At 40.3% G+C, this 144179-nt stretch overlaps 2 protein-coding genes and 1 long non-coding RNA gene across 4 annotated transcripts in view; 1 reads left to right on the top strand and 2 right to left on the bottom strand.

Moving 5' to 3' along the window:
• GRIP1 (glutamate receptor interacting protein 1) overlaps positions 1–20281 on the bottom strand; it is a 353208-nt gene extending 332927 nt beyond the window's left edge. Inside the window, exon 1 of the mRNA XM_067313906.1 lies at positions 20125–20281. Coding sequence (XP_067170007.1) covers positions 20125–20179 — 55 coding nt within the window. The 5' untranslated portion in view covers positions 20180–20281. The remainder of the gene's footprint in view (positions 1–20124) is intronic.
• A 42323-nt stretch (positions 20282–62604) lies between these two features.
• On the bottom strand, positions 62605–66213 carry LOC106488488 (uncharacterized). The gene is made up of 5 exons (XR_001293193.2): positions 66095–66213; positions 65447–65600; positions 65171–65281; positions 64585–64780; positions 62605–64125 (listed from the first exon to the last, which is right to left on the bottom strand). It is a non-coding gene; the product is annotated as an uncharacterized lncRNA (long non-coding RNA).
• Positions 66214–66647: 434 nt separating this feature from the next.
• Positions 66648–95899, top strand: CAND1 (cullin associated and neddylation dissociated 1). 2 transcript variants are annotated; one of them, XM_067313879.1, is made up of 15 exons: positions 66648–66810; positions 70504–70647; positions 82397–82551; positions 84476–84599; positions 85037–85293; positions 85373–85478; positions 86407–86552; positions 87674–87966; positions 88513–88654; positions 89285–90778; positions 91630–91725; positions 93464–93633; positions 93731–93895; positions 94111–94218; positions 95348–95899. In XM_067313879.1, the coding sequence occupies exons 1-15, from the start codon at positions 66743–66745 to the stop codon at positions 95570–95572; spliced, it is 3693 nt and encodes a 1230-aa protein (XP_067169980.1). In that variant the 5' UTR covers positions 66648–66742; the 3' UTR covers positions 95573–95899. The 2 variants fall into 2 exon arrangements, with proteins under 2 accessions (XP_067169980.1, XP_067169984.1); XM_067313883.1 differs by lacking the exon at positions 66648–66810 and having other exon boundaries at positions 70538–70619.
• Positions 95900–144179: the final 48280 nt, after the last annotated feature.

Here is a 144179-nt window from a genome sequence, read left to right as displayed (position 1 = left end):
AATTCTTTCCTCAAAGGAGGTTGGAGTGTAACAAATAATACCCAGTGCTGCATGTTGGATATGGAAAAAATGTAGTTGACTTCTACTCATTAAAGAGGCCGCCTATGTAATACATAAGGGGAGTCAGAAACTATCATAATGGATATACGTACACTCACAGAAAAACTACTGTAATGCAAGTATACAAGGGGGACGGATTTAGGCAATCTACTGTTCAACTTCAATTCTGCCATGTCCTAACTTCTGAGTTATTGACTGTCCAACCTCAATAATCTTTTTTTAACATCTGAGTAATGGCATCCTCAGTAAAATATCACATGATTAACCAGGTCTGTTCTTCTGAACAGCCACAGTCTGCTGTGTAGGTGACAGAAAGGTACTGCAGAGACATAAGAGGTGGCCACGCTGATTCTGCCTGACACATATCCGCACTTTGTATGGGGTGACTACAAGCAGACAAGTCTCCATATGGGACCCATTCTGAACCTGACCTTTCTCTCTGCTTTAGAGGAGACCACAACAGGCAAAGCTATTTCACCATACACAATTGTAAACACTTTACCACCATGATGAGAACCCTTTTTATAAGGATTTATTGAAAATGGACTTCACTGACAAGCCAAGCCACTGGTCATCAATCACAGATATCTATGGCAAATTCTGACCTCCTAATAGCAAAATGCACAGAAAAACTTAGGGACTCTGCGTCCACGGCCTTCACAGAGAACTGATGAAGAAATGCCCCCTTTTTTTTTTTTTTTTTTTTTTAAAGGTGGTACAGCTATCAAGAAGGCACAAATAAACTTGAGACACCATATTATTAGTTTCTATTGATTCATATCTTCATCAAGTCTAAATATTAGCCCAAAAATTGTTGGCTTCTCTTTTTATTGGGGGGGGGGGCGGGGCTTGGAATTTGAAGTCTGGAATATAAATTCCAAGAGTTTAAGTATCAGTGTTTATTTTAAACATCTTATGGCATTAAAAGAAACATTATCCTGTGACAGCTTTACACAGTCCAAAACTGCTTCTCAAATGCCCCTGCATCCCAAAAATCCAGACATTCCTTTTCCATCCATCAAACCTTCTATCCTTCTCCAATCTTCCCCAAAATATTTTATTTTTTCTTGTTATGTGCAGTTGGAAAAACAAAAACAAATCACAACTGCAAATGCACTTCAGCCTGAAATAAATTATTCATACTCAGTCACGCCAAAGGACCTAGTCTTAGGAACCATGCCTGTATCTGGGAAAAACAACTCCAGCCTTGAAACCTTACTGGTAAGTAGCTGACAGACAGGTATTTAGTGCAGAGCACTTACACAGTTGCAAGTGAAAGGCAGACTAAAGAATCGTAAATGGCAGACCCTTAGCATTACAGATGTTAAGGCACTGTGCAACATGCCTAATGAAATTCCAACTAGATTTTACACATGTGAAAGAAAGCATTTGCATACAAGGGAGGTCCTTTAGGATGAAACATAGCAGGTCTCAGGATTTTGGAGCCCTTCATTGGCTGGGCAGTCTCTCTGTGGAGTGCCGGTGCAGTCAGACACCTGAAAAATACCTACATATCCTTTTAGATCTTGCCTAAATCCACCATCTGCTCAAGCAGACTTCTGCGTGTATAAAAATTAACTCACTGGAGCTTTTTTCTAGCCAGTTGATGGATAAAGACCAGTGAAGAAAGGGGAAGCACTGAAGTACAACATGACCACCTGAGAAAAACTCATGGATTATACTGCATTTTACTGTTGTTTTAGGATCGCTGGAAGTTGAGAGGAGGGATTTCCTAACATTTGGCTAAAACAACAGAACTTTGATAAATTCGGAATTGTACAGCAATAAACATTTTAATGAGGCTTGGACAGCAGCTGGGAGCCAACTGCTGACTATGCCTGCCCACATACTCTGACGCAATCCTGCCAAATATGTGGGAGTGTGTCTGTGTCTGGAGCATTTTATAATTGTTTCATGGACCACTTCATAATGATTTATGGACCAGCAATGATTCATGAACCACAGGTTGAGTAACACTGGACTAAATGACCTTTTCATATCCCTTTTAGGTCTATTTTCTCTTGATCCTATGTAGATGCAGCTGTCTGTCCATACACTGTTGTACTGGCAGGAAAAAAGCCAGAAGTTATACCCAGATAACAACATATATATATCTTAGCTTGTTTTTGTCATTAATGCAGTACAAATCGGTATATAACATGCATCTAAAGAAGCAACTCGATAACAAGGAGGATCTGAAGAAACAAGATAAAAGACATCAGAAAATGGAAAAAAGAAAGGTAAGAGGGACAAAGAAGAAAAAAAAAGGGACAAGGGCAGGCAAGATAGGGAAAAGGTTCAGAAAGCCTTTGCTATTAACAAGAGGAAAGGAAAAAGCAGGGACAAAGCATCTCGGCTGGAAAAAAACTTTATGTCAGAAAGTAAACTAACAGCTGCAATTGTTCGAGAAGATTCGTAGCTGGAAATTCCTCCTGTTTCTGGGAGCTAACTACAACATGATCCATGCTTCTTCCCCACTAAATTGCTGAAACACAGAGATCATTGCCCAGGACTACTGGCCATGCTCCTTCATGCTACAATCCAGACCAGAGAGAAAACCAACTGCAGAGTAAAATTCAGAATAAATGCAAGCTACTATATTCATTTACTATTCATTTCCATAAATAATTACTGACAAAGTTTTTTAAACTTTTAATACTGTGGCTACCACAGTACTTCCACCCTGCTGCTCCAAAGCAGCACACAGACCAGGAACGCTGCCAGAGAACATCAGCTCTGCCCACCACAGAACACAGGCAGTCTTCATAACAGTTAACCTCAAATTAAAGGAAAGACAAAAAAAAGTGGCTTTACAAAAGCTGTGCACACTTTTGCTGCCACCATTCATATCACATGCATCTGCTGACAGCATAACAACCAGATCAGTTCATGGTCTTCCTCCAGGAGTCATTCCAAGGCATATCTAATCATCTACCCCACTCCCAGAGAAAAGACCACAGAAGCAGACAACTCCAACTATTCCAATTTCTAAAATGGTAATGGTCTTTTATACTTGGTCTTCCTCCTAGAAGTTACTGCTCCCATCATTAATGCTGTACAATTTTCTGATACAGTCAGGTGATATTTTTCTTCATTACATTCTTCTCTCTACAATGCCACTGTAGTTAGACCTCTGGGTTTAAATAGTAAGCCCATATCTTGCCAGTGAGATTCACTTTATTCATTATTAATCTTTATAATTAGAGTCAAGAACTTTTCAACAAACTATTGATTTGCCAAAACTGAAGTATTTCAAGGAAAAACTTAACCTCAGCATACAGAAAGAATTACATTAAAAGACTATGTATGCATTCTGATGACTATCATGTTGAGCTGCTGAATCTGTGGTTTCAGGATATTCTGCCACACAGAATGGCCAGGGACTGGGGCTACAGAAGTTTCCAGTTTCTTGCTTTAGATGTCAAAATGTTTTGGGTTTTCAGGGCTTCCCAATTCTCAGCCCCAGAGCTTAAAAAGCTGTAGCTGTGGCTGTGGTAGCTCTAGCTGGAATAGCTTCCAGCTCAAGAGCAAGGAATCAGGAAGCCTGGAGCCCTCAGTATTAGTCAGAAGTCCTTAGGTTTTCAAGCTCTCTGTTACATGGGCAGAAATGCTTCCCTCTTCTCCTGCCTCCTTCTCTTTTCCATCTTCTCCACAGGCAAGTTAATTTGTTGAGATAAATTTAAAAAAAACCAAAAACCTACTTTTCATTCAACAGAAAGGAATAACCAACCTTTAGCCCAAAGAATACAAAAAAGCTAGTTAACCAAAATAAATCATAATCTTCTTTGTGAAGATATGCAAGGTTGCAAGGTACACACACAAGCAGGCATACATAAGTCAGTGGGGAAAAAAAAAGCAGATACGGTCAGCAGTATCAGTGGATTACCTGAACTCAAAAAAATGTTAACTGGACAAGATGTGACTTCCTACAACTTCATGACCAGTTTTCAGTAACTTTTACGAACCAGGAAGGACCAAAAATGTGTTTCGACTAGGAAAAAGTGATCTTTAAAAAAAAAAGAAAAATACAGCAAAACATTGAAAAAGAACACCAAAGAGGGATGTTAAATGAGATGAAAATGTTTCCTGATAGTGCAAGAATGCAAAAACTATTAAAGGATAATGAAGACAGGAGCAGACTATGGGAAATGTCAAGGTATCTAGGGAGAATGAATGGAAGGCTAATATAATGGCAGAGGACCTATGGACAATCCTGTGCAAACCTCTCCTCAAAGAGCAACAGTGGCTCCAAAAGCTAGAAGACGGTTAGATTTATGAATAGCGGGATGGAGAACTGCCAGCATACAACAAAGGTATATCTGAATCAGGAACTCCGTCTTTGGTTCAAGTCTTCCAGCATCAGAAAAGACACAGACTAACTACATAGATGTAAATGATAGACAAGCAATGTGGTGGCTCAGAAGTAAGTAGAGAAGGCCTCTCCAACAAAGAGCACTGACAACAGTGACAAAGGTAAATAAAGGTGAGGCCATACCCAAGTGGGTAATTCTGTTTACCCATGCTCAAGAAAAAGAAAACATTAATCAAAATTATCAGGTAGTAACATGAATCCTTTTTCCACACAATGCACAATTAGTCTGTGAATTCCATTCCCATTCAATACTGTTTAGACATCAGATGACAGGATTAAATCAGGCATTTATACAGATGACAAGGATATCCACCTTATAATAGTAAGAAATAAAATAAAACCAGAAGCTTTAAATGTAATGCAGATTCTCAAACTTCAGGGCAAAAATAAATTTCTAACTAATATCCCCAAGAGGAAGGTTACCCTGCATTTTTACTGCTGCAGAGTTTATTGCCTTGAAACAGCAAATACCAAACATAGTCAGAGCCAAGGCAGTAGATCAGAAGGACCCCTGCCACAATGAATATGAAAATCCGAATGTTCCTGTTTGAACAGTATTCTCTCATTTCTTTTCTTAAAGCAAACAAACAAACAAGATGCATTCCATAAAGGAACCAAACAATGAAACGTTATGAAACCACTAAAAAGAAAAACCATACTGACATACGAAGACATCAAGGTTAACATAACACATGGAAATATAAAATATTACAGATACACCAGGGGCTTAGTCAGGGTTACCTACATTACCGGAAAAAAAAATTTTGCGGTTTTTAGAAATACCTCATTTTAATATAGCTAGAAATAATCAAACGTAAAAACATATATTTTGATGTCTATTAAAATACTTCACAACAAAACAAATCTCAAAACCCATTTGCAGAATGGCATGAGATGTAATTAAAGCAGTTTGAAATAATTTCATCCCAAGAATTTTTACTAATTCTTAAATTTAAACATTCCAATTTGACTTTTCATGAATAAAAATTTAAAAAACTTTTTCAAAACAAGTCATGTTCTGAATCTCAAATTATGTTTATACATTCTAGACTGTATGTAAAGAACCAGACGAAGGAACTACTAGACCTTTAAGTCATGCTTTTCTCTAATCAAGGTGACATCTTATTAGTATTTCCTTGACTTGGCAAGTATTACCTCATATCTTTGCATATCTCAGCACAATCACCGTTTACTGTTTATTTTTTGCAATTTTTAGATTTTGTCATATTTTATTAATAAACATTGTATGAAGAAACATTAATTAATCTAGAATTCTCACTGTTGCCAATTCAATAAAGCTTCCTTGGTAAAATATTCTGTTTACCTATGTGTGTTTTTCACTGATGCTGCACTTTGCCTTGAAGATCCAAATTGTTCCCGTAACTTCCTTAATTCATTGCAACCTTGAAATATCACAAAAAGGCTCAATTATACAAAAACACACTCCAAACGAAGTCAGTTTTAGAAAGAAGCAGAGCATGATGCTGATAGCTGAACGCTGAGCCTAATATAAAAATATTTACTTTTTTTTTTTTTTATAGCAGATGACACACATAGCTTAAAAAAATCTGAAGGGTGGTCATATGGAAAGTGAGTACTACCTGCTCAGGTCAGACAGAAAATGAACGGCAAATGTTTTGTGTTACACAGTATTGGGAAAGAGCCGAGATATGCAAGTACATCACCATAGAAAAGACAACCCTAGAAGCTCAATAAAGCATGAATCTTAGGTAAGCTCCAGCAGTCACACCTGAAGTTGCCCGAGACCAATCCCAGAAACCAGTTCCAGTGCTGCCCAAATTACAGTGATGATAGGAGAAAGGGTGAACATCACTGGTTAAATTAATCTGATAAAAATGAATGTGGTACTATTCTTCTGTACATCTTTATCTATCTTGTTGTTCACATCTCTAATATTAGCTGAGTAGATCTTTACAAGATTAAACGCAAGCACTTGGTTTTACATGCAAAGAAGAAATGTCTCCTCTCTATCTCTTCTGTGCACCTGGGCTCATAGATTATCAGCCCTCAAACCCTGCAACAGTGGATCATAAACTTGCTCCTTGGAAGAGCAAATAAGTAAAGTGCTTTTACTCTTGTCTGCTTTTTATGCAGCACCTCAGTGCAAGAATAAAGATGACATTTTCTTTACAAAACAAATGTCTCTCCTCTGACTGGGCATTTGTGTTCAAAAGACATTCCTTGAGGACTTTTTTTCAGGGAAATTTTCAACACATGAAGATGCACCAGTAGAGTAGGAAACTAGCATGCACAGAAGAATATGCACATGCTTTAATAACTTATAGTAGTAAGGATCACTGGTATGTAATACAGATGTCTGTTTAGAAACAAATATATGTGAGTACTACCTGTTAGAAGGAATATTATTTTTTTCATTGACTGGAAAGCTATAGAGCATTAGAAAAGACTTACAGCAGTATCATATTGCAGCGTATTATTGTTTTTATTCAGCTTTTTTGTTGTTACTCAGATCACTCCATGTATTAAAACACAGAATGAAATTTCCATTTGACATTAGCCTCCTGGTTCTGACTCAAGCAAATGGACTTAAAACCCTTTCTATGCATTTTATTCACACAAACACAGGTTCTTTCACAGAAAAAGAAGTGCCTCTATTTTTTTTTTTCTAGTCGTATTTTCTAACCAACCATTAAAGAGAAATCTCATAGACTTTCTGCACATAGAAATGACCACAGCTTGCATAAGTTTTCAATTGACTTAAGAACAAGACATCAGAGTTCAAACAGCAAAGCAGACACCTACTCTGATCTTGCAGGCACCACACCTCCATCTCAGTTTCCTCACAAGGTAATACCTACCTGGCTGTAATGAAGGAAGACAAAGGTTTATAAACCACTACTGAAGATGAAAAGCGTTACAGAACTCAAAATTCTCTCCAGTGGACAGAGCAGACAACATTAAGATTTGTCTGGCGGTGTTTTATGGTTTTCTTTGGAAATTTTTAAATTTCTTTTTCTACTTAGACTTGAGTAACACTTCCCAGGTGGCAAAGCATTTTCAAAGCACAGACAATACATCAAAAGATCACAAAAAGAGACTAGAACACAAAATCAAAGTAGCAAGGATTACCTAAAAGTATATGTATTTTAAACTACCCAGGAATTAAGGTGCAAAGCAAAAATTGTTGCTAGTCTTCCCCCGCACATCTTTCAACACAAATCCACAGTAACAGTCCCCAAGCGTTAAACCTCTCTTTCCACTTTCTCAACATTTAATCCTCTTGTTTCATGTAATGCCATACTCCAGTTCCCCAAAGAATGAAGGAAAAATTGCCCAGAATTTTACCCCTAGAAGCAGAAGTTAAGTATGCAATGGGAGGAATGGTGGTTTTTAGGACCCAAAGAAACAATGATTTGGGGGGGGGGGGGGGAAGCAATTCTCAAAGTCTTCACTCTGCAAAAGATTTTTTTCCTCCTGTTATGACACGTAACAGTATTTTTGTGATTATGAATCAGGCAAATCTGAAAATGCATTGAGATCTCAGACCTGTTTTAGTACTTGGTTTGTGTTGCCATTGGTAATAAAACTGCTGGCTCTAGGTACACGTTTTTTGCACATCACATTCGTTCATGATGCGACATTTTTCAATCAATGGAAACTAAAAGATGTTTTTCCACCAGAAAACAAAGAACATAAGCATCTCAAAGTTAAACACATTTAACTATTCTTCCAACAATGAGTATGAGGAGTAACTAAATGGATAGCACCTAAGTATTTTATATATTCTCTGGAAAAAAAGAAAGCTTTTAATTAAAAAGAGAGAGAAAATTCATGGATATTTTAAATCCCTTTTACTGGGTTTCTCTTTCCGACACAAAACAGATATTAGCATATATCACAAGAGTGATCTTTAATTAAACAAAATACATAGTTTCTCTTCATAAGTTTCCTTTGATCCAGTTAAGCATATGCCTAAATTTAAGCACATTGACTTCAAAAGTATTATTCATCCTCACGTATCCATACACTTACCCAGCGAAGGAGTCGGTGGCCTTGACTTAGAGATCTCCAAGATCAGCATCAAATAAACTTGCACCATGTGCTTTTCCATTCATACGGTTAGAGCCTAACAGCTTACTGAGTGCCATGATCTGATCCAGAAAAGCATGTATGTCTGGTTTTAAGTACTTTGCTGGATTAGGGCCTCAGTGCAGGACATTTTGCTGGCTCAAGCCTTTCATGTTCGTATCCTGCTGATAAATCACTCTCTCTGACATACTATCAACTCACATCAAGTTTTTGTTTTTCTTTTAATCCTTAATAAGTTATCAATTGATGGCAAAAAGATGATTATTTCATTACTACTACTTACTGGAATTGATATGCAAGTAAGATAATTTGTGTGTTTAAACTGGAACACCCACCTTGATTCATTATGATAGACTAAAAATTATTCTCTTTAAAGAATACTATCAGAAACCACAATTTCAGAACAATTTCAAGAACAGACCTTCACTTGTACCCCCTATGTACTGTACAAGCAAAGGACTATATCCCGTAAGAGGTATATTTTTAAAAATAATGAAAAATATTTATCTTTAACCTTGCAAAAGCTTAAACGTGTGTTTAACTTTACCACCCTGACTATTGTAATTGCATAGGAATAATCTACAACCTAACTTATGAAAAAGTAACATAGTTCTATTTATTTCAGTATAAACTTTTCTCAGAAAATAACAATATATTCATGTAACTGCGTAAATTCAGAATTTGCCAATTAAAATATTTACAAGTTTCACATAAATACACTGAACCTTCATGTTAATAACTGAAAGCAAATGGCACAAATTACAAGCAAAAGACACTTCATGTAATTATTTCAAGCAGCTAGCACTACGGAAACAGTAAGCAACACTTGAAACAAGTCAATTAAAGACTACTTTTTAATACTTTTCTCTAGAGAATCAGCCTAAACACCAAGGAGTTGTTCAGTTTCAGGAAACAGGCCCATCATACAATTACTTTTATGCTGACTTTTTTCATGCAGTTAATAAAAAAAAAAAAGCCTAGTTAAAAAAAAAGTAAAAAAAAACTATTGCCCACCCTGATAAGATCACAATCAATAAAAAGCAAGATTTAATGGAAGTAGAAAAAAAAATGTCAAAACTAGCTTGATGTATGTTATAAGCTGGAAAAGTATTAAGACAAGTTTTTCAGATGACCTAGAACTCCACAGCTGAACTACAGGGATGTTTCCTATATTTAAGCCATCTACTGGAGGAAGTCATCTTAAAATTCTAAGACATTATGTTTTTTTTAAAATACTTCAATTATGTTTCAAAAAAGAAACATATGTACAGAAGTGTGTCTTCAGTCATCACTTACCTACCCAGATCTTTGACAACAGCCAAAAACAGAATATACAGCCAGTAGCTGAACCTTCTTCTTTTCCTTTGGTTTGAAAATTTGACATTTAATGGCAGAGGGTAAATCATCTGAAAATTAAGGTTCTTTTTCATATTAAAATCTTCTGAAAAGTGAGAATCACTTCACCCTAAATATTTAAATAAAAGTGAACACAAATCTAAAATGTATCTAAGCAGAACAATGAACTAACACAACACATAGCATCCCTGATTTTCGTGGGTTTTTTGCTTTGTTTTGTAAAACAAACACATAAACACAGATACCAGTGCATGTCTGAATCTGTGGACAAGTCAAAGCAACAACTCCAGCAGATAGGAGATTTCAAAAACTTTATGGTTAGTACATTAAAATAAAACAAAGGGAAAAGACCATGGAGACCATTTTAAAGACCACAGAAAAGCCTGAGTTAGTGCCCCATTTTTGTCATCACTAGCATTGACGGGAATACTTGAGAATACTAGAGTCTACAATACTATTGAAACCAAGACAACACGAAAGCTAGTCACAATATTTTTGTTCAATAAGCAAATGTGAACACACAAAAAAACGCCAACCATGTCTTACACTCTGTGTTTGAGATATGTGGAGGTTGTTTCAGATTTTTTATTACTAATAGCATTCTTCAATTGTTAAATAAGTTATTGACTTCACAAAAGCTACAAGTATAAAATTACTGAATTATTCTTATATGTTACCCATTTCATTCTTTTATACTCATACACTTCTCTCTCCTCTCCACATAGGTACCCACACCTCAGCCCAAAGCATTTAATCAACTGCTTCACTTTTATGATGCAAATTCTACAAGTTTATCTGGCTTCTGCATATTTTGTAAACAAGTTTATCAGTACTAGTAAGAGGTGAAGTTAAAAGCGCTACAAATTATAATTACAAAATAAATTTTCATAAGAGAGAAGATTCATTTCATTGGTCCTACCAAATCATGACATATGTAGAACCTTTTATAACAAAGCTTAGTCAAAACCTACATCTTATATATTGTTTGGTTGGTTTGGGAAAGATTAATATTACAAAAAATGTCAAGCAATTTACAGGTATATTCCCACAAAATTGGAAACTTTTATCAAATGTATCAGTTGTTTTGAAAGGCTCTATGCCCAAATCTCACCACATTCAAAACATTACACTATCTATAAAAACACCATAAAATTTAAAAATAAGTAAGAATAAAACTGGCACAGAGGTGAAGGAGGCAGTGTATTTTTGGCCAGGAGGAATTTCACTCCCTGGTTCTCTGGCAGTATTTTCTATGCGACTACCACTCCAGTTTCTGCCCAGCTGTTGTGCAAATAATCCATTCCTAAAATAAAAACAAGTTGAACACTTCACTGAATGCCACTGAAATCAAGCTTTTGTCCGAGCAGCAAAGCTTTCTGCTTATTCCACAATAGCCTTATCTCAAACTTGGGCCCCAGCACTGCCCCAGCACAAGTGTGGGCACAAGTGAGGACAAATAAGACCTTCTAGTTCTGCCAGTTACCAGGGTTTTAAAGACAGATTTTGAGAATACAGAGTATAGCAGGGAGCTTGATGCAATCCACTTTCAAAACCATCTTGCCTTAGCTTGAATGCTAAAAAACTTCACAGGTCAGAGGTGATACCTCTAGTCACCAGCTCATTATTGATTCTTAGAGAGCAAGAGCTGGCAATGACAGTAAAAGACAGAGCAGCAATTAACTCATCTTTGCAATAACAATACAAAGGACACAGGATTTAGTCCACAGACATTATAATCCAAACACACAAGAAACTAGGGCAGAGGTGTGTAACTCATATTTTAATAACAAGTTCCAGTAAGGCCTCTTCTCAGCAAACACTGCTGCTCTGAACCACACACAGAGTCACTGTGTACCATGGAGGACCCAATGCACTCTTCCTGCCTGTGTAGACCATATTTATCCCTCAGACATTTCTGGCCACTGTAAAAGGTTTTAGCACATTGTTAGCTGTCACTATGCAAAATAAATAAATAAATAAAAATCATTGGTTGCTGTTTTTCACTTGTTTGCCTGAAAAAACTGTTCTCACTAATATTCTCCTGCTGTAGAAGCGCCTAAACGACAAACAAGGTTTGGACCATGGCACATCTGGACTCCATCACAGGCAACTGTAGAAGAGCTGATATCATTTGTATCCTGCTAACTGATATCCATAGAAACAAAAAGCTTGAAACATGAAAACTGATCTCAGATTTGGCTCACTTAAACACATGCTCCAGTAACTGTTGTGGTGTTCTTTATTTTGTTTGTTAAATGTAATTGTGTTGGTTTGAATTCTCATTGAAACCACGGGACAGAGAGATCATGTCTCACTGTATATTCACCTAGCAGGAATCTTAAGGCAGCTCACTAAACAAAATAAAACATTTTACATAGTGCCTCTCTTCCTAAGAAAGATAGTTACTCGGAGAACGTGTTCTGACAACACTTAACCATATACAAAGTACTGTCTGCTAATAAGGAAAGTGTTCACATTCAGTTAGACAGTAGTCAGATAGTGCCCCACAAAATCGTGGCAGTGCAAATTCTGTCTGGTCCCAGTGATAAAGCAATTTATGAATATATTTTTTCTGACACTGATTTTTAATGGTCATCATTGTGCATTGTTCTTAATGTAATTTCATAACTCCCCAAAATATATTTAATTTTGAGTGAAAAGTTAAAATTTAGTAAGACTACTGTGGAATTCTCTAGAAGTCCCAATACGTAAAGAGGACAGTAAAACTATTAAAATATTCTTTGCAGCTTTCTCTGTACAGTCACAGAATCTTTCCAGAGGTCATTTTCACAGAGAGCAAGAAATGGAAGAATGTTCCTACTCCGCACAAGACAGACTGAGATTGTGTCAGTCACACCTGCCTTGATTCCTGTGGTCATTTGCAAGGAGAGACAAGACAACAAACTTCCATGTGAAATATGTATCAGTACCAAAGTGGTCAGTCCCTGCTTAACCTGTTTTTTTTCTTTCACGTGGTCTCATAAAATAACACTGTAGCAAGCAAAGAACTTGGCATTACATTGCTTCTATCTAAGGATGCAAAATCAGTGAACAATAAAATTAGCACCGATAATGACTTTTTCAAAACATTAGATGATCAGCATCATTCAGAACAATAAAACCTGGCTACCGTGTACTGTAGGACATGCCAGAACAGTTTGTATTGTCCAGTTACTTAGTACAGCATGTGCCAATTGGAAGAGAAAGGGAAGAAAAATCAGTGGGGTGATTCAGTAATCAAGATTACTTGCATTCAAAATAAATGTTACTATTCTTCCCTGAATTTTACAGTGTAATGCTCATCTTGCCAGACTTAAAACACTGAACAAGTGATTGTCCTGTCCCCACACAGGATGCTGAGGCATCTCATTAGTCTGCTGTTGCGCACATCAGAATAGATGGTGCTGGAACATTTCAATATGAGTAACTTCAAATGCCTTAGGAATAAAATCCAAGTACCGCAGGATTTTACATACATGATCATAAGACCCTTTCAGAAAAGGGCTGACTTACTGCATCCTTACTGATAAACACTAGCATGACTAAACAGGGATCAGAGATGAGCAATTTGGAAAATGCGTACCATCAAGCCTTGCCTACTTCAGCCTCTTTAGAGCAACAAACTCTCTTGACAGTTCTTCATGGAGAATCTTGAGCAGTGGTAACTCAGTTATTCTGGACTCATACAAAAATTGTCCACAGTAGAGATAAATAGGTATGTATTGGGATTCAAAAAAAAACTGTCTACCTCCAAATTACTAAGGGATCTAACATAAACTTCCACGTTTCAGCTTATGTCCTTCTCTAAAGTATCAGGGCACAGGAAACTCTTTGATCAAAAACGCATGTTTAGGGCTTATCTCCTTCATGGCTCACAGGCACCTGCAAATCAACTGGGCCCATTAGTGACAACTATTGTTAATGCTTCAAATTCAGCATACTGCTGTTCTTTGAAGGAAGTTAGAGTGTTTGCTGGCAGATCAATAAATCATCACTCATTGCTGGCAAATTCCCAGACCAAATCTCCATTTTTGATGAACATTAGCAAAAGATGTTTGCCTCTGCAAAAATAAAAATAGTTTATTTGCAGCAGTATTTCACATCTTCTTTCTATATGAGGAAAAAACTTGGTTATGGCCCAGACACACTAGATGATCATCTCTTGGCAATCAGTGAAGACCACATTATCATGAAGATTCTGTGACAGCTGTCAAATTATTTTAATACTGCAGATCATAAAATGCTATTAAGTTGGTTGTGGCAGATCACAAGAGATGTAGATGCTGTTTGCTTATTCTTGGTTCCTTTCATGCTAAAAGGACACTAGGGAGCAATTGTTGCCACTTCCATTCATGTGCTAGAACCCTCCTGGTCCCATCTGGTTTTAAGAGAAAGAATGAAGAAATTGCCACAGTGTCTGTCTTTTGCATGCTGATGAAAACCAGCTTTATCATTTCATTTTATCCTACCTGGCCAGAGCAGCAAATTATCTTCACCAGCATTCAGTTTATCAAATGGAGAAAGACCAGCTGCCCAAGACTCAGTTCAGTCAGACTGAGATGAAAATAGGCAGAAGCCCGAACAAGGACAAAATACATATCTTTTGTAATTAGTGTTTTGCTATTAGCGCACCTTTTGTATTAGTGTTTGCCAGTTTGAATTTTAGTTACATTTTCAGCAGCTACTAGAGGACAAAAAGGCAGCTATAGTTAAGTCAGTTACTTTTGTTGTGACAGCAGCTAAGATATGGTGACATTTCCTTCCATTTTTGTCCTTACCACTGTTATTCATGACTTTTTCACTGTAAATTTAAGCAACTATGGATGGGACAGGATAGGACAGGATAGGACAGGATAGGACAGGATAGGACAGGATAGGACAGGATAACTAACCAAGTGCTTTAATCATTCACTCTCTAGGTATCAAGGAATTCAACTTCCAGGTGACCTAGACTCTAAATTAAGTCTATGCACTGTCTTCACTCTTGGGGTAGAGACCATCCTTTCAAGCACCTCATCCTCCAGAGCTGAAATCCAGCTGTTCACCCCCAATACCCCATCCTGATTCTTATGGGCTGCCATTGTAGTTTAAGCACATCCTTTCCTCACCAAATGTCTACTGCCTTCTGGTTTATACTTTAACTTTTCAGGAGGCATGTGACAGATGTGAGAAAACAGATAAAGAAGTACAGACAGCCTTTGCACAATACTTCCGATTCCAAACTTTCCTGACACTTGAGAGTTTAAAAATTATAGTCAACCAAATGCAAACACTAGGTCTCTAACTCACACTTTCTTTAGTTTCTGTGGATCCATTTATGCTCAAGAAGATTCATCTTGCCTTATTAGGCCCCAGCTTAAAGACGATAAACAGTTATCCTCATCCTCTTTTGTTGAAATTTAAACAAATACATTTTAACTTGCAACTGGAAAGAGTCTGAAGCGTATCCTCTCAGTTAAAGTGGCCTCTTGGTTGATCAGATATGAATTACTAAGCCACAATAACATGATTAAATTCAATTACGGGCCCACATCTCTCACTTATCTTTGAAACTGATTCTCTCCCAGCTTAAATTCAGCAGTCAAGTCCACACAGCAGTAACCTAAGAGACAAATGCTTGTTGCCAGAACATCTTCCATGAGAAGATGCTAATTTTGTATTTATGTATTTCTTATTCCTTGAGTTCAGGGTTTAAAATTTTAAAGTTCACCTAATTTCCCTGACTTGCAAGAATTGTGAAGATGGATGGAAGAACAGAAAATAAAAATACAATCTTTCCTTCTTTCTCAACATAAGTGGGCTACGCTGCTGAGTCAAGAGGTAGAACAACTGTGGAAAGCAAAATACCTTTTTATCTATTTTTATCAAGATGAAAACATACTTGAACACATTCTTAAAGTTAATAACTACATACATTAAGGGATACCAAGCAGCCCAGGAGTGAACACACCAGATATGCAAACATAGTTTTTTTCTGTGCTCCTGTCAAACTTGATCAACTATAAAGTTGAAACAGCGGTTCCATAAAATGCCTTCATTTAACTTGATTGGAAGGGATATTGAATAAAACTAATTCCAGAAACATTTTTCTTCTCAATGTATTTGCTCAGATGTCACCTCAAAAAGTGTTTTAGGTAGTTTATAACAAGATTTGATTTAGCAGCTTAGGCAGAAAATCTGGGGGGGGGAAACGTGCCCTGAATTTTAATGACACAGTCTTCCACTGGTGAGTCTTAACACGTCATTTCTGAAATGATGGGGTATACTGCATCAGCCATATGCTACAGTTATATTACTCAACACAGAGCGCAATTCCTGTCCTGTAAAGGAGAAGATCCCCTGTGATAATTTTGGTAGTGGAATCCAGAAGCACCAAAGCCACTGCAGAATACTGCTCAATTATGGAAGCAGCAGTAGCAACTCAACGGCTGTGCCACAATTTGCACAAAAAACAGCTATCCATTTCATTTTTAAATATGGTTTTATAGTCTGTAAAAAAAGGCACAATATGATTTTTTAATTTGACGTGAGTATTCTCTATAATTTCTGCAGTGAAAATATCTAAAAATACTCTTTTTGGAAGAGAATCAGTGACATTTCAAAGTGCAACAACCTTCTCAGTAACAAAATGAATTTGATCTCACAAATTCTAAACCATGGATGTATGCATGCACTCTCTCTGACACTGGCAAAGCTTGAAACATTTAACCCATGTTATTCTCCTTCACTCAGGGTATCGATTTTTGGCAAGGGGAACCAACAGTGCTGCTCACATCCCTGTAATATCATTTTAGTAAAAACTGCCAACTTCCATCAGCAAGGTGCTTGTTTTGTCAAGGTTCTGGATAACCTCTACTCTCATACCATTGAGTTTTCAGTAACTGACCTGTAGGGACCACAAAGACAGGCTGAGCTAAGGATTTTATGAGGTGGGCTGTTCAACACAGATGTGGGGCTCTGAAGCAAGGAAGGGGCAAACAAGGATACTGATATAATAAAATAACCCTGCTCAGAGCAAACCCACTGTGTCTGCACCAACATATCACTGTTTGTAAGACAACTCTTCACATCAAAACAATAAAGTTCTGCAGAGAATTGTTAAGTCAAACTCAAATGCCAGAAACACACTGCTGGCACTAGCACCATTATCTAGTTTTGACGAACCAGACGGACTGAGCATCAGGGCGACACAACAGCATTTGAAACACTTCCCAAAGCCATGCTGCATTTGCTTGGATGGAGACAAGCATATCAGTACCAAGGGAACCTTTTATGCAGCTATGCCTCAGGGATACACTTGACTCCACATATGTAGACTCCCACAAAGCCCTCTAACAGATCCTCTCTAACAAACCTGCCTTCCTCTCAAGCCATCACTTCTCAGCTCCCACAGTTTTCCCCTTTCCACAGCTAAGGACAGAGAGACCTAAGCAACTCTATAAATGCACACGTGCAGTAAGCCAAGCTCCCAAGGAGAGGCTGAAAGGAAGTCCGTGAGGTTTGAGGAAGAAAAGCCTAGGGTAAAATGGTCTGCAACAAACCACACACAGTTCACCAAAGGGAAATCCTTTCCTTCCCGCTTTTCCCACCTCCTCCAGCACCACACTTCTTTTCATGTTTGAACCTGCTACTGCGACATCTCCAGCTAGGCTTGCAATGCAGGCTGCACCTCGACTGTTCACTATGACAGGGAAGAGGCGTGGACGGAGGACACATTAAGGCTGAGACTGAAGAAGCAAGTCAGCAAGGGGCATGCAGATGAACCAGGATTATTTAACTACTCCCTTTTTTTTTGGGGGGGGGGGAGCAGTTTGCTTTTTTATAGCCTGCTTTGGGATTTTCCACTAACAAGAAACTTCAGCACCAAATTAACTGAGCACTTTTGTATTGTTATACAGGACAGCAAAATCACCGCTAGTCAGTCCTGCTAGTGTTCACAGGATACAATAAAAACTAGCTCCCCTCACTAAAATAAACATTGGATTTAAACAGTCAGATTACAGAGATACAGAATTAAAAAAAAATACACAAGAATACACATGAACAAAATGTTTCTTGTATGTTATTAAATATTTTATATTGTGTGCATGTATTATATCCAATACATACAGACATTTGGGATGGATAGATAAATGGCTTTTTTATATCCTATATGGGCATGTATATGTGACAAATATACCATTATTAAATACATCATATCCAATATTATTCCATATCCAATTTATAGAAACTGACTGTATAAAAAGATGGCTTCAGTGTTAGCTTAAAACAGCAGCATTTACATTCACAAAGGTCTTCTAACTCCATGTATGTAAAACATTCTGCAGAAAAACTGAATGGAAATATTTTCTAGAAACAGCAGAGGGGGATGTTAGCACAACTGGCTTTGAACCAGAATTTAACTGTATCTGTAATTGCCTTTTAACTCAATGCCATGCTAAACTCCTACATTAGCTAAAGATGCACCTTCATTTCATTATGGCACTGGCCATTTTTCTGGCTACTTTGAAAGCTTTATTTAATCTATTTCTCATACTCAAGGACAATTAAATTCAACATTTTTGACCATTTAATATTTTTCTTAAGTCTAAAGGAGAAAAGTTCCAGTAACTGGAATTCTGCTAAATTACTAGCTAAACTTGAGCAATATACAATGAAACACACTTTTGAAAGAAATGGCTTACTTTAAGTGCAGAAAAGCTTTTCATATACACAGTGGAAATACACAGAAGGAAAGTATCAGTGATAAGAGTTTTAAAATGCAAATCTATCCAGCTTCATAATGAAGATGTAAGAGAGAAAACAGAAAAACTGTTCACAAATCAGTATTTTAAGTGGCATCAAAACCCATCAGAGCAAAAACATTACCACTGTTTGCTTCTAATAAAGACAAGCCTGCATGATACAGCTCATGACACAACCTTTATGAAGAATGAGAGGAAAAAGTCTTTCCAGTTTCTGACATACCCAGACTAGACTGTTTTTGAAGTTCCCCATCTCTAAAAGCACGATACACTTTGACTACTGTCATCTACCCTATTTCTGTGATTTCTTAACTACACAGGTAGATTTTTGACATAAAAAATATGACCACAGCTTTTAGTAATGTGTACACACTGAGAGGAAAGACTAAAAATACAGCCTCTCACAGCTGAAATACCTGCTCCCATTTCAGTTATTATTTTTATGCCATATGTTTGTGAACAACTTCTCATTAAGAATAGGATTTACTTGTAAGAAGCAGTGCAGTAGTTCTGAAACAGACCTCCATCTCCCATGTAAGAGTAGGATACTTTTCCAAAGAGCAAACCAAATCTCCTCGTTTTTAACGTTTGGTGAATTTTGGTCCTAGCAATACAGCTAGATACTGTATAGAAAGGCAAGCAAAAATTGAAGTGCTACTTCGTAATTCCATACAGTAGCATAGAATTAACAACGGGTATAGCAAAGACTTAAGACGACTGGTATACCTTAAAGTTCCCAAATGTTAACACGGTACTTGGCTTTTCTTTCTTTGACCCACAGCCTGCCGACAAGGCAGCGACACGGTAGTCTATGACGGTGGAAGTCCTCTTGGTGGAAATGACAAAGTTACTGTTTTGTTTAAAATAAACAGACTGTTTACTTTTGAAAGTCACCAGAAACCATCCATGCTTCGTTTTCTTACAGTATTGATTTCTAAACCACGAGCACCACTGCCTCGGCGGACGCCTGGTGCCAGAGGGGCGCGGGAGGAGGATGTATGTGCACGGCTGCTTCTGCCGGCGGCAGCTCGCACCCGCGGCGCTCTCCTTCCCCGGGGGCCGCGCCAGACCCGCGGCTCCGGGCCGGACACCTGTGGCCCCCCGCGCCCGCGGGCGGCGGGACGGGACAGGACGGGCCGGCCCGGGCCCACCCGCGGCTGCGTGACGCCGGGGGACGCCCAGGGTCTCCCCCCTCACACAGGCGCCCCCGGCCACCGCGAGCGAGGCCTGCGGGAGGCGGCGGCCGCTGCGGCAGCGGGGAGAAAAGTTAGTTGCCGCCGGCGCGGGGGAGGCCCTGCCGCCCCGAGGCGCCCGCTTGCGGCTCCCCGCCGCCGCCCCCGCGCGCCCCCGCTCCTGCCGAGGCGGCGGAGCAAGATGGAAGGCGCCGGGGGGCCCGTGCCCCCGCGGGGCGGCCGCCTCCGTGCCGCCGGCCGAGGGGCAGGAAGGGGCGCAGCGGGCCGCGCGACGGCCCCCGCCCGCGCCTGCCCGCGGGCGCCGGTGCCTGCCCGCCCCAGCGCTCACCTCGCTCCTGCTCGGCTTGCAGGCAGATGGGGATGTTCTTCTTCCAGCCCGGCATGGCTCCCGCACGCCCCCCGCTCCTTCAGCGCTGCGGAGGCGGGGGGCTCATGGCAGGGCGCGGCGGCGGCAGCGGCGGCGGCGACCCGCGCTCGGGGGGGAGGCGGCGGCGGCTCCGGCGGCGGGCAGCGGCGGAGGGGCGGCGGCCTCGCCGCGGGAGGGAAGGTGGCGGCGGCGGAGCTCCCCGCGCTTGAGGGACGGGAGAGAAAGAGCGGGGCGGGCTCGCCCGGTTCAGCCGGGGACAGCCGCGAGGGGCGAGGGGAGGGACTGTAGGAGGGGGAGGCGCGCGGGGGTGGCCGCCCCCGGCCCTGCCCGGCCCTCCCCGCCGCCTGCAGGTGGGACTGCCCGAGCCGCCGCTGCACAATGGAGCGCGGCGGCGGCGGCGGGGCGGCCCCTGCGCGCGCGGCCGCGCCGGGCGGCCGTTGCGCCCCTGCTGGGCCGCCAGGTGCGGGGCCCGCGGGCCGCGCCCTGAGGCGCGGTGCCGCCGCAGCCGGGCACAGGCCGCGGGCAGGCGCCGCGTGTCCTGTCGCAGCCCGCGGGCAGGCCCGGCCCCGGCGGGCACGGCTCGGCGGGCAGAGCCGGGGGCGGCTCCGCAGCGGGATTTCTCTCCCCCCCCCACCTCCCCCGCCGGGGCTTGCTCTGAGCGAGCGGCTGTGGGGGAAGGGGTCGCCCCGGGCTGCTTTTGGCTTCACCATCTTGTCACTTGTTGAAGGAACGGAGAGTTTGGGGCCGCTCCCGGCTTCCAAAACCTTGCTTGAAGTGTCTGCTGCTGTGTGCTGACACACGGTCTTGCATTGCAGTTCAGTCAGTGAAGCACGTTTCATCGATGCAGAATTAAAACGGGCTTCTGCCATTCCCTTTACTCTTACAGAGTGACAAGTTTCCCAGGGCTCGCGTGTGGAAACCGGGACATGAAGAGTTAAAACACACACCACCTCCCACGGTACAGTACCGACAGCCCCCTGATCAAATAACACCGGATTTGCACCATAAAGAGCCTCAGACCCTGATGTGACAGATCGGGTTTCTGTCATTATTACAACCAGTTCCTTACGACCTTTTGACCAAAAGGCCTCGAATCTCGTTAGTAAAATTGTTTCTGACACAGCAATATTCTAATAGGAGACTAATGCTACAGCAGTTAAATATTCCTTTCCTTTTTCAGGGAAAAGAACACTTTTAAAAATTCAGAGTGTCAGGTTTGAATGTCATTTTAAAATAATGATAGTAATATATGTGAAGCGTTTTTTTAAAGGCACTTCTGGGGGTGGAATATTACATGAGCTTCACTATGCCTCACAGTTATGTTGTGATTATTTTTGTATTGTCTGTCATTTCCTCATATTTATAGAAATTATGGAACTTTACATGGTCAAACGGCTACATATGAGCCCTTCATTTAGATGAAAACTTGAAGGGTTTCCCCTATTTAATTTTTGTAGTAAACATAATGACGGTTTCCTGACACAGCATTTTTCTGTGTTGACTTTGTGCCAGCACATAAAGCAGACTCTGTTTCTTGATACTTGTGAAAACCCCTTGATTAAAATCCCATTGACAAGAGCTGTAGTTGCTGGCTTTTCTTTGATCATACTTAGGCCGTGGTTCTGTGATCAATAATACTGTAGTCGCGTATTCGCATATGGCTGGATCCCTGAGCAATGCCAGCTTGATCCCAGGCAGGGGTAGGTGTATTCTGGATTTCTGCTGCATTAGCCAGATTAAGGAGGTTTTTTGCTGATGACTCTTTTGCTGACTGTGAGAAGACAGATGATACCTGATCTAGAATAAAAATTGGTGGCACGATGTTAAGAAAACAATAATATTTTAACAAATTAGAACTGGTAGGCTGAATTTATGTGAAGTTTGAGTCACGTGGCCTCTGGCATTTTTGTTTCATTATTAGGGGCACTAAATTTGGATTTGCTGGATCCTTGAACCAGAGTCTCACATCCTTTGTTCAAGAAGAGACATGATTCTCCTTCCTTTCATACTCCCTTTACTTAGCTAGTGTTATTTTTCTTACTGATATTTCTAAAGAAAAATCTGGGTGTGCATGTGAATTTCTGAGCATTCTGCAATAAAGATCTCTAACCAGCTGCTTTGCTCGCAGGGCAAAGCTTCCAAAAGATGCCTTTAGGGAACGCAGGCAAAGCGATTGAAATAACCAAGGCAGGTTCACAGGAACTGACAGGGTCAGGAATCAAATGTGCAGCGCACTGCTGCTGCTCCGATGCAGCAGTCACCCTGCAGAAGGATCAGGAGCTAAAAGCTCTGGAAATAGTTTCAGGAGTAGACACAACAATGAAACATTTTTCAAAGCAATGAAGTGTTTTAGAAGCCATATTGCTACTTTTAAAAATTACTTTGGCACTTACTCTCCTAACCTATGCCATTTCTTAAAGCAAACTTTGGCTTTTAGGTGTTACGGAATGAAACAAAACTTCAGATGATTTTATATGATCCACTTACTAAATCTCATCTACAACACTAATGCCTAGCTTTTACTCTTAGCCTTTCCATTATGAAGGAAAGAACAAACATTGAGCCATAACATTGTAGTTCTGATCCTCCAGTCGACTTTTTGCCAGCATTGGCATTCTGCAAAATTGCAGGTCAGTGAAATATAGTAGATTGCTGTACTCTTCAGTCGACAATAAGCCATTTTCTAGCTATTTTTTTTATAGTGCCATCACTTTTGAAGTGAGACTCCATAAGACTGAATGAGGGATTCTTCAGGGTCCTGCAAGAGCTATAAAATCCCACTTTGCTGTTTTGGATTTGCTCCAAAAATGTGTTTAAAAAAGAGAGGGGAAAGAACTATTTTTTTTAATGTTACTGACTTTTCAGGAATATGTGTACTGCATATCAAACAGCTGACAATATTTGTATCATTGAGTGGACTATGTATGCTTCTCTCTGTCATATGGAAGACTTTACAAATAAGTTCTTTTAGGCAATGATGCTCTTTCTAACTCTCCATTTATTTGCTAACAGTAAAAGCTTGCTTGGGTGCCTCACTTAAGTTAATTTAATTGCATTTTGTTACTCACATGAGCTGTTCTACACTGAACAACTGCTTCTGTGCTTCCAAATGCTAGTAATGGAAAAAAGCAGTCACCTGATTTAGATATATGTTTTGTGGTGAATATATCATACCATTACTGTATAAACTTCCTGCCATTTCTCTTCTGTCTACATTTTTTCCCCCAGAGAATTCTAAATGAATTGAATCTTGATTTTCAGGAGACATCCTTTCTTCTTGCTTGATACTGCAGCATGGAGGTCATCTGGAGCATGTATAATAACATCCCAAAATTCATCAAAAGCAAAAGAAATAAGATTTTCCCAAGGAAAGGTTTTAGTCTGTGAAATGTTCTAAAGAAGAAATTCATTTCTTGATTTCCTGTTCTTATCTATTCTCTAAAATCTAGATAGGAGAAATATGCTGTTGGATGGAACTGAGGGTTCAGTTATGGAGGACTATTTGGAATTTTTTTCAGTAACTGCAAATGTGTGCCAACAATTACCTCTAAATTACAAAAGATGCCTGAGCTTTAAACTTTGCTCTTCTTCCACCCAGCTACTGACGCTGACTATCCATGTTCACATGCACATTCATGATCAAAAGAAGCTTAAGAAAGTGCTGGGAGAATCTTTCCTGCAAACAAGAATCTGAAATGACTTTTAAAATAACTCTGGTAATAATAGTGTCTTGGAACTTCTATAGGTCTGTGATCATTCCAGTCCCAGAAACTTCCATATCATTCTGAATAGATGGAAAATGCTTGAGCCTACCACATTATCCCTGGTGGCTCAGTGGTATTTGCCTGTGCCTTCTATGGGGAAGGAAGGGTAGGTGCTTATCCATTTAAATGGACCAGGCACCAGTACATGCCTAAGACTGACGTATTCATAGTGAGGGTTACATAGATGCATACAAGTCATATTAAAATGTGATGTTATTTCATTAAAAATGTGATACCAATCTTGTCAGACCTGAGCACTGGGCAAGCTGGAGATGCATTCTGTGCAGCATTATCTTCTCTGCACACTGCTCTTGAATGTTCTCTTTCTTTATTTTCCTTTTATTAAAAAGGTGGCTTATCTTGAAAGCTATTTGTCACATTTGCTGAACATCAGATCCAGAAGTTCATAGATGAGACATAAAGCGTATGCCAACAATTGATTTTTTTAGATGCCTTTTAACACTTTTATTAACAAATGTTAACAAAAACTAGCAGCACACTCTGTTGCAGACCCATAGGTGTTTGTTGCTAGAAGATCAGCCCCCCTGGGGAGTACCCTCCCAATGCTAGTGCAGAGGACATGCTTCCTCTGCTAGCTCTTTCTGTGGCCCCATGAATCTCCTGCTCTTGCCCAGTGGCCAACTACAGCAGGAGAGGTACAGGTCTGAGTCTGCCCATGCAACTAGGCCCTTCAGGAGACCGAGACTCGGGTTACCTCATCTGTCAACCCCAAACACATTTAGGAGTCAGAGGAACACAATTAGTTCAGCAAGTTGGCAGCAATTCTGTGTATGCTCAGTATCAGCAAGTTAGGTACCTAAGTGACTCTGGATAAGAACTTAGGTAGGTACAGCCCTCCAAATAACAAAAAGGTTAGGTGGGAGATTTGTGGGTTGTATCTGCAGTTTTAGGAACTTGCGTTCTACCTGTTGCCCATGTTAGGTGTCTGTGTGCCTTTGGATTTAGCCATTAGGGCATTTAATGATTAAGGAAGCTGGAAGCTTTTCTTCATTTCCATTAGAAGAGAATTTAACATCATTTGTAAGGTTCTAACTCAGAGCCTTGAACTGTAACAGCAAGCTTCTAGTTAGCAGAAGAAAATCTGTAAAGTCTTGGTCTTGCCAGCATCCTGGTGCCAAGCAGACATGTAAGGCACAACAGACAGCAGGCTTTAAGGTGCTGCTTACTTTCCTTTTCCTGTTTCTGTAACCTACCCTAAAAACAGAAAGACACTGTGTCCCAGCATGCTGAGGCTGTAATATCTGAACTGGTCTAAGTACCCATGTGTGTCCGTGTCTCTCTTGTACTGGGGAACCCAGCACTGGCTCCACATCTCAGATGTGGCCTCACCAGGACTGAGTAGAGGGGAAGAGTCACCTCCCTCAGCCTAATGGCAACACTCATCCTAATGCAGCCAGGAGGCTGTCAGCCTTCTTTGCCACAGGGCACATATTGCTAGCTGATGGCCAACTTGGTGTCCACCAGGACACCTGGGTCCTTTTCTGCAGAGCTGCCTTCCAGCCAGTCAGCCCCCAACCTATACTGGTGCATGGGGATTATTCCTCCCCAGGTGCAGGAGCTGGCATTTCTCTTTGTTGAGCTACATGAGGTTCCTCTCTGCCCATTTCTCGAGCTTGTCAAGATCCCTCTGAATGGCAGTACAACCAGCTGGTGTATCAAATGCTCCTCCCAGTTTTGTATCATCTGAAAACTTGCTGAGGTTGAACTCTGCCCCATCATCCAAGTCTTTAATGAAGTTGTTAAACAGTACTGGCCCCAGTATCCACTCCTGGGGGACACCACTAGTGAATGGCGTCCAGCTGGACTTCGTGCTGCTGATCACAACCTTCTGTACAGTCCAGCTCAGTAGAACTGAACAGCTTGATATCCAGCACCCAGCACGCTGCCGCCTGTGTGGAAGAAGGTACCAGAATTCAATTTAATTTTTGTTGTGAGCATAGAAAAGACTTTTATCCTTTAAAGCATGCATCTCAGCATGCTGTGTTTTGCAGGCAAGGGGAGAACAATAAAGCCTGCAGCAGAATGGGGATGCAGTTTTGAGAACAGCCCAAGGAGGTTAAAGCTCAGGATCAGCCTCCACAAAGGAATGGACTGTGAGGCATCCCAGGATAATTTTCTGAAGATCAATTTGAGCATGGCTTAGGGAAAAGACTGAAGAAGATCTGGACCAGTAGGAATCAAATCCAGACTCTGGTGACTGCCACTCATTGTATTGTTGCAGGAATTACAGGGAATGACTTCCAAATTGTGACCAATGAGATTGTTATTGTCAAGGATACAACATGTAGTGAAACAAGGTTTTGCTTCAGTTTTAGAGAAAGTCATGTATTTCCTTTCTCTCCCCTGGTCTCATGTCACCCAAGGTAGATTGCGTGGAGGGACAAAGAGAATGAGCAAGAGTCCAAAAATGTAACTGACAATCTTTCCATAAAAAAAGGTAAGAGTTACAGGTAGTCTGAACATGTATTTTTGCAAATACTGCTTTCTGTAGTGGCACAGTCACACTGGTAGAATGATTTGGATTTATACAAAGAGCATCATTAAAGGGCTGTCACAGGCTGCATGGCTTATAAGCCCTAGTGGCTGTATTAAGTGGTAAACTCCTCTGTGAATCTGATTTTTCTTGGGGTTCTTGCTCTGTCTGTTCTCAGCACACTCTCTGGGTGGGGACACAGAGATTTAGAGGGTGCCAGCTGTGCTTTCAGCAAGTCTGTGCTCCTAGTTCAGCAGCCTGTCAGTGTTCATTCAGGTCTCTCCCCTTTCCAGCACACAGTGCAAGAGAACATCCCATGCAAGACAGACTCAGTTTGGCCCTTGACATCGCCAAGGTGGATATGCTTTCTTCATGCCTTTCCTGTATGTTCCATTTTGATGGTTGTCTCTGTTGAATTCTGATAAATGTATTTACTTATCTTTTCTGGCAAGCGACCTGCAGACATGAATACTATTAATGACACTCAGCACACTTTAGGAAGCCCATTATCGGAAAGCCAGCTGCTATTTCAGGCACATTAGTTATAACCATTATCCACACATAAGCCACAATAATGACTTGCCAGTACTGAACCAGTCATGAACTGGCAGCAATTTGGTGTAACTAGCTCTGTAGGGCACCTGTTTCTGCTGCAGAGTGTAAGTGTCCCATTCCTGGAGGTTTAGAGGAAGCTCTTGAAATGTATCTGCTTTCAAGGATCGAAGATCTGGAGCCACTGCTCCTCATCTCAGGTCTCCATGCTGATGTGATCCGACCCCTGCTGAACACACCTTACAGCAGAAGCACTCATCAGGATGGGATCCAAAGCAATTGCAGCATGTGAATTCTCATTTGCTGCCAGTATTATCCAGTCTGATTTCTATCGCCTTCCACAATTCAAAAACCAGTGATGGTGTCCAGCATCTTGCACAATGTTTTCCATGTTGCATGAGCTCTGGGCAGCTGGAACGAACAGCAGTGATCTGGAAGGAAGGAAAACAACCAATGTGCAGACTCTGAAGTGCCTCAAGTAAGGGTATAGCTCAGTTAAAGCCATGAACACTTTAAAGGGCCAGAAGAGATGGACTCAGTTTTACACAATAATCTATGAAATATTTCCTGGAATGGATGCAAGATTTGAGACATTAAACACCCCAGCATCCCTAAAGCCAGATCTTTGTAACTGCGGCATGACTGAAGAATAGCTCTCAAAAGGTATGAGCAGGCTCTCTGCAAGGGATATGAAAGATTTGGCTGATGTGCGAGCAGAAGCAGGTGAGTCAGAATGTGAATAATGTGAATGCAAGTTACAGCATAGACATACTCCAAGTATTTTTGAAGAATGGGACCTCAGCTTCCTAGGCGGCTGAACAATTTCTAAATTTTACCCCAAATCTTAAATAAAATGATGTTACTTTCTACCTACTTTAGCAAGCAGCCACAAAGCTGAAGCTCAGTTAGGACTCAAATTCCTACAACATACATAACATTGAGCTGATCAGAGAGAAGCTTTTCTTAGGGTTTTGAGATAAAGTTATGATCTTAGAGAATGTATTTGTAACCCTTGCACCAGCGAAGGAAAAAAACCTTACAATTATACCATAAAGCAGAAAAGATTGTTTTCTTACATAAATTTGTTAAAACATTCAAAGAATATTAAGATTAGAGAGGCATAATAAGATAAGTATATTGGCATGAGCTTTCTAAAAGGAAGATATGCTATTTATTATTAATTATTACTGTTACCCAATACTAGAAGTCCTGATCCAGAAGATGATGTATGGCAAACCATAATTTTAACCATATGATTTGTTCCACCAATGGAGTGAAAAGTCCTTTGCTGGATCGGGAAATGCAGCAAGTTCTCTGTAGAGCAATACTCACAGTGCCGTTTAGAAATTCATGCTCCTATTTTGGGAAAAAAAACGGCAAATGTGGTATAGGTTAGGTAAGGATGCTGACCCCAGTAACCCCTTGGGGCAAGGCTGCTGCAGCTTCACATCACTAGGGCCGCCCAGCAGCAAGGCTGAGCGTGTAACACACGCACACTCACACGGTACAGAGAAAGTACATTCCCTCGCACAGGGAAACAGTCAGGCATTTAATGCAACAGGACAGACTGTGCTGATCAGGCGCTGGGCATGGTCAGACAGGTGTGCAGACCAGCCCCATTTGCACACAACCGGCCCCTTTTGATCCCCTTATCCCTCTCTTTTCCCATGTTTCTTCTTCCCCAAATCACCCAGATCCCTCCCTTTCCCTGCCTTTGGCTCCTCCCCTAAATATCCCATCATAAGTCTTGCACAGTCCCAAAATGCTCTTCCCCAGCATCCTGCAGTGTGCCCCAAACCCCTTGGTTGTGACCTGCCTCCCCCAAAAGGTGCCTAGGGGCCACCCCCATGGCCTCATCATGCTAGGCTCCTCCTGGCCCCATGACAGCCCTGGCAGGGGCCAGCCAGGGCCCCCCTTCCCTGCAGGGGTAATTTCGGTCCCCTGCTGCCAGTGTGCCTCCATGCTCCTGGGGGCGAGCCCCTGATGGGCTGGTGGCTCTCAGGGGTTATTCGGGTCCCCCCTCTGGCCATTGTCTCTGTGTGCTCCCTCATGCTTCCGGAGACGAACTTCTTACCCCAAAACCTAGCAGTATAGAACTAACAGATATGAAATACGTCTTCTGTGTATATTATGTATGTTTCTCCTTTGGACTATGGTGGAGTCTCTTGATAATCAATACAACGCGTTTATAAGTCCTTTTGTTCCCAAGCTAGATAGTACTCTCTCTCCTTAACCATCTTGCATAAAGTTGTATCACTTCGGAGCTAAAATTAGCAGCATGTTTCAACTTCTTTGAAAAATTTCAATGTTACCAGGTAAGACTGCTGTTTTTTCAGATTTAGAAAGTGCCAAAAAGGTCACAAGAATATTTGTTTCCTTTGTAAAATGAATTAATTGTACAGTTTTATACATATATATACATATATATATATATACACACATTGTCCTATTTTCTTATAAATACTTGCAAGCTGAATAAAGATTTATGATGATCACTTGGCAGTCAAAACTTGAGTTTGAGCATCTTTATAAAAAAGGCAAAGATCCCATTTTGCTTACATAAGCAAAAGACTTACATGTACTAGCTTCCTTAAATTTGGCTCACTGTAATTACTTAGTGATCAGACCACTCTGAAAAAGAATGTTGGATTATTACTGCAGAATTAAGTCTTTTCTTAATTTGACCAAAGTATGCAATTATCCAATTGCACTTGGGAAGTATCTATTTTTGGATCCACTGCATTTTACTTCCAGAATTGTACAAATATAATAAAGCAGATCTCTGAACTCAAATAAATCATAAAAAATAATAACAGTAACAATTAATTGTGGTACATTTGTTCAGGGTCTTAATAACCTTTCCATTAGCCCTGGCTCAGACATTAAAACATTCAACTGCTTATATCAAGAATTTGAACTTTCAGTTGTTCAAATGGGTTTGCACTCATGCAAACCTATTAAAATTAACTGGACACAGCAAATTGGACCATTGATTCTATCTGTTACCCATTTAAATATGACTATTTTTAGCTTACCTCTTGATTTTAAAATATGTATCGGGAATGATATTTCTGCTGTTTCTCCCCTTGTTGTCACTCCCCTGCTAAAAAGTTATAACACATGTTGTACTTATTGTACATTTGATTTGGCTGAACATTTAATTGCCTTTCTTCACTTTTTATATTCATTGCTAAAAAAGATGATTGCAATAACAGTTGATCATATGAATTATAAAATAATAATTTACACTCAGGTGGCGAATACAAAGTGGTTCACCAACTACTGGTATAACCATTTATGGTCATTAAAAGTGGAAAAATGTGAATCTTTCATTTAAAGGGAATAAATTTAAACTTTTCTCTGTCATCTTTTTGCCATCTTTTTGAAAGGAGGGTTGGGAAAACAAATCTGGAACTACAAGTAGCTGTTGCCATGAGAAAGACTAAATGTTTTGGGGAAAAAAATACCACTAAGCATTAAAATAGCAGTGTGTTTTTAAGAAACTGGAACTGCTGGGGAATACTTGCTTGTGTCTCAGTGGAGAGCAAGTCCTGCGAGGAGCCGAGCATTCTCAGTTCCCCGTGAGAACAGCGAGGAGGAGAAGAGCCAGCCAGCTGCAGAGCACAGCCCTGGAGTGCCAGAAACCTCATTAGGTGTTTGATTATTTCTTTGTTTTAACAGTACCTGGAAAATGAAGAAGTGCAGGATAACGATAATCAAGTAACACATGGTTCTCAGAGAAAATGGCACCTCTGTGGCAGTCAACGCAAGCACATTGCTTTGAGCTTTCTCTTGTATAATATAATAAGCAGATCGATATCAAATAATGTTTTAATAAAACTCCCTAGCTAGTAATTTTCACTGTGATACAGCTCGAGGGTAGCATGATATTTTGCTACCTGGGAAAGAGCTTTTTATTTTCGAGCCTATTCATTGCTTTCTGTCATACAAGGCTCCTGTACAAAAATGCCATAAACTCTATCAAACCCTTTATAACAACAAAGACTGGCTCAAAAAAAAAAAATCCTTTGATGCACACTTGTGAGCCGTAGAACATATAACAGACACCAAAATGGTGTAATGGTAGTGTCTCAGCAATGAAGTAAAGAAGTTGAGACTTCACAAACAAGGGCATCTGCAGTTTTATAATGCAATAAAATGTCTCATTAGATAAACTCTAATAGAACCAGCTCAGAAACTGCAACTAACCCATTGTGGCTATGTGTAGATCGACAAAAACAATTAAAAAACAATTCAAATGCAATGTTTCAGTCTACTCCAGTGACTCCCTGGCTTGTATCTCATTGGATATTTTCTGAGGGAAAATACTCTGCCCCAATGCAAATTTCCCAAAGGAATAAACTCTCAAGCCTCTGAGACAAATCCTGTGTTACAGTTCACCGCACAAGGCCTTTGAGGAAGGAGATCTTCTCGTGGAGCATTTCCACCACCCCTTAACCCACCGCGGCTTTTCCTGACTGTACATGGACAGCTGGGCTGCAAGCCAGGAGATCCCAGGAGATCCCTGCGGAGGCCAAGGCACCATGCGAATGTTTCCAACTGCTCTCCTGTGACCGCCACAGCCCCCAACTCATAGGGTCGCTGCTGTATTCCAAACTGTCAGATCAAACTGCCCTGACAAGGTCTGTAACATCTTCCCAGACAGCTCCCAAAGTGCATAGGCAGGATATACCTTTTTATTTGCACAGCAATATTTTAACTCAAATCAGCTTGAGTGCTATTGCAGATGATACTATCTGGGTGCTTGCTGCAGTGCAGAGGCAGATAACTCAGAGCTGCCCTTGTACAATTTGCATGTAAGCACTGCCTCTGCCATACTTCAAAAAGGAAATTCATAGGGTCAGCAGGAAGCAACCATCATGCAGAGGATCCTGGTCTGCTTAGGCATCGTCGTTCCTGTTCCTTCGTGCCCAGAAGAACGCTAACACAGAGATGCTTCTTTGGAGCTTGGGGAGAGAAGATCCAGATCTCCCTCGTACTCCTGAGAGAAAGACGAGGGAGTCAGCAGAGGCTGTTGTTAACAGAGTGAAATAACCGTAATGCTGCTGTCATTGCAGGAACTGGATCACTTCCCCGAGGTTGGCTGTGTCTAGCTTCCACTCGGTTCAGCAAGAGCTGCAGGAACTGAGCCTAGCAGGGGTCTGCTGGCATGGTGACCACCTCTTGCAGGATCAACGAGTGCTAATCCCATGCAAGAGTGATTTGTAGCACAGCTTGGCTTATTTCACGCAGGATCAAAAACTACAGAAAAACATCCTCTGCACCTAGTATAATTACTGTTTTCACTGTCTCTCCCCATTGGACTTCTATCAGTGACACTTGGACATCAATTTTCAAATGTGAGCATCTCAGGCTAATGCCTACACAGCAGCCCCTATGCCTAGATATGTAAGGAGCATTTGTGATCAGTGGGTAAATAATCACTGCCTGCATTTAAATACAGAAGGGTTCCAAAGGATGTTGCTGCCCATGTTTAAATACAGGGTGCACAAGCTCGCTATAAATTTTTGGGAGCCTTGCCATTCACTGCTGAGACAATCAGCACTATCTTTTCCTTAAATGGTAAGCTATGAGGTATTTGGGAATAAGGCTGAAGTTTTGGATCTGCTTTATTGTGACTAAAACAATGAATCTTTCTTTGATGTGCTGCTGTAAAAGAATTGGTTGCAATTCCTAATTCACACAGGAACCATAACTTCATGAAAGGAAAAAAGTAAACATCACAATAAAAAACTTTAGTATGGTAAGTGTTCAGAGTACATCTTATTCCATCTTCTTCTTTGCTATGTGCATCATATTTTCTTTGTGATATTTTACACCGGTTGTGAATTCTATTTTTGAATGAAAGGCAGCTGGCAGAAAGTAGTTGCCTGTCTAGCACATGTGTTCATGACACATGTTCTCGTGTCATGAACATACCGTTGTACTTGTTTCAAGATGTGCTGGATGGTCCTTGTTTTCCCTTGCCCACCGTGGTGGCGTCTCTCTTTAATATGAGGTGGCTGATTGATAAAAAAAAACTTCTACTTGCCATGTGCAGCAGCACAGTGTTTTAGGGGTGAGTGACTCCCTTTGCAGGGAGAAGAGCTTCCCCTTCCCTAAAGGCAACGCGGGAGGGAGGCTTGGAGGGTGCAGCGGGAGGCAGAGAACAGCGCAGCCCACCTGAGGGAGCCTGCAGTCCTGCCGAGACCCCCGCACAGTGGCCAGCAGGTCCACAGTGGCTCTGGACACGCCGGGAGACAGATGGAAAACTTCTTCTAGGGACCAGAGGAGGTTTTACGGAATTTCTTGCAGCCCAGGACATCTCTGCTGGTCTTAAAGCAAGCCTGAAGGATTAAACTCGCTCTGCAAAAATGTGCTTGGCGGGAGAAACAGGGAAACTGGTTACAACCCCCTGCTCCAACATTTTGTCTTAGAAAACAGCTTTCTATTTTAAAAAGTTCACAGCTGCAGTTTCTGTTCAAATAAAATGCTGCATTTAAAGGCTGAAAGCTGTTTTGGTGCACGTGGGATGGTCAGTCTCAAGAGGAGATGGGGACGGGTTCCTCTTGCACTTCAGGCCACTTTGGGGCCCTGTTACATATGGCAAAGGAAACACAGGTCTCCGGGAACTCCGTAGAAAATGCTCCAGCTCGCGGAATGCATAACAAAATGAAGTAAATGAGAAAATAGAGGTATACGTAAAGCATCTTGCAAAACTGTTGTTGCTGGGATTTTACTTCTGGAGGTTTAATTTCCATATTGTAGTAGTTTCCTTCAGACTATTTTGTTACTATTTGCCAAAGCTGCAAATCTCTTTCAGTGTAGGAGAAAGAAAAACAAAACGTTTGTATTTAAGTTCTAATAAATGATGAATTGTAAGCCCAAAGTGATTACAATTTGTTTGTGGATAAGTATATACTGCTATTGAACAGCTGGAAACCAATAAGAATGATAATTTTCCTAAGTCAATGCATGAATATACAGGATGTTTCTCCATTGGCTGCTGATATACCAAGAGTATATAATCACATTTCAGAAAAATAAATTGTACTTGCATGCTCTGTATGAGCTGCCTACATGCTTTTCTTCATGCCAGAAAATTTAAGGGAGAGGAAACCAGAGCAAAGACAGAACATTTATTGGGAAATTATTGGGTATTTTGCAAAGTGTCAACAAACGGGTTCCTCCTGCTTTACTTGAACAAGAGGAAACATATCCACAGATCCACAGAAAATTGTGATCCATATAATCCATAGGATCCATAGAAGATCTTGAAAATGTATACTGATAATGAATGACTGGCATTTTACATATTTCAAAATATTCTCCCTCTACATATTAGGTGTATAATTTAAATATATGAAAGATGTATACATAAACACATCCCCCATAACTGTATGCCCACCTGAACTTTACATGTTCTTTAAAATATATTAATTTTTTCCTTTATGAACGATAGGCTGCAAGTCAGTGAAGGAATGCAGAGTTTAGATGTTTCAGAGCCTGCCATATTCATGTGTGAGCTTGTTCTGTAACACTTGAATATATAAAGTACTTTTATACAGAGATAACCAAAGTAATTTCATATGCCAGACAAATTCAGTGTCTTTTACCAGGAAAGAAAATTGCATGTGGTTAAATATGAATCACCTTTAAATGATTATGAAAAATAACTGTGAAAGTAAGTGAAAGGGGCCACTGCAGGATAGTGCTAGAGTATTCAGGAATATAACGTTCTCATTCTGCACCAAGATCTTCTTTGTGCTGTATAAGCTTTCCTAACATTTAAAAAAGTAACTTCTGAATTATGTTACAAGTTGGCAGTCAAATGCAGAGTTTACAGCAAGATGCAGGTTTAGAATAAATAATCCTAAGCATTCTGAAATTATGCTGTCTTTGTTATTGCTGTCAATCTGGCCTTCAAACCCTTGCTGGTTTTGGATATGTTTGACTTTGCAAGTTGTATTTTCAGCCTCCAGGGCACAAATGGGAGGGAAGCTCTGGGAAAGCCAGGCAGGAGTCTGGAAGCTGAAGAGGGCAAAGGACTCATGAGTCAGAGCAAGCACACGGAGAAGGGAGTTTTTGGTGGAAAGGACCGGGAGGATTACAGTAGCCTTCCTCAACTTCCTCTGCCTCCTCCTCCTCTCTTCTCCACTCCACCTGTTTCTGTGAGGATGCACTCGTGCTTGGTAGCCTTTCGGCATCTGTCCCTTCAGCCCTGCCTGCCCCGGGTCCGGTGCTCCGGGCTCTCTGGTGCTGCCAAAGGGCACTGCGGGAGCTGAGGAGAGGATCAGTCTCAGCGCTGATGCTAAAACCAAAGCTGTGGGACTGGTGGCACTGGCATTGCTTCCCCACATAATGCAGAAGGGCTCAAGGCGGGTTTTATTTAACACAAATGGGTGATGTGGGAAGCAAATGCATGGATGTTACACAGTACAGGAGTCAGAGATTAGTAGTGTGTTTTGCTTCTTGTATAATCTGCCTAATGTCAGGAGAAAATGAAGGCCCCAGGAAAGCTTCCCTGTAGTAGTAATCTGTAAGCAATGTGACCTGTCATAAATTCCTGTACCTCGAAGCAATATTAGCACTCGGGCTCTGAATGTTTCCTCTTACAAAGATTTCTGAATATAGGCTAAAAATAGCCTGGATTTGTCAAAGCCTGACTCTCTGTTCCTTGCTCTTGTGCAGATATTAACACCAGTGTAAACTACACACAGAATGCATATACAGTGCTGGTGAACTAGAGTGAAGTTTGCAAGTAGAAAAATGTGCAATATGTAGATAGTGATTATAAAGAAAAATGAGTTTGCAAAGAAAAATATGTGGAATCTTTATTTTCTTTTAAAATAGAAAGGTTAACTGCTGTTTAATTATCCTTAAAACATGTACTGTTGTAAGAGAGATGCACTTCCAAACATCTTGATTAGCAGTTCTTGTCTATACTGAGGCTATTGGAATACTTCAGGATTAACAACTCCATCAAGGCATCTGACTACTGACTTCACTACTGCTTTTACTGTTCAGAACAGAAAAAAGAATGGCTGAAAATGTTTAAAATCTGACAGCTAGTGCTTAATATATCAGTCTAATAAAGGCCTTTAAAAAAGCTTACATTAATATGGATACCTGTTTTACAGATGCCACATGATATTTTGAAACTGGAACCTGACTTGTTTTAAAGTTTACCATTTCTTTTTGTTTTCCAGGGACAATTTAGGATTTCAGATGTAATGATAACTTTGTAAGTAATGCCCTTAATTCTCATCTGCAGTCTGTGGATAGTTCTCTGAATAGCAAAGTACAGAATTTGCCTCTGAGGCTGCATCTCAGAAGCTTCACATTGGATACAGGCAACATGATTTGCCACTCCTAAGGCAGAAAGTGCATGCTCAGAATATACTGATCTCTCTTGGCTAAGAGCCACACTTTCAGTTTTTCAGGCATCCTTTTCACTAATGGGTTAACCCTTATAGGCAACTAATGCTCAGTGAGCTTCTGCTGGAATACATTTAAGATAAAATATTTATACCGCTCCATTGGAATGTCTTAAAAAGACAAGATTGTTCAAAATAATGATCTAAAACAGGAGCAAAAATGAGAACCAGAACTAGGCTAATAAAATCCTTCTAAAAAATGCAGAACTCCAAGGAAAAACTATGTAATTTTTTTATATCTGACACTGGTACTGAGGAAGATTTGCTATCACTTGCCAATGACAAGCTAGAACGTGTTGGCAAGTACCAAGTGACTAGTGATAGTCTGCATGAATTTAAAAGGGTAGGTCATGGTTAGCAAAATGGATTTCATAGGAGGCACAGAAAAAAGTTATGTCTGTATGCAGAGAGTTTGGCCTTCCAAAATATCTCACTTTCTCCTGATCTCATATATATTTGCATATATTTAAAAAGATTTAGTGACTTTTAGCCTGAGTAATTTTGCAGGTAAAAGTGTTTTAGAGAAAGGCTTGACATTTTCATGTGTAATCACCATTAGGAACCAGACACACTCTCAGTGTATGTGGCTGCAGCCTCCTGCAAATAGGGAAATGCTCAATGGCGAGTGATTTAAAAGTCTGAAGATAGATCTCATGTAATCAGAATGGCCACCCCATTATGATCCCCTGCCTTAAAAAAATAATCAAATCAAAATATCCGTACAGCCTCCATTACATACTCAGGTGTGAAGTCACCTGATAGGGAGTCCATGCATGCCTGGAGCTTCCCAGAACTGTTGCCTCAATAAACTTCAGGTAAGAATGGGATTTTCTATTGAAATATAAAATTGGCAAATGTCTTCAGTAGGACTAAAATGACTCTCCACTGTCTATACGCCTGCCCTGGCTGTTATCTGCCTTCTCTTGCTGCTCAGCCTCAAGGCCTGTAGGATAAATGCAGCTGGAAAAGGGAAAGGTCTTCTCCTGGGCAAAGCTGGACACTTCTCTACAATTTAGCATCTGTAGAAAAGAGAAAGCCTGCTCCCATGCACAGCTAATCATTACAGATCACTGCTGCTGTAGGTTAGGGACTCCTAGCACTGCTTCACCACAAGGCTCTTCTCCTGAAGAAGTCTGAAGCCCCATAATGAGGATATTCCCATGCTATGTTACAGCAGAAGTAAATAACAGGTGATTGCTTTCAGTTTCTGGTATTTTTATTTTCTTGCATGAATTTACAAATGTGCCTATGGAACTGAAGGAAATAAATAGTTTTGTGAGCAATTAATGCCAGTGTAAAGTTCAGTGCGGTCCTGCTGCATAAATCAGGGATCTTGACATATAATTTAGGCTTAATGTGCCTCACACTGCTAATGGTTTCCAATTTAGCATGTGTCTCCAAGACCAGAATGCTGTTCTGACCTTTTCTCCCTTGAGTTTTTGTTAGTACAAAAGGGAGATCCAGTAAAAGACACTCCCATTTTGGACAACATTATTGGGGGGAAAAAAAGAAAAAGGTGCATAGAAGAAAAAGACAAAGCAAGGAATACGTAGCAGATGGGAAGGCAGATGGAATAGACAGGTAGGTAGCTGTAAATGGCCCAGGCAAGGTCCACCCTTCCCAAACTGTTAGTAACTTCTGCAAAATGTGTATTGCTCTTCTAATTGAATAGGTACAATAATGTGATTAATATGAAATCTGTACACTTATTTACAAATAAACCTACACAATAGCCAGGGAAATACTAAGAAAAGTTCTTCTCAGGCACCTTATCATCATCATCAAAACAAAAGAGCTAAGGGTAGCCATATGCTAACCAATACGTGTTAACCTCTGTTTTCTTCAAAAACAGAAACCTGAAAGAATAAGCAAGAGGGGTGGTTTCATGACCTTTTATTCGGTGCTGGACAGCTTTTGGATGATTTTGTTTTCTAATTGGAAACATAGGAAATGAATAGTGGGAGAGGGAACAGTGGAAAGGCAGTAGAGTGTTTAATATGAGGCAAAATAATTAAGTTGATAGCAATTATAGTGTAAGCCTCAAGCTGTGCTCTAATCAGATATCACAACCTAAGCAGGATTGGGCTACATCGGTACTTATGGGGTGAAAACCCACATGCTATTGGAAACACAGCTGATGATTCAGTAGGTACAAGGCTCTCTGCTGACTCACTTAGGGAAGCAGATCACAGCATAAGTTTAGGAGGGACTTGTATATTTTTACTACAAATATATTTACCACAGATTAACATCATAAAGTCTTACTTTCAGACAGGATGCTTATATTCTTCTTGTCTATTGCACTGCTGCAATTTCAGAGGAATACACACCTCATCTTAAACTTTCTGGAGTATTTTTGAGATGTTAAATAGCTGCTGTATTTCATGTCAGAAGTGATTCCTACTTTGGTGCTGGGCAAAATGATTCTTACATAAATACCATGAGCTGCTCACTTTACTCACTTAAATAGTACTATTCAAAATTGATGGGACTCCTTCTGTGAGATAGCAACTAGATTTTATACAGAGTTTATGCAATCATCAGGATGAAAAGCTCCTGTACAGACGCTGAACGGCTGGGCCATACATCAATAAATCACACGTAAAATCTGTATTCCCTTGGCCACTAAATAAGTTGCACGGGAGTGAGTTTCACCCTCAAATGCTGAAGTCCTTTGGAAACAAGTCCAATAAGTTTTTTATGTATGTATAAAATTATTAATAGCAGTAGAACAATATGACCAATGACCAATTAGTGTAGTAAGTATAATTAGAGACATCCAGACACCATGGAAGAACATTTTGTGGAAAAGTAAGTCTTGTGTCTCCTGTTGAGCATAATGTATCGTTACACTGGAGCAGAAGTAATAATTCATTCTACATACTGAAGATAATGTGCTGGAGGGGGAACAAATGGACCACATCAGTGAAGCATGCCACATGAAGTTAGGAATTTTAAAAAACGCATGTCTATGCTGAGAGATAGAGCCTTCCCAGAAATAGTGCTACATCAGTTAACACTAGAAGAAGCAACCTGGGTGTAGCAAAGATAGTCAAACAAAAAATGTCGAATAGTTAGGAGTGAATATGATTACATCAGTCTTTTGTGCATCCAGACATTAGAGTGGAGGCAAACTTCTGTGTCTAAAAATGACTTAATGAGGAAATGGGTTAAAGTTTGTACAGTCTGACACTAGGGCAGTTAGGTCTATCTTGAATGTGTGTATTATTACATGGGGTCTGACTCAGAGGAGCTGGGGTAAAGAAAAGGAGACGCTCACGTTTTAAATTCCTCTACATGCTTACCCTTAGACATGAAGGGCAAATTTCTGCCATGTAATGGCTCACGTGAGTTACAGCTAGCTGGAGCCAGCAAGTCGCTGAGCCTCAGCTCAACGCTGTGCAGATGTAGCAGCTCTAATCTCCGGGCGGTTGGATGCGTTTGCAGAGCTTATTAGCTCAGGGGCAGCACCATGACCGTGCAGCTACACATTTCCTAATCTGAACCAGCTCTGGGTGTTTCCACACAATAGACTCTTGCATTTCCTGATCAGGTTAACTCCTACAAAGCCAGTCTGGATGTCCGAGAGTGATGGTGTAAATACGGCCAGAGATCTTAGTCTTGTCACAAGATGAGCCTTGGTGCGATTTCTCACCAATTTTTTTGACAATAAGTTGTATGAAAGGGAAAGGTAAATATATTCTCAAAAATTATCCAAGGTCTTCAACATATACTTTTCAATTTAGGATACACAATTTTAAATGTATTGGGTGACAGAGCCTCTTCAGATCCTGCAAGCTATACTTGGTGCAGGGGCTAAGGAGTGACATGGGGAAAAACAGTCAAAGGTGGCTAATTAATCCCACCAAATGTTTAGGACCAACCTGTGTTAGGGATGCTCCTAACTTGCATCAGCAGGTCTCCAGTCTGTGAGGATTTGCCTGTGTCTGATTTATGCTCAGCTGTCCTAAGACCTGATTATACTCCAAAGCAGTGGCTATGCATTTGGAGTGCTTTAAATCCGCATGTTTCACAACCAGCCTCCTCTACTTCATTTTTCCAGGCTTCCCAGTGAACGCAGTTTCCTATTATTACAGTTAGTCAGGAAGCTCTCCAGAACCCTCAGTCCTATAGGTATTGCTACAGTGCAAGCCTTTGAAAATTGATCGTATATATCAGTCTGGTACAAAGGGGTTAAAGTGGGAGGCCAGTGCTGAGTCTCACGGAGGGATTCAGCTCCAGATCGTAATACCTAAATGTAGATGCCTACATATAAGTGTCCACAGGTGAGCTATGTGTCTAAGCTCACGTGACAGTCAATGGAGTCAGAGGAGCTGTGAGAAGGAAATTCAGCTCATTTCAGAGCAGACAGTTGGGCAGCTGCAAAACAGAGGTGGCTAGTGCTATTTGAATTGCAGTAGCATGTCCCTCCTGGCCTTCCATTTCTGCTTTCGGAGGACATGGGTTGCCTGGAGATCCTGTGTTGTATCCACCATCGTGGTGTTGCTGTCTCGGATACATCTCAGACAGCCCTAGGTACCTGTGTGGGGGAAACTGGCTCAAGCCTGCCTGTGCTGGCCAGCTGAAATGCTCTCCAGGCTCCGCTGGCTGGGTCTCCACTGCCTGTGACAGGCGCTTCAAACCCACATGTAGACATCCATTTGTAGAAACATGCATTTAAGTATCTTAAGTCTGAAGTGAATCATATCTTCAGCAGTTTCAGCACAAAAAGGATTAAGCGCACAAATCCTCTATTGCTTAATTATGGGATACTTAAAGTACCAGGATGGAAAAGGTACTTGGCGTTTCTGAACTAAATGAATGTGGCAAGCATTTTCCCAAAAGATAACTGCAGGGTTTAGCTGCTAAGTTGTTTCATATCCAGAAGACATTGGCATAATATTTATTTTTGTTTCCCTCTTTTCACCCAAAAGATGTGGTGCAACAGCAGCCTTAAAATAAAGGAGGAGCTGGAAAGGATTTGGGGCAGATAGAGAAACCGTCTGTGATGTGATGGCTATGGAAGTAAATGCTTCAGAGCTGAAATTTGTATGATCTAAAGGCTACAATAAGAGAAATCTAGTCACAGAAAGTACAGCATGCTTTCTCTTTCCCATCCTTTCAAGCCAGCCAGCATTGTGGAAACCAGCCAGAGCAGAAATGGAAGCAGTCTGCATTTATAAGCCTAACAAGCAGGCAGAAGACTTTTGTACTAATTTGAGAGAGTGGTGGAAAAAAATGTGCCACGACCAGTTCTCAACCACTTCACAGCATCTTTTTTTTTTTTTAGAAACTGGAAGATTCATCTTTCTGCTTGGTGTGTAAATAAAGATATCAGCAAAATGCAGAGCTTTAAAGGCATATGGATATCATGGCCACTATCATCCTTGTCTCACATTATTAGAAAGTAGGTATTTCATCCAGATAATATATCTACAGGCAATATTGCTTTTTCTCACATCAGTCTCCTAAACAGATAAGGAAGTTCCTTTCCATTTGGTACAGAGACTTCCACAAAGGTCTAAAAATGATAAGAGCAGATTTTTTTTTTCCTTTCTAGGACTAAAGTTCATAATAGAAACTATTAATCTTGTATAGAGTTGGGTGAGGTTTTGCTGGAGCATTATCACACCAGAAGACTGGATAAAAGAAAGATTTTTTTGATTCTGCCTAAAGGCAGAATATTTTTTAAATTCAAGCCATAGCAAATCTCCTTTAACTAAGTCCTGCCATTTCATGGTTTGCGTTGAATTAATGGGAATTTCTTAATAAAGATGCATGCAAGAAAACTGGCTATCTCAGTAAACAAAAAAAATATGCGTGAGATTGGCAGGTGTATTCATTTTGATAACTTTGAGATGTGATGCAGAAAAGCTACTGGCAACAACTTCAACATTGATAGATTTAATGTCCTATAACAGTCATTCAGATTAGAAGTCACAGAGAATGATGAAGAAATTTCTACCAAAGAGGAAGCTCGGTGGTTTTTAGAATAGACAGTAGTTCAAGCACCTTTACTTCAGAATAGTTCAGCACCTTTATTATTCAGAGATTCAGACTGAATAAACACATCTTTGATTAGCTGAAAACTATTCCTGTCCAAACAGGTAAACCATTTCTTTATAATGTCACTCTTTTAGAAGGCAGGAGAAGTGAAAATGAAAGAAGGTGATTACATCTAATTAAACCTTATTAAGAAGCAAATAGCCAGTGGATTGAATGTTACAGTCGTTCAGGTTCTTTCATTTTCCATGAAAACATTTAAAAATAATTGTAAGGTCTTTTACCATTAAACAAAAGTAAGTAAAAGATCCCACTCATTTTTCAATTGTTACATTCAATTAAAATATTCCAGAATGTTGTATCTTTTTTTCCTCAACAGGCACTTGGATCCACAATGATCCATAGGATTACTGATAATTTGTAATAAAACAGGAAAAGTTATTTGAAGAGTGGCTGTTGTCTGGATTTCTTAGTCATTTGCAAACTTTTGAACAGGGAAAGGAATTATGTGTAAACTAGGCAAATGTAATAAAAATATGCTACAAAAGTCAAGTCATGTAGCATATTTAATGAATTTAATGCACCATTTTCAGCAATTGATGGTACCTTCTGTATGAAGGGAGAATAAAAGTATATTAAGATGGAGGCCAGTGATTTTAATTTGATTACCATTCAGTTCCGATGAATTAAAGAGAACTTGAAAATTGTATCACTTCCTTACTATTAAGACATCAGCTATAAGCTTACCCAAGGATATATTTTATGTTTAACTCCATTTTTTTCCTTCATGTTCCTCCAAGAGTAATTTTCCTATTGTCTTCTTGCTAATGAGGAATGAATTAGTCCAGAAGATGAAATCAAATTCATTTTAAAAAGAAAAAGTCAAAGGTGATTCTTAGGGTAGGTCAGTTCTGCTACAGATTTCTATTATTAGAACAGAGTATTTCACTTGCTAGTCATTTGTAGCAAATCTAATGCAAAATCATTCACCAGTAAAACACACTTAGGGGGACACTGGGGTCAATTCATAGCTCCTGCGCACTTTGTATAGCTATTTACACTAAGGCAGAGTGAGTATAAATGCTGACATTCTGATATGCAGTATTTTTCATGGATATTAACAGATTATAAAAATCAAGCTTCAGAGTATCACTCAAGCTACCTACTGAAAAAGATGTCTAGTGATGTCCTTTCCCTGGTTATCTTAGGGTGAGAAAATACAGTATTCAGCTTTCATCACTTCACCGACCCACCATGGAAAATCTGAGTGAGTCAAGATTTACCTTATCAACTAAATGACCAGATAGCAAATTGAGCCAACAGCTTGATCAGTCATTCTGCAAGCTTAGTAGATTGCATTTTGGAATAGGCAGTGTGTATTGCATCTGTAAGTAATGCATAAGCTGAGACGCTGAAGGAAAAGAGTTCTTCTAGACCTCTGGGAGAGCCACCTCCAGAGATAAATGCATTCAGCTATCAAATTACTAACTGTAACAGGAGGCAAAAAAGTGTGAAATCTGTTCAAGGAGAAACATCAACATATAGGACAACTGTGATTACCTTTTGACATAGAAGGTGATAGGAGCCCTTTTTTGTTTCTCTAAGATTGTAATCTCAGAGATAAAAAAATGGGGACGACTCCTGCTAACAAATAATGACATAAGAGGAAAAAATATTATACTGTCAACAGGAATTAATGAATTATCAGTGTTGCTAATTTGGGGGTCTTCATTTTTCTGTATATTTGAGTTCTGATGAAAGATGGATAGCCTAGAGCACAGGCAGCGTGGCATATGAAGATCCTTCACCTTGAACTCTCTTTGCTTCTAACACTAGCTACTAGCTACCAGTGGCCAAGGACTGCTAGCCTCTGAAGACCACTGGTGACCTGTACGGGATCTGCTGAGTGGTCTCAGTCCGGTGTCCATATGAAAAAATGCTAGCACCACATATCTGATGCTAACTGCAAACCCCACCAGCACTTCTGGCTGTGAAGCCAAGAATTTGCCAAGCTACAACAAATTATTTTCTCCTTGCTTGAAGATTAGACTTGAGACACAGCAACATATGGAAGCGTACATGGTTGCAGCAGCCTTTGCCTACTTGTGAATCCCCGCCAACAGACTGGGATTGCATGTCTGTCACCAACTCTAAAATTCACATAACACCAAACGCATGTTGTGCATTTCGCCTGTTCCGTGATTGGAACCTCTAACTTCCAGAAGAACAGAGATCAAACTCCCTTTTTAATTTAGAGTAAACAGACATTTTTTCTTACATAGCCTTTAAATGCCATGACTGTATCTCGTGATTGCATTTCATTTAGACATAGTCTTTGATGCCTTACTAACGCAGCAATTCAATCAAATGCTATGATTAAATGGCCTCACGATGACTGGCTGGCGCCAGGCGCAGTGCAGAAATAGAAATCAGAAGTGCTCAAGCTACTCCGTAGCGGCTCCTTCTGGTGATGTGAGGAACTGATTGCATGGTCTAAAACAAAGGCTGTCCATTCAGTCTCAGGTACCGTCACGCAACACCCTGAAGATATTTTTTAAAGCAAGGACAAATAGTGAAGTGATAAAATGATCATACCTAGGAAAAAAAAAATTAGTCTCTGTCTTTCACATGACCATGTATGAAATAACCTGAGATCTCTAGCCTGTATGCTTTAATTTATCAATTCATGTGGTCATTCATGAATTTCCCATCATTTCTTGTCAGAAATGTCTTAATGATGAGCTGTAAGAGTCCTCGTGTTAGATGTAGTGTTCCATAATTGTTACCCATTATTTCACCTGTGTTGTGGGAGTGCCTAAAGGTCTTGAGGGAGATCAAGCACTGCTGTGGTAGGAGGTGCTGTATACAAAAGTGGTAAAATACAGTTCCAGTCACAAATGTCTGCAGTCAGGGATAGGCAGGGGAGGGACAAAAGAAATAATACGGTTGCCACTATTTAACTAGTATTAGTATTTCCCAATGAAATATACATGCATTACTTTTCCCTCCCTTTTCAATATTAATTTCTATGCAATACAGAAGAAAAAATAAATTAGTTCTTAGCATTTCTTCACTATGCCTCATGTATTGCCTTTTTACTGCAGGTATTCAGTTAGCTCTGACTCAGGAAGAAATCCCTCTTCAGGCCACGTTTAGGCATAATAATTGCATGCCAAGTGCTATCTTAGGAAAAGACAGATTTCATTATGTGCGTAAAGGCCTTTCTTGAACTGGGACCTTATGAGTTAATGGTCTGACTGGCAGAAGTGCTGAGTACAGGAATATTGCTTAAAGTCTGTTGTGAAAGTGAAAGATTTACAGAGAGCACGGACTTGCCAGATACTGCGATCCCAGATAGCACACTGCAGAGGGATGAGCGTCCCTGTAAGTAAAGACTTGTGGCAGCATGGACATTTTCCTGGCTTTGGTGAGAACAGAGGCCGGGCAATTAATGAGGAAAAATATAGCAATACCTAATCAAACAGTACTACCACAGTGCTTTAGATTTTGTGATTGGCAAGGCAGGTTCCCTCCTGGCGCCATCAGCCCTGAGTAGCGCCAGGACCTGGCAGGAGCTGCTGGCGGGGAGACAGGGCTGCAGCGCCCCGGGGAGCACCCCGGCACCCAGCTGCTCCTCTCGTCTCACCCATCTGCACTGGAAGCTGCCACAGTCCCAGTCTGAAAGAATAAATAAGCACCGGAGTCTGGACTCTCTGAATACGGCAGAAATGTTCTGTACAGCTAAAACTATATGTGTATTAGGAAGATATTTTGTGTAAGATCTGAGCTTTAAAGCTGTTGGAAAATCTATGCTAAATCTCAGCATAGGATTTTTTTTTCTCTTTGGCCTGCAAGCATTTCTAATAGTGGAACATTACTTTCCTGCCAAGACAAATTCTACTTCTTGCTTTTATTTTCCCATGCCACTTCCTGTGCCAATCAGCCTTTCAATTCTCCTTCAAATCCTGCCTTAAATGCACTTCTTTAGCTTTCCTTTTCATCACTGATTTCCTCTCTGGCACTGTATCCTCCCATATGTAGACTGTAACCTTCACCTTAAATTTTAATCTTGTTCTCCTGTTGATAAAGACTGCACACACTTCTGGTGCTGTTAAATAATCAGAGATAAATATTTCCCCAAAGTGTTTCTGTTTCTGTGCAGTGATAGGCACTCAGGGTTTGGTGGATGAACTAACACAGTATTCCTTTACATATTACACTATATTTTCCCTTTTCTTGTAATTTTTAAAGAAATGAGTACAGAGGTGGATTAACAGTACGTTTGAACAGGATAACTCACAGGAGAGAGGTAACTGTACCCGTCAAGGATTCCAAATTAAGGATCTAGTTGTGGCCCCTTTAATTCTGTGACCATAAATGTTTCTTGCAATCAGCTAGGAGGCTTCAGTGAAGAGCAGCACAAAGATATTTTCCACCAGGACTGAGTACACCACCAGTATCATGTTTCAATGGAGCAGCTGGCGCTTAAAAGGCTGGTAATTACAATTTTATTCAAAAATCAGAACTGGAGCAGCTAAGAAGATCATTGATTCAGATGGATGACCTTGAGAGGTGGATTGCAATGAACTTGTTGAACTTTTGAAAAAGTAAAAAAATTGAATAAAAATAGATCTCTTTACAGCATTTCTGGTACTTTTTGGTAACAAACTACAATCTTCAATTTCCCCCCAAATACTGTCATTATGAAAATTGACTGAAAAATATTCTGAAGAACCTCATTATTTTGCTATTCCTTCCAAGAGTGTGGACAACATTCTAAAAACTGCACTTCTCTGTAAATAGAGGCTATGCAAAATTTTAGGCTTGAAATGGTAGATTACGCTGATGGCATGTTTCAAAGAAATATGAACTTAAGAATCACAGAATGGTTGAGGTTGGAAAGGACCTTTAGAGATGATCTGGTCCAACCCCCCTGCTCAAGCAGGGTCACCTAGAGCACATTGCCCAGGATTGTGTCCAGGCGGGTTTTGAATATCTCCAGAGAAGGAGACTCCACTACCTCTCTGGGCAACCTGTGCCAGTGCTCTGTCACCCTCACAGTGAAAAAGTTTTTTCTCATGTTCAGACAGAGCTTGCTGTGTTTCAGTTTGTGCCCGTTGCCCCTTGTCCTATCACTGGGCACCACTGAACAGAGTCTGGCCCCATCCTCTTTATACCCTACACTCCCATCAGATATTCATATGCACTGATAAGATCCCCCCCTCAGTCTTCTCCAGGCTAAACAGTCCCAGCTCTCTGAGAAGTGCTCCAGTCCCTTCATCAACTGTGTGGCCTTTGTCGGACTTGCTCGAGTAGCTCCGTATCTCTCTTACTGGGGAGCCCAGCACTGGACCTAGCACCCCAGGTGTGACCTCACTAGGGCTGAGTAGAGGGGAAGGATCACCTCCCTTGACCTGCTGGCCATTGCATCAATTCCTGATGCAGCCCAGGATACCACTGTCCTTCTTGGCCACAAGGGCATGTTGTTGGCTCATGGTCAACTTGTTGTCCACCAGGACCCCCAGGTCCTTCTTTACAGAGCTCCTCTCCAGGAGGTCAGCCCCCAACCCGTACTGGTGCACAGGGTTATTCCTTCCCAGGTGCAGGACTCCGCACTTCCTTTTATTGAACTTCATGAGGTTCCTCTCTGCCCATCTCTCCAGTCTGTGAAGAGCTGTAGCGGTTTGGGAGATGGACAGCCAGCTCATCTAGCCCAATAATCTGTCTCTGACAGTGGCCATAAATTGCTGCCCAAGGAAGAATATGAGATTATGGCAGACCTAGAATTTTCCTCTTAATATTTCCTGAGCCTCCAAGCATTTGTGGTTCAGGCAGCTTCTGCATATTTAGCAAACTTGACTGGATTTCCTTTTGGTGAACCTGTCCAGCTTCTCCTTAAACCCACACTAATCTTTGGTATCTGCAGCACCTTGCAATTGCATAGCCCATGCATTATGTGAAACACAGGATCACAGGATAATTCAGATTGGAAGGGACCTCAGGAGGTCTCTAGTCAAAGCTCCCCACTCAAAGCAGGGTCAGCAACGTGGTCAGCCCAGGTTGCGCAGGGCTTTATCCAGTCGGATCTTGAAAACCTCCACAGGTGGAGATGGCATCCTCCCTGAGCCCCTGTTCCAATATTTCATTATTTTCATAAGGAAAATATTTTTCTTTATATCCAGTCAGACCAGCGTTTCACTTCATGACCATCGTCCCTTGTTCTCCTGCCATACACCGCAGGAAAGATCCTGGCTCCTTCTTCTCAATAACTGCCCTGTAGGTATCAGTACTGCTTAGTAGTTACTGCTGGGAGGTCCTGTGAAGCCGTCTGTCTTCCAGGCCGAATGAGCCCAGCTCCCTCAGCCTCTCCTCACAGGGCAAGTGCTCCAGCCCTGACCATCGTGGTAGCCCTGTGCTGAACTCACTTTGGTTTATCAAAGTCTTTCTTGTATTGGGGGGCCCAAAACCGGACACAGTATTCCAGTTGTGGGCTAACAAGTGCTGAGTAAAGGGGTTAATCTCTTGATCACTGTGCTTCTAGTGATACGGCCCAGTATGCTGTAAGCCTTCACCACCAGCATGGCCTCTTGCGGGCTCATGTTTTAGCTGACTGCCAGGCAGGAGCCCCTTGTCCTTTCCTGCAGAACTGCTTCCAGCCAGTCAGTCCCTGCCCGTACCCATGCAGCAGTTCATCTAGGTCCCTCTACATTCATGCTTTACTCAGCAGCATTCGGCTAGTCTCTTTTTTCTTCTCTATTTCAAATAACTGATAATATGCTGCTGGCTTATTTTGAGCATCTAGCAAATAATTGCCTGAAACACATATACTATAACCACTAGATGTAACTCCTGATTAGTAGTGGTCAGATCAAAGCCCATTATTTCACCTGTGAAGTTAAGACTGTTTTAGCCCATGGGAATGGACCTACATTTATTCACACTGAACTTCATCTGCTATTCTAATGTGCAGTTACTGAATTTTGTAACAAGTCACACAAGAAATAAATCAGAAAGCATTTGCAAAGTGTGTACTGACTTCATGCTGTTTCTAGAGATAAAGTAGTTAAACCTCTTTGTAAAGCTTTTTGATATTCTGTAGTAACCATAGCCCCCCGTTCTGAATGCATTTACAAATAAGACACATGGCTTTTTATAATGATCAGCTTCATGATGCTCCTGAATCCATCTCATGTTGCCTCTGTAACGTGCCTGCTCACCTCTTGCTTTCTACTTGGGTTGTCACATGCATACACTGCTAACACAGATAGCCTAGTGCTTCTCCAAATTATGGCATTTAAGTATTTGTGGACTACCAAGATGCCACTTGTCATATATTTGCTTAACATGCAGCATCCTGAAGTGCTGCCAAAATATATACAGACATTAAAAATGAATTCCAGGGAAAACATATTTCAATTAAGGCAATTTTTCATTCTCATGCTCCGAGGAATTAAAAAGGGAAAACTGAAAGTTTAAATTAAAAAAGAAAAAAGAAAAGAGATCAGTCATGCATCATTATGTCTGACTACTGTGAAATAGCCAACTGACTCCACAATTGCTCATCCCATCACATAGTGTGGTTGTAACTTCTTAAAACCATGACCCCTGTCAGGTAAATACAGCCCAGAAATACACTTTTGTCTTACATTCATTTTTTCAGAAGAAAGGAATGAATGTTATAAAGGAGAAAGGGCATGTTCTCAACAGGAACTTGTGCATCTCCGTTGATTTTGATGGGACAGCACCTCTTTGCTGCAGCTAAAGATCTAGCCCAAAGTCATCTGATGTGGAAGATGATTTTAGTGGTGCCCAGGCATAGTACTTTCAGCCCTTGGTGTGCATACTGGCAGTGTTACACCGGGCTCGAGACACTGCGTTTTCTCTAGTCCCCCTCATGTACACCATTACCAAATGTACCATCACCAGTGGCTTTACTAGTGTGTGATGATGCTCTTCAGGATAAGACTACTCACTGAGCTCTGCTACAATCCCACCTCCCCTCCCCTATTTAAATGCATATGCAGTACCCAGGCAAATTGTGGTAAATTGGTGCAATTACTCTATGCATCAAGAAAACACTGTTCTATGGGGAATATGAATTGCCAGGTTTCCATGATACCGGAGTTATATCTGCATGTATTATGTAAATGCAAACACATACACATACCTACATACATGCATGCATTTTAACACATTGTATAACTTTTCTTCTTAGCTATTGGTGTTGGAAGGCTAATCATTCCACGCTGGCCATCAAGCTACTACACGGTTATCATGCTAATCAAAGCCTGCTTTGAAATGCTGTTTAGTTTCATTACCATCACAAAGGAGCAGCTAAAGGACATCTAAGGCAGGCTGGGGGGGCAGTGAATGTGCTGAGACACTATAATCTATTTGAACAGCCATGTTTATTAGAAACAGGAGGGGACATTGTCTAGCATAGGCTGGTATCAATCTCTGAATGGATTCTGTTCCTTGTTATTAATGTGCAGGCAGCCGGGCAAGGAAGAATGAGCTCTGTGAAGAGACAGGCATCTCCCCGCTAAGTGGGAAAAGGCTTGTTAGCCCCCACACATGCCAGATGCACTCTCACAATCTATCCAAGACTGATTTTTCCCAGCCTGGGACAGGGAAGTCATAACATTCCAATGTCCAAATCATCCTTTGTTGTTTTGAGAAGTTTTGTGCCTTTTTGTATACACAGATTGTAATCTCTTTGGGGTAGAGATCTCTGCCAGAGGGGATCCTCCATCCACTAGATCAAGAACCTCTATTATAAAATAAATAATTAATAGTGCCTGCCTAACTATGCTTTGCTAGCCTCTGTGTAGGTGTGAATGTTTTAAACTGTCTTATTGCATGGTGCTCTCTTATTTTTTATAAAAGAAACACACCCTTTCTCTTCAGAACAAACTTGTCTGAATAGCTTGCTGGATTATTCTGTTTTGAGCTGGGGTTAGAAAACTAAAACTGAACATAGATTCCGAGGAATTAAATCAGGTGGCCACAATTACAGTCGTGCAATAGATCATACATGTGAAGGCTACAAACTCTTTTGAAGTTGTAAAACTACTGGTGAGGACAATGTAGGCAATGATCTGTATGACTTTGATGCAACAAGTATAGCCACACACAAGATTCCCAGGCTCCCTTATTTTGACTTGAAAGCTCCTTATGGAGCCACAGTTGCATATACTCATTATAAAGGCTGGAGGATGTTTTTCATTATACTTGTACTTGCACTGTAAAGAAGACAAGAGTTTCCTGTTATGTCAGTTGGACTGAAAAAGTACTTACACATGCAAGAAATACAAAAAATACCACAGCCTCAAAACAGATCCTCTTCCTTGATTCCTGTTAAAAACATCAGTGTACTAGCTCGTAATGAATCAAATGCATGCTCAAGGCTGGATGTTTAAAATAAAAAGTAGGCATGTTTCTTCTAAGGAGTTCTGAACTATTACAGAGCATACCTGCAGGGCTGTGGTCACATCAGATCTCATAAGCTAAATGAGTTTTGATTAGGTCAGTACTTGTTGGAAAGAAATAGCAAGTGCATCAGAAAGGAAATGGTTCATCAGTAGAGAGCAGGCTCCCTTTCATATCAGCCCTAAACCATTATTTGAAAGGGCACTGTGCCACTGCAAGTCTTCACATTGACATAGACGGCTAAAATCCATGTGGCTTTTCACAGGAGTGATGGTATTAAAACTGCCATGGCTATATTTCGTTATCTGCCCATCTTAAAGAGATCGCTGAATGTCGTTCCTTATTCCAGTCTTTTCTTTCTGTAGTATTACTATACAAACAGCTACCAAATTTCTTTGAGGAGATGACTAGATTTTAGTGATCAGTGTAGTATCTTTTCTGTAGTTTTTGATGGGTTGGCTGACCACAAAACCTCACGATTGAGAGCAAGGCCTACACAGAAGAACTGACTTTGCGTAACTGCAATGTAAATAAGGCAGAAGAGCAACAGCCTAAAGCATCTGAACACGAGAATGAAACCACACCTCAAAGCCTGTGTGGCTGTCCTCTCTTTTCCAGGCGTTCCTCTTCTTTTTGGTTACCCAGCACCAGTTTCAAACCTTTTCTCTGATGTATAACAGAGCAGGCAAGGGAAGCTGATGATAATTCCTACAAAACAGGTGGTGCCTGTGCATCTTCTTGTCCATATGTAAATGCACTGAAACATTTCAACCTGAAATGGCTGTCAAAAAAGTGAGAGATTCTGGTTCTTGGTGAGTCCATGACCAGACAGGTATTCAAATACTTTGGTTGAGCTTCTCATTCAGGATGTGCTCTCTAATACACATCTATTCTTTTTTATCTTTCATGTATGAACTAATTGATTGGGGTTCTGCATTTGCTAGTCCCGTGACTGTACTTGAAACTGCAATATTATTTTTGGAACATAGAATCTGCATTCCTGCAGATAGAGAATTAAAGCTTCTGTTAAAACAAGTATAAAAAAGAAGCATAGAAAACCTCCACAGAGCTCAGTCTCCACCGGGTTTCTGTGTCTAAGAAATATAATTTATGCTAACTCATGAAACTTGAACTATTTTGTAGTAAAAATAGGAGGCAGCATATGGACAGGTCATTCATGTACAGTGATTAGCAGTGAAATTAAGTTTGGGATTTAGGAAAACATCTGATATACTGCATGCCATTCTGCTGTACAGGTACAATTTAATGTTTAGTATGAAGCTAGACTGGAGAAACAGAATTAAAAATGGCCACCTCAGCTGAAAGCTCCACTGTAACAATATCACTGAAATTACATTTCAGTTGGTGCAGTTTTGCATCTATTTATAGGACCCCATCACTCTTGTAACTGAGAAGTCCAATGGACTGGAAACAAGTTGTCATCACTTCCAGTCATCTCTGAATGGTAAACAGTTCAAACTATAAATTCTTTTGCCATAAAATTGTCTGCTGCTAATTGCTCTTTTGCATGTAATTATCAGTGTGGATTTAATAAGTATGGAAATACCACTACATGCCAAAAAGTAAAAATAAGACTAGAGAAAAAGCAGACTTAAAGAATGTCTGGCAGACAAACTCTTTAATTAATCCTGGAAGACCATACTGGCTGGCATCTCTCTTGGTGAGCATCTCTGGCAAAGAGATGGGTTTTTATAATACTTCAAGTAAAATCAGTAATACATTTGCTTCTATAGCTAGAAGGACTTTGGCCTTAGCCTCCAGGCTATGAATTTGAAAAAGAACACTGGCAGAGGTGAGATCAAGACTGAACATGCTGAGGAAGACATAGAAGAACTTACTATATTTTAAGAGTAGTAAGTCCTAGTAAAGTGCCGATGCAAATTATAGATAGGCAAAACTTAGGAGGGGTTTTGAATTGTCATTAGGCTTTTAGGAGTAAGCTCTAACTTTTGCTTTCTTTGCATGACCTGTCTCTTAAACAGCTACATGTTTTATGTTGCAGCTAAAACATGGGAGACAGAGATGCAGAAACTGAATTCTCCTCTCAAGGTTTTTCCTCTTGTTTCTGATCAGGTAAAAAGACCAAGATGGACAAAAAATTTTGCAATGATACTTTCTGCCTAGCGTCAAAAGGCAATGAAAGTTGAAATATCATTTAAACTTCCCACCCATGGTCACAATCTTTAGATAACATTGATCAGAATATAATCAGACTCATCAGATGAGTCTGTACAGAAACATAATAAGGGTCCCGAATCTGGATCCCTCATAGTTAGTGGTTAAACTGCCATTAGCCACAGTGACAGAAAAATCCTAGCCCACATATTCTCCTGAACTATCAGAGAAGATTTAGTGGAAGAAAGAACTGGTATTTTCCCCTCTTGATTTTCACTACATTTCTCTAAAGGAAAAACATCTAGATTTAGGGTTGTTAAGCAGGGTAATGACCTGTTGCACAAGATTAAAGAATAAATTATTACCAAGAGAGGATGAAGTAGAATGCAAATCGAAATGTATTTTCTTGAGTGGAAAAAACAGACTTCTTGCTTTAATTTCCTTAGTTGCTGGTTTTAGCTGACATTTAATGATCGTATGCAGGCCTGAAAATGCCCTTCTAATGTTCATGAAGAATACTGAAACAAAATTAACCAAGTCTGACTAAGCAAAAAGCTGGTACTAAAAGCTGTAGGTGGCAAGTAGCATTACAAGCTTCCTTTTGCTATTTCTGGCCAAATTCTTCAATGTAAATTTGTTGCCCAAAGGGGAACAGCCTAAAGAATTAATGGGAGTTTTTGTTCCGGGTGTCTGCTCCAGTCTACACTATATCTTTTACTCTCTGGGGGTTATAAGAGTGGCAATTATGGTGAGACATCTTGTATGCGATATACCTGTTTACCAGGAACTCTGACACCAAGTCTGCAATAGCAGAGATGGCAACAGAATTGAACCACTGTATTCAGCGAACACACCGAGTCATGTATTCACTTCTTTTGGATTTGAATCCCTATCCTAGATGCAAAAGAGGCCATGCCCAATTGCGAACACACTGAGCCTTCTACACCTTCATACTTGGTTGTACTATGAGAATCAGACAGCGACAACACACTTCAGTACCTTTGCATTTGGCCAAATGAAGTCTGAAGGCATTCTGGTACGCTCTAGTTATGTCAGCAAGATTTTTTTGACGTAGTTCTTTAGGCAGAGGTTTGCTTGCTACCATTAGAGAGGAATGTCTCAGTCTGAGAGCTGTTGTTGAAACTCATGTATGAAATTGAAGCGAGACTTCCATATTACTCCTTTTTGCAGGCTCATTATGAATTCCTCCAAAACATCATTACAGCAGCTCTGAAATGAAGATAACAACACCAGGGTGGATTCAATGCCTGTTTTCCCTGAAAGATTTCTGCATTCCATTTATGACTGATTTTATGATAAGATAACTCTCTGGAGGGCATGGCTCTATTTTTCAGATGATTCTTTTTCTTTCTGAACTAGAACAGGAAAAGAATAAACCCTGGCTGATTGGATCGCCTTAACAGTGTATTTCTTCAGGACTTCTGCATCAGGGCAAATTAGATCATTCTGCACTGATGTGATGTATAATTTTGATATCTTCTGTGCCATCAGTTCCTTGGGTTTGGTTTGAAGGGATAAGAATAAAGCTGCAGCATTTGAGTGAAATTGTTTTTATTATTGGAATCACAAGATTTTTTATGGGCAAGAGAAAAACTACCACAACTGGCATACAGTGTGACTCAACTTTACGTATTGGGAACCTTAACTCTGTCAGCATCAATTGGACTTGAAATACATCCATTGCTTTGAGTCTTTATTTTTATGTAGCCCTACTAGCAAAATGAAACTATTTCCTGTTTGTAATTCAGTGCAGACTGGTTTTATTATTTCTTTTAAGTCTTCCCCGTGTTTAAATCAGTGCTTATTAAACCTTCTTTCAGCATTTCCTTTCTAAATGTGTCTTGGTGCATCAGGTGAACACAGCTAAGTTAAAGACTGGATCTGCTGCTTGAAAATGTTCACTGATAGCAAGTAATGAAAAAGTAATGGCAGCTGAAACAATAACTGCCTATAACAATCTGATTTCAGCTATTGTTGAACTTGTTGATCATCACTGAAAAGTGAAATATGAACTGTAATGGAATATCACTCTCATTGCATCTTCCATCATCATATTATAAGTTAAGATTGCTGCATTTTTCTGCCTCTACTATAAAAGGTGACTCTCTGGAAGAAAGAGGGGCTGATTGCCTCCATTAGTTCTTGCTATCATTCAGTACTTAGGGCAACATTCATTTCTTTTGCAGTTTGTTTGCACTCCCTAATCACTGGAAATACTTTGATAACTCTTATACAATTTGATGTCCTTTCTCCAGCCCAACCAGAGAATATTTTTTTGCTGAACCCCTATTTCGCTCCCACTCCTAGAAGTATAGTCTTGTTTTTCTTTAGGCATTTATATTAAACATAACTTGAGATGGCTCTTAAGATGACATGTGAATTGAGATAATTCTTTTTAAACCTCTGACATTAGATTTTCTTGAGAATTACACAAAACACACATTCATGAGATACCAAGTTTGGTGGATTTCAGTTAGAAGTAACTGTGAATGTACACCAAGACTGAGGGGTCTAACAACATAAAAAATTGAATTACTAGATTCCATTTTGAATCATCATCTGATCATGTTTACATAGAAATTTTACTCCCTGATGGAAAAAAGAATGAAAAGCTGAGGCTTATCTGACTCTATATGCCACCAATTGTAAGTGCCAAAGAAGAGGTAGTAGCTTAAGTAAATGATCTTGGGATGTCAAAATCAAAAGGATCACTAAGGAAGCAACACTTAGGGACTGACCTGTTCATATTAGTTTGTTGAGAATGGTAGTGTATATTCAGCTGTCATTGCTTCATCCTTTTGTCAATGGCTCTGATTAGTCAGCTTTTTTCTATTTAAAAATTTCCAAGCCATGCACATATATTTCTACTGGCTAATCCTCTAAAGTAAAAACTGTGAATGTAGATAATTATACAGTTTTTTACTGCTGAATGTCACTGAGCTTATCTACATAAATTATTCTGGAATATGACCTGCATGAAGTTAAAGAACTGTAGCTCTCATCAAGTATCTCTCTATCGAAATATTATTCTACATTAAGAATATCCACATTAAAAGCTTCTGCAAATATTCTAGAAAAGATATGCTGGGAAACACCTCCATTCATAAACCTTATTTTTCAAAAGTAGCCACTGTTCTCACTTTCTTATTGCTCTTATGATACATTTTACATACATGAAGAATACTGAATTGGTACTTGACATAAAAATTAGGTAACAACAATGTCATTAAAAGGGGGGAGGGAGTAAAGTAGCTAAAATAGATGCCCATGAAAGAATGAAGTATTCAGCCATGGCCTTTTTGGGGTACCTAAGTGCCTTTTTGGTGAATATAGAATTACTCATACAGTTGTATTAATAATACATGTATGTTATTGTAGAGAAATCTAGGAAGAATTATGCTCTCTTTGTCTTTTTTCCTGCTATAAAGCTTAAAGCCTCAGAATTTTCACTGACTCCAGGAAATTATTTTATGATGAGGATTCACAGTAAAGCTCAAAATGAAGAGAAAGATTTTTTAATTCTGTAGCCCTAGCTACACAAATAAACAAAAAATGTCATTTGATAACAAATGTGACCCCAAGAGTTAGTTTCTTTTCAACATAGTTTAAGTCTTGAGCAGCCAGTGCAAAAGTTACCTCAAGGCTGAAATTCCACCAGAGCAATTTTGCACAAGACCTTTTACTTAGTGGGAAATGTAGGCATAATTGCAACGTGTAGCTCTTGTCTCTTCTGTCACTGGACCATACATGACCCAATGCTTTATCTTGAAAGATAAATACTTGGAGTGCCATTTTCTATCCTCCCACAAATTAGAACATGGTTCAGCATAATATTTGCTCCTTTGGTCAGTGTCTAGCAATTGATGCAAAAATGGATTTTCATTCCGGTTCAGTTTCTAATCATTCAAAGGAGCAAATTTGCTCTGAATTATCCACCTGGACATCCAGGAGGTTGCTAATAAAAGACAATCAAATGGGTGTAATGCCACATTCAATCAGTCCTCGCAGTTCTGGAAATGTATTCCACCTCCTAGGCTCAACTTGGTTTTGCAGATGTGTCAGGGTTTTACCCTGCCTGATGCTGCAAATGACATTGATATTGTTTAGTGCTAACCTGGGCTCAGAACTTTGCAGAACTGGGCCCTCACTAAGAAAACTGAAAAAATTATTTTTTTCCTGATTTCTGAAGTGTGTAAAATAAACACAGTAATTAAAGAAAGATTACTGAGTCTCAGCTCTTATACAGTGAACATTGATACGCATTTTCTCCCTGCTTGATATACCTGCATTATACAACAACGTCTTGTTCCAGCAAAGTATGAAAGCATATGCTTAACTTGAAGCCATAAGAATAATCTGATTGGTTTAAAATTAAGCAATGTGCTTAAGCGCTTTGCTGTATTTAAGCCAGCCTTGAATAAAACAAGATGGCTCACAACTCCAAGCACCTTACACAATTCACCGTTCTCCTACAAGTATGCAATACCATGGATCACTGCCAACCAACTTTAATTGCCCTGCAGGTACTGCACTACTGCACTGCTAGATGAGTCATCACAAAGAAATGTAATTTTGGAGTTGGCTTCTTGAAACAAGAACTCTTTGCTTCGGTTTGTGTACAAACAGTTCTGAGCTGAAAAAATGACTCCTGTAGGTATTCCTACCCTTCTAGTAATGCCCTGATCTTGAACTTTTACTAAAATTGGATATTTCCATTGCAATAAAATAGCTATATTTACAAGCTGACCTTGAAGTATGTACACACTTTTCCTTCAAGATGGTATGACAGCTTCTCAGCTAGATGCCTGAGACTCTATACTAAGGGATAACGAAAGTTCTCTTTCAGCCTCAGCTGCTGATGCTGTGTAAATTTAACATAATACAGATCTCATGTTGCTTCTTGGCCTTTGCTGGATTCCCAGGATGACATTGTGGACACCATGTAAAAAAGCAGAGGGAAAGAGATACCATAGCAAGGAATGGGAGCAACATGAGAAAAGACACTGAAAGCAGTGAGCATCTGTAGCTTATTCACAACAGCAAATGTGGAACCAAAAGCATCCTGTATCTCAAAAAGACAACAAATTTCAGCCACATACAATGTGAGTGAAGATCGCAGCTTGTGGTACGTGATTCTAGATCTGTTGCTTCGCTTCTCAGCAGGACAGGCTTAGATGGAGAGTGCGGGGGACACTAATTCCTTCTTTCACAGGGGTTCTGTCTTTGCATCTCACTTTCACAACTGCGCGAGTGAGCAGGGACTGCAAAACTGCAGCATCCCTCCCTCCATGCCCGGTCGTGGCTGCAGACAGTGCCGTTATTCACAGCAAATACATTCATATCAAAAAACAAAGGGACTGCAAAATGCCACTGTATCAGCCTTTTTACACTGAGAATGCACTGGCATAAATGACAACATCAGGTACAAGACAATGAAGAAACAAGCTTATTTCCTTCTGTTGCCAATGAAAGCACTGCCTCCAGAAATATTGTAAGAATAGAGTTTGAGGACATTCTTACAAATCACTGCAAGACAAAGTCATCTTTATCTTGTGATATGTGAGCATACAATTGTCTCTCTATATCTCATCCTTCCAAATGACATTGCTTTTACAATATATTAGTTTCAGACTCTCGAAGAACTGGTTGGTAACATAAAAATCTTACAGAAATGTCTAATTTTGGCATTACTGCATGATAACAGAACAAAGTCCTGATCTTGTATCATTCTAGCTGAATACAGGGATAAAATTATGAGCTTAAACTGGCACTACCACAGAAGTGACAAAAAATTAAATATCAAATAGGTCACCTTGACTGTGACAGGCAGGGGATGTTGTTTCTGACATAAATAACAGAGCTCAACACTTCAGTGCATGAAAAGACTGAGAAGTTTTGTAGAACTTTTTTTTTTTTTTGAAATGGCATGCCTTCGCATCAAACCATAGCAGCATGGGTTGACTTTTTTGATAGAAGTTATTAAAAAATGCATTCTCTCAGACAGAACTATTGGCATCATTAACTCCCAGAGAGATAATGAAAAAAAAGGAGGTATTTCTAACACTGTTTTGAAATGTAAACATCTTCTTTTCGATATATGTCTTTCTAACTGGCATGTAATTATTTCAGAAGTATTACAACTAATTGCAGATGTTTTCTTTAAGAGCCTCTTACTGCTTGAATAATGCATATGAGATACATAAGATTCTTGGCTAGTATTTTTGCTTCTTTTGATACTGTGTTTTGCGTTTGTAATTCATATACATAAATTCACAAATGAGCCACCAATACTTGGCAGTCCTATTCAATTTTATACATATTCATTATGAATAGAACAGAAATTGTACATACTTGGAAGGTTTAAAAATTCTAACAGTGGCTCTGACAAGTTCAAACATACACCCTCTAGTATTTGTCCTAACCTTAGATTATACCCTACTGTTATAATGTATGGCTACTAATCCTAGAGTGATATGAATAGCCTTTTAAAATGCATTTAAAAAACTTTCACATCTATGTCTCTGTGTTAACTAATTTTAACACACAAACATGTAGTTACTTAATTATATCAAAAAGCAAAATCATTTTGAAATAAACCAGGCCCCAAGGTTCAATAGGTTATGGTCAGAATATTTACATTTTAAAATAACTCCTGTTTCTGTTCAAGTGGCGGCTGACCTCCACAAAGCCCTTCAGTGTGGAGCTGAAGGGACCATTGTCTCTTTTGAGGTACCATGACCTAAACGCAGGCCAGTCAGAAAACTCAGAGAGTCTAAAGACTCCATCCCCTGCAGCAGCATTGCCTCCAGTACAAAAAAAGAAACCTGTTCTTGATTCTGATGAGCTAGGCTGAGTTATCCAAGTCTGGGTAAAACCCTAACAAGGACAAGGAATTATGCAGCTTTCCCACAAGTTAGCAGATTAATATGCTCTGGGGGTTAGATCTTAACAGCCATCCTTTTAAGGCTTAAATTCAAAGAATCCTATGATTAAAGATTTTGAAGGAAAAAGTGGCAGTTTTGTGGGTGGAAATGGCAAAAGCAGTCTTACAGCAATTTTTCAGTATGTTACAGTGCTGTGTCATTGTTCTCTTTGCAAAAATAAGTAACGAAAGGAAACTACAAAGATGACTTCTAATCAGTACTGAACTCAGTATTGTTCTGACAAGACTGTGTGGATAATAACAATTTCCTATGCATTATAAATACTTCTTCAGTTAGGTAAGAAAATCGAAGAAATTTTGAGTTGATCAGAAATAGAGGTTCTCAGTCTCAGAAGAGCATCTAATGAAGACTGGCAAGTGTGTGTTTCTGTTCAGTGGGACCTGAACAGTACAGATATTACATGTCAGGTCTAAGAATTGATGTGAACTGTGTATGGAAACTCTTGGAGAAGTTTTATCTGCAGAGTGTGTATGGAAATCAGAGGATGTTTTTAGATTCTTCTGATGCGAGAATTTGGATGACAGCATATAATGAGTTACTACTATTAATCAGAGTTTATTTCTCAAAGAGCAAATTTAATAGAAAAGAATATATAATATATTAAGAGGCTTTCCAGCTCTAGCATGTGAATTAAAGACTAACACAGCCCTTTAGTGAAACGTTCACCGAGCATGAAAAAGCCCCAAATATGAGTCAGTTCGTGGCAGCCAGCAGAGCCACATCCTGACAGACAGTGGACAACGTGCACTGTCTGAGCGATGTAGGCTGGCAACTGGCATCATCTGCTCCAAGAGCAGAGCATCACTGAGTCACTTTACTTTAGACGATCCTCTGGATGAGTCAATTTTGCTCCAAGAAGCCAGACTCTGCAAAGGTTACACTGTGTTCCACAGACTTATGCATTCCTGTTTAGCTTTAGCCCTCTATATTCACCTTGATTCATGAAGGAATAATTATTTTATATGTTGTCATCTTTACTGACTGTTACTGATCGCCTCCTACATGAGACAGATAGTACATTCTATTGTCCTGAAATGAAGCAGTCTTAAGCAAGAATGAACACAATAACACCAATGCATTACAATGCTACAAAATTAAACAGATTCGCTCTTACATCAGCTTTGACAAACATTGGCTCATATTGTAATTAGCCAATGTATTAATATAGCAGCTTCTAAGTTATCGATATGGTCAAGGCTCTCCTGACTTGTGGGATCCAGAATAAACAGAATCCAAAGCACAGCTATCTCTGGTTCTAGTAAGGCTGAATAGTCAAAACACTTAAAAAAAAATTGTGCTTATACTGCTTGTGAAACACAAACAGTATTGTTCAGCATCTAAGTTCTAACTAAACAGACACCTGTAAGCTTACTTGAGGCAAGTGTCTCTAGCACAAGAGTTGCTGAGGCTGTTAAATGAAGAAAGCTGGGGTGTGCTCACCTGGAGGGAAATATCATTTGCCCTGAAGGAATTTCAAAGTTAGAGCTGCGATAAGAAATGGAAGTGTAAATGGTCAACTGAAAAGAAAAGCACCCTGGCTTGATTTTCAGAAGAGGTAGTAATGAAGAAAAAAGATCTTTCATCTGTAAACTGAATTCATTCAACATGAAAATAATAAAATGAGAAAAATCTTGGAAAATAGATTTCTGGCTCATATTTCAGACTGGATTTTATTTGAAGGATTCATTTTAATTTTGGGAGGATGTCATATATTTGAAAAATTTTGACCATGAATGCTGCAAGTAGCTGTGCAGCATTTAGCAACCAGAATGTAGATTTCTTTTAAGCATTTGTGTTTGGTGTTTTTCTGCTTGTAATCAGAAGACTGTTATACTTTTTTTTTCAAGATACTATGTTTCCTGAAACTTAATCTTATGTTGAGGATGCTATTGGAACTCTGTTCTATTAGAGAGGCAATTTCAGCCTATTTGACAGTTGCTTCAGTCCATTACTTAACCGGATGCATATATTATTTTCAGTAGTGTTTTCCCAATCCTTCTCTTTTCAAAGCCCATGGAATGATCATACACACAAACAGTTTCCTTTGCTTTACAAAAGGGGTTTATCTGGGTTAGGAAGGAAAGGCCAGTTAATTTACAGCTGTAGGTATTACTTCTCTGAAAATGTGTAGAAATTACTCATAAATGAGATAGATGGTATGTTCTATTGTCCTGAAATGAAGCAGTCTTAAGCAAGAATCAACACAATAACACCAATGCTTTAAAGTGCATTTGGAAAGATGTTTTGGGATTCTCATTTAACTTTCACATTAATATTTTTTCAGTTTTAATAAAAAGAAAAACTTAAGTATTGTGGCTTATAGGGTCAAAGATAGCAGATGATTTATTTTGTTCCAAATGTGGCCTAGTTTGGAAATTGTTATTATTTGCTATGGAATGCCATCTAACTTTAAAAATAAGAAAAATTGAAAATAAGGGAAATAAAAAACTCTAAACAGATCATTGTTATGGTTAAGATTTCCAAGTCAAGAAATTCAAGGGTTTTTGTTCTATAGCTAACCCAACTCCATCTTTTGGGTGATAATATTTTATATAATGTACTATAACATTAACCTCAATGCCTTAAAACACACATTTACTCATATAACTGTTCTACTGTAGGTTATTTTGCTCCTTCACTTTGTTTGCTTTAACTGAAAGATGCCATACCATTCCTTTTTATGTTTCTTTCATATTTAAATCTAGATCACTTCTTTGACACCATCTGTGGTTTGTTACTATAATTAGCCAAGAGCTTTTAAAGACTTGCTTTCCAAGTATCTTTTTCAAGATTTAAGTTCAGAGCTACAATGTCAGTCACCTATCTAGCGATAAACCAAGACAGTAAGGATCTCTGGCTCAAAATATCTGTTTACAGCAGTGAGCTGCATTTGAACAGCAGTTTTCCTTTTATTTCCCCCAAACCAGCTGTAAAAACTGATAACCAGCTTTAAATTTGTCATCCAAAAGGATTCCCTTTAAGCCTGGTAAAGCTGTGTGGTATAGCTCTTTATATGCTGATGTGTGAACATGCAGCATATTTCTGGCTTCCTCTCCTGATCGCTGGGCTCAGAACTCCCGGGTGAAGTGAAAGGGCAAATTGACGAGGCTTCAGATGCTACTGCTGTGAATGCATCTCTAAACGAACTCTGTTCTCTCATCTTCAGCATTTGGGGAATATATCTGCAAGTGTAAAGCAAGATAAATCCTTTCAGATTCCAGCATTTAATTAAGCTTTCAGCTATCTTTGTGAATGAATGAAGAGCCTCTAATATGTGTGTCTACAGGGAACAGATCAGGAGTAGCACTCCATCTGTGAAGTCTGCTATCAGTTGGAGAAAATCTCTTCTCAATCAGCCTCTGTCTGTGTCTAACTTCCTCCGGAACATTGCATCTACTATAGCTGACTCCCAACTGTAATAAATGTACTTGAACAAAAAATACTTTGGCTGTCTCCATGACAGCCTATGTTTCTGTTAGTAACATGAAACCAGGTTTAAATAGTGGCAGGCTAAGCTGGCAGTTGCTGAGTTATAAAAACCAGCACGGGAAGGATGTTGTTAAAGGATGCTAAAAGCATTTAAAAAGTGTTCAGGATTGTATAGCATCCTGGATGTGCTAGAGACCATTGGTTATACTTACATCTTGCATACAGAGGAAAAGATAAAGTTCCTGCTTTTAATATCATCTAAGTGTATATATACTAAGTATATATATATAGATGATGATGATGATGATGATATATATATATTCCAGTCTAAGATTTCCTTTGAGTAGAGGGAAGACATGACCGTTACACCCTGGATTGATTTCTATCTTTATTCTGTCCTGGAAGAACCTTTAAGGAAAAGAGAGATGGGTATGACAACCTGAAACTCCAACATGAACAGCCAGAAAAAAGGTGATAAAGAGAAACAAACAAGTCAGCATGTGTGGCTTTCAAAACAGTTGCTTGTACATTCTGAGTGGGTGACAGACGGTGTAGGAGACATACATGATTTCTATCCATGGACTGAGTAAAGTGCACATGCTTTTCTTCAGTTGCTGTGAAAGGCTGCCTACAAGCTGCATCTATTATATGCTTATTCTAAAGAAATGTTCTTTTTAGCTCAAAACTTCTTTTTAATATAAAAAAGGCTCAAAAGGCATTTCTTTAGGAGTTTTTCTATATATACATATAACTGAAAGGACTAAGACTATTTCATGTTCCCATTTTTTTTGTATATACCTTAAGTGGGTAGGCTTTAGGTAGCTGGTAGGCTGTTTTGACAGCATGTGGAACTATTTCCTCCAGTTCTACCACTTCATATCCAGGCTTACAAAGATCGAGGGTTAGGCCCTGAAAAGTAATGAGATTGACATGAACAATGATGAGATAGACAAAAACGGTAAACAAAGGATGTTTATTTTACATGGCTACTGGTATCACAACCTCAGCTTTCCTCCAACGTGCAGGAGGACTGTCATACAACATGCTAGTCACATACAACAAACAGACACATACCACAATAGCTCAAGCATTGCGCCTTGACCACCCAGCCTGAGCCAAAGAAGACAGCTGAGGGGAGGAATCTGCACCTGTTTCCGGATAAACTTCCTTTTCCTGGATAACTGTCAACTGGATACTGCTGCCAGGCTCTTCTCATTAATGAGTTGGGCTTTAAAGTCATGTGAATAGAAAAAAAAAGGAAAAATCAAGATAAGTTCTCCAAATTTGTCTGTTGGCTTCCAAGACCTCTGACAGCACTCAGATCATTTTTTGAGCTGCTTTCTGCAACCATAACAGAAACATACCTTTATCCACATAAGAAAATTGCGCTTTTGATATAAATACTTTTGCCTTCCAGCTGACATTTTCAGCTACTATGGGAGACACTGCACAATTATGAAAGAGCTTGAAGGGAAGGGGCTCCATAAATACCGGGGCAGGTCGTGGGTCTGTAACGGCCATGGGGCAAAAGCATGACACTTGATGCCTCAGGCAGAGCACCGCAGTGTGCTCAGGGCGCTGGCAAACCTATTAGATGTGGACGTTTACTTAGGCCAAACGTATTACAGGGGAGTTTTATTTACGACTTCCATTCCATTAGACCGAGAACCGCCCCGCCCGTAGCCCCCGCTGTCCCTGTGGCAACGGGTCGAGCACACTCACCGCTCAACCACCCCTCAGCGCTCCAACCACCCGCCCCAATACACCGCGCTCCGGTCTTGTATCAAAACGAGGCTCCGCATCCCAGCAGGCAACGCGCCGCGACAGGGCTCCGACCACCCCAACTACAAATCCCGATATGCACCGCCAGTAGCCTCGGCTGCGACACGGGCGCATCGCATGCCGGGACTCGTAGTCCTCGGTAGCCTCGCAATGATCTTCCTCCGCCTCCCCCTCCTCCCGCCACTCTCCAACGGCGCCCTGAACTTCTCGCGCACGCTCTGCGTCACGTACGCTCTGGCGTCACGCAACGAGGGACCCAATCAGGAGCGCCGGCAGGGCGGCAGGCGCCAGGACCCCCTCGACCTTTGACCCGGCGCCAAGCGCGAGCCGCCGCCGCGGGTGCCCGCCCGCCCCGCCCCCGCGCCGTGTCAGCAGCAGGCGGCGGTGCGCCCGCCCCCTCCCCCCGCCGGGCCCCGCGCCGCCGCCGCCGCCGCCGCCGCCGCCGCCCCGGCAGCCCGCCCCGTCCCGCCCGCCCCGCGAACGCCGTCCCCAGCCAGCGGGCGAGGTGGAGCCGGCGAGGCTGAGAAGACGCCGCATCCTGCGCCGCCGCCTCCTCTCCCCTCCCCCCCCGCGGCCGGGTCCGTCAACATGGCGAGCGCCTCGTACCACATCTCCAACCTGCTGGAGAAGATGACGTCCAGCGACAAGGACTTTAGGTGCGAGCCGCCCCCGACCCCCGCGCCGCCCCCGGGCCCGCGCCGCCGAGCCCGCCCGCCGGCCCCGCGCCGCCCGGCCCGGCCCTGCCCCCACCGCCGCCTCCCGCGCCCGCCCGGGCCTGGCGCCGCCGCCGCTGCCAGGGCGGCGGCAGGTACTGGCGGCCTGCGGCACCGGGAGCCCGGGCTGCGCCGGCCTCGCGGCGGGCAGCGGCGCCGGCGGCCCTCCGGGGCTGGGCGCCGGCGGCCCTCCGCCCCCTCCGGGGCTGGGCGCGGGCCTCTGTCCCCTCCGCCGCGGGCGAGCGCCCCTTCCCTGCCCTCCGAGGAAGGACGGGGCGCCCCGAGCGCGGTGGCGGTGCCCGGAGGAGCCGCGCGGCCGCCGGGCGGGCGGGCCGGGCCGGGCCGGGCGGTGCGCGCCTGGCTGTAGGTCGCCGTCCGTGAGGATGAGGCCCGAGGGGACGCGGCCCCGAGCAGCCGCGGGCGCTGGCCCTGGGCGAGGTGACCTCCAGGGGTCCCTGCCCGCTTCGGAAAGCCCCCATGCTGGGGTTCTGTGAACGGGGGCGGGCAGGGCCGCCCGGCACGGCCGGCTCGAACTTCTCAAGCTCTCATGCCTCCTGGATACCGCATCCTGCAGGCAGAGGGGTTTTGTGCTCCTGGGACTCGCGCAGTTTGGTGTGATCTCTGATAGTCTGTGCGTCTTGATTTAGCATGACTAGGGTTCTGTCTCTTATGGGGACTGTTTTTTTTTTTTTTTCTTAAGTTTAGGGTCTATCACAAGAGCACTACTTTTCCTTGAATCATTTGTTTATTCTGCAGTAAATTAATAGCAGATAAAGTGCAAACATTGAGTATTAGAAAATGAAAATGGTATAGCAATCTTCTAGTAAACAGCAAAGATCATGTACTTACACAGTAGTTCTAGGAAAAAACTTCTTAAATCATTAGGTTAAAAATATATTACTTTGTGCATTTCTAGTTTGTGCATCCGGAAATTCTCATTTGTACGTCTTATCTGTCAAAGTAGGTACATCAACGCTAACAGATGAAAAGGCATAAAATACTCTTGGGTTTGATTGCATTGCTGCAGCACTACAGTGCTTAGATTGTAGTTAAAGACCATGTTTACATCTGAAAAACTCTTTTGTTAATATATTAAAATCTAAAAAATAGAGGTGATTATTCAAATCAGTCAACAAATATCTTGTTTGCTTTGACAAAGCTGTTGTAGCACTGGACACAGGCGTGATAAATTGATGATATTTTTTATGTGAGTCTCTTTCAGATTGTAGCAGCATGATGACCTGGAGAATTTAGACTAGAAACTTTAGAAATAAAAAAAAATTGGTTAGTCTAAAAAAAATACAGTACAGTATTGCCTGAGCCATTTAAATTGTATTACGAACGGATTCAAACTTTTTTTATTAGAAAAGTCATTGAAGTTTTTTTTTTTAATTTTTAACAATTTGTATGATTAAGTGAGATTTGCATTTTGTGTTTATGGGGAGAATGACTTACAAAAAGCTCTAATTGATTCCAATACTGAATTTAATGGATTTAAAACTTTGCGTAAGAGAGGTAGGTCACACCTGCCAAATGAAGTTGATGTAGCAAGCGCTTTTTTTCCCAGCTATACGTAGTTAAAACTTGTTTTGTAATTGCTTTGGGAGAACACACTTTAGAAATTACCTGTTCTAGGAGCTTTGAACAGCTTTCTCAAATATTTTAACACTTTTTTAGTGTAGATTGAAAACTGAATTTACAAATCTTAAAAGTATGAGAGATGGAATGATGATAGGGCCTTTATAAACTGCTTGTTATGCAGTAACAATTTTTATGAAAGCTTTACATGTATCATGTATTGGCATAATGAATAAAATAGTTCTTCTCAGCACTGGTAACTGTAAGTGCTTTTATTCATAGACCACATATATCTGAAGAGGGATAGTGTAGTGAACTTCCTGATATCAGGGAGCTGTCTACAAGTCACAGTTCTAGTAAGTATTTTACTGTAAAACTTAGTCTTCCTTTTTTTTTTTTGGATAAGCTAAATTGTCTGATGCTATTGTTTGTGGTGGTTGTTGCCCGGAAGCTCAGCCATCAATTCTAAAATGAGCAGTAATGTAAGATGGCAATTTACTTTGTGGCTGTGGGGGAAGTAGGGGTTTTTTGGTGGGTGTGGGTGTTTGGGTGTGTGTTTGTTTGTTTGTTTTGTCATGTGGCTTCAATGCCAGGTTGCAGTCTATACTGAAACTATACTCCTTGCTGGAGGAAGAGAATGACTGCTCTGAGTGTAAGGTATTAAAAGCTACTGACATGCACCACTCATATGCTGATGCTTGGTAACATATAAGGATAATCATGTTTGAGGAGGAAGCAGTTGTGACTACAGACTACATCTAGACCAGTCAGAACCATGGTTCTAAGTTCCAGCTATTTTTTTTTCTTTTTAGTGGAGTAGTCTTCCAGGAGGAGGCAGTTGTAGTTGAATGCAGAAGCTGCTGATGGGCTGAGGACGTGCAAGCTCCGCTTAGTTTAGGGAATTGCCACAAATAGGTGATCAGTGGACTGATAAGGCTAGGAAATGAGAACTGTTGACTGAGGAAGTGAGGGGAGGTTATTAAGCAGATTTAAGAAAAGGAGGTAAAGATAGCTGTAACATGAGACAATTTTTAGATGTTCTAATATCACATGACTTTGTGCATGTCCTTATGCCCATCCTATCTGTTCATTACCTTTACTTATTAAGTAGCTTTTTTTCCTTGCTCTGTTTAAGGCTGATGCCATTCGCATTTATAATCTGTTTATGTACACATCTGGTTCCTGTCAGATTACAGACTTGCTTCAGTGGGGCTGTTGGAGTGAATAAAAATGAGTGAGACCTTAACTTATCTTAGTTAGAAACACCTTGAAACTATTAGACTGGAATTATAGTATTAAAAGACAGCAGAAGTTGGGGTCCGTTATGTGAGGGTAGACATCTGATGTTTGCGGTACATACTAAGATTATGCAGAGGCTTGGCTTTCATTTTCAGTAAAGAGTATCTAGCATGTCAGGCTGTAGAGATAACCTTCCAAGTATGACCTGAGCTTAAGTGATGTCTGCTTGAGGCTGATGTGTCTGAAGTCCAAATGTCAACCATAACTGTTTAATTACAGACAATTTTTGTGTCTGAATGGGAGCTGGAATTGGTAGTGAAGCCCATGGGATTCGTAATTGAGTAATACATCTGTATTACTTTTCCTGAGAAGAAAGGACATTCATGAAAGAACAACAGAATGGAAACAAATTAGGAAGAAAAAGAAATGAAAGGCATAAAAATAATGTTTTTGGAAAGTCATTTCTCACTGTTTTTGGATTTTGGATTTGGATTGGTGAATGTGACAGTGGCATTAAATGTTAAATTAATTCCTGAGAGATCAAGAGAATAAAATCAGCTTTCCTATCAATTAATCTTGGTCTTTAGTATGGCACCCCTGGATTGAGAGCTGGATAAGCATGATTAACCATTGTCTGGACTATAAACAAACTAGTCTGCACAAGGGAAGAAAATGTGGAAAACACATAAATACAGCTTCACTTTTGTTTTTCCCTTTATTAATGTTTGGCTCATGGGTTTTCAGACTTTCACAAAACCTATGAGCGCCATGAATAACCCCTATCCTTTTAATAATAATTATCTGACTGTCTTTTGTCAGGTTTATGGCTACTAATGACTTGATGACTGAACTACAGAAAGATTCTATCAAGTTGGATGATGACAGCGAAAGAAAGGTGGTGAAGATGATTCTGAAATTACTGGAAGATAAAAATGGTGAGGTGCAAAACTTAGCTGTCAAATGGTACGTGCTCTTTTTCCGTGTTATAAACAATTGTCTAATGATTGACCAACATAAAGCTTCCTTGAAAAACATGAAGGACCATGGCTATGCAAAATACATATGCCATTGACGTCCCCAACGGGACCTTAATATAGGTTACTTGCCTTCATTCTAGTCTCTTGTGGAACTTTTATTTACATTGTGGATGAACATTTGGAGCTTTCAGATGACAAGTAGTACATGCAATACTTCCTGAAGATGTAAGAACAACAAGCTTGTTCCCTGGTGATAATTCTCAAATACTAAATAGATTTTAAAAGATTATAGTTCAGTGATAGTTGCCAAACTGATGTCTGACCACAAGAAGGTAGATGAAATGTAGGGGAGGGATTGTAGTATTGGAGTAGTTTTCACACAGAAATAAAAACTTGAAAAGATAAATATACGTTACTGTTGTGAAATATGGAACTTATCTCTTCATCAAAGTGGTATTTTGAGATTTTTACATGCTTTACATGAACTGTAAATGTTTTACGCAGTCAGGATGCAGTTACTTGCCTTTCAGAGGCTTCTGTTGCTTCAGTCCCCTCTCTTCTCCTCTTTATTAAACTTTACGTGTCATGTGTCTTTTTCAGCTGTATTCTATCACTTTGGAGAGGGGATACATTTATTTTGACTTACCTTTTAAAATGTAACTTTTGTACTTGGCCCTTCTGACTTTTTTGTGCCCTCTAAGGAGGTCCTCTCTGTTAAGGGGCTCTTAGTGCTCCTGAGAATGTTTCTTGTTCCTCAGCTCAGCTTTTTTAACATGCTATCTGTCCGACTCTTATCTTGTATCCCTTGAGGCGTGGATTGAAGTAAACTTGCCACAGAAGAGCTTGGGACAGCTTTAAAGAGGGGTTTCATATTGTGACTGGTTGAGTTAGTTTGTTTCATCTTGTTATTCTTTTAGGATTTGCTGTATCAGACTGAAAAAGCACAAAACTAAAGCCTGTGTGTACATCTGCTTATATACTTGTAAGCAGTGATTGCTTCACAGAATCACAGAATGGTTGAGGTTGGAAGGGACCTCTGGAGATCATCTAGTCCAACCCTCCTGCTCAGGCAGGGTCACCTAGAACACATTGTACAGGATCGCGTCCAGGCAGGTTTTGAATATCTCCAGAGAAGGAGACTCCACTACCTCTCTGGGCAACCTGTTCCAGTGCTCTGTCACCCTCACAGTGAAAAAGTTTTTCCTCATGTTCAGATGGAAGTGTCTGTGTTTCAGTTTGTGCCTGTTGCCTCACGTCCTGTCGCTTGGCACCACTGAAAAGAGTCTGTTCAGCTTCTGAACTATTTTAAGTGAGGATAACCAAAACCTAGTACAGAGAAATTAGTGTGGGAATAGGACGTTTGCAGCCAAAGTTGAATGTTCAATAGCTATATAGTAATATAATTATCAGTACTTTATCACTACTCTCACCAGATTTGCAATGGTGCTAAAATGTGTTTGAGGTTTGTTTTCTTGCTTTTTTTTGCCTTTTTTTTTTTTTTTAACGAGCGTTACAAAGTACCATCTTTCTTTTGAATTCAGACGTTAGAAATGTCAATGTTCCTTGTGGTACAGATCAAGTTCTCCCCCTTTGAAACGAATCAATCACTTCTGCTCAATTAGATGAGACACAGGCATAAAAAGTATTAAGTTAATACTTATGAAACTTGGGTCAGGCCTAGAATTGTCTTTTGGTGAAATAAAATTTTGTGGAAAAGTTATGTTGCAACGTATGTGCAGTACTCATGTTTAATATAGCCTGAAGTTCAGATTAAGGAGTGTCCTGAAATACATACAGATGCAGAGTATATATAAAAATCTTTAATATCTGGGTTAGAATTTTGGCCCTAATGTTTTAGTAAAAGGTACTTCAAAGAGATGGCAAAAGGAAGAGAATGAGAAAATATAGGTGGCTGTTGTGTGTATGTGTGTCCTTTTTTGTTTTTTTTTTCTTTTCCTATCCTTATTAACCATTCTTCTATTTTAAGGTTCACTTTGACACACTGGTAAAATATTTTGATTCTGCCATTTTAATTAAATCTATCTGAAGTTTGAAGCTTTTAGAAAAATTCAAATAATGTTAAAGAACAGCATTAAATTTACTGTAAGGGGACAAGAAACACAATGGAAAAGTTTTCAGATAAATCATGAGCATTCATCTAGAATGCACGTGTTCTTGAATGTATAAGTTGCTTGGAATCCTGGTCACTTGCAGATATGCTTTGGGAGCCAAAATGATCCCTTTGATGCCCTTCGATGATCCTCTTTTCTTGAGGCTTATACTCAGAGTACTGTTCCATGACAGCTTTAAACCGGTCAAGTTGATGCTGCTGCAGTCCTGTGTTTGCACCCCCTTTGTCCTCTTTCTTGCACTATTGCTTATATGATTTTTGCAGTGAACTGGTTTAGGGATTTAATTTTCTTCTGGTTTAGCTCTCTGAATCTACTCCTCCTGCAATCAGATGAACATTGGCAGAAACGCTAGTAGGGAGGGGTTGAAGCTCTGTTAACCTGTATTTTTTCTAAGACAGTTTGAGATGATCTGAAGCCTTCCACCTACTATTACACCAGGAGAAAACCTGATTTGTTGGGAAGTTAAATTCAACCAATTTATTTTTCTAATTTTTTTTTCCTGTGTTGCCACTCTTTACTTGTGTATTTCTACTATGGATTTGCTGGCACTATGAGCTGGGGAAAACATATACTGTTTTTAAGATCAGTTCCTTAATTTGGATGCTCTGGTGGTCTCTAGATACTATCAGCAGGAACTTGTTCTGATACTGATAGCTGATTCCCATTCAAGGATAGATTCTCCATCATAGGGGCTTTTAAAATTCTTTTTTTTTTTTATGTACCTTTGATTCTGTTTTGAGAGAGATTTTTTCTTCCGTGGGGGAAGAAAGATTTGCAGTTTGTTGGAGGAACTTCCTCTTCCAGATAAACCCATGGAAACACAGATGTGAATGGTGGTAATACTGATCACTACTTGAACAGGTGAGAATCTCTTGAGGGAGGGTCACTCTTTCAAGGTTTGATTTTTGAGTTAACTCAACAGAGTAGATGGTTTGTACTACAAATTTAAAATAACTCAGAGCAGCCTAAAGACAATGTTGACTCTTAGGCAAGTGTAACAAGTAAGCAATGTCCCTAGTTTTGTCCTACCCTCTACTCAGTTTCACATTTTGGGTAGGAAGTGATCTGCTTGTTAAAATGCTGAGAAACGTGTTTCTCTTCGAAGAGATTCACTAGTGATTTTTTTTCTTGAACTTCTCAGTTGTATTGTACAACTTTTGGATAGGATAAAACATGTTCTTTCTTGGTTAGAAGTCAACTTGGGAGTTTATAGATATTCTGGCAGCTCATTGCAAGATGGTTGTGCTATTCTGTTCTGAATAAAAGTGAAAATTAATGAACTGCTTTATTGGGGTTGGAGTAAAAGCATGTCTGGTCTGAGCTTTGACCCTGCAGAAGAGAAGGGCATATATTCATCCAGCTTTTGTTGTTGCAGGCAGTAGATGCAAAATAGCTCAGTAACTGCAGTCCACCTTGTCTTTCTTAAAGAGCATGTAAAATTTTAAATGTATTCTTGTTTACATTTCATCTGAAAGAGTGGGGTTTGTTTTGCCCTACCTGACAGTCATAGGCTGTTTTATAGTCAACCAATTTAGAAAATGCTGTTGGACATTCTTTCAGCACTTGTAGTTTAAGGCTATTCATCTAGTCTGGCATGATATCCTGTGTTCCTTATGGTGGTAGTTATTCTGCCTGTAGCTGTATCCAGGACTGCATGCATCTGGATTAGACAAGCAGTATGGTTTGTCAGAACATACCTGTTGAATGGATTGTTCTTCGCTATTGGTAATGTTTTGTAGAGTATTTACTCTGTTGACCCAAATTGTTCATTGTTAATTTCATATGTTCAGCACTGCAGTTTGTGTGAACTGCCTGTCCTTCTGAACAGTTACCTGTGGTGTGATACTCTGCCATTCAGATCTATACCTACGAATTTTTATTATTTCACGCTGTGAAATGCTTACTGTAACCTGTTAGAAAAACAACTCTAATGTGGGATCGAATTAACTATTTTCAGTGATTCCTGCCTTGCAATTCTGTAGTTTATCTGCATTTATCAGTGTGACTTTGCTGGGTAGTAGTTCAATACAGAGAACCCCGCTTGTTGCTGTGATGAGTCATTAATGTGAACAGGATGATGCACATATTGGCAGTTGCGTGACTGATCCGGTTCAGCAGCTTTAAAGTGTTTTGGATTTTGTGGTAACACACTGATGCACACCACACTACACTGGTGATTTGAGTCAAATATTTTTTTTCCATTTGTACATTCTAGCTCTTCTGCTGAAGTGAATGTGCTTGTTTGATAGCCTGAAACCAGCATATTTTAATTGGTATATTTAGTTATAAGATGAATTGGTGTCCTTGCCAGTAAGGAGAGTATACTATGTATACCTTTATTTTCAAATGTATGTAACTTAAATTAAACAGCGTGTTACAGTTGCTCTTTACTTCCACAGAAAGTTGAATGCGCTTTGATTTTGATTTAAGAGGAACTGAACACAAATTATTAGTAAATGTAATTAACTAGTGAAAAGAAAAAGATAAAAGCACTTGAAACAATTTCTAAAACTGTCTTCAAATATAAGCAATACATACTTAAGTGCAGATCCTTTGTATTCAGAACTGATTTCATAAAAGAAATTTATGGTTTATTTATTTCTTCTGATAAGTTCTGTTCACAATCTGAGACTAATAATGAGGTCTCTAGGAGTGACGTTTACTGGTTGTAAAATCCAGTAGGCCAAAAAAGCTTGAGGGAGTCTTCCCCTTTCCCCAATTGATATATCAACTTTATTGAACTAATAAATTTAATGAATAGGATAGTAATCTGGTTTAAGACTTTCTAGAAAATAATTTCAGATATTTGCATGATTTTTGTGATTTCAGTGGTTTGGTCTTTAAAATCTCTGCAAAATACAAACTTTCTGTATTTAATAGAGATGAATCTAATTGACCAGCCTTTTCTCTAGTTATTTCAGGTACTTGTAGATTTCATTTGAAAAATAAACATATATTTAAATCAAAAGAATTTACTAGTTGTTCAATAGCTCAGTTTTAAAACAAAACAAATCCTTATTTGCATTTCAGGTACTTTTACTTATGGAACATTTTTTTTTTTTTTTTTAGTGGAGATCTACTTCTAGTCTGTCAAAGTCATTGTTGTATGATGGGATGGGTGTCAGCTGCAGATCTTTTGGATGTGGAAGATTCATTTTCCTAGAGCTGCACAAGTCATTCCAAACTGCAAAAGTTAAAGACTTAATCTTTCTAGCAGTGAAAAGAGTGATGATACTGCAACCTGGAAGCTTACCAAACCAGATTGCTTCTGATTAATAGCAAGTGAGTTTGCTAACTTTCAGGACTGCTACTCTGAAGGCTTGTCCTACTTTTAAAAGAATACTTTTATTCAGTTTCATATGAATGTACTTCCTTAGCTTACATGTGCTTGTTTCTGTTTCCTAATGCTTCTGTCTATAGTGCTTCTACTGGAACGTGCAGCATTATGAATGTGCAATGGCTTCTACAGATTCTGTCCCCACACCTTTCTAGACCTTATTCTGTTGACTGGAACACACAAAGAATTTCTTCTCTTTGGACTACTATGGACTGTTGTACCTTTGAATTATGGTTGTTTCTGTTCTTGATGACTTGTGCTTCTGTCACTTATGAAACAAGTTTTCTGTGCAGTAAGAGTAGAATAGTGCAACAGTGCTGTGAATGGCCACTGAATAACAGTGGTGTGTATTTGAAGAGAAACTAGTGATGCATCGATAAAACACTGAAAGAGGAACGTTTGGCTGCAGTCAGGTTGTGAAGAAACTTGTGAACTTTTTGAGTAGCTCGAGAAAACTTTAACTTTTAGGGAAGCAATCAGGAATGGCTTGTGGTATTTGAAATATTATCTCATCTGGGAGATAATTGTGGGTAATAATCTATATCTTGGGAAATGCTTGTGTACAAATTTATTAGGAATTTAGCTGTGTGGGTAAATCCTCCTTACTGGTGTCAATGCTTTTCCCCAAAATATTTAAAAAAGATTGCAGTATTAACTTAACATGATTGAAACAGTAACATAACCAGACTAGGATTGTTGTTATGGTCCTCTGAACCTCTATTCCCTTTACTTTAGGAAGATTAGTAGCTGTGGGAGGTGGCTTGCCTTAGATTCTGGTATAGTGCCCCTTTCCTAAATTAAAGAGCAGTGCCAGTTTAGGACCTGAAGTCTGGCTATCTTTAGTAAGGGGTGCTCTGTTAGAGCTGTTCATTTCTGCGTGTGTATAGGTACCTGCTGGAACAAGTGAGAAACCTTCCATTACATCTTTGCTTTTGTCCACTTAAAGGGCTTCTTTTCTGCCTTTCTTCAGAGACTAATCAGTAGCTCGGTTAACAGTTCTCTCTGGATTATCTCTATGTAGTATCTTCTAGAAATGCTGTACCAAAGTTTGTTTTTTATGTAATTATTTTTAAGAGATTTGTCAAATATGCTGCAAAGTAAGAAGTAAATTGCAGCCTTCCTGAATTCATGGAGTCTGGGTGATTATAATGCTGTAATCTCAGCATTATTTCAGATTAGTTTGAAGTTTTGTGCATGAAAAAAAATGAATTAGTTGTATGTGATACTGCAATACTTGTCTTGGTAAATATGTTTTGCTTTCACTGCTTTGTTTTTCTTAAGAGTTCCCAAAGTAGCCTTATTTTGAGCAGGTTTGAGGGTGTTTTGGTGGGTAAGGAGAGAAGGAAACCAAGCAGGTCATGGTTTATGAAGAAAGGTGTGGAGAGTGATAGGTGTGGTTGTCTTGGGAATTTCATATTCCTGGGTATTCATCTAATTGCTATGCCTCAAGCATAAACACTGTTTTGAGTTCATGAGGGTAAGGCATTACAAGCTTAGCCATTTAAGGAGAAGTTCACAACTTTGCCTGCTGACAGGCAGCTGGTACCAAAAATCTGAATATCACTCTGGTTAATATTATATTATAAGTTATACTTTGCGGCTGAATTCAAAGGCTTGTTTTAGATAATAGATAAGTGTACTCTGGCTTGCTGTCTTTTGCTTCTCCTGAACTTTTCCAGAGGATAATTAGCTCTAACTGCTGTCAAATCTTGGACTTGGGGAAGAAAGATAGCAGCATTGGGGTGCACATAGCAGGTTTTGGAGTGGCTAAGATGTGTGGGTTTTGTCCTCCCATGTGAAGCTATATATGCCAGTTCTCCCAGAGTAAAGGCCATAGTTCTCAGCCCTCCAAGTCCTGCTTGAATCACTGACTTGCAGTTTTCTGGGTCTGAGCCTAGTTCTCCAAACTAACTCCCTTCAACAACTGTGTGTGTTGATTTAGCTTGAGCTGTTGGAACGCTGTCCTTTTTTCTGGAGTGGAAGGTAGAGGTGATGCAATGATTTGGGAGGTCTATGGTAGTCTTGTGATGTGGGCTGTATGGTGGAGAGGGACAGTTTTGGAATAACTGTGAGGACCTCTAAGGCAAGAAAATGACAGACTTAGGGTAATCAGAGTGTATTTGGGAGCCTTTGGGACAAGGGGAATGGAAAACTTGACACTGAGGCAGGATAGAGGATTGAGATTCAGAGAAATATGGAACACATGGGTTTGAAGTTACCCTGTAGATGCTTCTAAACTCTGCCTAGATTGTTCCCTTTTTTCCATATACAGCTGAAAGGACAATAGCCCTGTCTAGAAGTAGGAATCACAACTTCAAACTGAACAAACTCACTGTGGAATTTGACTACAGTCCTCATTCACAAGTTAGTTTAATAAGGTCCAAGATGCTAAGTCACCTTTAAAAATGGAGATGATACAAGGCACATAAGGCAAGGAAAAAAATTAATACAAAGTAACATTTCCTTATGGACAGCGCTTTAGAAATTAAGCTATACATCCTCAGATCTCTACGGCTAAAACAATGCAGCAACCAGGGTTTTTCTTCTGCAGCAGACCAGCAAGGCACTAAAACTCTGGAGCTGTCTGTGCTGTCGTTCTTGGTGAGTACAGTACTAAGCTCCTAAGCTAACGTTAGTGCCTGTATGCTGAATGTCATAGCCTTAAGCCTTTGCTTCTGAATGGGAACCTGTGTGTTCCCTTGCAACTGGCTGACAGTTTTATTAGCCAGTAGTGAACCTAGGGGCCAGCTGTGTTCCTATGGGGTTAGACTTAAACTGCAGAGCCATTTCCAGTAAAACAAGAAGGACCACTTTGCATGTCATCTTCTACATTGTATGCTTCTCTCTCAATACATACTGTAAACACAGGCCAGAAAGTCACTTTCTTCTTTAGACTGTAAGGACTCAGGAATGATTTTTGTCTTAAAATACTTGTTGGTTTCTCTAACACAGTAATGTGAGAATGCAAAGATTTAAATAAGTAATGTTAAGCTTAAAGTAAATTTTTGCCTGAGTAGCATAACTTGACTTGGATTTTGGACTATCTACTTTCAGAATAATAGTCTTTGTGGGCAGCTTAGTATCTTGCTAGCTCAGACAGAATTTCTGCTTGCCTATAGATTTTCCTTGTTTGGGCAGTGGACTTAATCCCAGTGCTTTTTTATGTGAAGTTCACCCTTAATAGAGAATAACTATCAATCTTATGGAATAAAATAAAAACAAGTACTTTTTTTTTTCAGTGTAATCACTAAGGTCTGAAAGAAAATACTTTACCTCCAAATAGTTTCTTTCCAGTAATCTTGTACAGTTAGAATATAATGTATTTAATTTCTTCAGCTTACTAGAACTGCATATTAATATTTGTTAATCAGGGTTTAGCTTTGTGTCATGAACTAGCAACTCCATTATTATATTGTACAGCAAAATTGGAGGTTGTCCCACCTTTTTTCTAGTGTCTTTTTGATCTTGGTTATTTTTTTGTGGAACGTTTGTTTTGAAAGACTAATTTGTAAAAAAAAATGTGTTCTGCCTTTATGTATCAAATAACTTGTGGCTCAACTGTTTTAAAAGCTTGATAATTGGTATTTGCTTCCAATTCAGTGAAAACTGAAGTGCAAATTAATATATTCCAACTTTCTGTATATTACTGTTTTTTCTAGTCCATTGTTGGATAGGCTACTGCATTTACACTTGACAAAGGAGTTAAAGTAGACAGATGCTTCTAGTTCGAAAGTTGTTTTATTATTAATTATGCTAATCTGTTTTACGAGTAATATCACAATCTGCTTGCTAAGACAGATTGTTTTTATATGAAGGGCTAGCTTAAAGTCCTCATGCTTTACTGCTACTCAAAACTTGCACTGAGAACACACGTGCAGAATCCTTTGAAAACCTTCTGTGCTTTCTTACTGTGGCCTAAGCTGAATTTGTGGTGAAATGTATAATTTGAAGTGTGTGTCATGAGAGGAAAAGTACTGAGATGCTGTTAAGAATCAGACCATAGAATTTCCTCGGTGGGACATCTGGTGCAGCTGCAAAACATAACTAGGGGAAGGTCTGTGCTCAAGACCAAGTCAGAATGGTATCCATAATGTCTGTAATTCAGACGGAAATAAAAACAAATGGTAGCTTGCTGGAGATGCATCTATGTTTGTTATTTGTGTTGGTGAGCTATACTTTGAGTTCACGTTTCCTGTTTTTTCTGTAGATGATCCTCACTATTGCTGTCTCCTTTCTTGCCTTAGGCCGTTGCTTTTTCTCCTATTTGGCTGCTCCTATTATCAGCTCCTTGTCCTCCTGCCCTTGATTCCGTAAGGATCAGTGCTGAACTGAAGCCTAGCAGAGCTTATTAACTTTAGCTTCATGCCACATCTCACCTCTAGTGTGGACAAGTCTCATTAATAAGCATGCTTTGTTGATAGGTAATAATATTATGGATGTCACCACAGAGATTTAAAGAGAGCATAGCTGGCAAGATCAAAATACAGAGAGCAGAAGTTTTTAAAACAAGGGATCTATGTCTTTCAGAGTAGTCACTATATGTGTAGGTAAACTGTACTGTTTCTTTCTATGAGAAATGATAGGGATGCAGCTTACAACACTCTGGAATTTGATGGGTTCGTGCTTAATGTAGTATATTTGAAGGAACTGAATTAGGTTAAAAGAGCAGGTAATTGAAAGTTTCTCAAAATTAATTTCCCCTGTCTGAAGGGAGGTGTTTTAAAAATACAGGGAGGAGCTAGGTAAGCAAATATGGAGTGAAAAGTTGGAGAAATAGTGGGGGAAAGAGTAAGTTCTTTGAGTTCTTCTTTTGGAGGTTTTCCACTGGTGAATGGAGTTCTAAAGTAACTTCTTCTTACCAGGCAGTATTTCTGATTTTCCTGATAAAGCTTTGGTGATTGTGGCCAACTGCTGACAGTATCAGTCTTACAGTATAGAGAAAAGAATATTGCTTTTTTATTTTGGCTTTGATTACTTTATAAAAAAATCTTCTTTGTACTGAAATAATGAGCTTTTTTGTAACTACCTTTATTGCACAGCAGCTAATAGACTTAGTCATACATTGCTTAGTAATTGAGCACAATAGGATATAACACAGCAAAAACATGGCTGATGCTTGAAAATACTTTCAATACTAATATAAAGAACAACAGATGGATATAGGCATCCAAGGCCAGTGAGACATATGTTGGTCATTATGATAGCCAGTGGTTTCAGCACTGTGGACTAAATGTGGAATGTGCAAGTCAAGCTGTAATTTTTGTCTCATGTTACATATAATCTTCAAGGTCCTCTAGATCTCCTTATCTGTAACAGGACAGAATTTGGTTTGTAGCTGAAATATGATGTGTACACTTTACTATGAATGTTAGTAAAATCGAGGCCTGTGTCTTTTCCTGGAGTGTGAAGAATGAAGTAGAAGACTTACTAGTCTGAAAGGGAGGAAACAGGGACAAAATAAGGTGCTGCTGTTTTTGCAAAACTTCCCTTTTGGAACAGAGCATTAACAATACAGAGACACTGGAAGTTAGTGATAGGGCTGGGAAGATGCTGAAGGATGCTGTACCAGTGAACTGGACTCTACTAGGACATTCTGCAGTTTCAGTATTTTGAACAAGTAGGAGCAGGTGACAAGGGAATGCAAGATTGCCATAATCCTCAGAGCAGCTGGAGTGACTAAAAAATCAGTTCTGAGGAAAAGAGGAAACATTAGTCTGTGCTGTGTGTATAGTGGTGCCTGGAGCCTGTGTAAAAGAAGGCATGCTGTTTCCTTGTTTCGTATTTTACCATTTGTGTTCTTTTAATGCATGCTAAGGTGCAGAATAAGTGTCTGGATGTACATCATATTGGACCCAAGCCTTGTCTAGAATAAAGATTCAGTAGTAAAGAAGGTTGCTTACTTGTTTGTGAACTAAGTAGGCACTGATGGTTAAGCGTGTAAACTGGATTTTGTGTCTAGGTAACTTTTTTTATAAATCTTGGCATTAAGTGAGAAGGAAGAGGTACTTAGGTTTTGAGACTGTGAAGCAGAACAGTTATGCAAAAAACATTTCCATTACGAGATAAAAAGAAGGTGTGTATTATCACTAGATTTACTGAGAAGGGGTATCAGCCTAATCTGTTGAAGGTTTTCAGATTAAAAAAAGTTCTGATTTATATTGCTACCAGAAATAATCTCATTTTTAAATTCAATGCAAATATTGAAATAAAATGAAGAATTTTATTTAAAACTGCAGATTTAATACCCTTATGTTCTGTTTATACAGTCTTGGCCCTTTGGTGAGTAAAGTGAAGGAGTATCAAGTGGAGACCATTGTAGATACCCTCTGTACAAACATGCTTTCAGATAAGGAACAGTTACGTGACATTTCAAGCATTGGCCTTAAAACTGTGATTGGAGAACTCCCCCCAGCTTCCAGTGGTAAGGCATTTTGTACTTGGAATATCAAATGTTAGTTTTATCTCTTTTCATCACTAATTTTAAAAATGCAAAAAGCATGGTTCTTTAGTGAAGGAGATTCAGTTCATTTAGCACTGGAATTAATTTCTGTCAGAGGAAAAATGTATGGTAGAAATATTCTTTTGGTGACTTCTGTGACTGTACTTCCAGATTTACTAATTTAACTTTTTTTTCTCCTGTAACATCACATTAATGTGAAAAACAAACTTCCAGTATAGGAATGTTGGTGTAACAAATTGAGTGTAAAACTCCTGTTTTAATAGTTGTCTAGTAGAGCATTTCTAGACTGTAGTAATAGCTAAATCTAATCCTGCTTTTTGATAGTATGCTTTTAAATTGATTATAAGTCTGGTATTTTTCTTTAATGATCTGATTTCGTGTCTCAGTTTCTGGTAAGTGTTTTGGACTATACCTTGTTTTTCTAACAATTGCCTGTTGAATTACTGAAATATTTACCTACAATTTTCAATGAAGACAGTCTTTCCTCCAAGAGAGGTAATAATGACGAACAGCTCATCAATTAATGACATTACTTTTTAGTAAAGTGTTGTTCGGGTGTCATAGTGCAGGGTATGAATGAGAATGGAAAAATGATTTAAAAGGCTTTGGGAATGCAGAGTTTTTAAGAGACTCTGAAGTTTAAGTTACCCAGCTACTCAGATTTTGACATCCTGTATTGAAAGTCCACAAGTAAGTCATGTTTATATCAAGCAGTAGTGAGATGCATAAAGGAACTGCTTTTTTAAAAAATTGAGCTTTTATTCTTGTTTTTTGCCTACACAACACAGAAGTAGATCTTGAGGATGGATGTAAAGCTCAAGAATAACTGTAGCAAAATCTTCAATATCATCAGTATTCATAATGCAGAAGGAACCCAGGTGTTACTTCTTGCTCTCAACTCAATGTTAGATTGTTGTCTCTTTTTTTTTCTTAGCCTCTACAGTAATATGTTTGTATTGTCTAATTGCTATGTAGTTTTTGTAGCAAAATTGTTTTCAGTCATATAGCTTGGAATATGCCATAAATATATAAATTTATTTTATTATAGGATAGAACTGGTGTTAATTTTGGATCTAAATTTCAAAACTCTCAAGAAACACCTCAAAGCCCAAGTATAAATTCATGAGACTCTTTAATTTGAAGATTTTAGAAATCATCAAATCGCTAAGAAAATTTCAGCTATTAAAAAGTAATCATGCAAATGAAGATGAGAGCTAGCCATGGGGTAGCTGTTATCATGATGGATGAGTTGCTTCAATTCACATAATTACTTGAACAATATTAGGCAGTTCTGGGAGAAAACCTCTTAGTGTAGTTGTTGTGAAGACATTTTCCTTATTACTTGAATTTTAAAATAGTTTGAGTGTGTGTGTATGTGTGTATTCCCCCCCCCCCCAATCCTCAAATGTTTCAGTAGTATTCCAGGTAGACTTAAGTAACTCTTTGTATGACATCACTTTATCTTACTGTTTTATTATGCAGCTGTTCTTCAGAGGTGACTCTGCTTTTGTGCTTTCCTGTAACTTTTAGTTATTCATTTGTTTTTACCTATATTCCCTTTATTATTCTAAGCTTGTCTTGCCTTTTTTTTTTCTCCATTGCTTGCCTTGCCAAAAGCAGTGTCCTTTTTGTTAGATACGCCTTATGAGGCCACTGCAAACAAAAAAACCCCTCCTTGGTGTGTTTCCACATGGACAGTCTTCCAGTTCTAATGCAGAGCATGCTTTACATTAGCAAAAGGAACTGGTTGTTCAAGCCTATTTTGGTGGGCAAAAAATTTCTTCAAATTAAGACCAGGTAGCTTCCCATAGTTGCAAACATGATCCCTGGTGTTAAAATTGTGTTTCTTTATTATGACAATGCTGAGGATTTGTTGTACTTTCAGGTTCTGCATTAGCGGCTAATGTTTGCAAAAAGATCACAGGGCGTCTCACTAGTGCTATCGCCAAGCAGGAAGATGTGTCTGTTCAACTAGAGGCTTTGGATATCATGGCTGATATGCTGAGCAGGTAAACGTCCCTCTTGGAAAATGAAGTGGAAAAGTACTCCATAAGTACTTTGAACTTTAATTCTCCAAATACTAAAGTGGAGTTACTTTCTCTAAGTTATGTGGAATGATATGGTAAAGTTTTGTTGTAAGTATAGATGAAACTTTAAAGGAGGAAAAAAGTGAATGTCTTGAAGATAAGCTGGTTAGGATTATTGTTACCTCTTGAACTATAGTTTTAAGCTTATTTTAATGTTTATTGTTTTGAAGATGTATTGTAACCTCATTTCTTGTTTTTAAAAGTTCTGAAAACTTAAATACATCAAGTTCTAAAAGTTCTAAAAACTTAAATTGGAATCTATGCGATGCTTTGGGAATATTTCAATAAACTCTGGTAGAGTATATGAACAAAGTTATCTAGATTCAATTGGTTTGAGTTTGTGTTTTGTCTGTTTTAAGGCAAGGAGGACTGCTTGTTAACTTCCATCCTTCAATTCTGACCTGTCTGCTCCCCCAGCTGACTAGCCCCAGACTTGCTGTGAGGAAAAGAACCATCATTGCTCTTGGTCACCTGGTTATGAGTTGTGGCAATATAGTTTTTGTTGACCTCATTGAACATCTGTTGACAGAGCTGTCTAAAAATGATTCCATGTCAACAACTAGGACCTATATACAGTGTATTGCTGCTATCAGTAGGCAAGCAGGTCATAGAATAGGTAAGAAAATATATATATTATCTGCAACTCTAAAAGTTTTTAGATGAGAGTAATTACTTTGCTAATTTTCTTTTATCAGGTGAATACCTTGAGAAAATCATTCCTTTGGTTGTAAAGTTTTGTAACGTAGATGATGATGAACTAAGAGAGTATTGCATTCAAGCCTTTGAATCCTTTGTTAGGAGGTAAGTTATTCTCGGATGCCTGTTTTGGGCTATCTTAGGATCTGATACTGTGCCACGTGGATGTAAATGGCCATTGCTGCTTTTTGAGTAATTGAAGGGGAATTAAAGCAACTTCCTCACAGAAGAGGTGATCTCCTTTGTACCAACTGTTTTTGCAAACTTTGAGCTGGAACTATTCCCTTGACTCTATCTTGTAATTTAGCTGTTAAGCACTGTGTTATATCTGTGCTTTGGAAACTTTCTCCTGTGCCAGTGCTGCTTGTGCACACTGGCGGGAGGGGGGACATATTTTAATAAATACGATATTTATTGTCCAACAGTGGTGACAAAAATTTGTTATCCGAAGGCGTATCTTGGGCTTCTGCAACCTTTCTCCATAGCAGATCAGGTTACATGGTAGTATTGTACTTTCTGACCTTAATTTCTGAACTTAAAGATAGGACAGGGTATGCTTCATTCTGCTGTTATGTGTGGGGGGTTTTTGGTTTTGTTTTTTAAGACTTTATTTTTTCTGACCTTTGCTGCTAATGGCAAGAATTGTGATAGTATTTGGAAATTGATATGAGGAGAAAGGAATTGTATCACTGTCAAGTAGCCAATAAAATGTGTTTATATTTATTAGCATTTGTCTATCAAGGTAAAATTCATGTGTTTTTCCAGTCCTCATTTCTAACATATTTATCTGTATTCATTGTGACCTGATGTATTTGTACTCTAAGTTTGAGAGTGAATTGAATTTCTGATAAAGTTGAATTCTAAAAGAAACTAAACAAACAAAACCCCCCAAAATTCATAGTTATGGATGCATTGATAATACTTCATTTGGCTACAGTCCCTGAAGTACAGTAAGTGGCATGAAGTCTTTTAGGCAGAAATATTTTAATTCTTTAAGGTAATTTGAAATTACTTATATTTTTGTACTATGCAGATGTCCTAAAGAAGTTTATCCTCATGTATCTACTATTATAAACATTTGTCTGAAGTATCTTACCTATGATCCTAATTACAATTATGATGATGAAGATGAAGATGAAAATGCTATGGATGCTGATGGTGGTGATGATGATGATCAAGGTATATTCTTTTTTGGTTTTGAGTTGAGGAAGAGCTTGTGAACTTAACCTGCACTGGTTTGAGGAAATTGAAATGGCTGGTATCACTGCCAAGTACCAACATTTGAATGACTTGTATACTTGTGTGTTCAATTCTTGTACTGCTTTTAAATATACCTTACGAACTCACTTCTCAGAATAAAAGTACAGGATGATGATCTAGTTTTCAGCATGTATCTGCAGTGTATCTACTAGAGTTGAGGAATTCCAAGGGTGAATATAAATTACAAGATAAATACTTATCACTGAAAGATGGAAAAAATGAGATGTTAAAAGGCAGAAGCATGTAGGATGGTATAACTAGCATGAAAAAAAAAATCAGTTAATTGAAACTACATATTCAGCATGGGAAAGAGCTCTTTATTACTTTTCACTAGAAAATATCATTGCCTAATGCATAAAATCGGAAACAATTTAGAATTGCAAAATACTCTTAATATTTTTCTGTAGGATAAAATTGTTTTAGGCTGAAAAGAAAAGGTATTTATTGTTGCTAAATACCTTGTCATATGTAAGCTCTATGAAAGCTTGGACACACAAGCAATTTGGACCCAGAACATAATGTTCTTGTTACTTTGAGAATCAATGAGCCCTATACTGTTGCTTTAGCTTATAAAAAGTAAATGTTTGCATTGCTTACTCTGTATTTGCTGTTGTTATTTGGTGGGTACAATGGTATGATTTGATTTCTTCATAGAAAGAAACAGAATAATCTGTTGAATCTTGATCAACTGGTAATTGTTGCTGCCTTGTTGCTTATATGGCAAATAAAGAAGAATATGCTTTAAATCAGTAGTCAGGCTGTAAATATGGTGGGAAAACACTCTATCCCTTTTGCAGTTTAAATTAATGGATGTGTAGGGTTAGTTTGAGAAAATTAGCAGAGAAAATTATTAGCCTTAAGATTTAGGCAGTTTACCAGGCTTTTTAGGTATGTATATTGTAACATACTTACACTTCTCAATCTATTTATTTGGTATGCCTTACACAAAGAATCCGAGTATATTTTTATTAATTGTTTAAAATAAAACTTGATGCGTTGATTGTCTAGACTTGAACATATGCATAACTTATTTTTTCAAGGGAGCGACGATGAATACAGTGATGATGATGACATGAGCTGGAAAGTGAGGCGTGCAGCTGCTAAATGTCTGGATGCTGTGGTTAGCACGCGACATGAAATGCTTCCAGAATTCTACAAAACTGTATCTCCTGCATTAATAGCCAGATTCAAAGAGCGTGAAGAGAATGTAAAAGCAGATGTTTTTCATGCATATCTTTCTCTTCTAAAACAAACTCGACCTGTGCAGAGTTGGCTTTGTGATCCTGATGCAATGGAGCAAGGAGAGACACCTTTGACGATGCTTCAGAGTCAGGTTATTTGTCAAGATTTCGTATGTTTGGGAGACGCACTGAAGCTGTACTCTGACTTTAGTTGTTTACTTTCACCTGTAAAACTGATATGTCATAGATAGTTTAGCCAAGTTAACAGAGCAAAATAATTTATTTTTTGCTTTCAGTAATATAGAAATAAGATCTAATGATCAAGGTAAAATTTGATTTGCTACAAAGTGTTTTGTTTAAAGAAAGGAAAATACTGTTTTTCAACACTATCCATCTTTTCAAAGTGAATTATTAGGATGACTTTTCAAATGTTGCTCTATACTGTTGTTGTTAATGCAAATCTAATTTTGCTTTTTTCATCTCACCTTTTAAAATTAAATTGCTTTAGTGCTTTTTGGGACAGTAATTGATTTGAAGCTTCATTCCACAATATTTATACAAAGTTCTCTAGTTCTGCAGAGAAATCAGAAATTGAGGAATATATGTGCCTTCCTCCCCACCCCCCCAACTCTCCCAGTGATCTGTGATGAAAGAAATGTCAGGTATTGAACCCATTAACGGAAGTGTGATGATTACAGGTTCCCAACATAGTTAAAGCCTTGCACAAACAGATGAAGGAGAAAAGTGTGAAGACTCGACAGTGTTGCTTTAACATGCTGACTGAGCTAGTAAATGTGTTACCTGGGGCCCTAACACAACATATTCCTGTGCTTGTACCAGGTATGAGAAACATACTATTGGCTTAAAAAGATTTACTAGTAACTTGGATGTGAATTTTCTCGATCTTTAAATCTTGACTGTGTTTTTATAAACATTTGAAGTATTGCTTCTATTTAAAGAAATTGGCAAAATAATCAACTACTTTGTGAATACGTATAAATATTTAAATGACGTATTTCCAGTAATCTTGAAAACAAGGATTGCTCTGAGATTGATATTTTTCCTTCTGAATTTTGAAAAAAGCCGATTTGCCTCTAATTGCAGGATCAAACTCTGCCTTCATTTTCATCTCAGCAGAGCAAACTATTGCCCATATTTTACCTTTTACCAAAATGCTGAATTTTGAAGTAACAAGGAAAAGTAAACTTTGACAAGATCAGGGTTCAGAATTCCTTTATAGTTAGGAAAAGGCATCACAAGCCATCAGTTGGTCCATTCTGTGGCTTTTCTTTGTAGAGGAAGCTTGAAGATTAATTGTTTGAATAAAATAGTGGAAAGGTCTGGGAGGCATTCAGGAAAGGCTGGGAGCAAAAACATCAGCACAGTATAGCTGCCATCCTTCAGAAATTTTAAAGTGTTCTAAGAGAATAAATATACAACCTAAAAATAAATTTTTCTTTTCTCTTACAGGAATAATTTTTTCACTTAATGACAAATCAAGTTCTTCTAATCTGAAGATAGATGCTTTGTCCTGTTTGTATGTGATCCTCTGTAATCATTCTCCCCAAGTCTTTCATCCTCATGTTCAAGCATTGGTACCTCCAGTTGTTGCTTGTGTTGGAGACCCATTTTACAAGATAACATCAGAGGCTCTTTTGGTTACACAACAACTTGTGAAGGTCATTCGTCCTTTAGACCAGCCTTCTTCCTTTGATGCTACTCCTTACATCAAAGATTTATTTACTTGTACAATCAAGAGATTAAAGGCTGCTGACATTGATCAGGAGGTAAAAGAGAGGGCAATATCTTGCATGGGTCAAATCATTTGTAGCCTTGGTGACAGCCTTGGCACAGACTTGCCCAGTACACTTCAGATCTTCCTAGAGAGACTGAAGAATGAGATCACTCGGTTAACTACAGTGAAGGCCATGACACTGATTGCTGGTTCTCCTTTGAAGATAGATTTGAGACCAATCCTTGGGGAAGGAGTTCCTATTCTTGCATCTTTTTTGAGAAAAAACCAGCGAGCTTTGAAACTGGGCACTCTTTCTGCTCTAGATATTTTAATTAAAAATTACAGTGACAGTTTGACAGCTGCTATGATTGATGCTGTCTTGGATGAGCTTCCACCTCTCATTAGTGAAAGTGATATGCATGTATCACAGATGGCCATCAGTTTTCTTACAACACTGGCTAAAGTATATCCTTCCTCCCTGTCAAAGATCAGTGGGTCCATTCTCAATGAACTTATCGGGCTGGTGAGATCACCTCTACTCCAGGGTGGAGCACTTAGTGCCATGCTAGAATTTTTCCAAGCTTTGGTTGTGACTGGGACAAATAATTTAGGCTATATGGATTTATTACGCATGTTAACGGGTCCAGTGTACTCGCAGAGCACAGCACTTACTCACAAGCAGTCTTACTATTCTATTGCCAAATGTGTAGCTGCCCTTACTCGAGCTTGCCCTAAGGAAGGACCAGCTGTTGTAGGTCAGTTCATTCAAGATGTCAAGAACTCCAGGTCCACAGATTCCATTCGACTTTTGGCTTTGCTTTCTCTTGGGGAAGTTGGGCATCACATTGACTTAAGTGGACAAATTGAGCTGAAATCTGTAATATTAGAAGCATTCTCCTCTCCTAGCGAAGAAGTCAAGTCGGCAGCATCTTATGCATTAGGCAGTATTAGTGTTGGCAATCTTCCTGAGTATCTGCCATTTGTCTTACAAGAAATAACCAGTCAACCTAAGAGGCAATACCTTCTTCTTCATTCCTTGAAAGAAATAATTAGCTCTGCATCAGTGATTGGTCTCAAACCATATGTTGAAAACATCTGGGCCTTACTCCTGAAACACTGCGAATGTGCAGAAGAGGGTACAAGGAATGTTGTTGCTGAATGCTTAGGCAAGCTTACTTTAATAGACCCAGAGACTCTGCTTCCGCGACTCAAGGGTTACTTGGCGTCAGGTGAGTGGTAATTGATGTATATATTGTAGCAAATGATCTTGTGTTCCCTATTAATAAATTTATCTGGTTTTATAAATTCTGTGCTTAAATTTTGTGATACTTCAGAAATTAAGTATTTTTCTTCCTCAAAAACAATGTGAAGCTTGCTTAATTAAGTGTAAAATTTGAGTTTTTCCACATGGTATTTTGCTGGACATGCTTTTTAGTCATTGCACTTCCCTTTTTCCTTGAGGAAGTTAGCCATATGTAACATGAATTGCTTTTATGATTTGCTTTGAGATTATGGTATTTCAACTAATAATGTTCCACTTAGCAAAGAGCTCTAAAATTAAGGGGAACAACATAGGGGACAAGGGGACAGCACTACTTGACAGATGAGTTACAACATACTGACATGCTGGAATAAATTGCACTGTTTCCAATCTTTAGATTAAAATTCTGAAATGTGTAGGGATTAGGAAGATTGAAGGATCATTGTTCAAAATTCATGAATCAGTTTCACATCATGAACTGTCTTCACATAAATATTTTCTTTGTATACTTCTGCTTAAAGAGTGGAATTTTTAGATCTGTTCTTCATGAATTAAAAAAATCTGTCTTAATAGGTTCATTACTTCAATGTTATCTTCTACAGAAAATTCAAAATAAACAATTTTATGTTTTTTTCTGTTTAAAGTGCAACACTGGTACATATGTGGGAGAAACATATTGCAATGCTAGTAATAATTAACACTTACTCTTAATCCTAAAAAATATCAGATGTTTTTAAAAAAAAAAGTTGTACATAATTTAAAATCTCTAGTTGTACTGTTTTAATATTACATAGTATTCACAATTATATTTCATATTAGGGTCATCATATGCTCGAAGTTCAGTGGTTACTGCTGTTAAATTCACTATTTCTGATCATCCACAACCCATAGACCCACTCTTGAAGAACTGCATAGGTAAGTTCTTTATTTTTAGTAACAGCTTCTAAGTTTTCAAGCAATAGAATTACACTTAAAATCTGTTCATTGCTTTTTCAGAAAACAAGTACTTTGCAGGTATCTGAATAGGATAGCTGCTAATGGTAGCTATTGGTAGGAACAGTTACAAAATGATTCCTCAATAGCCAGTTATTTCTATTGAAATTCTAGCTTGTTTAAATTCTGAGTAGTAAAAATGTGTGATAAAAGTAGTGTGTATTGAAGCTATGATGGTAGAAGATGCCCAAAAGCTGTTTTTTGCTCTTGCTTGTGCTCTCGCTCCAAGCTGTATCATTTTGGTGTAAGGAGGTATTGTCTTCACCCACAACAGTGGTCTTGGGAATATTTGTGACATTTTGTCACTCAAAATACATAAGTGTACGTGAATTTTGTATTACCGAGTGATGAATCATAAGTTCAGATGTTTGTGATTTTTGTAATGCTTTGTGGTTTGAAAGTTATTAGAAGCATGTGTATTTTTGTATAGGAAAAAGGTACTCAGAGCTTTCAGTATAGCATTAGCATGACAAAGGATTGAAATGCTGTGGCTTTTTGATCCATGCATATGTTCTCATTTGTATGACACAATAGTATTGTAGGTTTGTCTAATATGCTATGGTGAATGTTTTATAGTGGATTGATTACAGGTTTAAACATCTGTAAAATTGTATATACTGTTCAGTCTAATGGGGGGGAAAAGATTAATCTTCTAAAACATATGGTTTTGTAGAGAGCAAGGTTTTTATTTATGGGGGGATGACATCAGTTCCTGTACGTTATTTTTCGTCACTAAGCTTAAATATTTTTAACAATATTAAAGAATTGACTATGTTTGTGAGTTTTTCACCTGGCCCTCCCCCCTACCGTAGCTGGCTTGCCCCTTTGGTTTCTGGAGAAACTTTCTTGCTTTCCAATCAAAAAAACTATTAGCATTTAGTAGTTCAAAAATTTTGGTTATCATTAGTTTTGTTGCCCAGTACCTTGGTGTATAGTAATTATTCTGATGTTTAAACACTGTTGTTTTACTAGCAACTTCTATGATGAGCAAAATTTTAAAAAGGAGAAAAAACATCACAGACATGGGGGAAAAATACAATGTATTCCTGCAGGTGTTCGTTTTACTAAAGCAATGTTGTAGAACTCTAGGGGATTTGAAAACGTGCTGAGTGCGGAATGGTAGAGGTGTTCTTACATAATATATGTTGAGAAGGCTTATCTTCTGGCAATTTAGGAACTCTTAATATATGCCAATTTAGGGGTTAAAAAAGCATTATTGATAGTTTCTTTGAGAGAGGTTCTTTAATTCTTAAACTGCAGAATTGACATTGGTTTTCTAAAACATGTTCTGAGAGACTTTAATGGAGAAAAGGAAAGATGATGTTTCATAGCTGTTAAATTTTCACTACTTTACTGACTGTACCTTAAAAACCAACACCCTGTTGAAATATTATTAAATGATAGACATTTATTTTGAACTGCTTTTCTATTTCTTTTTCATTATGTGAAATATTTTATAACTCAAATATAATATTTTTCATAAGAGTATAATTAAATACATATATTAGCATAGTCTTGCTAAAATAGCAGATATTGGTCTCTGCCTCAGAATAACTCTTGTATTAAAAACACCTTGTTGAAAGGTTAAAACTAAGCAAGAATATTTTTAAATAGGAAGAAAAATCCTCATTGGTTGATTTATTTCTGTACATGATTGCAGGTGATTTTCTGAAAACACTGGAAGACCCGGATCTCAATGTCAGGAGAGTAGCCCTAGTGACATTTAATTCAGCTGCACACAATAAACCATCATTAATAAGGGACCTGTTAGATACTGTGCTTCCTCACCTTTACAATGAAACGAAAGTCAGAAAGGAACTAATCAGAGAGGTATGTTAACTGAGAAAAACAGGGCTAAATATATGTAAATAGACTCCCAATTTTTCTAACTATATTGCTTTTTAACTTTGTTTTTGTTTGCTGGCAGGTGGAAATGGGACCATTTAAGCATACAGTTGATGATGGATTGGACATAAGAAAAGCAGCTTTTGAGTGCATGTATACCCTTTTGGATAGCTGTTTGGATAGACTAGATATTTTTGAATTCTTAAACCATGTTGAAGATGGCTTGAAGGATCACTATGACATTAAGGTTAGGTGTCATTTTTCTCTCTCTAAGCAGTAAATTAGTCAAAATATTTTAAATATTGAATAGACTGAAATGGTAAGAGTATTTCATATGCTTAAATATTTCACTGTATTTGTCACTTTCCTTAATGTTACTGTTAAAGTTGCATAACATTCTAGGAAATATCTGTTAAAGTGCTGAGCTTAACTGATTGTTGGACTGGTTTTCTCTCAAACTAGATGCTAACCTTTTTAATGTTGGTGAGACTATCTACCCTTTGTCCAAGTGCAGTGCTGCAGAGGTTGGATAGGCTTGTTGAACCTTTGCGTGCTACATGTACAACTAAGGTATTGTTTTAAATTTAAATTTCTATTCATGAATTGTTTTGTGTTGTTGTTTTGTAGAAGTATAAATGAACTTGTATACAAAGAATACTGCTGATAATCTAGCTCTATTGCTGCAGTGTTGCCTGAACAATTGTTTATAAGCTGCAATAGGAAGTATAGTGTAAATAGTTGGAGCCTTATACATGTATTAAATGTTTCTTTTAAATAAGTTACACATAGAAGAAAGAAAAGAGTATAAATTTATTAGTTTTCTTTTTTAAATTCTCTGGTCTTTTTGGCTGGTATTTCTTTAGTTCCTTATAAATCTAACTGCCACTTGGGCAGCTTGTAAGTCTCAGATTTTGTTATGAACACTGAAAATGGAATGCTGGCTTCCTTTGGGACTCTTGATGATGAAGTTGTTGCAGTCAAGCATTTGGTTGCTGAAGGATTGGCGCCATGTAAATTGGTGTGTGTGTGTGGTTTCTTTTTTTTCTTTTGTCCCCCTTCATTTAAATGATTACAAGATTATTGGGACACAGTTGGTTTCCCCCTCGCTATTCATGTCTGGATACACCTACGTTCTCTGACAGTGATTTAATGCCTGCTTTACCTTTCTTTTCCATTACTGTAATCTCTGTTACATTTGAGATTAAGAAGTTGGACTGCTTTTAATGATAAATTCTATTTGTATCATTGAAACATCTCTGAGACTTAGAACAAAAGGTTAATCAGTTATTCTAATAAAGGTCAACATTTTTGTTGAATTTTTGTACTCTGGAGTCCTAATATTGTGATAACATTCTAATGTTGTTTACTGACCTTGCTAATCGGAAGTTGGCTACTGTAATTGTTTCAATTTGATAATTGGCTTGATAGCTCATCTTTTCTGCTTAACTTGCAATATTCAAGTTTCAGTCAATTTGTATACTGCTGGTAAAAAATCTTCTAGGTAGATTGGTTAGTTGCTTTTATTATTATTTTCCCCCCTAAAGAGCTTCTTAGATTTAGCGCTTAGGCCAATTTTGAAAGCTGTCCAAAATGGTAGTACGGAAGGAAATAGATCTTTAAGATATATATATTTTTAAGATGGGTGTAGAGAAAAGGGTTAAGCAAAAGTTTCATACATGTTTTAATTTTTTCCCCCTAGGTAAAGGCAAACTCAGTGAAACAGGAGTTTGAAAAGCAAGATGAACTGAAACGATCTGCTATGAGGGCAGTAGCAGCGCTTCTAACCATTCCAGAAGCAGAGAAGAGTCCATTAATGAGTGAATTTCAGTCACAGATAAGCTCTAACCCTGAGCTGGCAGCCATCTTTGAAAGTATCCAAAAAGATTCATCATCCACTAACTTGGAATCAATGGACACTAGTTAAATGTTTGTCCAAAACGGGACCATTATATTGAACCATATGATGCACTGAATTGACAGGTTATGAGGAAGAAACAGAAAAGTATCTAATCTACACATTGTTCCACTTTATTTACCTTTACGGAGACCGTTGGCTTTTCCCATTGTTGCTTTTCTAGCATTTATTCCAGAAATGTATTTCCATAATCCAGAGTTTGTTAACCACTCTTGTTTTAGTGGATTTGGCCACATTTGGGAATAAAAAGTTGACGCATGGTATATGGAAATAGGTTCCAACATCCATTTGCCCTGTAACGTTTAGGATTAAAATGTTAAAATTTTGTGACCATGATTTTTTTTTTCTTTTATTCACTCTTTCTACTTATAAAGCAAAAAGGAGGAGAGTGGGTGGGATTCAACCCTCCAGGTGCACCATGTTTTTGTATAACTTTTATTCTTTTTTGTTTCAGCTTCATAAATTGATTTGTCTGGCAGACAAATTCCGTGCAAGATTTCTTATATTAAAGAGAAGGTTTGGGCACAGTTCAAAAGAGCAGACATAAATGTCATTTTAAAAAGTGTGGGGATTAGAAAGCAAACATCCCTGTTGTGCACACTAACTTTGCATGAGCAAGTTTACAAATATATATTGTCTGTAAAACAGCATGTGCAGTTTATTCGTAATGCAAGTTAAAATAAGTGCTGCTGTGTCAGTGCAGTTTTCAGGTATTTTGACGTACAAAACTTCATACAGGAAGGGATGAATGGAGGTTGGCTGTCTTAATTTGGTTTTTTTAATTGCTGGTGGTATGGTCTGCAACTGTACTTACAGTAAATATAACAACCACTGCAGTATCATGATATTTCAAACTCGAAGACTGGATCCCCTGGAATTGAGGTGGACAAACCAGAACATCGGATGAAAATAGGGTGAGATGGAGGTAAAATGGGCAGAGAAGAGCAATAGCTGCTGGATGGCTGCTGAACTCTGGATTCAACTCTGCTTTTGTTAAATGTGTGAAAGGAGGTTTCAAGTGGCTTCTACCTCCTATTCCTCATCCTACTGCTTTTGTTAAGGCACTATACAGTGTTACCTAGACAAGTATTGTCAGACCATCATTCTGTGCTTATCAAAATGTTTTCTGGCACAGGGAACCACCAGTAAGTTGCAACGCTGCAAGTGTCTTATGGCCTTCTGGTGAGATAGGAAACAGGGAATGGTCATAAGACTGCACAGGAAGAGAAATGTTAGACAGCAAACAGATACTACAAGACAAAGTCTGCTGTAAATATGCTGAGGTATGCTAAACGTGGAACAGAAGGTAATAGCTGGCAAGTCCCTCAATGTCCCTTAATAGCAGAAGGTTGGGAACCACTGCCTCAAATTAAGACTTGCCATTACTTTGTTAACACAGTTGCATAGTTATCTTTTTTTTTTAATTAGCTCTGAGTTTGTTTTTTTTTATTTTGTTTTTGTCTAGTTAACTGATATTTTATTAGCTAGTCAGATATTTTGGAACCCTGTTACACAAATATGTGGCATATGCTGCTACAGGATTAAACAAAAACATGCATTTTTATGACTTCTGAGACAGTTTTCTCTAAGCATTGGGGTTTTTAGGGGCAAATTCTTCGTTTTACACACTTGCAGGTTGGGGAAAGCAGGGGAGATATTGGTGCATTTTACTTTAAGAAAAGGACCTGAACTAAGATGTTTATGAACTCATTCCATAGTAACAATTCTAATGCTGTAGAAATTTTTGAAATTGTAGCTTTGTCTGTCTCAAGTCTTCAAACTAATGTAACAGTTGTCTTCTAGTAGTAGAAATAAATGAGATTAACTGTACCAATATATTTAAATGTCATGGAAAAATATGGATGACTCTAGAGAGAAACCATATGGTAAGAAAAGCACTGTGAATTAGGTGCATTTTCCCCTGCTGTACAACTCATCTACTTCAATTACAGCAATATACAAACCTCCTAATTAAGAATCTGCTGTGCTAATTAGTTGTCAAACTAGTCTTGGTACTTTTGTGTAAAGTTCTCAGAGTGCATTAAAATGTTTTATAGACCTAAAGTTAGGTGCAAGAATGGTATGATAAACATGAAATGTGAGGCTAAAATGTAAAATGTAGGTGATGGTAAACAGGATACTTAATAATTTTCATTTTGTTCTATAATACCTTGCGATAGAGCAAGCTTAAGGACAAAAGAGAAGGTTGAGATATATTACATAGCGCATGCTTTCCTGCAGAGGAGAGTAGTTCTTGCTTTGACCACTGACGAAGCAGGTGGAAACATAAGAATTAAGTCTTCCGTGTAAATTGCAAAAATTCTAAAAGTATGATTCTCTCCAAGTAGCTGTTGGATATAGCAATCTTAAGGCAGGAAGACAGGCTCACAAAGGGCGTAACTGCACCATAATTACTGAAATTATTTATTAGGATTTACGGAATCTAGCTAGGTTGGGAGCTCAAATTCTACTGACTTTCACTGGATTGCCTGATTTGAGGTGATTTGTGTTCCACACTGTATATCCAAGTATTTTGATAAATCTGGTGTACTTGTGGTTTTGGTGTAATTAGGTTCAGGTAATTCTGTTAAGGATGATGTCAGACATACCACTAGCTTCCCCCCACCCCTTTCAAACAGTAAATATCTGAAACTAAAATATGAAAATACCCTCATTAAGCAAAATGCAAATTCTGAAAGGATCTCTTAAAGATTCCTAGTATGATTAGAATTTTCTCTTCATGATTTTGCACAGAGGCAACTGAGAAAATTTAATGAACTTGCACATACTGTAAAAATGATAGGCCATTCCTCCCAATGTAGATTCTTGCCTTTAACTATTTTTGTATCTCAAAAGTAATTAATGACTTCAGTAGGAAAAGTTGTCCAGTGTGCTCTGATCTTGCATGAAGAACCTTGACATCTTTGCAAGGGAGGTCTCTTCTAAAATTATACATTGAAAACTACAGGTACCTTAAGAATGTTGCACTTTAATCATGTAAATTGACTCAAATTTTCCTTCAGAATGTTACATCTAGCGTAGCAGTTGACAAAAAAGAGCTAACTAATTTCAGATTGTACTTATAGGAACTAAACAAGAATTCTAATACACAGTTCTAATACTTAGTCATAATGTTAGGAACAAGTTCACCCTGCTCTGGTGAGCTGATTGGTAGTAGTGACTTAGTCCCCATTCTTATATTTAGTGGCATTTCCCTCCTTCCCCTTACCTTGGGAAAACTTTAAAAGCAAAGTAACCTGTGGCCTTAGAAGTTAAAATAAATAAATAAATAAATAAAAATTAAAAATAAAAATCCTGATCATTCTGACTGAAAGCTTACTCTTCACCTGTTTCACACAAATACCAAACCGTTAAGCCTGAAACCTTGGTTTTGTTATTCCCTTGTTGCCTACTTTAAGCTTCAGATAAAAAGTACTTTCTTGTTACTGTTTTTAAAATTAATTTTGGAGAAATGATACATATTAGTCTCTTCATTACTTTTTGCCTTTGTTTCCTCCTTGATGTGACATGCTGAGCTTTGCTTGTTGCACTATTAAACATGAACAAGGTGGCTGTGTGACTGTGAGCACTGCCTCAGTGCTCTAGAAGAGCTCTGCAGTAACAGGGTTACAGCCCAAGTGGACTTCTACACTAAAACTGAACTTTTAATCAGTATCAATTATAAATTTTTTATTTTATCTGAGTTTGGAGGGAGGAGAAATCAGAGTTTTCAGCTCTAATGAAGGTGAGTTAATTTTCCAGGAGCAGTGTTGGCGAAGCAGGGATGTTCTCAGCAGGAGGTGCTTTTGTGAGGATCAGGCATTTTGTCTTGGTAGGGAGTTAGGCTTTCTTAGAGTCTTTCCAGCCATGAAGCTTTAATGCTTCCGCATAACCTTTAGTGAGGAGGAGACTGCCTTCCAGAAAAATCATCCGTTCCCCCGAAAGAAACAAAAGAGTTTCTATTATTTTAGGCTATGTACAGTATTTTAGAACATAACCCTGAGCCAGGGAAGAAATAAGTGTTTCTGAAAACCACACAGTGGGTGGAATACAGATGTTAGATGAAATGTAGCACTGAGAAAAAGAAAGTGCAATCTGAAAGTGCAAATATTTTCATCAAATAAAACCAAAAGAGAATTCTCCTTTCTTTTGTGTTCTGCTTTTGATCATATTTTTGAAGAATGGGAATTACAGAACAAAGGAAAAAGTAATTAGCAAGCTGTGAACTTCTATGATCCTAGAACCTGAGTATTTAGTTTCTATGCTTTCCTGCTGCTTCCTTAAAAATAGCCCCCCCCCCAAAAAAAAAGCAGTTATTTTGACAAAGGGACATGGTAATCCTGAAGAGGCTTTTATTCTGAAGGTTTTAAAAATTATTAATTTTAATTTTTTAATTATATGTATCTATATATATACACACAGGCATACCTCAGAGGTATTGCGGGTTCAGTTCCAGACCATCGCAATAAAGTGAATATCGTAATAAAGCGAATCACACATTTTTTGGTTTCCTAGTGCATATAAATGTTTACACTATACTGAAGTCTAAGTGTGCAATAGCATTATGTCTAAAAAACCAATGTACGTACCTTAATTAAAAAATACTCTATTGCTAAAAAATGCTAACCATCATCTGAGCCTTCAGCGAGTCGTAATCTTTTTGCTGATGGAGGGTCTTGCCTTGATGTTGATGGCTGCTGACTGATCAGGGTGGTGGTTGCTGAAGGCTGGGGTGGCTGTGGCAATTTCTTAAAATAAGACAGCAGTGAAGTTTGCTGCATCGATTAACTCTTCCTTTCACGAAGGATTTCTCTGTAGCATGCGATCCTTTTTGATAGCATTTTACCCACAATAGAACCTCTTTCAAAATTGGAGTCAATCCTCTCAAAGCCTGCCACTGTTTTATCAACTCAGTTTATATCATATTCTAAATCCTTTGTTGTCATTTCAGCAATGTTCACAGCATCTTCACCAGGAGTAGACTCCATCTCAAGAAACCACTTTCTTTGCTCATCCATAAGAAGCAACTCCTCACCTGTTAAAGTTTTATCAGGAGGTTGCAGCAATTCAGTCACATCTTCAGGCTCCATTTCTAATTAGAGGTCTCTTGCTGTTTCCACCACATCTGCAGTTACTTCCTTCACTGAAGTCTTGAACCCCTCAAAGTCATCCATGAGGGCTGGAATCGACTTCCAAACTCCTGTTAATGTTGATATTTTGATCTCCTCCCATGAATCACAAATGTTCTTAATGGCATCTAGAATGGTGAATCCTTTTCAGAAGGATTTCAATTTACTTTGCCCAGATCCATCAGAGGAATCATTCTCTATCACAGCTATAACCTTACGAAATGTATTTCTTAAATAATAAGACTTGAAAGTCAAAATTACTCCTTGATCAGTGGGCTGCAGAATGGATGTTGTGTTAGCAGGCATGAAAATAACATTAATCTCATTGTACATCTCCATCAGAGCTCTTAGGTGACCAGGTGCATTGTCAATGAGCAGTAATATTTGGAAAGGAATCTTTTCTTCTGAGCAGTAGGTCTCAACAGTGGGCTTAAAACCAGGTTGTTAACAGATGTGCTGTCATCCAGGCTTTATTGTTCCATTTATAGAGGCAGAGTAGATGTAGCATAATTCTTAAGGGCTGTAGGATTTTTGGAATGGTAAATGAGCATTGGCTTCAAGTCACCAGCTGCATTAGCCCCTAACAAGAGAGTCAGCCTGTCCTTTGAAGCTTTGAAGCCAGGCATTGACTTCTCCTCTCTAGCTATGAAAGTCCTAGATGGCATCTTCTTCCAACAGAAGGCTGTTTCGCCTACACTGAAAATCTGTTGTTTAGTGTAGCCACCTTCATCAATTACCTTAGCTAGATCTTCTGGAGAACTTGCTGCAGCTTCTACATCAGCACTTGCTGCTTCACCTTGCACTTTTATGTTATGGAGATGGCTTCTTTCCTTAAACCTCATGAACCAACCTCTGCTAGCTTCAAACTTTCCTTCTGCAGCTTCCTCACCTCTCTCAGCCTTCACAGAACTGAAGAGAGTTAGGGCCTTGCTCTGGATGAGGCTTTGGCTTAAGGGACTGTTGTGACTGGTTTGATCTTCTACCCAGACCACTAAAACTTTCTCCATATCAGCAAGAAGGCTGTTTCGCTTTCTTATCATTGGTGTGTTCACTGGAGGAGCACTTTGAATTTCCTTCAAGAACTTTTCCTTTGCGTTCACAACTTGGCTACCTGTTTGGCGCAAGAGGCCGAGCTTTCGGCCTCTCTCGGCTTTCGACATGCCTTCCTCACTAAGCTTCATCATTTCTAGCTTTTGATTTAAAGTGAGAGACGTGCGACTCTTCCTTTCACTCCAACACTTAGAGGCCATTGTAGGGTTATTAATTGCCCTAATTTCAATATTGTTGTGTCTCAGGGAACAGGGAGGCCCAAAGAGAGGGAGAGAGTCGGGGGAACAACTGGTCGGTGGAGCAGTCAGAACACACACAACATTGATCAATTCAGTTTGCCGTCTTATATGGGCATGGTTCATGGTGCCCCAAAACAATTACAATAGTAACATCCAAAATCACCGATCACAGATATAATAATAATGAAAAAGTTTGAAACATTGCGAGAATTACCAAAATGTGACGCAGACACATGAAGTGAGCACATGCTGTTGGAAAATGGCGCCGATAGACTTGCTCAATGCAGGGTTACCAAAAATCTTCAATTTGTAAAAAACACAATATCTGCAAAGTGCAATAAAATGAGGTATGCCTATATATTTTATTCTGAGGAAATTCTTTCCCTTCATATGTGGTTGTCTCGCATGACAACCTGGAGGCAATTCAATACAGTTGCTGAAGGCTTTAAGAACTAAGTTGTGTCACTTTGTTCAGTATAGTAAAGATATTCCTGGGGTAGAAGAAGTTTGCAATTCACTCTTTTCCAATGTTTACATTTTAATAATTAAAAAAAAAAAAGTTATTCTTGTGTGACTGACTTCCTTTCAGCTTCCAGTTTTGCTTATCTTCTCTTCAGCTGAAGCATTGGACCGATAATCGTATGGTCACTTTGGTGCCACCCTTCCTGGGGGCTCCTGATGCCTTTTAACAGCAGTGGAAAAAAAAATAAAACCTGCAAAAATTGAACCATGTATATTCCACTGGTTTCAAACAAATGCTATTTGTATAACTTACCTGGGAAGTATTTCCGGTGTCCTGCAAACTTACTGTTCAGCTACTAAACCTGTGCGCTTTCCTCTTAATAGACGGTTTCAGCGGCTTTGGAGCTATGCCTGATTTCTGAAAGGTGCTGAGTTCTTGCTGCGTGAGGGTATGAGATTTTTGGACTGATGTTTGGAAGCTTTAGTTCATGCCTGAACTTGAGCACAGTAATTCTCCTACAGGAATGTGTGCATTCTCACTGCTTGCTAAAGAGTAAACCTTGTACCTCATTGGAGTCAAACTTGCAAAATTGGTATCGTTTCCTCTGATGCATCTGAAGATGCATCTTTTGGTAAAGCAATATTGCTGGACTGCCTTCCAAGTAACTACTTAAATTTTAGAGCTTCTGCTTCATATAAAGGAAAAATTTCTATTTTACTTCTTATTCATCTTTAAAAACTTTGTTACCTTTCAATGCATCATTGCTTGTAACTTCCTACTTCTAAAAAATGAGGAGAGGTATCTATGCAACAGAATGAAAAATTTGTACATGGTAACTTTCTTACTGTTGGCAGGCTTTTTCCTTATTCAACGCTCACATGTAGTCTGATCATGACTGGAATATAAAAGAGGAAAAACTGATAGGGATATTTAAAATTATAATTGTGCAAGTTAGATCTCAAGTTTTCAAATGTATTACTCAGTTGCTGGGATATTTCTATATTTTTGGAAGGCTTTTTCTGTCGCCTTCTGCAGTGATGGGGGAATATAGTCTTTGTGACAGGCAAGAGTATTAGTACGTCTGTGAATTCCGTAAAGAATAGATACTACTTGTTTGTAATGGAAGTGATAATTTTGCCATTAGTTATCAGGTTAGGTTATTTCTGTTTATTTCCTTTTAATAAGAACATGCCCTCTAAAAAGCCTTTGAAATCTTTTCTACTTCGAGCCGTATTCAGCTCCTGCCTCACAGTCTATAAACATGGTGCCTGAGTTTTTTTTTTTTTGAGCATTTAGGTTCTGTTAAATACTATTTTGACTGCTCCCGCTGCATGCAATCACTCATGTAGGCCGTGGAAAAAAAAAGAAAATCATTTGTTTTATCTGAAAACTCAAGAATGAAAGCCTCTAACTCTTCTTTAGACGAATGGATCAAGTGTTGCATCAGTAAAGTACCTGCATGACTCTGAGAGATTCAGGTTCATGGTACAAATAAAATACTGGAGCCATGAGCCTGATTGTGCCAGTAGTTTTTTTAAGTGTGTTTTTTCTTTTTTTTTCCCCACGAGATTCAAAGAGTGAGATTTATTATCACTCCATTACTTGATTAATAAGCATGCTAATCAAACTATGCCTTAACATAACTTGCTTAATGTAACTATGAAATGTCTTATGCCTAACACATACTAATTTCAGCAGCCTCATATTTGTGTGCAAATGGAAAAGAACTGGTACCTATGGTGGGCTTTTTCCTTGTGGGTTTCTATTGACCTTCCCATGATATAAACAATGTTTATATCTTTGTTGTAGCTCTGTAATCTGGAAATATTATCCACACATTATGGATGAAGAAGAGAAAAGTGACCTGTGATTCCCACTTGATTCTCTAGACAATCTTGCTATAATGAAGAAAGGAATGTTTCCTTTGAGTTTTAATCTCAAAAGAAGTCCTCCAGAAGACATTCAGCTCTTTCTCCAAGCCTTACTAAGATTATTTGCTAGAATGCTCAAGAATGTTTATATCTTCCATCCTTATTACATTCCCCTGTGCATGAAGAAAATTCTTTGACAAGTTGCATGTATTATCCGTTTTAGTCAGGAATCTCTCAGAGAGATGCTATGCTTAAATGCAATCAAAAGCAATTTTTGAGGAAGTTCCTAGTTCAACCACTCCACCCTTGCAGTGAACATCCAACATATTTAAAGTTTATTGAAATTTAAGATATCATTTAAAAACAGTGTAAATTTCCAATTTACCCTAATAAAAACATACTCAAGGACAAAACAAAACAATGTGTTCCATGAGCAACATGACTAATGGCTTGTAAATTTGTCTCTTGTTCCCCGAATCTCTGAACGCTTGCACTGTACAAAGAATCGTACGTGCTGCAACTCTAGATCAGCTTGCCAGTACAAGGGTGCTGTTTGTTATTTGGTGCCTGCAAAGCAGTTTAGTGCCTAGGTTCTGCCTCTAATTGAGCAACTTTATGGGTGGTGCTACTTTGAGTCTTTTCCCAGCCCAGCTGCTGCCACTTTTGACAACAGGGTAGAAATTAACAACAACAACAACAACAACAAGATTTGGCAGGTAAGAAAATGAAAAACTCTGGTATTTCCCATAATCCTGATTCTTTTGGGAAGTCAAACTAAGTAGCCTAACAACTTAGCATAATTTTTGCTAACTACAAAGATGATCAAGTGAGCCCATATTAGGGTAAGGATACTAAATAAAAAGTGACTGAATTGCAGTGAGTTTTTGTTTTTCCTAATGTGGTGAGTTGAAAACTCATATTCATGGTCTAGATCTTGGCATGTTTACAAAAATTGATTCATCATCAGAATTACAGAGAGCTGTAGAACTGAGGTTGCAGATGGGTGAGATGGTTGAGTTCATTACCTGGGGCAGGGAAAAAAAGCAAAGCAAAATATTCTGAACTGCTGCTTTCTCACTTGGTACCAATTTTGGCCCATTAAGTGAGTTGAATGGTAGAAGAGCATTTGTACCTCCGAGTGGTTGATGTGAAAGTGACTTACTTGGTTAGAAGATTAAAGACTTGATTGTTTACTTGTTTGACTTGGAAAATTATGCACTGTTCATGTTCGGTGAATATACAGATAGACATAGTGACCTAAGTTGCAAGTCATTTTCTAAAAACTAGACTATTTTTTTCGGTTCTGCTCCTCTCCTTCACTCCCAGCTTTGTAAAATAAGAGGAAAAACACAACTGTGTAAATCTGTAGTGTTGGTATTTGATTTCTATAGAAACATCCTTCATAAAATTTTTTAAATCTTTCCAGGAAAAAAAGAAAGGTCAAAAATAGTAATAAGGTTGAATGACTTTCAGCTTTGTGCATCCAGTCAATCTATACAGAGTTTTACAAGAAAAATCAAGAGAGGTTAAGCAATTCTTACTTGCAGAGGAAATTATGCTTTCTCAAGAAATGGTTTGAATAGATTTATTCACATTGAAACAGCTGGTTATCACTAAGGACTGTGTAAGGAAAAAAAAATTCTGAAATTGTAGAATTTCTGGTTCTCCATGAATGAGTTTTATTTCAGGTCTGTAAGGTGGCTGAATATGGCTTGCTCAGGAAACATAAAGCTAAAAGGAGGGCGAGGGAAGGCCATGACATGAAAATGTGAATCTGCATTATATTGCTGTTTGGCAAATGGTTAGCATTTGTTGTTCTGTTTTTTAATACTGGTATCATTAGGCATTTATTGCTCCACAATTTGTAACAACTTAGCTATCAGTTGAAGATTTTAAATTGTATTCAAGTTCTCTCTGATTAGGTGAGAATGAGTTTGAAGTACAGTTTGGGAAGAGGACAGAAACAGAGTTAGGAACTGGCTGGGTTTATTTTTTTCCATGTCTCTTTTGACCTGTAGAAGAACAAGAAGAGGTCTGCTCTCAGGTTTAGGCAGTTCTGTAAGAAGAGGAAAAAGAATACTGCAGAATATTATGAAATTTCTTTGGTCAAAGTATTTTTTTTTCTGTTTTGGGGTGCGCACTAGAAAAAATAATGGCTTGTAAGGCTAATTGAATAGACCTGGTAAAATCCTGTATGTCTTTGAGATTAGACCTTGAGGTGAGAGAGCGAGTTTCTCTTTGAAAACTGCAGGAATGACTCAAAAGAAATAGGCTTATTTCTAGAACAACAGAACAACCCCAAAGCTAACACTGCAATACGGATGTCATTTATATGCTTAGCTAGATCACATAAGCAAAGTGCGCTCTGTACTACAGAAAGATGAGAACTTGGAAGCTGCTTACCAACATACCTGTTAGATGTGTACAATGAGGAGCCAGGGTTTTGTGTGGTGCGGATGTCGAGCATGATATGCTGTTGTAAGATGAGGACAATATTCCTGGATGGTGCAGAAAGAGTCCAGTCATGCCTACTCCTCCCTTATTCCTTTTGCATTGCAACAGATAAGGAGCTGTAGGGGAGCCTGAGAAAGTGAATTTATGTTCATTTGTCACTGGCTGCTTCAGTTCAATGCACTTTGCTCCAAGGATGTAATATCCTTACTGTTGATGTGTCTTTTTAATTGTAATTTTAATAAGTGCACAATTATATTTTCATTCCCAAAATTTGTTTCCTTCAATCTCCTTTTGGAAAATACACCTCAAATAACAAAATTTAAAATGATTCCTCTGGCAGCATGTAATAGCCAAAAGTAATAGCTACTAATGCTCTTAAATCTTTCCACTAAAGGAAACTCTGAAATGCTGCTGTGTTAACTAACCAAGTAAAGCAAGCAAACAAAATACACAGGCAAGACCCTTACTGGGGTTCCCAAGATCAGCTAACCTGCTTTACAGGAATTGAGTCAGATGTTCTGTCCTTCCTGCTGCCTGATTTCGTCAACAGCAAAGAGCAAGTTACTCTGTTCAACTCCTTAATTTGAATTTTAACATGGTCCAGTGGATAAATACAATTTGAAATCAAGAATGCTTTTATTTATTTATTTATTTATTTATTTTCAAACTTGTTTGGCAAATTGTTTAAATCAGCTTTGAAAGAGATAGACCACTTCTCTCTTCTCAGAAAGGGGCCTGCTAATGCTGTAGACTACGGCTAACGCTTGGACATGTTGGAAAGTAAACTCTCTGGATAGTGCTTTGAAAAGACAAAGACTATAATACAAGATTTAAGTATTTATTTACAGAGTTGGTCTTAAACTCAGATGTTACAACACTGTTTCTGAGCTGCTGTACTGTTTGCTTACTAGGGAAGTGTTCACACATATGCACTTTGGGATTGTAAACTGCTGACATTTTTTATCGTGAATGTTTGTTTGCTTTATGTCACTACGAAAACCAGTCTTGCTTGCCTTGATGAAATGATGAAATCTTGCATACTTTTCTGTAGTTTTATCTAGAGTTCAGCCTATAGCAATGAAAACAGAATTCATTTCTGACAAAGCTAATGTTACTTACAGAAACAGGAGCCCTAGGAAATGTCTGAGGACTGCATACAGAATAATATGTTTGACTATAAAGATGTCATAGTTAATGCATTCCGTTTTGCAGACCAGTTATTTCTTTGACAAAGTCGTGGAAATAGGTTTATTAAAAGTATAGCATCTGAGAGGAGCATCAGAAGCGTCTTTGATAAATCTGTTGTTAGAGCTGGTTGAGTGTGTGGCCGAAGAATCGTCTGCTCACGGTGAAGTCTGGCTTCACTGCTCGTCGGTCTTTGTTAAAGAAAAACGCAAATGCTTCTGCCTGGCTGTGTTGGTAAACACAGCACAGGGCTAGAGGTTATTTTTGTGTTCAAAAGCAAGATGCTGCATTGTGTAAAAGTTACTACTATAGCTCCATCTTATCCATTTGACAGTGGTTTACAAATAAAATTTTGTAATGGTTGCAGACACTACCATTTTCCCAGATGAGAGACATGATACCCCAAGAGTATTATGTTACATTGATTGGATCATTAAAATACCTATAATTTTGATTTTTTTTTTTATATTTCTCAGGAAGAGTCTTAAACATCAAGCTTTAAAACCTTTTAATGCAGAGAAAAGTTCTTCGTGATGTCTGACAAGAGCATTTTGTACGTGAAAATGGTTTTGTTACTATGCATTTCTCAGTCATCTTTAAAGAAATCAGAAGTAAATCTAAAACATAATTTGATTATGATAAGTGACATTTCAATTTCATAATAATGTTAATCTTTTGAATGCTTTTTGGTTTTTATATCCTCTAACTTCAATCAGAAACCCTTAAATTTCCATTTGGATCAGCTAAGGACAAAATAAGTTCTGTTAGATTGGGTCTGTGCTCTCCTGGTGCCGACTCTATACGTGTGGAATCTCCCATTGCCTCTTAAAACCAGAATATAAATGGTTCCTCCTAAGGGGTTAGGCTATAGCTAAGGGCAACTTGTCCAGAGTTTCCCTGTGTTCATTATAACAGTTTACAATAAGCCTAACAAGCAAAAAGCAGCAGTTAATGCACTTTTTTTTTTCCTGCCCTATTATTTCATCATGTTGCACTGTCATGGCAGGATCTGCCTGTATTAGCTGCCCGGATGAACGCAGTCGAATGGAAATTCAAACAAACCGGCTGAATTTCGGGAGCAATTCCAGCAGTTTGTTTTCTCCCAGGAGATGGCGCTGTAACCTCACGAACAAGTGCCGGACGGAGCGGGGAAACGGGCGCGATTTCCCCGCCGGTGGGAAACGGCCGCTGTTTGCAGAGCCGCTTGCAAAGGGGGGTCGACGCTTCATTTCTTGCCGGCGCCCTGAAGCTTTCCGTTAGGACGGGCTCGCTTCGAGGATCATTTTCCAGCTTTTACGAGCCATTTTCACACTTCAGTTCCGCAGCGGGTGTCGATGGGGCGAAGCGTGCAGAGGAAGGGATGCGAAGTCACTGCCCGGCTCGGCGCCGCTGAAATAACGCCCAGGCCTCGCCGCTCTGCTCTGGCCCGCGCGCCAGCCCCGCCGGAGGGACGTGGTGGCAGGCCTTGCTGCGGGGTGTTCCTGCTTTAATTCGCAGGATTTTCCACAGTTTTCAGGCGTTCTTCCTGGAAAGATTTCACTGAAGTCTTGCAAGCTGTGTTTTCAAAACCAGAAGGTCCAGTACGTTTCACGCAACGTCTGTGGTTTAGTCTCCCACTGCCCTGATATGCCGCTGTATTTTTGCTATGAATTATGTTTTGCGTAAACTCTGTCCTACAATATGAAGAGTACCTCACTAAAAAAGCAGATCTTGTAGCATAATTCCATACTTTTTCTGCCTTGCTAATCATTTCCCTCTTCCCGCGCTTTTAGTAGGCAGCTGTAAAGGGAATGGTGGCCCCTAGCACAGGAGGCCTGACAAAACTGGACGTCAGATCCTGGTGAGCAGACTCTGATCTGTCAGTAGCGTTTACATTTATCAGAAAAAGTGTATTAGTTTCTTATCTGAAAGTGCTAAAATTGAGTTGTTTTGGTAACAATGCACTGGCTTGCTTTTCATGTCCAGAGTTTTATAAAAATATGAACACCTTATTAAATTATTTCTCTTTTTAATTACCGCAGCTACTGAGAGCTCTTTTAATGGGCTAACCAACCAACAAAATTTGACCATATTTAAAAAAAATAACCCCCAAACCCTTAAAATTCTGTTATGCTAGAGAACTGGGGTTTCCATTCTGGAAAGATATTGACCCAAAGGAGGAAAACGGTAATAATAATACATGACCAAGTGCACACAGTTCTGATGAACCACAACCTGCAATGCAAATAAAACAGCAGCGGGGGAAGATATCTGCCTAGCCATTGTCACTGGAAACGTAAGGTACGTGTAAGCTAACAGCAGCTTCAGCAATTCACAAAATTCTTGAGGTTGTTCTGGGAGGCCTGGGGACAGGCCTGTACTGAGTGCTGAAAATATTAAGACAAAGCTGCTGATGTACCAGATGCCATTTGGGATGGGATTCAGAAAGAGCCAAAGGAAAGAATGATTTCATTCAGAATAAATGCTGCCATACACATTGGTGTTTGCTATAAGAAAAGCTGGCCCTTCTAGAGCAAGCAAGTCTTTGGACTTGGTGTTGAATATTTAAAATCAAGTAATTTGTGCTTCGAATGCTCTGTCCATCCATACTCTAGCAACTGTGAGCTGGGGCAGCTGGAGCTTTCTTTCCCTTACAAGCAGCCAGAGAGGTGGCCCAAGGCCCCAAGCCCAGTGCGGGCATGAGCAGAGGCTAAAGCACACCCTTGGTGACAGCTGTCCTTTTCAGCCACCGCTGTGTGAGACGGCATTGTTGGCATAGCCAGCTGAAGCCTGCTTTATTTCCCTTTTAACTAGTGCTGCATTTCCAGTCTTGTATGCGTTTTTGTTTTTTCTTTCAGCCTTTAGCCTGACCCTCCAGTTTCCTTATAATAGGGATTTTTTTCTAGCCCACACATTTTAATAGCTCCTCAGCACTGGCTCATGTGGGTGCTCATGGTGCTCATGCAGGGACTGAAAGCTGCAGTCACTTGTGGGCTTGGTGCCAAGGGCTCAGGATCAGACCAAAAAGGCTTTAAATAGGCTCTGAATGTCTTTGTCTTGCTGAGGAGCACATTCTGTCCCAGTAGTGGTATGATGTAGATTGCATTGTGTGGACTTGTGAAGAAAACAGAGCAGCAAGTACCTGACCCAAGTTTCAGGGAAACCAAAGAAGCACAGCCGTGAATGAGCTGATACTGACCTGATGGCTCCCTGCCTTGGTGACGGAGCAGATTTGGATACTTCCCCATGGGAAGCTTCATCATTAGCTTCCCAAAGGCTTGAAGGAGTTTGTTCCTTTTCAGTCAAGGAGACCTTTGCTTGGAACAGAAGGACACATCCCAGAAAGACTAGTTTGGTGAGCTGAAGTAGATTCTCATTTTGTCACTTTCCCAACTCCAGCTAGCCTTCTGCTATTTTAGAGTGTCTGCTTAAGCTGAGAGAGTCCGTACTGCCAAATGGTTTCACCCACAAGGCTCAGAGCAGCTTTTGTGCCCCTTGCCCTCCTGCTGGTGATCTTCAGAACTTTCTCAGTGCTGTTCATTCACAACCTGCTTATGCTCTTCACCTGCAAAGGGATCCCTTAGCTCTGCAGGATCTAAATTTGTCATTCTTCTGCCTATCTCACTGAGCCCAGAGCTTTTGCTATGCCCCAGTACTTCTTTATGAAGGTGATGTTCCCTATTGCTGCTGCTTCCACAAGTAAAGTACATGGCAGTCAGGCTTTCATGGCGGATCAGCAGTTTTCTTCCCTAATAGGATGTCTCTTTACTCCGCCTTGTTTTTCTGGATTCCACTTAAATCAAGAGGTTCATGTGCTGTTTTTTTGGTTTTTTTTTTTTTTTTTTTTGGCCTCCCATGTCTAATGCAGGGAACAAATTTCCCTGCTGAAAATGTTAGACATCTTGAAAGGTTTGACTTTTACATGCCTGGGGATGGTCATCTAGATTTTTCTACCTTCCTTGTCAAGTCCAGGGTGTGGTCTCTTATGGAAAGGCTTCAAACAAAATGTGGAAGTATGCTGTAACCTTTCAAAGTAGATGGTTCATGAGTTGTTGGAACATGTTCAGCCAGGATTTGGGCTGTGTAGTCAGCTCCACTTGGGCAATCTGCTCCAGATTAAATCATCTAAATTGAGGGGGTTAAGTGCAGGCTCAGCATGTGAATCAGGTGTACTGCTCCCACTACAGCTGGTGAAGATCTACTCAGTATAGTCAGCAGAGCCTAAAAAGGGGTTCAGCTCAGTGTGCGCCTATGGCTCAATTCAGCCACCTAAGTAGTCATCTACTGCTACTTGACATTGCCTTAGACCTTCATGTGGACCTGGCCAATGGGGGATTATGGGCTGCTTGCACCCTGCTGGGCTGGTAGCTGGAAATCAAGCAGGAAGGATATCTTCGGACACCCCCAAATGCACTAGATGCATATGTTTAAGCCACCAAATTGTTCTCTGGACTCCATTTACCAAATCTCTGCTGAGTGTAATGACAGCTTAGACAGCAAAGGCATCTAAGTTAGGTGTATGAATTCTGGATGGTGTCCCACCTTGCCCTGAGCTGAGTGATTTGAAGTGCTGTTCAGATCTTCACTGGGAATTGTGCTCTTCTCTCTAGGGTGCTGGCAATGCTGCTGTTTGAACAAAGAGTGCTGACACTGCCAGGTAATGGGCATTGCCTGGTGTTATACATACCTACTCGTGCTCTGGATATTGTCATTCAAAGGAAAAACACATTACTTGCAGTTCTTCAGGATGTGTGGTCTACAGGCTCATTCATTTCCTACCCCCATTCTTCTCTCTCTCGTTGTTTTTGTTGTCTGTTTTATTCTTTTGGATTCAAGGTAGAGGAAGCTTGTTCTTGAAGTGAGCTGGTATGCATGAAATCATGGTATGTGCAAATACTCCATATGTAATATTTATATTGTTATAGGGAAATAAGCATTCCGAATTGAAGTTAATGACTGATGATAAGGAAACTCAAGGAGAAAAACAGCTTCAAAATGCAACTGAAATGCAGAATTTAATCTCTGGGAAAGCCTTTGAAGGAGATGCAGCCTGAGATTAGAATGATGTGATCTGCATGCAGAGCCTAGTCTCTACAAGTATGCTTGCTTGGGGTCTAAATGTAGTGAAACTCAGTCAGTGCTCATCTGCCCAAACATCAGGGCTGAAGAACTGCTGAAGAAAACTGCAGTCTTGGCTATAATTTATAAACTTGATGAGTATATAAGGAAAAAGAAGAGGAAAAATAATACTTATATACATTCAAAAACTAAAATTACAAAATACAATATTAGGCTGTCCTATCACCTGGATGTAGCAATTTATTTAAGTGGCTATTAACTCAGTATTTTTGCCAGGACATAGCTTCAACTACAAGTTTTACCTTTCAGAAACAGGTTGAATTTAAGGCATCCAAATTACAATGAAGTTTATTAAGATGGTGACAAAAATTTTTGATGTGAACAACTTGTCAAGGCTGACTTTTACGGCACTGAGTAAAATGCCAACTAAAACTTTGTTGAAACCATACTGGTTCTAAGTTACCAATAACAACAAAATGTTTGAAAACACATCTCTTTCTCATGCATATTGTCTCTCTAAATATCATCTCATTATCAGAAGATTCTAAAATTTCACTGAACTCAACACAGATGAAAATGGATGGTCTGGGCACTGCGCCCCGCTCACTGCCACCACCCCAGCTCTGCTCGCCAGCCTGGTCCCCCCTGCCGTGCCCCTGCTGCTCCCCTGGCTCAAACTACACGTGATTAACTGGAACATCTTCAGGCTTTAGAAATTTCAAAAGGAAAATATATTTATTTTTAGATATTTATTAGTTAACTGGTCCATGCTTATTATGGACCAGGACTTGATTTATTAGCATGTGTGTGATGCCTCTATGAGAAACAAAGCCCATAAATCTACAGGAGATGCCATAAAAATGCCATGCTTGAGTGCTCTCAACTAGCAAGGACTGAACAGGCTGTTTTAGCTGTACAAGTGAGCACTGAAGAACATTTTCAGGCTTCAAATGCACCCTTTCATTGCAGAGATCCAATATGACAGGGCAAATATTGGAATACACGTAACCTGTTTGTTTAAAAAATTGTGCCTAGATGGCAATGCAAAAAAACCCTCTCACCAGGTTCGTGTACTGCTAAAGGTAAATGGGAAGAAAATCTATCTGAAGTTTTTATTCTTTTCTAATAACTGAAATTCATTTTAAAACAGTTTGAGCTGGTAACCTGTGGCAACAGTTGAATGCAGTTCAACTAGGAACTGAATGGGACAAAAATAAATGCTGGTTTGATTGCATGTTTACAGGTGCTCTGCTCCTTTCATTCAGGAACATGAGAATTGCTATAATGGATCAGATAACCAGGCTATTTCATAGTTATCCTCTCTGACAGGGCCTGTGTTACAGGCGCTAGAGAAAAGTTTGCTTCAATAATGGCTAAGAGGTTACGCTGCATCGTTACAGCCAAAATGGGCCTTCATTTGCTGTTTTTACAGCTCTGCTGCCTGAATTGCGGTTTCCTGGATGTAAGTGAGAGCTCAGCTTGAACTCTCGGGGGCTGTTTGTTGCTGATACATACTCTAGGGAACAACTCAGGGCAAAAGTCTGCTCTCGTTTACCCTGTGCAAAGTCCTATGGATTTCTCTAGGCAGGAAAAAATCTAAGTTTTTTTTTTTTTAACTTTTTAAATTTCAATTTTTATTGACAGGCATTATCAATGTTTGGTTTAACTGTAGTGCGCCTCAGTGTGGCCAAAGGTTTCCATGAGGTACGTATCAATGTATAACAAAAGAGCTTAACACCTTCTGTAATTCTGTCATGTTAGTGATTTCTCAGAATCATAATTTTCACATTATCTCGCACTTTATAAATCAGTTGTTTGCTTTACCCTCAAAACAGTTACAGGAACTGTGCAAGCTGGAAACAAAAGTATTGCTCCCCTTTTCTGTCCTGCAGAGGTTATCTTGCACAGTTATTACAATCCAGGCCACTTTATCAACTGTGCAGCACTGACTTGACAATAAAGATTATCTTTTAAGGGGGAGGAAGTTTCTCCTGAAATAGGGAGTAAGTTACTGTCAGAAAAGAGGCAGTTGTAGAAAACCAGACAGTGAGATTGTATGGGGCTGCTATGGAGCCATAGATAACTGGTTTCAGGGCTTTTATAAATTTGTGTGTGTGGCTGTGGGGAACTGTGAAATGGGACACTTTCTGATCCGTCCAGATTACAAACCAGCCATCAATTGCCAGCAGAGGAGCTACCATGGGCCTAGAGCTCCAGCGATATAAAACCCCTTTGGAGCTGGATATCAAGAACATTTCTCTGGGGCGCCCCCAGTAAGGGCAATATGAGCTGAACTGAGGCACCATGGGGTATCAAGCCTTTACGGTGTTTTCTGACAAGTGCAGCTGAGTCCCTGAATCTGTGCTGTTTTACATGCCAGGCAGCCTGGCCCCGTGGTGGGTGTACAGCTTCGGAAGTCTATGTAGTAAGTCTTATTAATAAAGACTGTGTTTGTGAACTCCATTATAGAAATGCTGATTGTTAATATGGAAAATTTCCTTTTTTTCCCCCATTTGATCTTTTTCTTTCTCTGTTGTTGCTGCTAGGTTTCTGATGCAAAGCCAGACTTGTGGAAAGAAGTAATATCTTATTAGACCCACTGATAAAACGTAGGAAAGAGACAAGTTTTTGAGCCCATAGACCCTTATTTTTTAAGAAGCAGACTTAAAGCTAAGTAGTAGTTGAGGAGAGTTGCTCTGAATTCCATTATACTGACTGGGCAGCCAAACTGAGACAAAAATATCATTGGTACCTGCGGAGCAGAGTAGGAGGTTAGCAAAAGAAGAGGTCATAGCTGTCTTTGAGGAACAGAAAGAGATCGGCAGTTTTCCTGAGGGCTTGGTTGTGCACCTGGGAAACTGCGATGCTGAGATGTGCCATGAGATCACTGACTGCGGAGGTGGTGATTTTTAGCATCCAGGAGGCTTGTGAATCTGGCTTCTCTCTGTTGTAGATGCCCCTGAAACTGAGGACTGATAGATCAGAGGTGTAGTGACTGTTTCATGAAAAATATTCTCCTATTGGTAAGTGGGTGCTTCACTGCTTTATCTGTTGTCTGTGTTAAGTTCAGTCTAGTGCATATAGCAATTGCTTATATTCTGATGTGATTAAAAAACAGGCTCTGTATCAAATTTTGGAGATTATTGGTGCTCTTTCCCCACAATAGACAATTCTGATTAAAAACTCCTGCAGAGGGTTTCCCAAGTGGAGCCCCACTACAGCTACAGACAGAGGGTATGTATGTCATGAATCTTCAAAGGCTGCAGAAATACCCAGTCACAGGGACATCGCTACTCATGAGAATTTGTGTTATGGAATTAGAAGTTTTGGCAAAAGATGCAGACCACAAAGCTCCTGGTGTGCTTAGGACTGCAGGAGGCACCTTACAGTAGAGTGGATGTTTAGCCCTTATTTATATCCATACCTTCACAGAATCACAGAATGGTTGAGATTGGAAGGGACCTCTGGAGCTCATCTAGTCCAATCCCACTGCTTAAGCAGGGTCAACTATAGCAGGTTGCTCAGAGCTGCATCCAGGTGGGTTTTGAATATCTCCAAAGATGGAGACTCCACAACCTCTCTGGGCAACCTGTTCCAGTGTTCAATCACCCTTCCAGTAACAAAAAAAAAGAAAAGAAAGGCACCAAGAGTAGTCTGGCTCTGTCTTTTTTACATCAGGTACTTATGCACATTGCTGAGATGCCCCCTGAACCTTCTCTTCTCCAGACTGAACAGTCCCAGTTCTCTCAGCCTCTCCTCATACGTCAGATGCTCCAAGCCCTTAATCATCTTCACGGCCCTTCACTGGACTTGCTGCAGTAAGTCCATGCCTCTCTCATAGTGGACAGCCAGCACTGGACCCAGCACTCCAGGTGTGTCTCACCAGGGCTGAGCAGAGGGGAGGGATCACCTCCCTTGACCTGCTGCTGGCAATTCTTGTCCTGATGCAGCCCAGGGTGCCGCAGGCCGCCTTTGCCTCAGGACACATTGCTGGCTCATGTTCAACTTGTTGTCCACGAAGACGCCCAGGTCCTTTTCTGCCAAGCTCTCCCTTTGTGTGGCTGTAAGTGGAAACTGACTGTCCCATCCAGAATTACATTCATGTGCAGGTAATGGCGTTGGCAATACTGAAGAATCGCTTTCCACAGAAAAATCGAACAAGGCTATTTTTTCTTTAGTGTAATGGAAATATCGATCAACAGAGCTACCACTGCAATTTCCTTGCTCGGTTTCTCTCTGTGATACTGCAAAATCACTTCAGAGTACTACTGTTTTAAAATCCAAAGAGCTGATTGATAGGAATTTATCAAATTGCACTTTTAAGAGAACTATGAATGCTGGGCCCAGTCTTTCATTCAGATGTCACTGTAAGAGGTATTATAGTATCTGCCAAGTCAGGATCCCACTGCTGATTTAATGTCAACCTTAAAAGAAAAAAGTGCTGGATTTTAGTGCTTTGTGGGGAAAAAAATTTTTGGAGTTACTGGATTTTAGTGCTTTGTGGGGAAAAAAATTTTTGGAGTTAAAATATTATTTTAAGTGGCTCCCTAAAATGTTGAAGGCCACAGGGGAAAACTTGGGAATGAAATGCAGCCCTTCCCTATCCATACCCAACTGAACACGGAGAATGACTACTGGTCATGTGTAGGTGCTAGAGAAGGAAAGGTCAGTTATTTTACAATACTGCTAATGGTTGAGACACCACTGTCATGCGGTCTTCTATCACATTTAATTACATGATTTTGTTTTTCCAAATTGAAGCATATTTTCTATTTCCTTTCACATGGAAAATGATTAAATGTTGTAAAAATAATTAAATGAAAATATACTCAATGTTTTATTGCACAAAGACTCTTGAAATATTAGAAAAGATATGAGATTTCTTTGTCTTATAATTCCTGCTGGAAAACTCTTTAAAAAAACAAACAAAAAAAACAGAATAATCTTTGGAAATTCTATAAGGTATGGAGTTAAAATGAAGTCTATCTTGTAATTGTTTTCTGTGGGTTCACATATCTTCATGCATTACAACAGTGCTTATATTTCCACAGCACTTCACATTTATATTTTGTTCCAAAAAAGAGTTTGCAGGCCAGTAGTGACAGCATCACCTTCATCCTGTAGAGCTGAAATCTGGTTTTATTGTTTGCCTGGTTTCAGACCAGGAATCCAGACCAGTGGTCTAAACCTGAGGCTGTTGATTACTCTGGGGTGAATCTCCCTCAAGCTGCTTTGTTTAGACGCTCATACTTAAATACTGAGTATCTAGTGGAACTGGGACTTGAACTTTGGCTCTGAATGCTGCAAAAGAAGGGGTAATCTCTCTTTTGTCCTGTGAGTATTAATCACTCCTACAAAGTAGAACTGTTCAAAACAGACAAAATAAATGCAGAATCTGAGGGTTAGAAGCTCTCTTCTGGGATGGCGGTATCAGCTGGCTTTCCTGTGAGGAACTGTGACCACTTGTGTGCAGTGATCACCCAGCTTGCTTGAAACCAAGTGTATTTTCTTTAAAAGCAGGAAGACAGACTAACTTAAGAGGAAAAAGGGTTTCAAAGCAAACAAACATGGAAGTCAGGAGTCTCTTATCTCAAGCACTTGCTAAGCCCATGACCATTTTTTGAGAACAGTCTCGAGCCTTGGACAGTGCAGAAATGCGTTAGGGTCTGGCTGCGGTGTTCCTCCTCGAGCCCCTAGAGAAGGGGTGATTGTCAGTTACACGCATGATAAACCCGTCCTGTGTACAAGTCAGCTTTGCCTTACCTTTCTCCAGCATGCTGCTTATGTAAGATACTGGCTAGTACCTACAAAATGACGTCATGTCATTTGTCTAAGTTTTGTGACCAACACAGTTCCTGTTGATTTTTATGCTCATCAAAGTGCATGCGTTCCTCTTGTTCAGCATACTGGTTAATTAAAGGAAGTGCTGCATATGGATTAAGTGAAAAAAAACTTGCCTGTGCATATTTGTTATTAAGAAAAAAGAAATACTTTTTGGAGAGCAGAGCAGACTGAATGGATCTTGGGAAACAGCAACATGTTTAACAGTGAAACTGGAATTTCAGGTCTGCCTGTTTACAACTTCACAGTGCATCTACGAATGCATAGTGTTTTGCTTAATATCTAGTGAAAATCACACTGAATTGATTTGAGTCCTGGTGTTTTTTGTTTGTTTGTTTTTCCCTTCCCCTGGTTCTTTGAGTAAGTGAACTTTTCCCATGTGCTCATGAGGACCATCAGAAAGCGTTATTAGCATGTGCTGGCACAAGTAGTGGCAGAGCAACAAGTAAGGAGAAAACTGTCGTGTAGTGTTTTTTACTGGGAGCTAGGTATGAGGTATGAAAGGAGGAGCAAATGTTTGTTATTTCTTTCCACAGGGGAGTTTGCAATGAGTCTCAGTCAGCTTCCCTGAAACGCTTTCCTTTCTGCCCCATTGTTGGCTGTTCTCTGTAATGGGAGCTCATCCACAAGCTGCCTGTGATCCTTCTATGGAGAAGTTTTCCCATGATCTTCCTGATTACCAGGAGGCTGGGTTAAAAAAGCAGCAGTAGAGCTATTCTACAGTAGCTGATTTGGGATCCAGGCTAGAATTACGTGCTTGGTGCATCGGGAAGGAAGAGCAGGACAGAGAGGGTAGTGTATGAGGAGTATAGGAAGCCACCAGTGAGGGCTTTCTCTCTAACCACTGTCTCCATGGGTGTCTTGGCATTGATAGTGTGCGAACTTCTCTGATGTTTCCTCTTTAAAGCACATCCTTAATTTTAAGCCAATCCTTTGATGGCTTTGGGCTTTACAGAACATGTAACAAAATTAATTCCTACTTACTTTGTATCTTAGGATATTTTTGAAGGACTGTAAAGTGTTTTTGTGTGCCTTAAGCTAGCAGAAGTCCTCCAGCTGTTCTGGAGAACCTGAGCCTGAGAAAGTTTTGGTGCAAATACCCAGCAGCTCTGTGCACCATGGGATTTTTCCTGCTTCCACTAAAACTGCAGTAAGAACTGCAACTCTGACTTCAGAAAGGAGCCATCTTTTTATGAATCTGGAGTTTCCGGTTAAATTTATTGTTTTGCCTGTGAAATGAAATATTCCTGGAACATTGTTAATCTGATATATGATATGTCTCAATTTAAATAAAGAAAGTCTCTCAGAAGGTCTTCTGCATTGCTCAGATCACAAATGACTGTTATGAATAGAATAAAGCATATGATGTAGGGGATTACCAATGTGGATTACATGCTGTTGAAGTTTCACTTCATGAGTTGCTGAGAGAGCATTTCTGCAATGGATAGTTGCTAGTTGTTGCCTCCCTTTGTCCTCTGTAATCTTTGAAGAAATAATGGTCAAGAAATTCTCTTAGGATTAACTTAAAATTTCAGTACTGCAGTGTTTGTTCTTCTACCCTCCCCAAGTGGCTGTAAATGAATTCTCTGCATACCTGTGCTGCCTGCTAAATTGTTGTTATTCTAATGCATTCCCATTTACGGGCATTTTCTAACAATTTGCTTGTTCATTAGGGATATTCACCACAGAGAATAAGCAAATATTGCAGCCCGTGCACTTTCAGATACTCGGGCATTGAGCATACATGAAAGTGCTTCCTGAACGGTTGGCACCTTCCTCTAATGTGGCAGTCAGAGACTAGTCATAATGTCATCATCAGCTTTTCTTGGCTCAGGAGCAACAATACTGAGCAAGTAATACTTTGCAGGCAGTCTCAAACTTTATTCTCCCAATGACCTCAATTCCGTTTAATATGTTCATGACCAGGACTGGAGAACCTTTTTGTCTGCCTCTTACGGGTCGGTGATCACTGCAATACTCTAACACTTAACAGATCAGCAGAAGGAACATTTTTAAAAGCAGTAATGACACAAGCAGTGTCCTTACAGCTCGGATATGGAGATCAGTAGCTCTGATGGTTTGGCACTCTGAGAATGACTAAATGGATTGACAAAAGTCTATGTGCGGATGGCCTGTTGCGTTTGAATCTGTCCCTAGCACTAAAAAGTTGAATCCTTGTTCTGTTTTTCCCTGAAAAAGAGAACCAGCTCCCCCTTTTGACCCAGGTGTTTTTCTTGAATGATGACCAAAAATGTTTCTCACTTCTATGCAGCATTTAGTCATTAGGGGTTTATACTTTAAAACACTGCCTATTTATTAGGAATGGAAATATGCAAAATTTCCTTAAAAGCTGACTTGCAAATGTTAATACAGGAATAAATGAACAGTTGATGAATAAGTCCTTCAGAAGCAGGCTGCTTTAGAAACACTCCATAAATTTTCCCCATTAACACATTTAAAAAACATTTAAAATAATTGTTGAAAGTCACTGAGTGCTGATAACTCTGCTTTATGAATGTGGCCTAATGGAGTAAAGTGATAATTATTTAGCTGCTGTTGCATTTTAATTCAATCACGCTGTGGCTGTTACAGCACTGCGCAGCCTTTGGCTTTTTATTTTCCTTAGGGCTTAAAGAGATTCCATTGGCATGAAAGAAGGCTTGGAAATGAGACGCCATGGTGGCACTGGCAGGAGCAGGGAGGCAATAAAGCAGTGGGCAGCCATAAAGCTTGCATGGAGCGAAGGGGTAAGTGGCTCAGGAGTAATATTGACTTAGCTGAACCGCCCTTGGGGCCCCCTGACCATGTGGATTAAGACTTGGCTGCCCACACAGAGGTGCTCCAGATGGGTCTGGGCCTCCCACTGACCTTGCAGGACATCTTCTAGCCCTTTGGTGGTAGCTGGGACACCTCAGGGCGTCTCCAGTCACCCTTCCTACTCATCATATGTGGGCGATTGCTTTGAGCCCTCTACAGCAATGCTGGTGTTGGGTTATTTGGTAGATACTGATGTAACCTAAGAATGGTTCTTTGGCATCTCACTGTCACTCACTGAAGTACCATGATGCCACCCAGCAGAGTCATGCTGACCTGCCAGCTGCCTAACCCAGGGAGAGCAAAATCTCCCTGGAAGATCCAGCACCTCTGTGCTCAGAGATGAAAATCTGTTAAAAATGCCAAAATCACAGAAGTCAAATGCAGTCTTCTCTGAAGGGATGCTTATAGTGTCTTATCCCAAGTAATGACATAAGATTAGAAGTAAATAAAGAATAGTTCAGAGTTCCTGAAAACCTGAAGAACGTTTATATATGAACAGCCTGACTTAAAACACCACAGCTTGTAAATGGACTGAATGCACAGCTGAGTCTGGGCTCATTGGACCTCAAATGACTCAATGTGCTTTATAAGGTCATTCTGTTAGATCAGTCATTGCATTTAAAAGAATAGTTGTAAAGACCATTATACTTCCATGAAATCACTGCACTGCTTGGCTAACTCTAAATAACAGTGTTGAAGAACTTTCATACAGTGTAAAGCACAATTTTCAGCATTTTTACTTGCAGAATTTTACATATTTCATGTTGCATATTGCCATGATCTCTGCAGTACCCTGTGGTTTTGCTTGCAACTGTGATAGCATACTGGGTCTGAAAAGAGGATCTTTGAAAGGCTGTTTCTTTCTTTCTTTCTTCTTTTTTTTGAAAGGCTGTAAATCTTTTTATTTCCTAGTTTTATTTGTAGCTGCAATTCTGAAAGAATTTCTTCTGGTTTCATTAAAGATTATTTAGCAAGATAAGTGTATTGAAAAATCCACATCCTCCAGCAGTAAAGTGGTTAGCTAAGCAAACATTCTCCCCTTGCAGCTGCAAGCCTGCATAGCTCATCCCTTCAGAAACGCTGATGCATCGTGAACATGCATATTCCAAGAGCTGAGGGCTGGTGCCCAATCTCTTCAGTGGAGAGGGTTTTATGAATAAATATCAATTGGAATTTTAAGAGCACTTCAACAGAGCAGCTAGATTGTTACTGTTGTACAAAAATTTATAGGTTTAAACAAACATAATGCTATTTGTTGTAGCTTTAGGTGGAAAATTTAAAGGGTAAAATTTAGCTAGAAAGGAGAAATTTTGCAAAGTAAGGTTGGTAATGTCTGAAAAAAGGGAAGCAGGAAACTGAGAAATGAGAGGACAGTGAAAACTTACGCCTTTTTACAAGGGTTGCAAGTGATTTGTTTTGCAGCAATGTTTTGCTGCTGATAGACAAAAACAGCATTTGAATGATTCTACTCTTATATAGCTGCTGTACATGAACACAATTGAAGTGTCTTGGCAAAGGCTTTCTCAACATGTAAAGTGCCATGTAAAACTACCACCTACTGACAACTTTGTAAAGATTTTACTCATGCAGTGGCCCAACCTTACCAATGCTTTGTACTAGATACCTACTGAGGAGCATCTCCTTGGGCTGTGCACAAAAAGCATAATTTGCCACTGGCAATTTCAAGAGCCCCGTGGGGACGTCCCTGCTCCTTTATGCATGTGTGTGAGGGCTGCTTGCATGGTGCAAGCGCTAATGGCTGCGGCTTCTCACCGGTAGTCCCCAAGTGAGACCCCCCTCGGCCGAACGGCGTCGTGCCGGGGAAAGGAGCCGGCCTGTCTGCTGCCAGCTGGACTGCTGTCAGCTATTTTCCACCTGCAGCCAGGCCCAACAGGCACAAAACTGGTCTCGGAGCGTTCTTGGACTTGATGGTCCTTGCACTGAAGTAATGACACTTTTTACCATTGACTTCAACCAGCTGGGAGCAAAGCCCTGTTCTGATTTGCATTTAATCAAGGGTATTTTTCTTCTTTCCTTTTTCAGCTTTGCAGATTGTGTGTTTCTTTTTTCCTGTGGATATTAAAAATATGCAATAAAAGGGATCTGTTAGTCTTCAGCACTCCGAAAATCAGGGCTTTGTTGTTCCCTGGAAGCAATTTCTGAACTTTCTCTGCCTAACAGTGCCAATAGATCTTCCAGAGCCAATAATCACAAAATGTCAGCTTTGCTGAATGGGGACAATGAATTTTCAAACAGTTCCATAACATGGTTTTACCAGACATTAAAAAGGTCAGGCATGAGCTGTAAATAAATTCTGATTGTGCAGCGCTTTGCCTCTTCAGTTAGAGAGTAAATTATCACTGAGATAAGCAGTCAAGCAGCTAGTCTCCTGTTTTTAATGGTCCTAAATTTTGCTAGTTATATAGGCAGTGCTTTCCTGCAAAGATAAGGAGGCCCTGTTAAAGTATAAAAATTCCTTTAGTAGAAGGAGGAGTGTGATGAAAATTAAGTTTAGAAATGGTCTTAGATCAAATATAGTTAGGCATCCATTTTCTTTGACTTCTGGAGCTTGTTGGGACCACCTGGGAAGGCATCAAAAAACAGGTCTGAGCAAAGGGATGAAGAACTAACCCTTCCTCTCCCTTTTCACTGATGCCAGGGGGAACATGCAGTCTAATTTCTTCCCGGGGAGCGTTCTGGATTTGCAGCCATGTCCTTGCCAGGAGGAGGGCGCGCAGCAGCAGGGCTGGAAACGGAGGGCCTGAATTTCATGTCTGCGAGGAGATGTGGGAGAGGGATGCCCACAGAGTAGTGATAAAATATTTGGCAACTCGTTATAACCCCAGTGATGTTACAGATAGAAATGTGGTATGATAAACGGAAATGAATACATGTTCAGGTAGATGTGATAAATGGAAATAAGCTGATGTTCAGCTACTGGCTTAATGTATTTTGTAATATATACCAATATGCAAATTAAATGGTTTGGATTATAAAAGGGGCCTGTTTGAAAAGATTTCTTGGGGGGTTTCCTAAGATGATACTTTTAAAAATCTATTAATCATCCTGTTCTGTCAGGACTGAAATGGAAAAGAATTGCTAGTGACGTTTTGCTTTGAAAGAATGTTTCTGATTTAACAATTAATCTTTTGATACCTAGTTAGGAAAATATAGGACTTTTAATAATTTTTTGGTGGGACTAAGTTCAACTTGGCAAAAGTAACTGTTGCTAATTAAGCATTCCATAGTCTCGTGCTCATCGTAAATATATATATTCTTGTCTAGTTACTCCTGTGGGATCAGTGAAAAATCAACCTGCATGAATATTCAGGGTATACTGGTGTTTATTAAAAACTCAGCCTAAAAAGTAGGGAAATGGGTAAAAAGAACATCATCAGTTTATTGCATTGTTTTTGTTTCAGAAATGTTTTGAAAAGTATTCTACGTGTGATTTATGCGTGTTAGTTAAATGATTATGCCTGCTCTGCCTTCTTTAACCTGCTTTTGCTCTCCAGCCGCAGTCCCGACCCAGGGCAACCGCCTGCTCTTCTCTTCCAGCATGCAGAGGTGGAAAAGCAGCTTTCCCCAGCCTCCCCCCTTCCCCCAGGAGCCTTGAACTGATCGTGGGTGAAGACCCCAGCTGAATCTGCATGCTGCCATGAGGTTTCAGGCTGCAGCTCCTTCTGAAAGGCAGCTATTCAAAAACGATGTGTTACAAGTTGTATGTGTTCCTCTCTCTGTTTTTAAACAGAGATGGTGGAGAGGAGGAGCAGGAGGAGGAGGAGGAGGAGGAGGAGGAGGAGGAGGAGGAGGAGGAGGAGGAGGAGGAGGAGGGGAAGTGGGTCGTTAACTCCAGAGCATTGCATTGCCTGCCATCTGGGTGAGCTTAGCACATAGTGAGTTCATATGGAAAAAGGGAGTTTGAGCTCAAGAATTTAAAGTCACATCTGTGTAGATCTGTCTAATGTTATGTTCAGTACCCTTGGCAGTCCTTATTAACTCCCAATTTCAGGCTTTCGTTTGTCAGAGCAGTGGAACTGTAATTTTGTGCAGGGCAATCTTTTTTTCTACTTGGAAAGTCCCAAAAAGGCAGAGTTCTTCCTGCATTTTTAACAACGCCTCTATTAAGTTGAAGCCTCCAAGTTAAGATACAGGGAAAAGAGATGTTGTAATATTTGCACATAATCTCCATAATCATTGTTTCCTGTGCTAGGTTAAATCACCTTTATAGGAAGGAAGGATCAGTGGAGGAGAGGTCTTGGAGGAGCAGGTGGGTCCTGCCACCATTACCTCCTCTCCTTGCAATCAGTGGCATGGGGGCAAAAGTCATTTTTAGTAGGATAAAAGAAGTGAATAGAATGGAGGTGTAGATGAGGAAAGAAAGGAAAAATATAGCCATAGAAAGACTTGGAAAAAATGAGGAAAAGAGAGAGGCAGGAAGAGAGGAGAGGATGGGCTGATTTAAAAATACAACGAATGCGTGCAAAAACTGCGGGAGATGCGGTAATGAAACAAATCCTCTGAGAACAGTGGGGCCCGTGCACGCCAGCTGGCCGTGCCTTCGAACCTTGCCACAGGAGTATCGGGAAAGGTTTGAGTTGGGATCTCTGTTTTCCTGGCCCTTGGGGCTTCCGGAGTAGCTCATGCTGCTTCTCTAGTGCTTAATACCATAATTGAATTCCTGTTGTCTCAGTCACTGGGGTCAACCTGGCTGCCTATTTTCATGAAGTTCAGAGGAACTTAATACCTTCAAGGTCTCTCCTGTCAAATATGGTTGAAATGACAAATAGCTTCAAAAGGTACTGAAGTGCATATGGGGGGAGATAGCAGACTTAAAGCATAGTTGCTTGAGACCTGTGTCCTCAGGGAGCCAGGCTAAAAAAAGAAAATAAAGATACTTGGGCAGAAAACCCTCCAGACTGCGTGCAGTATAACAATGTGAGGAAACACAGGTTTATATCGGGAAGGCTTGGAGAGACCTGAGAGCAGACTACTATGAATTTTCAGAGCTGCATGGACTTCTGTGGAGATGGAAGAGATGCAGCAGCTGAGCATTGCCTGTGTGCCACTGAAGACATGATAAAGTCAAAAAGCTAATGTTCGCACAGGTAAATTAGAGCTCAGTGAGGGATAAGTTACCATGTTGAGGGTGAAGGGAACATTCATGCAGCCTTTCTCTGGACCTTCTGGAAATTTTTTAAAATGTCATTAGATATTTCAAAATTTCTAAGGGAAAGACTCATCACCATCTGATCTTTTTTTGGTTAACATCTGTAGAGAGTAATTGGTCAAGGCTAAAAAATCATTATGAGAATACTGCTGGGAAACAGTAGGAGTTATTTGTGCCTCATGCATTTTTGCTTGTAGGATATTTTGGTTGTTTCTTCTTGAGAGAAGTGTCTTGCTTTGTCCCTTCCCACTCTATTTTATGGGCATCTACAAGATGGTGCAGTGCAGCCATGGCATTTCAAAAAGAACCCTAAAAGATGCCATAATGGAGATGAAGGTTCTTCTGTGGGTGGATTTCAATATGACCTTTCATCAGATTTCTTTCAGTGGTGTTTTTTACCAAATTTGCTGTTATTGTTTTAAAAGTGATCCTCATGGCAGAATTTTGCATATTCCATTTTCTTTTGGTTCATGGAAGTGAAGGCTGAAATGCTCTCACTGAAGTTCTGTAGTACCTGCCATCCATCATCATCCTCATGTGCAAACAAGTGCAGGCAAACGCCAGCCCTTTCGCCAAGGCCTGGGAGATGCTGCCTGCTGCACAGCCAGTGCTGATGTACCACATCATAAAGTATTTGTGCACAGAGGTGTGTTTTAAGAGAGGACCGCTCGGAGAGGGTTAGGTGCCAGGGGCCCAGGTGGAGAAAATGCTTGTCTTTCACACCATATTGTCCAACTCCACAGAGGCTGCTTTTGTTTTGCCCTAGAAGGCCAGGGATGAATGCTGTGTGTTGCATGGATACGTTTGCTCTCTGTTAGCTGCTGTTTGCAGAAGATATGTCCTCTGCAAGATAGGTGTGTGGGGGAGCAGGGCAGGATGCAGCAGGGCATTGATGCACAGGAAATTTCTTCCACAGGTGATTTGGAGGACTCTTTCCCAAAGCCCTGCAGAGATCCCCTCCTTTGCCACTCAGATTGGTTCTGCTGGGTAAACTGGGATTAGCAGCCCACATGGAAAGAAGAGTTTGTCATCGCAAAGATTTAACTGAATTGCTCAGCCTATCCAGGTAACCTGTAACAAGGTCAAGCACCTTGTAGCTTGACGAATGCTCCAAGGCTGACTTTTCAAAAGGAAGAATTCTAGTGAGACAGAAGAAAATTGAGACAAAGGCTGCAAACTGAAGCGGTGGCTTGTCTTTGATGTTAATATATTTGCTTTAGCGGAGTAGCAAGTTGAAACATAGGAAAGAAAGCTTTCCCAAACCTTTTTGTGGGACAGATACTTAAAAAGAAACAAGAAAAGTTGTAGCAGGAAGTTTCTCAGAACTGGGGACTTAACTGGGGGAAGGGGAAAACCCCAAACAATTTCCTAACTTTTTCATTGGCTGAAATAATTTTTTACTTGATTAATTGATTAATCACCATGTTTGCATGGCGTGTAATAGTCTGTACTGACATAGGATAAAAAGATTATGCTCTGATGTTGTTAGGGCTGATTTTGCCTGGGAGTGCTGGGTGACGTTCATGGGTGAAGTGCTCCTGCGCACCCAGCCTCTGCAGCTGCAGTGTGAGGGACAGGAGCCGACTGCACCGGTACGTAAGGGCACGCTGTCCTGGGCATTTTGTTTGACCCGGGTTTTGTGCCAAGTTAAAATGGGATGCTTGTGTGGGCAGCGAGCATATCACTGGGTGCAGCAGGGCCCCCAGGAAGGAGATGAGCGGGGATGGTGCTAACCGATCCTGCCCTGGAGCAGGCATTGCCCCTCTGCCTGCAGAGCTACCAGGATGGTTAGTCTGGCTGTATCAGCTACTGCTCAGCTGGTAGCCACCGGGTCCAGGGATGGGACTGGAGAGCGAGGATCAACCTGCCTGCCGAGCTCTGCTAAGCAAGGGGCTGCAGTGGCAACCACTGTTTTGGAAACTAGCTGTAATTTTAATAACTGATTCTTCTGAGCCAGGCCAAATCTCCTCTGATGCCTCCCAGAGACCCAGGCCTTGCTGGAAACCTCTCTTAGAAAGATTATGTAGTGCCTGTTAACTCAGCTCTTCTGTCAGGTGTGTTTGTACGTGAATTTAAACCCTGCTGTTTGGTGGAGAAGAGTACTTGGCTCGTGTCCTCCTCAAGTGCTGCAGCTGGAAAATCACTGCGCATAAACATTTTTTCCAAAGAAAGACAACCGCCTCCCGCTGTATGAAGGATTTATTTCTGGAAAATGTTTCAAAGTGTGATTATATAGCATCTGACATAAATTGCCCACACAGAGTAACTGGACAGTTAGATGATCAATTAATGCTGGCTGCTTTCCATCCTATTGTTTCAGATGTACTGGGTAATGGATGGTTCGTATGCTCTATGCATTATATAAATAATTTAGTTTATGTCTAGGAAAATATGTCTTGTCTGTGAAGCAGAGAATTACTGGTTGCATGGCTCAAAGATGGCTCTAAACCATTTCAGTCAAGTGTAATAAATTAGGATACAGCGAAAGGGTTTTTCTTCACCATTTCTGTTACTTGGTTCAGCTATTGCAAAGCTGTGGGTAAAATTTGATTGCCTGTACAAACATTACAACATAAATCTTAGAGTAAGATGCAAAGAAACTATGTAAAAGCAGAGATAATAAGCGTACTGTTGTAGGAAGGCTTCATGGGATATTTACTTTCATCACTTTGAAGAAGCAGAGGTTTCATACTGAAGTTTTGCTCAGAGAACCTTTCCATCACCAACATTTTGTTTTTGAATTATTACTAGTAAACAAATACTCTGAAAAGGGACTTTTCCCTAAAAGAAAGGATTGGAAATGCCACCCAAATCCTGACCATATTTACAGTCAGTGTTGGAATTCTGCTGAGTTTTTCCCCAAAATGTTTCTGTGGTAGCCATTAAAGTATGACTACCCCCCTGAAAGCAATTGAATTACTGTTGGCCACCCATTGGGATGCTTAGTTTGCCTTTGCTGTGAATTTTTAGATATACCTGATCATGTGCCTGTAAGAGGAGAGTCTTTAGATTAACAGCTGGTCAGGAAAAGTTTACTTCTCTCAGAGTTTTCTACTGTTCATTTTTCCTTTGATTAAGAACCTTTTCTGTATGGGAACAGCAATTGAAAATACCTCTTCTTTTTGATTAATGGATCAAATTATCCATGTTTCCTTCCCAGTCTTCTTTGTTACAATACATAACCTTTGTTTTTACAAACAGTGGATCAACAAGGCATAGTCATTTCTTATTTTAAACCACCTTAACCATCCCCAGAGCTACAGTACTGCATTCTTTTAGGTACCTACTGTATATCGTAAAGGGGGCTGTTATACCCATAAATGAATAGTGTTATCCACGAGGGATGTTAAAACGGTAATGAAAAGTTAATGTGGCATTTGCTGCTTTTTTATATACTCATTAAAATGATTTACAACTGTGATGTTTATCTAAAAACACGATTAGAATATTAGATTATATTTATTTTTGATGTAGTACATGTAATTTTGTAGGAAGCCAGAATACAATTTCAGCCTACTGCATGGGGAATTCAGAGAACAACTCAAGTTGTCTCTCAGTTAATTACTGTTCTAATTTGCTTTATCTCCTCTTGAAAATGTCTCTTAATTAGAAGGGGTAGGTATGGTATTGCATCGGTATAGGTCATCTTGCAAAATAGAACTAGTGTTGTTTCAAAAAGAGATAAAACATGCAGAGTGTTTCAAATGTAGCTGGTGGTTAGAATTCAGGTCAAGCGATTGCAAATCTGTGCTCCCAGGTGGCCTTTTAGTGGCCGGGGTAAATGTGCTGCTGGGCTGAGCTCAGGTTCCTGGGGGGGAGGTATCCCTCCCACAGAAGCCAAACCAATACTGGTTGGTAATGTATTAAAGCTGACAGACCTCCTGGGTATCCTCCTCGCTAATACAGGGGCAATGCCGTGCTGGGGCACGTGACAGCTGACCGTATGCACCCTGCTGGGCTGGGGCATTTTCAGGGGCAGAAAAGCATCTGCTTTCCAAGTCCTACAGCTTCTTTCCAATTTGGGGACCCTGCGCACCTGGTTCAGCAGCCTGGTGAATCGCAGGTGGGATGAGACAGTGGTGCATGAGATTTTGGACTAGGGATGAAAAGGAGGGTGCGGCACTGCCCTACAAATGCATGAGACGCTGACCGTGCTACAGGAAGATGTGAGGTGAAAACCAGAGCATGAGTTTCAGGATTAGTGTATGCGACTTGACAGGTCCAAACTGCACCAAAGGGGTTGGGAAGCGATGGTGGAGGAAGGCCATGGGCATGGCAGTGTGTCCTGGCATTTGGGGGAAGGTGGGTGACCCGGTCCTGTTCCACGTAATGGGTGCGGAGGCAGATGCTCACCTTCTCACCAGACGTGGCCTGTGAGCTACGGGCACACCAGGGCCCCAGGAGAACAGCATAGGAAGTTACTAGTTTGAAGTCTGGCCCAAGTTGCCTCCCTGGCTTTGCAGCAGGGCAAAGATGAGTAATGGCGTAGGTGAAGGCTCACTCTCTCTGCAGAGTGTGCAGCCATGTCACAGTGAGTAGTGCAAGGTACAGCTGTGTCCTGGCCGGAGTGAGGTTACTCCCCAATGCAGGAGGTAAGCGTTGCCCCTCAGAGATCCGGGAGATGCTCCTGGATTGTTCTGGGAGGGGTTCGGACATGGCCAAGGCGTGTGAGCTGGGAGCATCCTTAAGGGATCTGTCCTTTGGAGTGACCTGCTGAGTTAGTGTCACTGTGGGCAGGGAGATGTTGGGCATGTTGCTTTCAGATGTTGTTATAGCCCTGAGGTGGGAGCCCTAAAAACATTGGAGATGGGCAAACTTCATCTCTAGCTGTGTTTGTTGACTTTTGTAGCAGGAAAGAAAGTGCACTGGAGAAGTTTGGAAGCAGGTTCAAGATATAGAAAATACTTGTCATGTTTAAAGAGCAGGGACAGGCTTAATATCTAGGTCTCTAGCTTGAGTTTTGACCTCCTTGGCCCAGCCACAGGGGTAGAGCCTCGACTTCAGTGTGGCAAGCTCTTCTGTGGGAAAAAGTACTGGGAGGTTATGACACACACACAGAGACCTTCCTTAACTGAAAGAACTTTTGAACCCTGCAAGGAAAAGAGTACAGGAAACACTGCGGCATGTTGCCCTGCTCCGGCGTACCCACATCTTTGAGAGGTTTCCTGTTTAGGCTGTGTGATATGTAGCAAGTGAGGGCACCTACCTGCTGTGCTGGGCCATGTGCCAGGGCATGGCGAGCAGCTGTGACCGAGGATGTCACCTGCACCTTACAGAGGAGCTCGGGGGCCAGGAAGTGGTGCACACCAAAGGCTGGACCACGTCCGTGAAACAGCAGTTTTAAAAACCCTTCTCCGTTGGGTGGTAAGAGCAGAGAGCGGGAGTGATACCCTGGCACTGTGGGCACCACCGGTGCGTGCCTGTGGGAGCCAGCCCGGCACTGCTTCATGGGCAGGCGTGCATGCTTGGTGGGCTCGTGGCCCCCAGTAGCTTTTTCTAATATCCCTCCATCCCCATGAGAAGAAATCCTGGTGATCGCCAGCTTGTGTCCTACTTGTCCCAGCTGCTTGCAGGAGAGCGAGCTGGGGAAGGCCAGCGCTGCGGGGCTCAGGCACGAGGCCTGGCACCTGTCAGCAGCACAGCACCAGAATAAAAAATGCAAGAAAATCAGCTGTGCACTACGAGGGGCACAGAGCATCTCTGTATGCTACCTCAGCAGCCAGCGGTCGCCTCTGGACGAGATGCCCCGCAGAGGTCCCTGGGGTTGCCTGCAGTAGGTCACTGCAATACCCCCAAGCTTGTACTTTCCCCCTGTCCGTGTTACCGGGGCTGCTGAACCCCTGTGTATGTTTGTGTCCCTTTTTTAGGTCATCTTCCATGAGCAGGGACAGCACGCTCAGGCTTGCCAGCATTGCGCAGCAGCTTGTCTCGGGATTTTCGCTGTAAGGAGCGACCTCTAGTGCTCTCAGAGCCGCTGCTCCGGTGCAGGAAGTGCACTGGGGATTGGGGAGTGTGTGCCTTTCTGGAGGAAACAGAACGGTAGGAGAAGGTAACAAAGCTCTCTTTTCCAAGGTACTGCAGGATCTTTCTGTCTCGCTTTTGTTTCTGGCCAAAATGGCATTTTCTAAGCTGCTCAGGCTGATATTCATCACATCAAAACAACAACTGCTTTTAAAACAAGTTAAAATATTTCTGGGACATACAGAGAAGACAAAAAAAGAAAAAGTGTGCATGTGTGTTTAACAATTCCTTCTGAAGTAGGCTTTCCTTTGTCCTCCTTTGAAGGCCATACACTTCAGTAACGGGGATGTCTCTGGTGTCCTAGGAAAGGCCTCATCCTTGCTGGGTCCTCACCTCCTGGTTGCTCTCTGTCTCCTTGCCTGCAGACCCTGGGGCTTGTGGCAGCCTTCCTTGCCCTGGGCAGACCCCTGGCTTTGGTTTCCACCCCTCCCAAATGGAGCGCAGATGTGGGAAGAAAACTCCACAACCCTCCCCAGGTTATTTTAAGAAAGGCAGGAGGTGAGTTTGGAGGCTGGGTCCGGGGACTGGAAGCAGTGCTCCAGCTGGCAAATCAAAGGTATATTTGCAAGTAATGTCAGTGACTAACTTTTTGCTCATGTCTGTTGAAGACTGACAGGTGTGGAAAGGGTCAGGAGATGCTGAGGCAGGAACATGCAGAAAATTAGACTTCTCTTCATCCTCCACCCCAGCCCAGCTCTTTGACAGAGGACAAGCCAGTACTTGTTCTTTCCAGCTGCTTTCAGGAAGTATCAGAAAAGGCAGTGTTTTACAAAAATCCTGGATAAGTCAGTGTCCTCTGCTCCCAGAAGTGGGATGGAAGAGAAAGTACCATGCAGTTCCTCAGAAAAACAAAAGCTCACAGAGAAGAGAACACAGATTCACAGAGAAGAATCTAATAAATAGTGGACTAATATATGGAATTGTTGAGGATTACTTTTACACAAATTTATTACAAATCTGCTCATGCAATTAGAAGTATTCAGATGTAATATTTTGACATAGCATTTTACACAAATAGCCTTTAGCATATATATATTCACACATATATATATATATATATATATATATATATATACACACAGCCCCCACCCCAAACAATCTCCTGAAATCTCTGCGCAGACTGTCCAGGAGATGCACAGCAGCACTTCCTTCTTGCCCAGGCCAACATCTGGAAGCCGTGTTAGTGTGGGGCCATCTGGGGCTCCACAGCTGGCTCTTCCCAGGCTTTGTGTAAATAGCTGACTTGCCTTCAGCTGCTAATGGAACAGGCCTGTGTGTAAAGTGGGTAGGATTTGACATGCAGCCCATACAGCACATGGTCCTGGGGCTGCTTGCATTGGCCACCGAGCTGTAAATCCCAGAGCCTTCCTCCTCTCCCATGGCTCCTGCTCAGCCCTCGGGAGGTGACTGCATGTGGGACCAAGCCAGGCTGAAAACTTATTAGGAAGAAGTGGAAATTGCTTTTTAACAGGCAGCAGTCATGCCCTATTTCTGGATGTTTTTGAGGCTCTTCACTGAATTGTCCTGCCCTCTGCATGTGTACAGAGATGACCAAAAATCTGTGGTTTCTTCCTGTTTTTCCTGGGGTAAGAACAAAGTCAGATCTGAAGAGAGCATGTAATTTCCAGCACATCTTCCCCCGATGCAGCCTGGGAATCGGTGACTGTCTTTGGCCAGAGTGGGAAGCTGTGCAACAAAATCCATCTCTGATGTGTGGGCTGGAATTCCAATATGCTGCAACAAAAATAATAAAAATAGCTGACGGTCCTGATGACCGGGGAATGCAGTTTCCAAAGAGGCTAATCCAGCAGCAGTACTGGTGAAAAGCCTGTTACGTGTATCACAATAGGAGTGGTTGGGTATGCGCCCCGGCGTGAGAGCACAGCGGGGCAGACAGTTCCTGTCCCATAGCCCTTGCAATAGACAAACCGTACACGGGCCTGGGGAAAAGCGGCCAAGGGGCAAAGGCTGCCTTAGCTCCCTGCCTTTTTGCGGGGGGGGGGGGGGGGGGGGGAGGCAGAGGTCTGAAGAGGTGTGCTATAAGGAAAGAAAACTGAAGAAGACAAGGAAAAGCAGATGGAGAGGGTCAGGTACGAAGTGGAGCTGGGATGAAGTGGTGCTGAGGGAAGCTAGTCCCCTCCTCCGCACCACGTGAGGGCACAGGCCAGGGACCCCTTCGCCCAGGGAAAGGGTCGGCTTTCCCAGAGGCAGCATCCTGCTGTCCGGGATGCACTGACCCAGGGAGGGGACGCACAGCTGCCTGGTACTGAAGCAGCTGCATCTATATCTGACAAAGTAATGTTTATTACCTTTGGCACTTATGCATTATAAAGCTGGTAGAACCTCTTCTGCAGCAGGCAAATGGGGAAAAAACCTCCCAGGAGGTTTCCCTTCGGTGTCAGGAAACATGCCCTGATGATGGCAGATCAGCTCAGTGCTGGTGGAGGGCGAAGGGTTTTTTCACCAACTATGAGTACTTTACTTGACTTTCACCTGCTGGTTTCTTAATGGCTTTCTGAGGACTGTCAGTGGCCCCAGTGACATTTGGAAAGGCAGTAAAGCTATAAAACCGCTTTGGACTTCGTGCTGGGAGTTTTGCCAGAGCAGCAATGAAGCTCCTTTCTTGCAAACCTTTAGCTACCTGTTTCCATTTAGCTACTAACTTAGGATCCACTAAGATCAAATATATTGTCAGCAGCTTTTCCAAAGCTGACAGTAGCAAAAAGTTAGTGCTAATGTGCCTTACACGTGGACAGAAGCTGTGTGCCTTCACCAGGACTGGTTTGATTGCTGTAACAGCTCATAAACTGCACCCTTGTTACAGGGGTGCCCAGTAGCACTGCCAGCATTTGTGTCAGCATTTCTTTTATAAACTTATTTTTATTGCTTGACTGTCAAAGTGTCAAACGCATATTCTGTCACCTCTAAGCTGAACAGAAAGGTGGGAGGAACAGTTTTCCCTATTCCTATTAACCAAAGAGTTGGTTGTGTTTTAAATAAGTAGATAAGATGCTGAAGTCCTCACCTTCAGAGGTATTTTGGAGTGTCAACCCCCTTTTCCTTACAGTTTTGACCTTGCTATGCTTGTCATCCAGTCTTCAGTCACATCTTACTTCTCTGGAAGAGCTGCCCCTTCCCCCATGAGTAACAACAGGAGAAACCCTGGCAACTTGGCTCATGGCTGCTGTGCTGCGTTCAAAATAGACACATACAAGGTAAGTGTACTCAAAGCTGTAGGTAGGAACCAAAATATTTCCTCTCCTGGAACTGAGTTGGAAAGTTTAGAGGTGACCAGATTCAGGGGCTTGAGGTGGCCGTACTGCAAACACAGGTCGGCCTTCAGTTCTGGTCAGAGTCAGGCTGTTTTCAAGGCTTTGAGGCTTTGGATTTGGGGATTGGTTCTTCATTGCATGGATGTAATTTCACGCCACTTCAGTCATGTAAAGATGCACTAACACAGGCAGAATTTGCTCCTCTTCCTTCGGTTCTTCACCGTTGTCCTTCTCCCAGATATCCCAGGAAAACAGTAATCTTCGTGCCTGATACAAGGGATCTTTGCCTGGTTCCCAGCCCCCAGCATGATGGGTCAGAGCAGAGCTGGGCTGCAGCGCATTACTGCTGTCATCTTCACCTCCCATCATCTGCTGAGTGGAGCGGTGAGACCATACCTTGAGGTGTCTTCAACTTGTGCTAGGGACTGAAAAAATCTTTGCTTATCCCCAAAAGAGTGTGTCCCCATCACACACCATCCTCTGCCTGGATATCAGCGCCCTGGGCTTGATCTCTGGTTTGTATCTTTCTCTTTTCTCTCTTACTTGCAGAGTAATTGCTATGGCACCACTACATATCCTCCTTCATGGACTTCTTGGAGCTTTTGGAGCTACTGTTAAACCCCCATCTCACTTGAAGGAAAGTGTTTTTGGTTTTTGGCTGAGTATTGTTGCTATGTAACATAATAGTGAGCAACTAGGTATGATGCTGGGTGGAAAGGAGCTTGTCGCAATAGCTTTTGCTATGATGAAAAACTTGCTCAATGCTATTTTTAGCTTAGTTTATGTTAAGAGATCATAAAGTTTTACTCTAAAGCTTTGTATAAACACACCGCTCTTGGGCACCTTAATACTGAGATCAGTAGGTTTCTCCGGATCCACATTTGCTCACACAAGGGAAAATCAGAGCTAAACGCAGAAATGAAGAATCACTCATACATTGGTCCTTTCAGATCTTGTTGTTCTTCATGTCACACCTTTTCGGAAGGAAAATCATTGCAGCAGCAGAAAATCATTGCTCAATCACCCCCTTTTGTGTGTGTGTGTGTGTATGTGTATACACATGTGCATGTGTTAACCCTTTCACACCTGAGCTCGTGTTTGACAGTCACACCCCTCCGAGGCAAGGAGCACTCTGTTATGTTTCTTGTGCCCAGTAATCCATCTGATCTGCCTTGTAAGTTTGGGCTTAAGCTCAGATTTCATTAATCTTAGGGAACCTCGTGACTAAGACTTTGCACTTTGGGTTCAAAGAAGCCGTGCTAGCAGGTGCGTAAGGATATGAAGACAGATTAGGTCGCGCCTGGAGGTGCCTTGGCCTGAGAGGTGACCCACAGCAATCCCCTCCCACCTCCTCTGCTCTTTCATAGAAACAAAACTTCCAAGAACAGCCTTGGAGGAATGAAAGCACTATCTTGTTTTATTTTAAAAAAGCAAAAATTTTTTTTTAAAGGGGGGTTGTTGTTATTCATTATCCTTTAAACAGTGCTTTCATTAATAATTAAACAACCATGAAGGGAGATACTTTTCAGTTTGGAGTTGTGGTAATTTCTACTTGACTTTTCTGCAAATCTCTCAGCTTTTTTTCTCAGGGTCATTCTGCCCTCCTTTGTGAGTATAAAAGGCAGCTGTTCCGATTGTTGCAGGTCTTTTGCCACTTATGGAGGAAAATATTCCAGTAATCCTGTTGGAGGCAGCAGACAACAAAGAAATTGTTAAAATGCAGTAATGTCATATCCCAAAGGAAAGCCTGAGCACTCAGTCACTGCAAAGCTATTTGTAAAATGCACGCAGAGACTCAAGGACATTCCTCAAGGTCTGTGGCAGCAGGAAGGTGAACTGGCATGAGAGAGCTCAAATGCTTTAAACAGTGCTGTATTCACCAACTGCCCAACTGTGGTTATATTTTACTGTCCACAGCATATCTGCTTTTAATAATGGCTTTTTTTTTTTTGATAGTGGCTTTTGTCTTTCTCACTTCTGTATCTGCCTAAATGAGTCCTTGGGGATTTTAGCTTAATGAAATCGTTCCTGTTGTTTCTGAAGGAGCTTGGCTTTTCACGGTATCCCATATTCTTGTCACCTGCCTGAGGTCAGGCATTTCAACTTGTCATTCACTGTGAAAGCAGAATGAGCACGTCTCCAGCACTAAGGGGACACAGCATGAACTTAAAAACCTTCGATGCTTTCCTAGCGCAGCTAAATTCCCCAGGCCACTGGCATCGGTGAAGTTGTACTGGCAGAGATATCAGCCCTTTACATTTCGCAGTACTATCTTTGGCATTTTAATGGCCTCTCAGGATCACTGAGGGGTAGTTGCAGAGAAGAAGGGTGACAAGCAAGAACAGCCGTCTGAACTGCAGAGGGGAAGGAAAGATGGCAACATGTCGCACAGGTGATTTTCACAAAGTTGTAGTCATCGTTGGATGAAATTCACAGAAATCAATTGTTTTTAACTCACCGTGGGATTCCAGTAAAAGCCCATCAGGTGCACAACGTTCACCAGAGCTGTTTCCAACTCTGTTAACAGAGAGTCAATTATTTTAACCTCAAAGGATGGGACGGAGGCTCCATCGCCAGGGCGGCTTGCGTTGCAAAACCACGGTGGGGCGAAAGCCAGATGTTGCCGGGCGATGATGCATTCTCGCCATCCCTCGAGCTAAGCTGCAGTACGAGCGCTGTGAGGGTGTTTCAAGTGATGCACAGCAGTAATTTTCACTGGCGGCCACATGATCAAATTCAGCTCTCCTTACGCGGCTTCATCCCTGAGGCGCTCCACTGGATTTAAATGAAGTGGTGAGCAGTGCTCTAATCTAGATGCAGCGTCTCTCTGTGACAACAGCCACGGGATAAGAAGTAAATGAAGGCAGGAAATGAGCTATTGCTGGTCTCCGTCCTTTTCCACGCTGCTGGGAGGCAAAACTGTGTTTCTTTCTTTCTCTTCCTCCCCTTGATCTTGGCTGCTCACTGAGCGCAGGTTTTGACCACTGCCCTGCTCACCTCCTCTGATGAGCATGGGGCTGAGTGAATATTTCTGGTCTCCATTACTGCCCTACACATATAATGGTATCTTTTAAATCCATCTTAAAAAAAAAAAACTCTAAGAATATTAATCAAAACAGACTTCATCCCAGGAGGACAGTTTCCGGACGTGTCATACTTAACCCCGACTCACCAAAACTGGTCCCTGAGCCACCTGGTCTCCCTTGTCCCCGCTCCAAGCAGGGAATTGGACCTGATGACCTCCGGGGTCCCCTCCAGCCTCAGCTGTTTGAGGCCATGACCACCCGGGTCTGGGTAGGTCCGAGTAGCACTGGCAAACTTCCACAGACGCTGCGTTGGGCTCTGGTGGCAAGCAGCAGCCAGAGACTTGGGAGGTGACTTCAAGATCGCATTAGGAAATGCCAGTTAGCACAGTGCTGACAAACTGTGGGATATGATACACGTTTTCCATGGGCATAAATGCCTACCACAGGTGTTTGTGACTAGAACTGTTGCAGGTCTGAAGCTAAAGCCCCAGAACCTTTCTCTGGCTGCTCTTTCTGCCCCCTTCTATTTTTTCTAACATCATTATCCAGGAAGGATTATAATTTCCAGAAGCAGCACAGGCTTCTTCTATTTTTAGGCCCTTTTAAGTAGACAAAGAGAGCTTCATGCTCAGCAGCATCAGCTGCTGGTGCATGGCAGAGGCCGACAGTCCTGTTCAGATGGGCCCCAGCACAGCTCCCCTGCAGCCGAGGGCTGTTCCGGGCAGCCTCATGCGCGGAGGGGCAGCGGGGCCGCGTGCTCCCAGATGCCAGGCTGGCTGCGTGCTCCAGCACGCAGTGCCAGGAATGACAGATCTGCTGATTCAGGGTCCTGCAAACACAGCTGATCTCATTGCAGTGAAATAGGTCACTAATCACACGTGGCCAGAATCCAAAAACTAGCCAGGAAAATTGAATATCTGCTGGCTGAAAACTCTGTTTTACTAGAACGCACAGAAAGAAAGCAGTCTGCTTTAATTTGTTTAAAACAACCACTGGATTATGTGACCAGGAGACTAAGACAGTGATCTCCCTCCCCTGTTTGTTTTTTAAGCAAGCAGCTCATTTATTGTTCCAGCTCATCCTTCACTTCCATTCCCACATATTAAAGTAACCTGTAGTTCACACTTCTGTTTTTAATCTCAGCTTCAGTGAGCAGGACTGATTTCTAAAGAAAAAAATTAGCGTTAACCTATATGTTGATGACACTGATTTCTTTTATAGGTTTCTGTCTAGTGAAACAACTGGGCTAGTATTGCTGAAATTGGATCTTTCTAAACAAAAATAGCATCAAGGCTCCTGCATAAGACAAAACCATTCATTTCTTTTTAGATCATTCTGAGTTTTCTTTTTAAGCTGGTTGCCCATCCTGACATCCTGAATAATTAAATGGGGAAGAGCACTTAGACTGCAGCAGGGCCAAGAGCTACTGATGTGTAATAAGTGTACTCTGATGTTACACAGTGCGTATGTCAGTAGTGAAAGGCCAATCAATATAAATGCATCCCTTTTTCCATTGGATAAATGCTTTCTCTCTTTGTCAGTAACTGGGGAGAATATGGAAGCTTTAGGGAGATAAGATAGGATCTGCTCAAATTCTGGATTTGTCTAACTGAGATCAGTTCAGGCATGTTTTCCCTACTGAACATCATGACGTCCTGAACAGGACTGTTCTTAACCTTCACTCATGGATTGAGTGGTGAGGCCCTCAAGTAACAAGGATTATAGAAATGCGAATAGTTGTTGTCATAACTGTCAGAGGAGCTGGCTAGAAATGACTACTTTTACATTTGAACAGAAGGCCCAAAAGAGGCTTGTTAAATAAAAAATTGCACATGCAAGTTTATAGAAAATTATTTAGTATATGTGCTTGTAAACACTCTTAAACTATGCTAAAAGAATGGTAATGCTCGAGAGTAAGGAGTGCAGGAGCTGAGACTAGCTCACAGTCAGACTTCACCTGCCCATGCATTATGATGCAGGCTTTAGTTGTATGATCATGGACTGTTTTTCTGACGGTCAAGAGACGATTCTTGTGCGTGTACTTTGGAGTTGAACTGTTGATCCTTCCTTCTCCATCACTGTTACTCCTGCCCTGTCTCTCTTGCAGTACAAGGGGTCCAAGGCTTCACCTGAGAGATGGCCGCAAGAACGGCTTTACAGCTGATTAACAGCAGCCCACACCAGGGAAGAAGGGAGAGAAGACAAGTATGGCTTGTCTTTCTGGCAGCCCAGGAAAAGGAAGGAAGGGATCAGGAGTTCAAGTTCTGCCTTCGCTTCTTTCTCATGCTGTAGCCAGTGATCTCTCACTGCAAGTAACGGGAGAGACTTTGTGCAGCATATGCGGCCACGTCAGATTATAAGACATGTTCCTTTTAACCTGAGGGAATTTGTAGGAACTGATGTGGTAGTGGCCAGTGCTGGCCATCCTGTCTCCTGTGGGAAAGCCACAAAATTATCGTCATGCGTGAATGATTTTTCTTTGCAGTACTTAATGCTGGGCCTAAAGCATGAACACTGTGTCATCACCAGACAGTGTTTAACTTTTATGTATGAAGGTTTTGTGACTCTGAAAGTCTCTCTGTTGGTAGAGGAGCCCTCCAGTCCTCCAAGGCTGGTATCACCGTTTCAGCAAGCAGAGATCAAAGACATTTTTTGATGGATGTTGTCTGCCTGACTGGTTCTTACTGGAATCTCATGCTAAGTGAAAACAACTGATTTCTCACATGCTACACAACTGTAAATGTAGCTTTTTGAGAAACATTCATCAAGTGTGTAATATAAGTGGATATTGGACTCACTGCTTTAATAATAAGATGTAGATGGAAATCATAAAATAATTCACTATGAGACAAAATATCAAATAGTTCAAATGAAGACCTGGAATCAGATCTGAGACTGGTTTCAAACATCCTGTTTGTCAGGTTATATTCTGGAGTTAGATGCTTAGCTGATACAAATAAACCTTTCTGCTTTACATCATCTGAAGCATAATATCTAGAATAACACATAATATCTAGAATAATGAAATCAATGCAAAAGCTGAAGGAAAAGATTCTTGGGTTATTTAAGTGAGAGGAGCATACTATACCTAATATCTAAGAAATCCCAACTGTGTTTAGCTTTCGAACTCCTCTTCCAGTCCCAGACCTGCAAAGATGAGCAAGGTGAGGAATTAAGAAGGGCTCCAATGGGCTACTGAGCTTTGCATCTTTTTTTCTAGTTTACTAAGTTGCATGTGCTTAATTTCCACTTTCAGTGGCACCCGCTGCAACTTCTTGCTGGGCTGCTGCAGGCCTCTGGAGCTCCTTTTCCAGTCACATCTGAGGCAGTGCCATGGCTTGCTGAATTACTCCTGTGTTTGAGAGTATGATGAGGGCTAGCTCTCTGGCCCCAGTATGGTTTGCATACTGTGTCTATATGAGATTGTCTCCTGAAACAAGGTGGCTTCATCCATCCTGCTGTACTACAAGGGGCTAGTCCTTGCCTATGTTAATCCTCTGAACCATGCCCAGCCATTCTCTGGATTAGTGCTAACTGACATGAGCAAAACTCACGTAATTACATTACCTGGGTTACACTCTGTGCGAGAGAACATGCTAATAATTTATGCTATGGACAAACACGGGTGGCTGCTCAAGCCCGTGCCTTGACCCCCTGTCATCTGTGAGCATGGATGTAGCCTTGTGAGCTGGGGAATGTGCTTGGCAGGTCAGACGGATGTGGAGGAATAGGCATGCAACAATGCCTTGGCTACCAGTGCTTCTGCTGTTGTGGACCTGGGAGCTGGGACATCCCTGGGGTGCTGCATAGCTTTGCAGCCTCTTTTCTGCTCTGGCAGCCACAGAAATGAAAGCATCCACCAAACCTACTGTATCAGGTAAGAGAGCAGGAAAGAAGGCACAAAGCCAGGTGGTATTTGTGGGTGTGGACCAGGCAGGCTGGAGCAGAGCATGGTGCAAAGAATGCAGGGTCTGAAACTTATAGCAACTGCTTCAGGATTTACTCCCAAAGTTGTATTAATTTTTTACTGTACTTCTATTCCTCTCCCTGCGTTGTTTCCCTGTTGCTCTCTAGGCAACCAGCAGTTACCCTTGTACAGTGTGGATCTGATGGCCTCGAACTTTGCAGAGTTGACAGCAAGCAGTAGGGTCCCTGGAGCTATCATGGAGTTATAGGTTTTACTGGAGAAAGTTTTGGTCCCCTGTGCATGATTTGCCTTTGATTATTTTAAGGCTGAAATGATGGGTGTGTGTGGTCTCAAGAATGTCCAGAAGGAACTCATTTGAGTTGTCTTCATCCAACACTTCCTCTTCTAGGCCATAATTTCTTTAAGGCTAGCACTACGGCATGGCAGAGCTTCCTTGTGCGCAGGCCTGGCCTCCCACTGGTCCCTGGGAATCCACACGGACCACGGTGCAGCAACCTCTCCTCCAAGGTTAAGTGCGGGGCAGCAAGTGAGGGACCTGCAGCAAAGCAAAGCTCACAGCCTGCAGGTCTTCCCAGGAGCAGGGTGGTGTTGGTCTTGGGTGAACTGCCATGTATTTTCTTTGGTATGCATGTACATAAGAGTCTCCTGTTTATTTGCTTAGTCAGCCAAGGTTTAAGAGAGGGCAGTGAAGGAAAGAACATCAGAAATTTTCAAGCCCTGTGCAATGTAGGAATAAGTTGTCTTTAGGAAATCTCTCTTTCCTGAGCAGCTGAAGAAAGCTAAAGACAGCTGGAAAGAGCAAGCCTCTAGCAAAATAACCCCAGTGGGTATCCTGCGGTGTATGTCGGAGCAAACCTCAAATGACACCCTGCAAGCAAATCTCCAGCGTTGACTGCCAAATATACGTACAGCAAAACTCAAGCCCTTGTCCATGGACTCATATAACAGAGTTTCAGTGGAGTTTATCTTTTCCACCCTCCTTTACCCCAAATAAACTTCTTGTGCAAGACTATGAATCTGTTCCAACATACCCTGTGTGCTGGGTTGTTAGCCAAATACTGGCAGCTAACAAGAAGTTTTCTTTTCCTGACC

The sequence above is a fragment of the Apteryx mantelli genome, chromosome 1, assembly GCF_036417845.1.
Source record: "Apteryx mantelli isolate bAptMan1 chromosome 1, bAptMan1.hap1, whole genome shotgun sequence".
Taxonomy (NCBI): Eukaryota; Metazoa; Chordata; class Aves; order Apterygiformes; family Apterygidae; genus Apteryx; species Apteryx mantelli.
This window is presented reverse-complemented; position numbering and strand designations above follow the sequence as displayed.

Coding starts and splice junctions, on each gene's coding strand:
- CAND1 (XM_067313879.1), top strand. CDS start 66,743: ATGGCGAGCGCCTCGTACCACATCTCCAACCTGCTGGAGAAGATGACG. Junction 90,779..91,629: donor CAAGGGTTACTTGGCGTCAG/GTGAGTGGTAAT, acceptor ATTTCATATTAG/GGTCATCATATGCTCGAAGT. Junction 93,896..94,110: donor AGGATCACTATGACATTAAG/GTTAGGTGTCAT, acceptor CTCTCAAACTAG/ATGCTAACCTTTTTAATGTT.